Source organism: Lampris incognitus, chromosome 2 (genome assembly GCF_029633865.1).
Source record: "Lampris incognitus isolate fLamInc1 chromosome 2, fLamInc1.hap2, whole genome shotgun sequence".
In the NCBI taxonomy this organism is placed as follows: Eukaryota; Metazoa; Chordata; class Actinopteri; order Lampriformes; family Lampridae; genus Lampris; species Lampris incognitus.
This window is the reverse complement of record NC_079212.1, coordinates 138,713,445-138,820,944: the sequence shown is the minus strand read 5'-3', so window position 1 is coordinate 138,820,944 and position 107,500 is coordinate 138,713,445. Positions and strand designations below refer to the sequence as shown.

Here is a 107,500-nt window from a genome sequence, read left to right as displayed (position 1 = left end):
CCTGCCTGTCCGTCTGCCTGCATATCTGCCTGCCTGCCTGCCTGCCTGTCTGTCTGCACGTCTGTCTGTCTGTCTGTCTGTCTGTCTGCCTGTCCGTCTGCCCGCCCGCCTGCCTGTCTGTCTGTCTGTCTGTCTGTCTGTCTGTCTGTCTGTCTGTCTGTCTGTCTGTCTGTCTGTCTGTCTGTCTGTCTGTCTGTCTGTCTGCCTGTCTGTCTGTCTGTCTGTCTCTTTAGAAATAGAGTTATAGAATTGGTCTGGTGCCTGTTAATCTATTAATACGGAGACGACAGCTCTTGCCTTGCTGACTGGTGGTAAGGCATGGTGATTTATGGGCGGCTGAAGAGCAGACTGACTGTATGTGCTGATTATCTCGGTGAAAAGTGGGGATCATCTCAGTGAAATAGGATGCAAACTGGCCCACGGTTCCCAATAAGCACCGCTGCCGCCTTACCACGGTGTCGACGGAGAGAACCGACTCCGTGTTTGAACTTACGTCACGACACAGGCATCACACAACTGCAGGAGAGGAGGGGCGAAAATGCCCCGTCTTCTTTATCTCACGAGTCTTTATTAATGCTGTCTGCGTCTTTTTATTGATGGCTACGACAACTGAAGTCCTGCTCCACCAATACCCTCAATTAAGTCATTCTGTTCTATCCTCTGAGTACTGCTGTTTTAAAGTAAATAGAGAGACTGAATAGTGCTCATGCTTCTCACAGCAAAAATACCTTTTTTTGGGGGAGGGGGGGGTCAGAATTGTGTATTTACAGCTAAATCGAACTTGTGTTGTGTGCACACCTTTCCCTCTCATTAAAGGTTGGGGCTTTTTGGCCTTGCAAGTTACTTGTGTGGTGACAAATAACACGGATCTAAAGTCATTCTTAATTAAAATAATATGAATAAATTTGAAATGACAGAGGCACCGAATTATGCAATGTTGTCTTAAGAGCAGCAGGGGTGATGTAACCGTGATGTGTCTTTAATGAGGACTTGCTTGATGTACTCAGTTGCGTAACTCTCGGAGTATTGTACGCTCCCTTTCCCAGACGGACCATATAAAATGTCCCCCAACAAGATGCTGAAATCCCTCTTTCAAGAGCCCAGATAAGGTGATAGCTTTCTCTAGAAGTTGTGATTTTTGAATGACAGGGTAGATTTTTTTTTAATTACATTTTTTAGCTGATGACATCATGGAAAAAATATCGAGGTCAAAGTTCCCTCATTTTAACTTCAGATAAGGCATGAGGCGTTGTCTCTCACGGGGGACAGAGGTTGGCGGTCTGGGGCTTGGTCCCCACTATCCTATTTATACACTGCAGTACATAAGATGTGCATGTAGTATTGTTCGAGTGGAGAATTGCAAAAAAGGAAAATTATAATCTCCGTTATTATGCTCGCGGCTGTTTTTGGGGAGCATGATCCCACAAAGCCTTTCCCGAAGAGCAGGACTAAAGGGATTTAACGCCTCAGTATGAAAATGTTGGAACTGAAATTCTCTGTTCTCATGGCAATATAGTCACATGATGTTTGATGACAGATAGCTAGCTAGCTAGCTAGCTATATTGTAGATTGATAGATAGATTGTAGATAGCTAGCTAGCTATATTGATTGATTGATAGATAAATAGAGTGATTGATTGATTCATAGATAGATGGATAGATGATCAACAAATCCGTTGGCTGCTCACCCTCTCCATTCTTTCTCTGGGAAGCTACTGTCTGTGGCCGCTGCTGACTATTTGGGATGTCACTTTGGGTAAAGGCGTCCGCTAAATGAGATAATGTAAAAAATGTACTGTATGCCTTGCTAATGTTAATGAGCTGGCTGTCTCTTTGAAGAACGATAGATACTGTGGCGCCGATAGCATACTCACCTAACCAGTATGTGCACCAACTACTTCTTTCAAAGTGAACGTGTGGAAGGTGAAATTCAATGCGGGCATTGTGATGGCCACAAGGCAACTGCAACTGTGGACCCTTTGGTTTTTATTTGTGTCTGAGTATGTATTAATTTGCTTGTAAATGTTCGGTAGTCCACTCTGCTTAATGGGCGGTTGCAGTTACACCGTGGTTTTTTTTTTTCTTCTTTCACTTAAGGAATGCCGAGCATCTGCATTATTGTGTTGCACAGTTGTAATGAGTTGATTGTGTTTGCAATGAGAGTTAAATCATTTCAATCGTCCCTTGGTATAACAGTTATTTAATGATGTGAAAGATATGCCTCTGTCGTAAAACTACTGCTCTGCCTAGGCCTATGGGTAGGCCTAATGATATCTTTGTGGCTCTCTCTCCCTTCAGCGGAGACCCTCGGTGTACCCCTTGGACTCTACAATTCATAAATGAAACACGCTTCCAGCTCATCTTTCAAACGCAGGTATTACTTGCAGAAGTGTCAAAGTCGGACGCCCTTAATCAAGTAGTTGGTTCTGTACTTTGTAACCCGGCACTGACTTGAGCAGCGCGACAAACATTTAGACTGGTCCGCCATCTAGTGGTTGGAAGGGGCGCTGCATTTTCAAGTCAAGTCAAGCAGGTTTTATTTGTCCCCAGAGGAGCAATTGTTGTGTAGCAGCGGCAACATTTAAACACAAAAACACGCCACAGAACACTTAAGGCAAATAAATACAACATGAGCGAGGAGAACAAAGCCAATGGAAAGCAATGCAACAGTGTTAACGGTGTTTATCAAGGTGGAGCTGGTATCACCTCTTACTATTGGGAGTTTAGCAGTGAAATTGGCTGAGGGAATGGAGGAGTGTTTGTATCTATTGGTTTTTGACTACTGGGTATTTGAAGCGGGAACCAGACGGCAAGGTGTGAAACTCTAGGTGCAGGGGGTGGGTGCTGTCAGACAGGATGGATTCTGCTTTCCTTAACACCCGCTTGTTACACAATTAAGGCGCTGTTGGCTTTTTTTTTTTTTGCATGGCAAATTGGTATTGCAATCAAAGTTCAGCTTGTTATCAATTATAGTGCCCAAGTACTTGTATGACTCAACAATTTCCACCTCCTGACCATTAATCTTAGTGCTGACCGGGTTGCAGGGATTACGTCTAAAGTCAATACACATGTCTTTGGTCTTAGTCACATTTAATTCCATAAAGGCTGCCTGACACCATTTGGAGAAACAGTCTATGACAGGACCATGGGACATTTCATTCTCCCTCAGCAGGCTCACGATCACCGTGTCATCTGCAAATTTCACAATGTGATGATTTTTGAACTCACTGCGGCGGTCATTAGTGTACGGGATGTATAGGAGAGGAGAGAGGACACAGCCCTGAGGGGAGCCGGTTGATGTGGAAGTCAAGCCAGAAAAGTGTCCATTCACTCCCACTCTCTGAGATCTGTTGGCGAGGAAGTCCAAAATCCATCCAACAATGTTGGTGTCCAACCCAAAACGTTCCACAAGCGTCTGCACCAGCAGACGAGGCTGTGTGGTATGGAAGGCTGACGAGAAGTCTACGATCACCAGTCTGGCATGGCTCTTACTACCCTCTAAGTCAGTGTTTCCCAACCCAGTCCTCAAGGAACCCCTATCCTGCAGATTTTCTTTGCAACCCTGAATAGGTACCTGTTTGTAGTTATTCAACCAATCAGCAATGAATTATCTCAGATGTTGCACACCTTGTAAAATTAAGTGCTGTTAGATGATTGGTTGAGTAAGTACAAGCAGGGCTACCCATGCAGGGTTACAATGAAAATCTGCAGGATAGGGGTTCCTTGAGGACTGGGTTGGGAAACGCTGCTCTAAGTGACTGTGAATGAAGTTAGGCAGAGTTATGGTTGCATCCTGAACCCCCCTGTTGGTTTGATACGCAAAGCGCAACAGGTCGAGAAGATGCTCCGTCATGCCCAGAAGTTCCTTTTTAATCAGTTTCCCGAATGGTTTCATAACAAGAGAGGTTAAAGCTACAGGCCTATAGTCATTCAAGGCCTTAGGATGGCTCTTCTTCTTCTCTTTTTTTTTGCAGTGGGAGCTACGGTAGATTGTTCCCATAGATTTTTTTCATTCATGATGGGCTCCCATGAGTAACACTGGAAAAAAGCAAACTGTGTGACTGAAATTTCTTCAACACACAGAATAGTTGAGCTGTGTGAGCATTGCAGCCTGAACATTTTCATTAAAGTGACTTCCTTCTCCGATCACGCCCGTTTGACTGTTGGATTTATTCTTATTTATTTAAAAAAAAATTGGCACCGTCTTGGAAAAGAGAAAAGGTCAAAGGAGTCAGGGACCTTCTAATTGTCAATTTAGCATCTCCATGATTTTGAATGTTCTCAAAACCTATGTTCATCTTATGCTTATGTATCTTCATATCGGGGAAAACAGCTGATAACATACTAAATACAAATACAGCTTATGTGTTTTTGGTTGAGTCAGTGTTTAGATTTCAAACTGCAGAGGAATAGTACATTTCTGAACTTTCTCCTACTGTTTTGAAATCCCTAGTGTGTTTGATTTGATTACTGGTTCAATAATTAAAAAAAACATCAACGATGTGTTCTGTTCCCTTCTTTAGCGGATGAAATATATGCCTCCATTGTAAAACATGTAGGGCACATTCTAACATATTTATGGAAGGGGAAGAGCTTGAAATCGTTCAAGAATTCAAATATCTTGGTGTTACACTGGACTCCACATCATCGTTTAAGAATCATGCAAAAAAGATATCAAAAACTATTAAATTCAGTCCAAAGGAGGTGAATCAAGTGCAACTGGACTTGGTATATATCCGTGAAGACGTTTTGCCTCTCATCCAAGAGGCTTCCTCAGTTCTTGCCTTTCTGACTAGACCAAGCTAGTCTGACTGGCTGGTGATGAGACTCAGATATTTATCCTCTTTGGAGTCGTTGTCAGAGCTATAGATGTGCATGGCTCTTTGTGTCCCGATGTTAAGCAGCGACGGTCGTTGGGGGGGTTAGTTTCGACTTCGTTAGTGCTCCATTCAGTGGTCATGAGAGTCGTTGGAGCCGTTAGTGGCCGACTGTTGTTCTTGGAGGCTAGGCTTCTTGAGTCTCCTGGGTAGAGATGAAAGGAGGGCATTGTAAGTGGGAGATAGGTGGTGTCGCAGACCTCCTCCTCTGTTGAGGGATGGCTTTTCCAGTTTCACATAGATGGCTTCCTTCACCCCTCTTTCAAACCATCTATCTTCCCTGTCCAAAATGTGTACGTTGCTGTCCTCGAAGGAGTGTGTCTTCTCCTTTAGGTGTAGATAGACTGCTGAGTCTCGTCCTGAGGAGTTTGGCCTTCTGTGTTGGGCCATCCGTTTGTGTAGTGGTTGTTTGGTTTCTCCTATGTATAGGTCAGTGCAATCCTCATTGCATTGTACAACATACACCAGATTGCTTTTCCAGGTGTGTGGTACACGGTCTTTGGGATGAACCAGGCTTTGTCGGAGTATGTTGCTGGGTTTGAAGTATACCGGGATGCGGTGTTTGTTAAAAAATCTCCTGAGTTTTTCGGAGATGAGGAAGCCTCTTGGATGAGAGGCGAAACGTCTTCACGGATATATACCAAGTCCAGTTGCACTCGATTCAATTCCTTTGGATAACCATGACCTGGATGAATGAGAACATTCACAGACATATTAAATTCAGTCTTTATAATTTTAGGCAGATTAGATCATCATTATCAGAAAATGCTGCTGGGATGTTCCTTCCCTCGAGGATTTTTTCTCATATTGAATACTGTTTCACAAACTGGTCATTCACAAGTGAAACAACACTCAAACCAATAGCATCACTCTTTAAAAAAAGCCATAAAAATCTTCGACAGAAAGCCTTCTTCTTTTCACCATTGCAATACTCTAGAGAAACACAATCTCCTAAATTTCGAGAATTTTAAAACATTCACATATGCCTACTCTGTACACAAGTCACTACACGGTCTTGCCCCACCTCCATTAAATGAGTACATTAAAATAAGAGCCAACAGTACGAGAATAACTCCAAGGGCCTCCACTAGAGGGGGTTGTGAGGTACCCTTCAGACGCACCACTTTCAGTCAAACAGTGTTATCAATTAAGGGCACTAAGATCTGGAACAACACACCTTCTGCAATAAGAGGATGCCCCACATTCCTCACTTTTAAAGCCCATTTTTTTAAAAATGGCTGAAATTACAACAAGTTTCTGATCATTTGTAATCTGTGCGAGCTCAGTCCCGCCTTGTCCTGCTGATTGTATCAGCCACTTGTGTGTTATGTGTTTCATGTTGTATTGTATTGTATTGTGGTGTATGGTTTTGTGGGGTGTATAATGTTGTATTGTACGTATTGTTGTGTATTTTAGTGTTATTGTATTGTGTTGTGGTGTACCACATCTGTTTTTATTTTTTGCTTTGACCTGCCTAGGGACAACGGATGTAAGTTAGCAGTATTGCTACAATCCGGCATGTTTACATGTGCATCTGCGATACCAATGTTCATTAATATGAACTGTCGAATAAAATGTAAAAAAAAATGGAAGTTTTACTCTAGCAAGCCAGGATAATGGCAAGGACTCTTCAATAGGGAGAGACATGGAGCAGTCAATGCATGGGTCAGGACTACCAAGGAGAATGCCAGATAACGTTTTGGAGCCATATACTGACGTATAGAGTGGTTAAGAATATATGCAACACACAAATTGTAGGTGTTTCTATTTTTTTTATGGGACATTTTTTACAAAATGGCAGGCTAGGCTGCTAGCCCACGTAGACCGGCGGTTCCGACAGTCATCCTGGCTGGCGTTTGTTCCCTTGGACAGTGATTTTTTTATTTTATTTTTTTTGGTTTGGACATATGTGTTAGTTTGAATATGTGTGTTCTTAAATGTGTTTTTGTCTGTATGTTGCACTGCTGTGGGCTGGGGGGAACGGCATTTTGTTTAATTTCCTATGCGCAAGTACATGAGGTGAAATGACAAATAAAGTGTTCCTGATAATAATAATTAGCCACACTCCGTTGGTTGCCCTCAATAATGTGACATAAACTGCAAAGGGATAAATATACATCCATCCATCAATCATCCAAACCGCTTATCCCTCAGGGGAGCTGGAGCCTATCCCACAAGTCATTGGGCGGCAGGTGGGGAGACACCCTGCACAGGCCGCCAGGCTATTACAGGACACACACACACACACACACACACACACACACACACACACACACACACACACACACACACACACACACCTAGGGGCAATTTAGTACGGCCGATTCACCTGACCCGCAAGCCTTTGGACTGTGGGAGGAAACCGGAGCCCCCAGAGGAAACCCATGCAGACATGGGGAGAACATGCAAACTCCACACAGGACGACCTGGGACGACCCCAAGGTTGGACTACCCCGGGGCTCGAACCCGGGACCTTCTTGCTGTGAGGCGACCGCGCTAACCACTGCACCACCGTATTGCCTGGGATGGATATACATTTGCATTTATCCATTTGGCAGATGATTTTATTCAAAGTGAGATAGATACACGAGAACCAAATCTGAGTATAAGCAGCAGGGATCACAGAGTCCTACAGAGTAATCATATCACAGCCAAGAGTTAATGTCAGGTCAAGTGCATTTGCGAGAATAAGAAGGCAAGGTAGATTCACGGTGATACATATCAGTATAACAGGTAAATCATTACCAAAGGTGCATAAAATGTCAAGTGAAGGTAGAAGGAGGACGCAATAACCGGTTACATTGGTGGCAGCGGTGGGATCCGGAAGTGTGCAGAGCCTCAGAAGTCTCTTCGGAGCGCGGGAAGAACGAAGCGCGAGGGCGCGCTTCCGGGGAGGGTGACGACTGTTAACTACTGTAGCGAATTCGGGGGACAACGCAACCACAGGAACTGCAGCGGCCGGGAAGCGAACCCATATAGCCCGCACCGCAGGAGGCATCGCTAACCGCTCGACTAAAGGCTCAGACCCAGCAGCCAGCGTGTCTTCTTATCCATGTACGTTACACTACCCCCCCCTCCTTCGGGAAGCGCGTCCCCGCGCTTAAGCATATCAGTTCCTTCACGCCTCAGGGCGCATACGCTTCCGATGGCCTTACGGTCGCTCCATCCCACTTCTGACACCAATGTAGCGAATTCGGGGGACAACGCAACCACAGGAACTGCCGCGGCCGGGAAGCGAACCCGTATAGCCCGCACCGCAGGAGACATCGCTAACCGCTAGACTAAAGGGTCAGACCCGCGAGCCAGCGGCCAGCGTGTCTTCTTGTCCATGCACGTTACACTACTAATAAGAGACATTAGTCCGAAACTAATGCGTCTGACCCTTTAGTCGAGCGGTTAGTGATGTCGCCTTGTGGTGCAGTACGCCCCGTATCGAATCCCGCACCGGGCAAGAAAATAACCGGTTGCAGTAGTAAAAATATAGTTTAATAACCATTTGGATTCACTTTTCAAAGAATATGGGCCTCCTGAAAACGTATTAGATGCTATTCCCTTTCTTGAAGGAAGTAAGCAAGAATAAAGTCCAATGCTTTGCATTATTTTTTCCCCATTGAATATGGACCTCCTCAGCATTCATTACACAACATAGTGTAGCAGATTATTTTCTTGCCCGGTGCGGGATTCGATACGGGGTGTACTGCACCACAAAGCGACATCACTAACCGCTCGGCTAAAGGCTCAGACTCGTTAGCTACGGGCTAACATGTCTAATTAGTAGTTTACAGTCGTCACCCTCTCCCGGAAGCGCGCCCTCGCGCTTTGTCATTCCGCGCTCCGAAAAGACTTCTGAGGATCTGCACACTTCCGGATCCCACCGCTGCCACCAATGTAACCGGTTGTTTTCTTGCCCGGCGCGGGACTCGATACACGGTGTACTGCATCACAAGGTGACGTCACTAACCGCTCGGCTAAAGGGTCGGACCCATTAGTTAGGGACTAACGTGTCTTATTAGTAGTTTACAATAGCATGTAGACAGCAAACACATCCGGGCATATAGACATTACGAACAGTCTAATGATCTTTGGGCATCCCGTTGGCTGAAGTCGGGCTTTTTTTTTTCTTCCAAAACGTATCGTAAAAAAACTTAATTAACGAGCCCGTTGAGATTAATTTCGCACTGTTCCTTTAAAAGCCCCCGCGCGGCGCCCCGGCTTCCAACTCGTACCATGACGTCATCGCTGCTCCGGCCCGGGTTGCCCGTCCCCCCGTCGGAAAAGTGAAGCGTCTCGGCGTCGCGGAGTTTTTTTTTTTTCTTCCTCTCTCTCGTCTGTTGTCTTGTCTCTCACTCAAGCGTTTCTGTTTTTATTTCCCTCAGGTCCAGAGTTTTCACTTTATCTCTGTCTCTTTTTTTTTCCAACCCGAGGATATTTTCCTTTTTCTTCTTTTATGGAATGTTTTTAGAAACCTGCCCTGAAATACTTGTTTCGGCGACGGGTCGAAGGGGACCCCCCCCCTCCTCGAGATGGACAAGCTAGCCGTTTAGCTGCGCTGCTAGCCGGAGATCGCGGGTCAGGAGGAGTATGAGCGAGTTAGCGCGCTAGCGGCTAGCTTTAGCGTACCGCGTCCGGAGACGTTGCGCTCGCCCGTTTGCGTAATAAGCGCCGCGAGTAAGAAGTCACCGTTTACCCCCCCGGACCCGGGTTGGGTCTGCTGAGCAGCCAAGCTAACGCGGGAAAGGAGATAACGGCTGTGAAACAAACACCACGGCGGGTTCGAGAAGTGGCTCGCGCTCATCTCTCCAGTGTGGCAACATGTTTTCCGGCGCACAGAACCAGCAGCCGCTGTTCCCGAACTCGCAGGGGCAACAGAACAGCGCGGGGCAACCGGACACGGGCCCGTTTTTACCCTTTCACGTCAGACCCAGTCTGCAGATCAAGAGGAACGCCATAACGGAAGACTACAAGGTCACAAGTCAGGTGCTTGGTCTGGGCATCAATGGCAAGGTGCTGGAGGTATTCCAGAAGAAGAGTGGGGAAAAGTGCGCGCTGAAGGTAATTATGGTAATGGAAGTTAACGCGTGTAGTACTCCTCAAAACCAAGTCACAAAGTGTCTCTCAAGACAAGGTAGAATCAACAGCTACGAAGTGACAGATTACCGTAAAAGAGCTAAAAGGTGGACTGAGATGGGATACGAGACTGGGATGAGCAATGACATGAGTAAAAGGAGGAGGAATAACAGGTAGACTATGAAAATCTCTTTATGTAGAAAATAACTAAGTTTCGATTGGTGACTTAAAAGATGAAATTGGTTTGCCTAGCTCGAGACTCCCACCCTACTGGGGGCAGTTCAGCAGCTGGGGGGGGGGGAGGAGGAGGGGGGGCTGACAGCAATAGCCTGGTCATCTGTAGTAATCATGTGGGGTTTTGGAAGGATTATTGTGGGGCAGAAAGTAGTTGGATTTCTTACAACAAGTTGTTTGGCCATTCGGGGACATAGTGTAGTCTCGGTTTTTTCTAGAGCGTAAAGGCTCGTGTGCACCTTCAAGTTTCTGGTAGGCAGGTGCGTAGGAGGAAGTATCCAAAGGCAAGAGAAGAGAGGGACTCCTGCACACTGTCCTTGTAATTAAAAGGACGGTGTTCAAAAGTTAGTTTTTCTTCCCGGAAGAGTCACCAGACTCCACTTTTCTCTGTTGGTAAATTATTGTTTTAAAACAAACGAGACTTACCACATCTTCTGTCAACCAACTCTTTTATGACCAAATAAAACCCGTCTTATTGCTTAACAAGTTTAAGCATTCAATGTGGCCTGAACTTCATCCAAATGCTGAACCTGATGGTTTTTATCACTTTTTGAAGTTGCTTGGCTGATGTGAAAAAGCCTTGGAGCTGTTGCACAATACTCTAATAGAGTACAGGGCATGAAGGGGTTAGTTGCTTCAAACTTTTGTTAGCAAGAGATGCAGGGTCACAGCGTTGTTTATGTGATGGCCTGTAGTTAGTTTGGGCGAGTGTGTGTTTTTGTGATGCGTTTCTCTGTGGTGTGTGTGTGTGTGTGTGTGTGTGTGTGCGCGCGCGTGTGTATGGGGGTGTTTTGTAATAACACACTCATGCTCACTTCAACCTGTCTGAAATTACACTAAGTTGCGTATTGTTTGAAAAGTGTAAAATAAAGTCCTGGATATATAGCATTTAACTTCTTATAGCTCTCAAACATCCAGACTAAATAACTGCTCGCTGTGGTTTTTCACATAAAGTTGAATCCTGAATCCGTTTCAGTGCTAGGTTTTGTTTTTTTCTCTTGTAACTGGGGGCCACATTCAATGGATGAGCCCGTGTTATGAATTATGAGATATGGGATATGGTTCCCAGAGTGACAAATCTGTTATTGCATTCCAGTGAACCACCAAATATACCTCTTCAAATCTCTTGGAACTAGTTCACAGGCTACACCCCTCCCTTATTACTGCATCTAAGGAGGGCTCCTTTCATTTCGTGTGGAAAGAAGGAAGTAGATGACTTTTGGAAAGTGCTATTTTTGCTCTTTGCTACTCGTGTTCTTTTGGCATAAGGTTGACCGGTTATCATTTGGCAATGTTACGGGGCGCTGGTGTACGTCAAAGTATGTTTATGATTCAGCTTAGCGAACTTGTATTTGTGTATTAAATAACTGCCAAACGTGCTGACTGCGTGTGACGCGAGCTAGATAATTGAGTTAAAATGGCCTGATTAGAGGGCACTAAATGGCAGCAGATAGACTGCCTTTGGAAATCAAAATACTTTGTTGGGGTTTAATTTTTTTTGTTTTTGTGAATAAAAAAAACAACAAAAAAAGTTATGGGAGGTGAAAGTGGTCACCTTGATCTTATTATCGTGAGTTTTTTTGAAACGTAACAAGGAAGACTGAGACAATTTTCAATAACGCTGTAACATGTATTGTACGGTTATGGGCCTATTTTACGTGTGCCCGCAAACCCTGTTGTATAATGATTGCCTAAGTCAAGCTGCTTGTATTATTTCTGAATGTAGGCCTATATTTTGAATAAGTTGCTTTGAGTTTTTGCTTAACTTGAAAAATCCTTTGCACCGAAAGGAGCCAGTTGAGATGGCTCGGGCATCTGATTAGGATGCCTCCTGGGCACCTTCCTTTGGAGGCTTACCGGGCACGGCCAACTGGGAGGAGACCCCAGGGTAGACCCAGAACTCGCTGGAGGGACTACATGTCCAGTCTGGCCTGGGAATGCCTTGGGATCCCCCAGGTGTAGCTGGAGGGCATTGCTGGGGAGAGGGATGCCTGGAGTGCCCTACTTAGCTTGCTGCCACCACGACCCGGCCCCGGAAAAGCGGCTGAGGATGAGATGAGATGAAAAAGACAGACTGCAGTTTTTTTCCCCCTCCCTTGAGCTGAGGTGTTAGTCATACCATTTTTTTTTCAGCATTCTCCTTAACTTTTATAAACCGTAATGACTTAAAATCAAGCTTCTGCAAAGTACATAGCTACTGGTGTAGTAGCCCTGTTCACACTGATTAGCATTACGCGGACTTTAAAGTCCCAGTTTAGCAATGTTCACACTGTATTTCTTAATTTCTAAATTTGCAATATTAACTAGACGGTGTTTCTGGCACTCATCGCAGTTTGTCTGTTGTTCACAAGTTATTTGTCCATTGTTTCTTACAATCAAATGTTTGTTTGTCTGTTCTCGGAGAGTTGTCTAAATGTATTTCTTACTGCTTGTTTTGTAGAAATTTGACGCCGTTTTGAAATATCGAAAATGGTTTAAGCAAAGCGCATTTTGTATAATGAGAGGAGGCAATAAGCATCCCATTTTTGCAGTTCATATTGGTGAGTGATTTAACAATAGTAGTGGTCGCTAGAAGTTGTGCCATTCTTTGCGGCTGTGAAATAGGCCTGTGGTATTCAGTTATGTACCATGGAGGGGGCGTCTGGGTAGCGTAGCAGTCTATTCTGTTGCCTACCAAAACGGGGATCGCCGGTTCAAATCCCTGTGTTACCCCTGGCTTGGTTGGGCGTCCCTACAGACACAATTGCCTGTGTTTGTGGGTGGGAAGCCGAAAGAAAAAAATTATTTACCATGGAGGTCCGTGTCTATGCAAGTTTTCTTTTCAACCCGGCACTACTCTAGAGATTTCCCTGATTGGTCCTCCTGTCTGTTTGTAGTTGTATTAATCAGTGAAATGAGCTGTTGTAGTGTTTAGTTGGAAAAACTGGGTACATATGGACCTCCATAATGGAATGTCACCTATACCGGCATGTATAGCTAACTGTATGCATAACTGTATATACTATACAGTTGTCTCCATTCACCCCAAGTTGTTGGCCTGCCTTTGTGCGTTAAAAGGAATCTGCTTATCTGTCCCAAAGAATTCATGTAATGTACGTCCCTCCGCTTCTCTGATGTCTGTTAGTCATCCTCTCACGTGTCAGAGCTGGACCTAGTCTCATACTTCTTTCATACAGAACTGAAATTCAGAATTTGCTAGGATTGTCTTTGGTGTGAAATGGTTCGTAGTCGAGAAGTCTTCTTAGGCACTGGTGTGTCATCTTCCTGGTAAGCGTGTCAGTTTAAAAGGGTCCCTCACAGAATTCCATTCTTCGCACATTTGACGTGTTTTGTTAGACGCCACACGTTAAACGCACAACTATGACAATGCATATTCGCCTTCTGGATATACATGTTCAATGTATATCCAGTATGTATGTTCAAATGTATGTTCAAAGACAATGGCATTGCAGTCCACTGGCCAAATGCGCCTCTCTCTTCTGTTTCGCTGTAGCTACAGTGTGGAGCAGCTAAGTAATGACATCTAAAAGGAACTGCGGGTCGTGCAAATACTGGCATTACATGGAAAATAGTATCATACTGGAATAATTACTCCACAAGCAATTTTTTGAGATCAGTGTATGTAAATAGGGAGGTGATGTTACAGAGATAATCATAGGACAGGACGGGATCTGACGTAATTAAAGGGATTTTGTTTGTGTGTGTGTGGGGGGGGGGGACTTTCCAGGAAGAAAAAAAAACAGGAACCGATTTGGCTGTGTGAAAGAGGGATTTATCAGCCATCCCAGGATTTGAAAACAGGTTTTGGATGTGAAAGAGGCTGAGGGCTACTCAGCTGAACTTTGCAGGTCGAGCTGTGGTTTGCATATACACTTTATCCTCCGATGCTGCCGTGTCGGTTGAAGAACAGGGTGTTTGTCGCTTAAACGGCTGATGCCATGGCTGGGCGCTGCATAAACTAACATCCTAGCTCATCCCTTCCCTGACGTCAGCTGAGCCTGCGTTTGCTGTGTCCTATCTATCCCATTCATTAGGTAGCTGAAGACGTCAGGACAAGGAATCTGTCTGCATGCCCCGAGGTGACATCACCTCTCAAAACTTTAGCCTGTCCCCTAACCTAAGTGTCATGCTAACATTGCAGATGAATCATTTGGAATGCTGTGTGTGTGTGTGTGTGTGTGTGTGTGTGTGTGTGTGTGTGTGTGTGTGTGTGTGTGTGTGTGTGTGTGTGTGTGTGTGTGTGTGTGTGTGTGTGTGTGTATGAGTGAGTAAATGATTCAGAGACTAAGGCAGCTGTTGGACTCTGTCACCTGCTGCTACCCCAACTATCCCACCTACCGTTAGAAAAGAAGTAAGAGGTCGTGATGCCCCCATGGGAACGGTCTCTCGATCAAGAGAGTTTTCTTAAGTATAATCATTTAAAATATGAATGTTTCGAATAGCTCATCTCATCAGCCGCTTCTCCGGGTTCGGGTCGTGGTGGCAACAAGCTAAGTAGGGCACTCCGGATGTCCCTCTCCCCAGCAACGCCCTCCAGCTCCTCCTTGGGAATCCCAAGACGTTCCCAGGCCAGATTGGACATGTAGTCCCTCTAGTGAGTTCTGGGTCTACCCCAGGGTGTCCTCCCAGTTGGACATGCCGAGAAAAACCCCCAAAGGAAGGCGCCCAGGAGGCATCCTAATCAGACAGTCGAACCACCTCAACTGGCTCCTTTCAATGTGAAGGAGCAGCGGCTCTACTCCGAGCTCCCTCCGGATGTCCGAGCTCCTCACCCCATCTCTAAGGCTGAGCCCAGACACCCTACAGATGAAATGTTTCCAATATCAAATATTGAAACGTTTCCAATATCAAAACTATAATACATATATTTTTGGACATCGTTTTCTATGTCAGCCACAATTAAGTTAACGTAGCAGACATTTTTATTAAGTCAACGGGGAAGCGTTGGGAGGAGAATGCGTCACTCTCCAAAAAGAACAAAACCGATCCGGAATCCGGTTCAGCCTGGCCACTTCAGTGAATTTCTCCCCCCCCCCCCAAGTTCCCATATGCTCTTTCAGTGCATTCACTCAACATCAGCTCACTTAATAGAATGGTAAAAGGAACAATATGGTAATCGAAACACATAAGAAAAGGTACTCAGTTGCTACGAACGTAAAGTTTTCTACATTGTTTTTTTTGAGAGGTGTAAAAGCAATTAGTTTGGTTTGGTGTACCGTAAACAGAGACGGGCTAAAAAGTTTGGGAAAAGTACAGTTTACTACCCATCCCTTTGTGTGGGTGCTGGATGGTGTGTGCAGTGGTTCTTGTATTTTGTTAGGATAATCCTGTTTTGTCAGTGATAAGGCTATAGATTTTTCTGTTTTGAGCGGATTTCGTAGGGCTTATGAACAAGGTAGACTGTGTGGTTCCTGTCTGACCTTGTTAGTTTGTGTGTGTGTGTGTGTGTGTGTGTGTGTGTGTGTGTGTGTGTGTGTGTGTGTGTGTGTGTGTGTGTGTGTATAGACTGGGCAAGTTTGTGACTGGAGTCTATTCCACCGTACCCTCTGCTGCGTCACTATTGATGTCATTGCTGTGTGACTCATAGCCCCGCTCACCTTTTGTCTCACCATCCTTGATGGGCCCAGATATGTTTTGCTTTATGTTTGAGCTTAACTATACGTCTGGTGTATTCCCAACCGCCGGTGACTGTTAGCTCCATTTCCTCATCACCTTCTCTTGTTTATTCTAACTTGTCCCTTCTGTGCCGTCCCACATATTTCCCTTCTTGCGACATGTTTCCTCCACTCAACATATATTCAGTCGATCACATAAGGGACCTGCTTGTCTCTCTAATTCAGCGTTAGTGTGCTTTGTCACATTTTTCTCTTGCTCATAGCTTCCTCACAGAATTCTCCGGCAGGTTAGCTCAGGTTTTACCGTAAGGGCTCCAATTGAAGCTCACTTCCACTGCTGAATTGGCAGTGAATCAAAAGCAGTTTTTTAAACGATCCAACTTAGTGAGCAAAGCGACACCTTTATATAAAATACAGTGCCGTCTGTACAGTAAAAAGTCCAACAAAAAAAAAAAATTCCCCATGGGGCTTAACGTTTGGTAATTTCTGCTTAGCCTACCTATTTTAAGAAGCAACTGTGAGTAAAATGCTCACCCTTGAGCTCTGCTCTGAAAAACCTATATTTAGTTGGTCTTGAAAAGCTCAGGCTTTGCCACTTAAGGTGAGTTTGCCTGGACGTTACCTCATTGGATTATCATTCTTTTTTCATCCTCTCTGGCCAATAGATGACACCTATGTCTGAGGCAGGAGTTTGTAAGCTACTCATTTACTCTGCTTCCTAAGTGTCAGACGCTTGCATAGGGATGGGACGATACAGGATTTTATCGTGGGTCCCAATAAGAAACACTCATGAAAAGCTGATCGTGGGAATTTCCATTATCGGGATAATCGTAAATGGGGATAGTAGTGCATATCCTCACGAGTGACTTGGAAAAAGCTGTCTAGCTCGTGCTCGCTCTCTCGCTCTCTTCACTGCATTCCGGGAGTTCGGTGCCGTATACTGTTTATGCTTGCGCGACTCACATCGACCGCTGACTCAGTTCGGATAGTGACAGTGGTAAGTGAGTGTTTGGCGTGGAGTTTGGACTGTACTCTTTCTAACTTTATAGATTTTTTCCATCTGTCTTTTCTGCAAGGTCAGGTAAGCGTTTCTTCTGTTTTTGGCTGATTGGTGACTTTCTTGTCATTCTTTTTTTGCTGGTTGTTTTGTGGACGAATAGCGTCCTTCGAGGAGCCACCTCCATCCATCTGTCATGGGATCCAGATAGTCCGGCTGGAGCCCAGTGTGACAAGTGTGATGGTGGAGGAGGTTTTCTTCTCCGTAGGGGAGCAAGTTGTCATTGTGATTACCTGCTGGGTATTGGCAAAAGTCTTCTGTGCTTGTTTGTTTTTCGCTAAAAAGGATTTCACTAAAACTAGGTTAAAATCTAGTATATGGCTGGACCGCAACTATGTTTAGAAAACAGCTGTTGTTACAGGACTACGTTTAAAAAACCGCTGTTTTGACATCAGTTCTGTGAAGAGCGGCTGTACTGGACAGCAGTTTTCAAACCCTGATTATTAATAGTTAAATAGCACCAATTTATTTTTCATATGAAATAATTACCTGGCTACAATCATTGTTCCCATGATCACTGGAAAGTCTTGGCATGACACCCCTTATAACTCTCTGAGGATGCTGATAATTTTCAATCTGCTTGTGGATATTATCGCTGGTGTTTGTGAATTGGTCTTTTTTTGCAATGAGGCATTTCAGTAGTATCCACGAGCAGCAATATATTAGGTTCGTTAGTGTGTGGTGTGAACAGCTGTGCTGATTCGCGGCCCGTAGGGAAACTCCCACTTTCATGTTTACCATCGATGTCGTTGGTCGGCCTACCAATCATGTAACTTCAGTGATGTTGTTGGTCACTGATCCAGTGGCCCAATGGTGTCAGTCAGGGACATTCACGTTGGTAGGGCTGGCCTCGCTGGCCTGTCCAGCCAAAAAGATGTATGTCCTATCCACTACATGTGGAGGAGAGATGCTGGGTATATTGGGAGAAGGATGCTGAATATGGAGCTGCCAGGGAAGAGGAGAAGAGGAAGGCCAAAGAGGAGGTTTATGGATGTGGTGAGGGAGGACATGCAGGTGGCTGGTGTGGCAGAGGAAGATGCAGAAGACAGGAAGAGATGGAAACGGATGATCCGCTGTGGCGCCCCCTAACGGGAGCAGCCAAAAGTAGTAGTAGTAGTATGTCCTATCTGTGATGCAATGAAAATATATTTTTTTCTTAATAAAATGTAAAGTGGTTCCAGTATGTTCTAGTGCCGTTTTAAGCATATTTTGATGCTTATCGGGATATCGTGACTCGCAGTTATTTTGACCAGGATAATCGTAATGTGAAATTTTCATATCATCCCACCCCTATGCTTGCAGTTCACTTCCCACCATTCCTTGATCTGATAGGAGTTTAAGTAGGACTGCATAGTCAGGTCTCACAGATGGAATGGGCCTTATAACATATACCCATTCACCTTTAGTTTTAATTTTTATAAATATGCTCTTGGCAAAAATTAGGATTTATGAGTAAATACCAACTCCTGAGGGATTAATGGGTTTTACCGAGTGCTATTTACAAAACTCTACTTTTGGAGATACGCATTTTGTTATCTCAAGCACATCAATATCAAAAAGTCTCTCCAGATTGCAGGGCAAGGCCCAACCAGCATATCTGAGTTTCATTAGATGGCTCAACATAGAGGAAGAACCAGCCCAGGAAGGAAGGAAGGGGAAGGGAAAACATCCTCCATTCTGAGGGTTGTGAATAAAATCAGGGGCCATGACATTCATTACATTGATTCTTGTTATGGTTACAACCCATATGCTATTTATATAGCACAGACCGTTTTTTAGGATTATTGTATATCTGATTGGTCTCTTTGTACAGTAAACTTCAATACTCTGTATGCTTCTTCTCATTTTCCTGTCGGTGTGACATTCAAATTTCCACAACTTGGGGATTAATAAAAGGCAATTCAATTCAATTCATATATGACTTAGAGGTAACGTCAATGCAGCCAAACTGGCGTGTTTATTTACACAATCAAACCAAACACATGACTGGCGAGAACCTGCCAAGAGAGGGCACATGGATGACAGGACCATAACAATTATGTTTATAAGTAGGCTAGCAGGTGGATTAAATAAAATGAAAATAGTTTGTTCCCCCTTCATATTTGTGGGTAATTCTTTATATCAGCAAAATAAGATGGAAGTGCTGTCAATATAGCGGCAAGTGCAAAAACAATGTTGTATTTAAAGATAATAATAAAAAATAAAAGAAGAAGAAGACAAGTGCACAATTAAACAAACTACATTAGCAGTCTAGCCTACAGTAGGTTCAGTTTTTAACAAAATAGTTTCACAATTAAACAAAACCATTAGGCCTACTACTGTGTCTTTCAACACAACAAATTATGTTTTCTGTGATAACGCAAAATAGTCAGTGCAACAAGGCCTATCTGAAATGCATTGTAGTTCAACTCTTACCAGACACTCTGCACCTTTTCTTAGAGATGATCTCGTCTATTCTAGGCTTAATGTCCTTGGCTGTGGCCAGTTTCAATACCGAGACCAAATGCTGGTCAGTGAGTCGGGATCTGTGGGATGTCTTGTTTAGGTTCATTATGGAGAACATCTGTTCGCACGAGTAAGTGCTTCCGAGCATGGACATGATGCGTGCAGCATGAAGACGGAGCTCTGGCATTGATTCGGGAAGGAGAGGTGCAATCTCAGCAGCCCCGACTGACTGGTACTGGGACTTCAGAGCGCTGCTACATTGCAGTTCAATGAGTTCCAATTGCAGGTGCTCAGGGGCAGTGTCGACATCAATTGCAAAAGGATTTGCGAACAGGTCAAGGTTGAATTTCTGTGATTCAAAATCGGCAAACCTCCTGCTTAATTCCGCTTTGAGTGTGTTCAGTTTGTCAGCATACACTTGGGTCGGGAGTGGAATGGTGACTGTGGCGCTCATTGATTGACAGGTAGGAAAGTGGGTCAAGTTACCTTTGCGCAACTGGCCCTCCCACAGACACAGATTCAGTTCAAATGCCTTCACGGAGTCCCGCATCTCGATGATCAGCTGCTCTCTTCTCTGGAGTTTTAGATTCAGTGAACTGAGATGCTTCGTGATGTCACACATAAACGCCAAGTCGCTCAGCCACTTTTCATCCTCAAGCTCCGGGACGGCCTTCTGTTTGCTTTCCATGAAACGAGCGATCTCAGCGTGGGTGTCGTAAAACCTCGTCAGCACTTTCCCCCAACTCAACCAGCGCACCTCCGTGTGATAGGGCACATCCTCATGCACAGAGTTTTCCTCCTCTAAAAGAGCCCTAAACTGCTGATGATTCAAGCCCCGTGCACGAACAAAGTTCACAGTTTTAGTCACAACAGTCATGACATGTTCCATGTCCAACACCTTACCGCAGAGGGCTTCCTGGTGGATGATGCAGTGGTAGGCTACCAAGTTTTCTCCTGTGTGCCCCATCGCCTTTCGAGTCAAACCGACCAACCCACGAACTTCCCCGCACATCGCCGGTGCACCATCCGTTGTCAGTCCAACAAGTTTATTCCAGGGCAGTTCCATTTTGTTCACGCTCTGCTCCACTTGAGTGAAAATGTCCTGTCCTGTTGTCCCGTGAATCAGTTTCACGTCTAAAAGTTCCTCAGTGACGGACAACTGAGTGTCAACCCCTCAGATGAATATGGACAGCTGGGCTGTGTCCGTCCTGTCTGTACTCTCATCTACCGCTAGTGAGTATGAAACAAAGGCCTTGGCTTTTGTTTTTAGCTGGCTCTCTATATCGGAGGCCAGTTCATCAACACGACTAGCCACAGTATTTTGGGACAGGCTGATGTTTGAAAATGCCTGCTTCTTGTGAGGGCACACAACGTTGCACACTTTTTCAAGGCAGTCTTTAATAAACTCTCCCTCGCTAAACGGCTTGCTAGCCTTTGTGATTTCCTCTGCAATAATAAAACTTGCCTTGGTAGCACCCTCACTTTCACTACTGATGCGAGTGAACATGCTTTGCTGATGTTGAAGGTTGCGTTTCAAGTCTTTGGCTTTCTACAGCCGTTGCTCCATGTCCATGTTAGCATATTGCTCGCCATGCTTCGTTTCGAAGTGTCTGCGGATGTTGTACTCTTGAACACTGCCAGCGACTCTTGACATGCGAGACACACTGGCTTTTGTTTTAATTCACAAAACAGGTATTCAGCTTCCCACCTCTCTTGATACTGTCGATACTCTTTGTCTACTTTTCGTTTTTTTGCCATCGTTTGTTTATGCTAGCTAGCTTTCAATCTCCTTTGCAAAGCGTACATTCAGGTAACGTTACTCGGGTGACGTAGGCGATGCTACTGCAGGAACATGCTACTCAGCATTTCCGTTACTATGGGAAAAAAGCGAAGTGCGGCAGCGCCCTCTTGTGTTTCAGCGTTGCATTGTCACAGACACAAGCTCCCGGGCCACATTCAGTTGATGACCAGGATTGACAGGAGGGCCGGATTAAATATTGCGGAGGGCCGTGTTTGGCCCACGGGCCTTGTTATTGACACATGTGCGTCTAGTGGTTCTTTGGATCATGGATCCTCACCCCCTTCTCTTTACTGGGTATTGTTGGTACCCTCCTACCCTGACAGTAGCAAGTCAAGTCTATTTGTATAGCCCAAAATCACAAGGTAGTCTTGAAGGGTTTTAGAATCAGTACAATATACAACCAGGCGTATCTCCCCTTCTCAGGTGTTTGGACTTGGCGACAAACCACCCCTTTTTTGCCTACCGGGAGAAGGGAAAATACGGAGGCACTGCCTGTGTATCTCTCCTTCTCCAGTGCTCGGATGTAGGCGAAAAACCAGCCGAGGAGTTAGCAGCCAATTGCGGTATAAAACAGGTTTTTCAAAGGTTTTGAATCACCGCAACCACGAGAGGACCTTGATCATAGTCATAACTGCGCACAAAAATGATTCAGCTGACAGGCCCAGTAGTATACAAGATTGGCATGCATGCACGCACGCACGCATGCATGCACACACGGACAGAAAAACCAGTGTTTTTCCTGCCATTATAAGACTTTTGTGCAGCGCCCAAGTCGATTGAATGGGAAATATGGGAATTTTTAAAAAAATATATTCAATGCTCAAGCTAAAAAAAATCTACCTAATAAAAATGTTTTGCCTGACAGTCTGTGGATGTGCAGCCTCCTAGGTAGACCCCCGTACAAATGCGACCAAGGCTTATATGAACTTGCACTTTCCAAAAAAAAGGTTTGCTCTGTGGCCACTTTGGTCTGACCCTAACCTTGTCTTTATATTCATAATATAATAAAGCTGGGTAATTTTTTTTTATGCTCACGCATGCACGACTCACATCAATCTCAAAGTGCTAGAGTAGAGAACCAAAATAACAAAGCGTGTCGATGAATTATGGTCCTCGCTGTATAGAAAAGTAGTTTGCTGATAATCCTATAGGGTTTTCATAATATATAGTATCGAAACAAGTATTGTTTAGGTATCATATAGAATTTGAGGGATTGGGTTTGGTATCGGTATTGAAAAATTTCAAACGATACCCAACCCTAATCATAACCGTCCTTACCGGTTTCATCATTGCAAGCTGTGGCACCAGAAGAAGACCCAGCAGCAGACGCCCCAAAGCTGACGTTAATGTTGGCAGCAGCACGGACATTAACCTTATCAAACACAGAGCAGTTGTCCACTCGTAAATTTATCCCATGCGTGATCAGATGTTTCATCATATTCGACGTATTCCCAGACTTGCATTTGATGATCGCTTTGCAGCGGTTGCATTTTACTGTGGTAGAAGCTAGTTCCCATCGATGCAGAGAACGGTCAACTGAGCATGTGCAAGTACTCGTTGCCTCCGTTGTTTGGGTAGGTTAAGGTTAGGGTTAGGGTGGGGTAAAGCTAATCAGACGCAGAGTAGGGGTGGGTCTTCCTAGAATCCTAGCGCCTGGATGCTACACGCAGGGCGTGTGGAGGCATGGTAGAGGCATGCCGCGCATGCTCAGTTGACCGTTCTCTACTCCATTTCCGTTCTCTGCATCGATGGGAACTAGCCTCTACCATTTTACTGTGTCAGGTTTGCTGTCTATTTTTACAAAGTGTAGCCACGCTTTGGAACCCATAGTAGCGCACTGAATCTTGCCCACCAGTTTTCAACTCCAACGTAGTCACGAGACGCACACCCGTACCAAGTAGCCTCATGCTGATTTGTCAGTCAGTCGCCTGTGTACAACAACGCTAGTAGTGATTGGCTGGCTGCGATAGCGTCACGTCATCTACCGTAAAGTATCGAAATTTGGCACCTTTTTTTCCAAGTTGAGCTGGGATGCGCAACCTTCTTGCATATAGCGGATAAGCAAAGCTTGACTCGGGTTTCTCTTTAGCCTTTGACGTTAGGCATATTTATTTAGGCAAATACAACAGGTCTCTTGGCTCTCTACTACCGAGTACCGACTCTTACAACAAGCTTACAACACACTGTCGCACACAAGAGAACGTGGCGACGTCAAATCTGAATGAACCGTAAAGTATTAAGGCCTAAACATACTCGGGCGGAACGTACGCGGAGCGGACTCCGCCGGACTAAAAGCGGACGTCCGCAAGCCCTGCGCGCGCAAAACTCAGATTTTACGACCGCGATGAGTCCGCGCCGCTGACAATAATACGGCTGGTACCGTAATACAATGAGTAAGGGTGCCATCAAATAACAACGCTTAACACCCAGACTTGAATTTGATGATCGCTTTGCAGCGGTTGCATTTTACGGTGTCAGGTTTGCTGTCTATTTTTACAAAATGTAGCCACGCTTTGGAACGCATAGTAGCTCACTGAATCTCGCCCTCCAGTTTTCAACTCCAGCGCAGTCACGAGACGCACAAGCGTACCAAATAGCTTCATGCTGATTTGTCAGTCAGTCGCCTGTGTACAACAACGCTGGTAGTGATTGGCTAGCTGCGATAGCGTTCACGTCTTCTACCGTAAAGTATCGAAGTTTGGCACCGGTTTTTCCCAAAGACTTTGATACACGGTAGGACTGAGATATTTCGGTTTTCGATACCCAACCCTAGCTATGTTATATGGTTTGGAGACAGTGGCACTGACGAAAAGACAGGAGGCAGAGCTGGAGGTGGCGGAGTTAAAGATGCTAAGATTTTCATTGGGAGTGACGTAGAAGGACAGGATTAGGAATGATTATATTAGAGGGGCAGCTCAGATTGAGATGGTTTGGACATGTGTGGAGGAGAGATGCTGGGTATATTGGGAGAAGGATGCTGAATATGGAGCTGCCAGGGAAGAGGAAAAGAGGAAGGCCAAAGAGGAGGTTTATGGAAGTGGTGAGGGAGGACAAGCAGGTGGCTGGTGTGGCAGAGGAAGATGCAGAGGACAGGAAGAAATGGAAACAGTCAATGACTGCCTGAAGTTTGGAACCCATCGACATCTTCAAATTCCGAGTTTCCTCCTTTGAAATGCTCTGCCAAGACTTAACAGCAGCTGCCTTCAGTTGCTGGTTGTTTGTGGGTCTTTTGGCCATTAGTTTGATCTTCAGCAAGTGAAAAGCATGTTCAATTGGGTTGTGGTCAGGTGACTGACTTGGTCACTGATGAATATTCCACTTTTCTGCCTTCAGAGACTCTTAGGTTGCTTTCTCAGCTTGTTTTGTGTCATTACCATCTGCAGTGTGAAGCGCCGTTGTTGATTTGGCCACTCCTGAAGTGTTTACTATCCATCTGATAGATTTCCTTTGCTTTTTCAGCCTAATGATGGCCTCCATCACTTGTATTGACGCCTCTATGGACTTCCTGTTGAGAGTTCCGATGAACAGCTACCAAATGCAAATGTAAATACTTGGAATGAACTCCAGACCTTTTATCTGCTTACTTTGTCATGGACTAATGATGGAAAAGGGTTTATTTGCCCATGAAACCACTTGTTAAGTCAAGTGTCCAATTACTTTTGATCCTCTGAAAATGGGGTGACCATATATAAAACTGGCTGTAATTCCTGAATGGTTAATGCAATATTTTTGTCCAACCCCTTAAATTCAAGCTAAAAGTCCACACTTCAATCACATATTGGTTACTTCATTTCAAATCCACTGTGGTGGTGTACAGGGGCAAAATTACAAATATCGTGTCACTGTCTATGTATCTAACTGTAAATCAACTGTGCATGTGCAACTCACATCTACGGTTGACTCAGATTAGTCCAGGTAGCGTAGCGGTCTATTCTGTTGCTTACCAACACAGGGATCGTCGGTTCGAATCCCCGTGTTACCTCCGGCTTGTTTGGGCGTCCGTACAGATACAATTTGCTGTGTCTGCGGGTGGGAAGCTAGATGTGGGTATGTGTCCTGGTCGCCGCACTAGCGCCTCCACTGGTCAGTCGAGGGCGCCTGTTCAGGGGGGAGGGGGAACTGGGGGGGAATAGTGTGATCTTCCCATGCGTTACGTCCCCTTGGCGAAACTCCTTGCTGTTACGTGAAAAGAAACAGCTGGCGACTCCACATGTATCGGAGGAAGCATGTGGTAGTCTGAAGCCCTCCCCGGATCTGCAGAGGGGGTGGAGCAGTGACCACGACGGCTTGGAAGAGTGGGGTAGTTGGCCGGGTACAATTGGGGAGAATAAGGGGGGGAAATCCCAAACAAAAAAAACCCCCAGTATATAGCTCATTGCCTATTTGTGCATGATTCTGAAAAAAAAAAAGAAAAAAAAAGGAAATTGAACACATATCTGTCACCTTTTAACAAAACAGAACAGAGAACATGAAAATGTATACAATCCACCACGCGCAAGGGCTAAACATGACCTGTTAAATGAAGTTTAAAACGTGCTCTGGGAAAAATACACATGGTTGACTCTTTTTAACCCTACCATGGGTAGCCTACATGGCGTTCTCTACCTTAATGGGAGCAGCGAGTCTGCGTCTTGGCTGCACACAGGCGGTGGATGCGGGGCTGTATTGATGACAGGAACAACCGCAGGTCGCCCTCCACCTGCAGCCTTGACTGGTACTTGCTTTTAATCAGGGTCAAGGCAGAAAACCTGTACTCACGCAAGTAAGTGGACGTAAGGAAACCGCACATTGTGGTCTTGGAGCATCTGTAGGCCCGGTCCAAGAAAACCCCAGCTTTAAATATACATTACCATACTTTCTGCGCTTTCTGTTGGGTTCAGACATGTTTGTGTATTTCCCAGCTTTTTTTCTTCTTCTTTCCACACCACCCCTGAAACTCTTTGGAGGCAGGCCTCACACTTTAAAAACCACTGATCTAGGTCATTCTGTGTGTAACCAAAATTATAGTGCAAGAGTGTAGTCTTGCTGAGGTTACCCTTGTTGTTTTCATATATAAAAGAATAAGCAAAACTAAACATTTATAGCCATTTCCATCTCTTCCTGTTCTCTGCATCTTCCTCTGTCACACCAGCCACCTGCATGTCTTCCCTCACCACATCCATAAACCTCCTCTTTGGCCTTCCTCTTTTCCTCTTCCCTGGCAGCTCCATATTCAGCATCCTTCTCCCAATATAGCCAGCGTCCCTCCTCCACACATGTCCAAGCCATCTCAATCTTGTCTCTCTTGCTTTGTCTCCAAACCGTCCAACCTGAGCTGTCCCTCTAATGTACTCGCTCCTAATCCTGTCCTTCGTCACCCCCAATGAAAATCTTAGCATATAAATATTTTCCTTTGAAATACTACTATGTAATACAGAACCATATTTTGCAAATATTTACTGTCGTTGAGGCTGATAGATTCTCTCACTTTGAACAGAGACTGCTATCCACTAAATGTATTCACGTTCCTTGCTTGTATAGACACTTTACATTTATAATGTAGTTTTTTTTTATGTCATGGTTACATCAGTTGAGGAACCTGACATCAAATCTCTTCAATCTTACTTGACTTATGAAACAGATTCACAAAATTAAAAGACAATCATACTTGTGGTTGAACCTGTAAACTTCTGATTGTATGCAGAACTTGGAATAAATTTATTCCTGTCTTTTTTTAAGCCCTAGGTTTGAGGTTAATGTTTGTTTTTTGACTTTTATTCAAAGGGATGGTGCAGTGAGACAAAATCGTGCTTGTGTAAAATCGCTGCAGTGATGGCAATAACTATTCCACACAGTGAGTTTTTATAGGCAAGAAATTGTTTAAAAATACCGTGAGCTTGTAAACACGACTACTATTACTACTACTACTACTTTTGGCTGCTCCCGTTAGGGGTCGCCATAGCGGATATCTGTTTCCATCTCTTCCTGTCCTCTGCATCGTCCTCTGTCACACCAGCCACCTGCATGTCCTCCCTCACAACATCCATAAACCTCCTCTTTGGCCTTCTTCTTTTCCTCTTCCCTGGCAGCTCCATATTCAGCATCCTTCTCCCAATATACCCAGCATCTCTCCTCCACACATGTCCAAACCATCTCAATTTTGCCTCTCTTGCTTTGTCTCCAAACCGTCCAACCTGCCCTGTCCCTGTAATATACTCGTTCCTAATCCTGTCCTTCTTTGTCACTCCCAGTGAAAATCGTAGCATCTTCAACTCTGCCACCTCCCGCTCCACCTCCTGTCTTTTCATCGTGCCACTGTCTCCAAACCATATAACATAGCTGGTCTCACAACCGTCTTGTAAACCTTCCCTTTAACTCTTGCTGGTACCCTTCTGTCGCAAAACACTCCTGACACTCTTCTCCACCTACTCAACCCTACCTGTACTCTCTTCTTCCCCTCTCTTCCACACTTCCCATTACTTTGAACAGTTGGCCCCAAGTATTTAAACTCATACTCATCTTGTAGATGCAATCCCCACATATTCAAAATAAATCGTCCAGGCCTTATTTCTGTAGGTAAAGCCTTAGCGGACTGCAGCTTTATAACATTTGACACAGTTTGACCCTGTCATTGGCAGTTTCTCTGGTTTCAGCTATGGCAGAGAGATTTGGAAAAAAATCCAGTTCTTCCTGTCAGCTCTGATCATTTGGCATGCTACATGATATGGCAGCTAAGCACAATGATGGATGCACTGCTTCCTTGAACGGTTGGCATGATTTCCTCAAAGTCTGTAAAGCTCTTACTTCACTTACAAATCCAAAGTCAACATCTGGTGATTTTTGTTATTGATTTATGTTTTACTCCATAAGCTGTTCGATATCCATTTAAATAGTTAGAGAAAAGTAAGTTATTAATGAACATGTAGCCAGAGCATAAATTAATTAGTATTGTCTTTGTTTTGTCAGCTCCAGAAACATGTTCAAGCTTATATTCTAACAGCGTGCGTGTTGGTGGTATTGTTTGCTCTGGAGGAATTTGTAGGTTATCTTATGAGACCAGAGTGAGTTGATGGCACACCAGTGTGACTGCTCACAAGTTTCCGGCATGGTGGCTATCGCTTCCATGTAGCTTATCAATTAAGTCAGGCCTGTGTACAGTCAAGTAAGATGTTATTTGTGTAACCCTAAATCAAAATTTAGTCCCAGAGGGCTTTACAATCACATTACATTCTCCAATGGATAAAAATAGAACAAATGCTAGCCACACTGGAAGCAGCGAAACCGCCAGGCACTGCTCTCACCCGCTTCTAGCCTATGTCTGTGGGCGTGTTGTCTTGTGGATAGATGCATGTTGTGTATTCTTGTGCCCTGTGTAATTATATTAAATGAATGAAAACAGCCCACGTGAGGTAAATAACTAACCCAAGATAAGACAGATATCCATGTTATGTGGATAACATTGTTCTGTACATTATTTTGACACACCAGAAATGCTGACGATTTCCTGCACTTTTAATCAGTTTCTTTTGTGTTCGTCTCTGTTCTTCAGCAGATCATATAATTCTGTTAGCGAGACAGCGCTATGATTGGCCTCTCTTCCTTTTTTGCAGGGGAACTAAAAGCAAACGAATAACCTATTTGTCAAGGCGGGGAATTTTCACTGTGGTCTTTTCTTTCTGTTCAGTTGGCGCCAAGTGAATATCTCGCACGACAGGGTCAAGGGGCCGCATCTGAAGCGTGCCATCGTTACGCCATGAACCCCATCATGCTCTGTGCAAGCGGTTAGCCACCTCTCACTCGGAGTAAATGGAGGCTTTCAATCTGACTTCAACCTTAATTCTGGAGAAAACCCTTAACAGCAAAAAAAAAAAAAAAGAAAAGAAAAAGAGAAACCTCAGGAGGACCATCAGAGGAGACATCCCTCTCCCCAGATGGACAGAGTACACGAGCAGTACCAGCTAACCAAAATAACCATTCAATGAAACTAAATGAGTACTCAAGTTATAGTGAAAGAATGCAGTATGTATCATAGAGACAGTGATTACATAAGTTATGGTAAAATACTCTTAAGTGATCTAGCCTGGGGACATAGGCTAGATGTTTTGAGAATTTTCTCACATTTATATGCCTCATTCTGTCTTTAATGTGGCCTGTTAGACCCTGTTTACACTTGGTTTAAAATGCTTGTCGGTCGATCGGATCACAAGTGGACAGCGAGACACATCGCCGTTTACACCTGTGTCTATCATGCGTCTCCAAATGTGTCCTGCTGACCACTTGTGATCAGATTTCGTTACTCCGAAGAAGAAGAAGATTTGCTGTTACGTCCTTGTCGGGGACACATTAGCGTTTACACTACAAAAGATATGTGGTCAAATGCGTCTCAGACCACCACGGCAAGTGGTTTGAGTAACCGGTTCACAAAACGTTTTGGTGGTCGTTTGCACTTGTGTTTAGCACTCTCCACTTGTGATCCGATCGCCAAAAAACACATTTTAAAACCAAGTGTAAACGGGGTCTTAGTGACTGTTGGTTAAGCCACTGCTGTACCAGGCTGACTCTCATACTGCGTGTTGATCACAGTGAGCCAACGGATGTTTGTTTAGTGTGGTGTTATAGCCAATATTATTTGGTTAAGGACATAACACACAATAGAATCCCATTTGACCCTTCAGATTATTGTGTACATATAAACTGCTTTGTGTGATCATGTGTCATATCTGTCAAAAACAAGCAGATTAGCCTGGGGGAAAAGCTCCTTAACTGAAGCGTTGGCTTGGCATTATAAGCTCCTTTTAACCAAATGAGATTTATAGCACCACCAGTTAAAATGTCATTTTTTTTTCTTTCCCATCACCCATTCAAATAACATTTTACTCTTTTGGGACTGTGTTTGGAAGGATGTGGCATTGTGGTTGTGGCAAGCAGACGTAATACCAGCTATCTTCCGCTGCTCTGTTTTTCTCCGAACCTAGTTCAGGGAAGTAAGTGTGTGATACCCAAAATGATGTAACTCGCACAGAGCCTGAAAGAGTGTTGCTTTTATGAATGGATGGCCAAGCTGCCTTGATGACCTCAAAGAGGACTTTGAAACTGGTGACCTTTTCTTCCTGTCTTTGTCTGCCTTTGCTTTCGATATTATTTGGACTCTTGTCTACCCCGAATCACCAACGTTTTTTTTCCCCAATTTTCTCTCTTTCTTGAGGTGTATCTTCTCTGCCTGAGAGGTTCATGCCGGCTCGGTCAGAAGTTTCTTGACCATTGACACCTCTTCTTCTTCTTCCGGCTTGTTCTCTGTTTTTCAGGGGTCACCACAGCGTTTCCATCAGTACGCTGTGAGGGCACGGCACCAATGGCGGCCGTTGTTAACCCGGGCCTTGACCGAACCAATATGGTCTTGTCAATCTGCATAATGATTTGTCAAAATGTTACGTCGGATGCCCTTCCTGACACAACCACTTACCATATGCACGGGGGCACAGGTAAAGGACTGGATGCCATCCCAGTATTCATGGACTTGCACCCATGCCTGTTGCCGTTCTTGACCATCGACACCAAGGGCTAAAAACAACCCGTGTGTGTGTGTGGGGGGGTGTGTGTCCCCACAGCGGTGTCCACGGTAAACATTTCTGATGCGGTGCATGTGTCAGAGCCTACCTGAGGCCATTTTATCAAACTGGATGGACTCTTTACAAAACACGGATCAGAACATACGTACAAATGTGCTGCTTTTTGTGTGTGTGTGTGTGTGTTTTGATCGGTCTGCTCTCTCTCCGCTCCAAGTCAGTTTTCCTGGACATTTGTGTGTCAGTTGTCTGTTTTCCTGGACACGTGTGTGTCAGTTAAGTGTGGAAATACAACTTGTGACTACCATCTGCCATATTTTATCGCACGGACATTTTACATGAAAATGAATAAATGATCTCTTATCTTTATTTTCTCTCGCTGTTGGGAAGCTTTTTCAGTAGCGTAGCCTGATTTGCTTTCTCGTCAATTCTGCCAAACCTCATATGGGATAAATTCATTACTGCCCATTTATTCATTTTCACAAAAACTTTTGTATCACTACCCAAACTAAGCAAGTAACCTCGCTGCTCCCTCCTCGTCTGTACATCGCCACCGATGGACATCACAACCACGAGCCAGACGTGACATCACGAGTTCAAGCCGAACATAAAAAATGCAGAGCCAGCGAACGTTCGCCTGGAGCCTACTCGTGTCTTCCTTGTGATGTGTTTTGCGAGAAAGGAAGTAAAGTAGTTGAGCGGTGTTAAATTGGTTTTGTCAGTAAAGGGAAGTGAAACGTTGCATTTTCCCTTTCGGTGCCAAAGTTGGCATCACAGTTAAAGTCTCCTTTCTCAAATGTTCTTGTGTCCACTGAAGCTTTCCATCTGGGGACAATATAAGCCATGCTGGTTATTCAGCGTCTTTGGCGACAGGTTAGCCAAATCGCTCATCCTGGCTTACAGAACCATTTGGACTGTTCACCCCCATTAATGCAGTACCTCCTAGCATGGAGGAACAGTGAATAGGATGTATTATTACAGTGAATAGGAAGTGTTATTACCATTATGTCTGTGTATTTTTCCCTGGCTTGAAATGTTTCATCTAATCCCGGATGAGCAAACACACACTGAGTCAGAACCATAGCATGTGTTTTCTGTAGTAAAACCACAAGTGTCATATGATGCAGCTGGGGGATTAACATGGTGAATCAGAAGCTGTCAGTTGAGAGGAGGGGTGGGAGCGGGCCGACACAGGGGACAAGATGTGTCAAAAAATATGCTTACATTTCAAACTACAGTGTCGGTCACTCACTTGTTCATCGGTGCTCTGAATTATGAAGTATCTCTACGTATCTCTTCCTCTCTGTCTACCGACTCCCCCTCTCTCTTTGTCCCCCTAGTTCCTCCTCTTAATCAGACCCTCCTCTCCGTCTCCCCCCCCTACGCCTCTCTCGCCAGCCCGTGTCAGGAAGTGAAACAGCTGTTTCTTTGTGGGGCACTGATGCAGTCACTGGCGCCGTTGTCTGAGTTTCATTCCTTCTCTCCCTCCACCCTCGCAAGTCACTGTCTTGGTGCGCTTGTGTTTTGTTGTGCAATAGGACACCTGCTGGCTAGGCAGCATACAGATGCTACATGCCCTAAAGCATACTGACTGCTTTGGAAGCCAACCAGGGTGTCTGCGCAGGACTTCAGTGGATCTGTTTTTCTAGTAACCACAAATAGCTTGACCAGAAAACGACTTTTTCCTGCTTATTCCTTTATGATGTTCAGTTTCAGCGGCTGACTCAGCGCAATTTCCCATCTCCACGGAAACGCTGCGATCGTTTTGGATCACCAAGCCTACAATAATCTGTTGCTTGGATACCACTCGGTCCCCCCCCCCCCATCACAACACGATTGCCGTAGTTCAAACACACAAGGGTCAGAGGTCATGGGGCTTAATGCCGCAATGTGACTGCAACCTCAGAAACACTACCACACCCAACTGTCAGAATTGTTGTGTTGCATGGAGTTGTTGTTGGTTTTCAAGCACACGTGACAACATGTCCAAAAAACACACCAGTCCTTCAGCCATGAGAGTAGCTTTAATCAGATCATGTCCCAGTGACACACAAACATGTTTTCTGCTTCACTGAGAGGCCATTGCCCAAGGAGCAAATCACACACACACACACAGCTTAATTGGTGGGTTGTTGTTTAACCTTTGTTGTCAGGATTGGGGGCTTTTCTGACCAAGCCGGCGGGGACCCCTAATACCCATCTGTAATCTCTCCCATGTGCACCTCTCACTGCTGAGCCCACTGATGCTCCTTCCCTCTCTTCCCTTATCTGGCCTGTTTCTTGCATCCTACGAGGCAGGTGGAAGATGGATTGTCCATCAGCCCAACCCCCCCCCGCCCCCCACCTTCTCCTGTTCACCCCCAGGCCACGGGGCTTTTGTGTGTTTGCTGGAGGAGGTCATTGTGTGCCCATCTGTCTCCTCATCTCCTGCCTCCTCCATAAGGTTTGCTGCTTCGCCTCAAAGAGCCCACAGCAGATGGGGGGTTAAGCAATCATACAAGCACCAGTAGAGTGGGCACACACACACACACACTTGTGCCTGTGTGTTTAGGAGATGGGGGAGTCTTCGTAGAGGGAGGTTTGCTATATTGGGAGGGTCTAATGTTCTTTTCCGAGCATGTCTTTTTTTTTCTTTCAACTTGCCAACACGAAGACAGATTTACCCCATAGTTCCTCTTGGACAGATGAATGGTGGGGTAATGTTTGTCACATACTGTAATTATATAAACGTCCCTATCCCCAAATCCTAAATGTGAGTATAAGCTATTTAAAAAAAAAGTTATTAGGCATAACAGTGGATGGAAAGTAAAGGAAGACTCGCTTATCTATGGATGTTGTTTGACTGGACACAAAGTGTTAGTCCAAACAGCAGCCATGTCTTATGGTTCACATTCACATCTTGTGTTAATCTTGGGTTATGATTGCTGATTAGCCTACGACAAATTCTGAGCTCTGTATCGAGCAATATGAAAGATAGTGTAACGTGCATGGATAAGTAGACACGTTGGTCCTTGACAGTCGACTGGTTAACGTGGTCGCTTGCGGAGTGGGAGATACGGGTTCGCGTCCCGGCTGTGGTGACGGTCTCCTAGGACTACCCCCCGAATTCGCTACAATACCAAAGTTAATGCTCCACATAGTTAGTCCACTGATGCCTAATCCAGTGTTTCTCAACCGGGGGTCCGTGGACACCTAGGGGTCCGTGAAAATAAAATATCTTTAAAAAAAAGATCCTATGACATTTATAGAAATAGGATTATTTTACTCAAATGTGACTGAGACCTTTATCTACCTAAACTATAAAGGGTAACAGGACTTTTTTCTCTAATTACATCTGTTTCACAAGTGTAATTTATTGTATTTTAATAAGAGATCTCGCTCCCGTTTGCGTTGTTAAAAGTTACTGCATAAAAATTCTGTTGTTACATATATCTGAAAGTTACTGAATACATATTCTGTTTTGTTACATATATCTGAAAGTTACTGAATACATATTCTGTTTTGTTACATATATCTGAAAGTTACTGAATACATATTCTGTTTTGTTACATATATCTGAAAGTTACTGCATAAGAATTCTGTTTTGTTAACTATATCTAAGTTACAACTGAAAGCTCTTATTTTTGCCCCAAAGAGTGAATAAATGCTATAATGTAATTTAAAATGCAGTTTCTACTGTTTCTATCAAATTGCAACCCCCCTCCCCCAAGATCAGGTGGAGGGGTCCTCAGGGTAGATCAAAAATACGCAGGGGGTCCAGGACCCCAAAAAGGTTGAGAACCACTGGCCTAATCCACACGTACAGGGGTAATTTTGAAAACGGGGGTTTTCCTCCTTCGTTCTTAAAAAAAAATTTCTTGTACACACAAGCACTGTTAACCCCCCCCCCCAAAAAAACCTCAAACGCAAAAACGCATGCTGCTCAACGCAACGAATGCACAGTCAAGTGCCAAACCAACAGGCGGCGCTATAAACCTAACCCCAAAGCCATGTTGGTCAATCAGAAGCCTGAAAAAAAAAATTAAAAAAAAAAGCCAACAACAAGCCAAAATCTCTGTTTTCTCTGTCTACACGTCAACACCGAAAACGGGAGCTTCTGAAAAAGTTCATCCTGGAAGGAGTTTTCCAAAAATGTCCATTTTCAGTCACCCAAAACGCAGTTGGTGTGTGGACGAAAGGCTGAAAACCATGGACGTATTATAGTAGAACCGGATACCCGATCTCAAAATGGCGCCTGTTCGTTTATTCTTATGAGAATTGCTCGCCTGGTGCATACGGCGAAAAATTTTCTGGCTTCCGGGTTACTTCCGGGTACACGGGGTCCACGGAATATGCGCAGTAGCGTTACTCCCGTCATGCCCGAGTCTAGGCTATAAGAATGGCTCGCACACAGCCGCGCCGTCATGCAGGGAAGGAGAAAAAAAAGATTTTTCTGGGCTTTGGAAATGTAAAAAAAAAAAAGAAGAAAAGAGATTAAAATCCCACGGCTTAAAGAAATACCATGCAAAGTAATAATTGACCATGATTATAGCTGTAGGCGTCCTGTCAACAGTTTTACAGGCGTCCCTTTTACAAAGGTGGTCTAATGGGGAAAATGCTTTTTGGGCCGCAGGGGATTTTTCGCTGCAATACCGAGAGTGACCTCTGGGGGGATTGGCTGCAAGGCTGAGCGGCGGCGCCGTATCCAGCTCTACTATAATACATCCATGGCCGAAACGCAGTGTTTTCAAAAATACCTGTGAATGTGTGGACTAGGAATGAGTTGAGCCCGCGGCTCTAAGCCGGTCAGTAGCGCAGTGTGATAGATTTACAGTGAGCGAGGCCCCATTTCCCCTCTCAACCCGGCTATGGCCCCAGAGGGGGCGGCGTTTCAAGTTATTGGTAGTGTAACGTGCACCTATAAGTAGACACGTTGGTCGTTGACTAACGAGTCGGACCCTTTAGTCGACTGGTTAACGTTGTCGCTTGCCGAGTGGTAGCCACGGGTTCGCGTCCCGGCTGTGGCGACGGTCTCCCGGACTGCCCCCCCCCCCCGAATTCGCTACAGCATTACGCAATAGCAACGCTTGATATTGAATGTGGGAGGTGTGTGTGTGCACCAGAGGGTTAGAACGACCAGTAAATCCTCAAAATCCATATTAACTGGATTTGATATCGCGATGATAGTTATTTCTTAACTTTTTTTTACATTTTTTTCCCAAATGGATAGAGCACAAAGTTAAAAACATAACCCCCATAGCAAAGGAGAACATTTTGAAGTAGATTTCTAAAACGTTTACTTTCAAGGCATCACTAGTTGAAAACCTTTTTTTTTCTTCTTTTTTTTTTATGAAGCCTCAACATGCAAACACAGTTGTGTCTGTTGGCAGCAGCTGATCTGTACAATGTGCTGGGTGAAAGTTAGCCCACTGGTAGACGTACGAGCTGCCCCTCCCACCTCCTGGTGTGTACATGTGTGCACAGGTTATCGCGTGTGTCAGCGTCTGGGTGTTTTCGCTCAGATGTTTGGTGTGACGCAGGAACGAGGACCCAGCCCTGTTTGCTCTATCCAGACAGGTGCTGGGACTGCGTTTGAGCTCGGCCCTGTGATAAAACAAGAGAGCCATACAGCCTCATCCCATACCCGCTCTTCCTAGTAACCAAGACAGTCACCCTACCTCACCCTACCCCCATTTAGTATCACTCAGCCCAGCGTACGCACACACACACACACACACACAGACACACACACACACACACACTGAAGCGAACACAACTTTGCCAACATACTAGCAATAGGAGTGAATACTGCAATCTGAACATCGTTATTCATGCTTCAATCACAAATATTCTGTGAGGTAATATTAACATTGACAATGTTATTTATCTTTGTATAGTCTTCAAGCGGGGTGGCACAGTGGCACAGTGGTTAGCATGGTCGCCTCACAGCAAGAAGGTACCTGGGTTCGAGCCCCGGGGTAGTCCAACCTTGGGGGTCGTCCTGGGTCGTCGTCTGTGTGGAGTTTGCATCTTCTCTCCCGTGTCTGTGTAGGTTTCCTCCGGATGCTCTGGTTTCCTCCCACAGTCCAAAGACATGTAGGTCAGGTGAATTGGCCATACTAAATTTTCCCTAGGTATGGATGTGTGTGTGTGTGTGTGTGTGTGTGTGTGTGTGTGTGTGTGTGTGTGTGTGTGTGTGTGTGTGTGTGTGTGTGTGTGTGTATATATGTCGGCCCTGTGTGATGGCCTGGTGGCCTGTCTAGGGTGTCTCCTTGCCTGCCGCCCAGTGACTGCTGGAATCGGCTCCAGCATCCCCACAACCCTGAGAGCAGGATAAGCGGTTCGGGTAATGGATGGATGGATGGATGGATGGATGGATGGATGGAGAGTCTTCAAGCGTTTGCTGTTTTTTTTTTTTGCTCCTGCAGATTTTCATTACTTTCTACTGACAAGGGGCACTGATTGCTAACAGAGTCATATGATTGCTTAGTGATCTGAATATTTGTTCAGAATATTGTGAGTATTGCAGTTAGCAGATGTGTAAGTAAATTAGGGGTGTGCCAATTCCCAAATCTCACAGTTCACTACATCTCACGATTCAGGGCTCACAGTTTCGATTCAATACGGTACAGTGGATGCCTTGGTAAGCAAGAGACAAAGAGACAAAACACCATCGCAGGTCTCTGTTTTTTATTTATTTTAAGAATTAGGCCCAGCATTTCGGCATTATCAAGGCACACATTCAAGCAAGTGCAAAAGTTCTAACAACATTTCTTGCCATCTTTTCTTGTTGTGTAACACAATTGCTTTACTTTAAAACTTTAAAAACTACTAGAACGACCAAGGCGGTCATTTTGACCATTTTGGATTTTCAAAGTTTAATAATTTTGTGCAAAAAAGTACAGACTTGCTGCTCCCTGAATGCCCCAAAAATTGCATATATTTGCATTAAAATAAGTTTCAGATCAATTGCACAAAAAAGTTATGACAAGATCTACCTAAAATGACCATGAGCGGTCAAAATGACCGCGTGTAATTTGTGCGTCATCGTGTGCATCATGTCACTATTTATGACGTGTGTTGTTCGCGTCATTTCCTTCGCAACGTTCAGTTCTTTTTTTACATTTCACATTTTATAGGCCTTGGTACGTTTGTTAGGTTAGCAATATGTGTTTTCCATTTTGTTTTTCAGGTATTATTTCCCAACATGTCTGGGTACAGACGCCGTTTCAGACGCACTGTGACTACCACCGAGGCGTTGCAGTATTTACAGGCGTTGGACAGCTGCCATTTTAAATTGTTTGAAAAATAGCATTGCAACGATCACGGCTATGTAGACACGCTAGCCCGTTGGCCAACGGGTCGGACCCTTTAGTCGACTGGTTAGCGTAGTCGCCCGCGACCCGGGTTCGCATCCTGGCTAACTCCTGAATCGGCTACAGTATTGAAGTTGTTGAAATGTGAATTTTGGTGTCAGTCATTTGCTAACAGACATACATATGCGATGCATTAATATCTCAATTGGGTATTTATCTTGACAGAATATAGAGTTTAAAAACCGGCGGTCATTTTGACCTCCCATGGTCGTTTTAGGTAGGAGTGAAATCCCGGATTCCATCCAGTATCGCCCCACCCCTAAAGCAAGCTGAATTTTGTTTCCACTCAGTTCAGGCAAGCAAAATGGATGTGTGTGCCCCGAGGCCCTCTGGTGGGTTAATCCGGCCATGCGCCTGACTGTACAGTGTCATGTGGATATAGGTGTGCCAAATCTGTGGGGTAAAATTGTGGAACAGTCTGAGCATGGAAAGCAAACAAAGTACAAACATTATGCAGATCAAGAAGAAGTACGAAGGCCTGATCATCAAGAGATAATAGGGATGATGACGAGCTGTGTTAACTAAGTTTTATTTATCTCTAAACATTTGTTACCCCCCCCCCCCATTTTTCTTTCTATGACACCGAGTGGATATTTGGGTTGTACGTAGCATTGAGATCTGTTTATTCTTGGTACACGACATCGGGATGTGTTTTTCTTTTTTGAAAATTTGTTTTCCTTGGTGTTTTTTTTTTTTTAACATTTTTTCTCTTATTCTTCACAGTAGTTGAGTTTGTATTGTGCAGCACAACTTGCATCGAATTTGAACTACACAGTACAGCGGGAATCGAGTTTGAAATGTATAGTAGCTGAATTAACTTAAGAGTAGGTGAGAAGAGGTGGGAAAAAATAAGTGTACACTTCCTCCTACTCCTGTTCCAACGTGTAACAAGTAATCTGATGCGTGTGGAGATCTGTTGGCTGAGTTTGATGTGTGGATTTTTTCATGAATTCAGATTATCGGCAATGGCTTATCTGTATGTTATGTCCTGCTTACTTACTTGTTCGATCATCAAATAGTGCAAGTTTGCAGTGCTCTAAAGGCCGTTTCATGGGACCTTTATCAAACATGTAATTCCCCGTTCGCTTTACTGTTTTGCATTCTTTTATATGCATATTTAAAACGAACAAAGCTCCATGTTTCACTTGGGGAACCTTGCTTTCATCAAACAAACCAGTCTAAGGAGGTCAAACATCCAGGAACGCCTAAGATACAGTAAAGGTGTGAAAGGAAGGTAACATAGGCTACATCTTTTTTTGTTGTTGACTACTTTATTAATCCCCGTGGGGCAATTCTTTCTCTGCATTTAACCCATCCTAGCTGTGTAGCTAGGAGCTGTGGGCAGCTGCCATGCAGCACCCTGGGACCAACTCTAGTCTGTCTTGACATGCCTCAGTCAGGGACACAGACAGGAGTATTAATCCTAACATGCATGTCTTTCTGATGGTGGGGGAAACCGGAGCACCCGGAGAAAACCCATCAAAGACACGGGGAGAACATACAAACTCCACACAGAGGACGACCTGGGGTGACCCCCAAGGTTGGACAACCCCGGGGTTCGAACCCAGGTCCTTCTAGCTGTGAGGCGACAGCGCAAACCACTGGGCCACCGTGCTGCCCGATCTTTCACTATCCGATTCTCACTAAATCTGAGCAATTTTTAAAGCACTTCTCAGAACCAGTAACGGAAAATCGTATTTCTAATATAGCCTGTGCGGAGTAGACGACAAAGCAAATAAAAGGTTTTTATTTTATTTTATTTTTTTTGTAAAACAGAATATGTTGTGTATTTCTTATTTAGAACTTGATCTTTTTTCATGGTTACACCATGTCATGTCAAAGCCAAAATCCATGATGGTTTAAAACAGTAATGCGATTTATGAGTTTGCAATATTAGATGTTTTAAACTCACTTGAACACTGTTGATAGCTCAGTGCGGGGGCTCTAAAACTTTTCGGCCAGGGACCCCTTACAGCGTCGAAAGTTTTCCATGGACCCCCCTCATAATAATAACGTTTATTAAGCATATGCTTACTACCATTTGCACTCTTAGATGCCATTGGAACTATCTGTTTTCTAAATCTCCAAAACAGAAACACATTTCTATTTGAATCATGTTAATACCACTTACTGCCACTGGGTGGGAGTAATGGGCACATTATGTTTGTTTTATTGGTGCAAATGGTCGGCATCTGTAGATATGCACTTTTTAACGATAAAGCACAATTCTATCATCCATCTGTCCATTTTCCAAACCGCTCATCCTGCTCTCAGGGTCGCGGGGATGCTGGAGCCTATCCCAGCAGTCATTGGGCGGCAGGTGGGGAGACACCCTGGACAGGCCGCCAGACTATTGCACAGGCTGACACACACACACACCCACACACATTCATACCTAGAGACAATTTAGTACAGCCGATTCACCTGACCTACGTGTCTTTGGACTGTGGGAGGAAACCGAAGCCCCCAGAGGAAACCCACACAGACACGGGGAGAACATGCAAACTCCACACAGGATGACCCGGGACCACCCCCAAGGTTGGACTACGCCAGGGCTCGAACCCAGGACCATCTTGCTGTTAGGTGGCTGCGCTAACCACTGCGCCACCGTGCCGTCCCAATTCTGTAATTTATAGCAAATAATTTCGCAGACCCCCTGGCTATGGGTCGCGGACCCCACTTTGAGAACCACTGGTTCAGTGGATGCTTCTGTCTTGCGAATCTCTCGTACCCTATATTACTTAGTGATGACAGGGATGTGCACATAGCCAACAGTTGAACATGAGGCTTGTATCTTTCCCCATGAGGATCAGCACAAATTTAACCACTGTTAAATAATCTCTGGCTGTGTCTGTAAGGTTTTTTGATGGACAATAACTATCCCCATATGGCAAGCAGATTGAAATCGCACATCCACACACACAGATGACTTGGACACTTTGACGCCAACAACATATCAACCAGATGTCCTTACATGCTGACGGACCTCCTGGACGTGTCAAACACACCACCACGCGTTGATGACAAGCAAAACAGTTCATGTTGGGAAATGAGTAAGACTCGTCCTATGTGAGGGTATATAACCCTTAGAATAAACCTGGAAATGTGGTAGCCTCCTGAAAACTATCAGCAAGCTGCCCTAGTTAGTATGCTATAGTGTTGTTTAATCATAGATGCAACACTCTACTACATTTGTCGAAAATTATCATTCAAATAAAATGCCAGCTGTTATGCTGATATGACCCCATAAGCCCACCATACACCCTCAAACCAAATTCTGAGAAAGGGCATACGCAGTTTACAGTAAAGCATTAATTGTGAAGCAGATCTTTTGAATAATTTTCATGTTTTCAAATAGCATTCAAATCAAAATGGCACACAGAAAGGCACCATTGACCAGCTGTTAAGAACTCAAGAACTTTAAACTTGTTAGTATGTGTGAATGTTCAGTATGAGTAGGACGCTCACTGGACATTGGTGGGTTTCTACTGGGTTTAGTTGAGCTTTGGACACATCCTGAGTTGACATTTGCCCTGGTTAAACAGGACGGAGTAGTGCCTCCACTGGATCGAGTGAGTGGCCAAATCTGCCTGGCAAGGGCCAGAGTATGGTCGAGAAGCCGTAGCAAGGGCAGAATTTTGATCTGCAATTCTCACACCAGACAGGGTTTTGGTCTGATTTAGGTAAACACTAATAATAGTTGGTGGAGACTCATTGGGCAAGCGTGGACTCTGATTCCTTGACTTGTCGCAGTCAGAGGGTTGAATTGGCTTGAAGCCGACTCTTCAACTCTGTCCACTCATTTTGTTTTTTTCTCCTTAACAAAATGTGGTGATTGGCTCAAAGGAGTGAAATAATATCCTCAAAGCCAATGTGACAGTCCTGCTGCAGATGGCAGTTGCGTCCCAGCTTGCTAGCACATATGGTTTAATGCAGGGTGCTCAAGTGAGCAGCCACTTCTCATCAGCTAGCAGCCGTATGTGCCAATTTTAGAGGATTTACGGCTGGTTCTTCCTCTTCCATTTGCAGTAGTGGGTCCAACTAAGAGTGGATCAGTTTGCAGGTCGACGTATTGCAGCATGTATGTTATTAATTGTTGTATTTAGTTGTCAGGTCAGATATGTTTAAGTTTAGGCACAGGTTGGGTGTGGTTAAGGTTAGTGTAAGGACCTGGGTGGGCTGTTAGAGAAAAGGTGAATGATTTCATATTTGACAAAATTGGGTTTCGCCCTGCAAACACATCCATTCTGTTTTCCGACTGTGAGTGATCTTGTTCTCAGCTTATACGAAATTAACTGATGTGTCAATGTCAAGTCAGTTTTATTCGTATAGCCAATTATCACAAATTACAAATTTACCGCATTAGTCAAATTTTAGTTATTTTTATACTGCTTTAAAACTGCTTGATATTTTTTTATCATCATCAGTCGCTTCTCCGGGTTTGGGTTGCGGTGGCAGCAAGCTAAGTAGGGCACTCCAGACGTCCTTCTCCCTAGCAATGCCCTCCAGCTCCTCCGGGGGATCCCAAGGTGTTCCCAGGCCAGATTGGACATGTAGTCCCTCCAGCAAGTTCTGGGTCTACCCTGGGGTTTCCTCCCAGTTTGGACGTGCTTGGAAAACCTCCAAAGGAAGGCGCCCAGGAGGCATCCTAATCAGATGCCCGAACTGCCTCAGCTGGCTCCTTTCGATGTGAAGGAGCAGCGGCTCTACCCCGAGCTCCCTCCGGATGTCCGAACTCCTCACCTTATCTCTAAGGCTGAGCCCGGACACCCTACAGAGGAAACTCATTTCAGCCACTTGTATCTGCGATTTCACCCTTTCGGTCACTACCCAAAGCTCATTACCATAGTTGAGGGTTGGAACAAAGATTGACTGGTAAATTGAGAGCTTTTCCTTCCGGTTCAGCTCCCTCCTCACCACAATGGTCTGATACAACATCCGCATTACTGCAGATGTTGCACCAATCTGCCTGTCAATCTCCCGCTCCATCCTTCCCTCACTTGTGAACAAGACCCCATTACTACTGTAGTACTTTTTGGGACCTCTCCTGTCTTCAATATTCAATTTGCTTTGTTTATATCTAGGTTGTAAATGGTAGTCATTGTTCAAAGTTTACTAGTAACTACTTTTTTTCTGGGATCAGTACTGTGTGTGTGTGTGTATCCCTACGGCAGTGTCCACTGTCCACCAATCTGACCTTTTCAAGGGGGATGGGAGGGTTTTTAAAAGAGAATTATCTTGTCAGGAATCAGTGAAGAGTCACATGAAACACACACACACACACACACACACACACACACACACACACACACACAGAGAGAGAGAGAGAGAGAGAGAGAGAGAGAGAGAGAGAGAGAGAGAGAGAGAGAGAGAGAGGCGCTAATTTATTGGGTCTTTGTAATGGCAGACTGTTGCACAAAGATGGCGCTAAAGTCACACAAAACTGAAACACCAAAGATCCCGCTCCAAAAATGTCAACATTGGCATCCTGTCAGTCTCTCTCCTCACAGCAGCTATGTTCTTTTAGCTGAATTCTTTTATATATATATATATCTATATAGATATATATATATCTATATAGATATATATATATCTATATAGATATATATTTTTTTTTTCAGTTTTTCGGTTTTATATTCAAGACATACACAAGATAAAACAAAACAAAACAAAAGATAACAGACAAAAATCAAAAACAACAAAAAGGAAGAAAAAAAGGAGCTGCCAGACATATATAGATATATAATATAACTTGGTTCACAGCAGCTTTCAAGAAATCACACAGGTATTACAAGAGATAAAAGGTAAAGCGTACCGGGTTGCATCACTACAGACTGTAATTAAAAATTATTTTTTCTTTTAGACAGTCAATGAATGGACCCCATATGCTCAGGAATCTATTGGGTGCTTTAGATTTATGGAAGCAGATTCTCTCCATCTGTATGATTATGATAATTTCATTGAGCCATTTCTGAAAGCGGCGGGGCGTGGGTGATTTCCAGTCCGTTAGGATCATTTTCTTGGCAGCTCCCTTGCCAACCGTCAGTGCCGATTGTTCCTCAGGTGTATAGCTTAACGCAGACTCTGAGCATCCAAACAGTGCCAGTTCTGGATCAGGAGGAATGTCCCTTTCACACTCTGGAGAACCACTGGAACATTTCATACCAAAATTTGTATACATAAGTGAGGACAGAGCCAGAAAAGATGCGCGAGAGAACCTTCTTCAACTTTGCATCTTTTAGCTGACTTCTCAACTGTTGTTGTGAATTTGAAGTGAAAAGGCGAGGGATCACTTTTCCTCATGCGGTGCATTTTAGCTTACACCTTGTCAAACTCATGTCCGCAGATGATGTTGATTTTTTTTTTCCTTCTTTCTTTCTCACCACTGATTAAGCTTAAGAAATGAAACGAGGGAATCCCGTCCACCGTCTCATTGTCTCTGGTTTTAATATCCCAGCGCAGTCATTTTATAGTCGGTGTAAACCTCTTCCCTTCTTCTGTTAAGATGCTGCAGGACTGTGCCAAGGCCCGGAGAGAAGTGGAGCTACATTGGAGGGCGTGGCCATGCACCAATATTGTACGCATTATCGACGTCTACGAGAACCTCTACCAGGGCAAGAATTGCCTCCTCATTGTCATGGAGTGGTGAGTGCTTTTACTTGTGTAGGACAGGGAGACAGGCACACTTAACGTATTTGTTTTACTTCTGTAGACCTACTCAGCCTTTTGACACAGCCCTCAGTGATTCGGGGGTGGCAGACGAGAGCTCCAGCCGGCGTGAAAAGGCCTTGACGAGCATAAAAATCAAATTTCAATTAACAAGCAGATTCATTCAATTTATTGTAAACCGGTTGTGTCCTTCGAAGAAATGTATGGTTTCCTCTTCTCTGTCTTTTGATGTGCAAGACATTAAACCACTAAACCGCCACTACATGTCACATGTGCACATGCTGTGGTTGCCCAGTTTGTCAAGATAGCAATGTCCCTGTTCTCTCTAAACCTCTTTCCCACGTACACACATGTGCGCGCACACAAACACACTCGCAAGCACTTAAAAGTGATGACTAATTTCCATGACCAGCTGTGTGTTCAGCATATGCCGCCATTCAAATATTTCTCAATAAATGAGTGTGCGATTGAATTCTCTGCGTTCCGTTTTCTCCCTGGTTGTGCTGCAACTAGGTTGCTTATCAAATAAGGGGCGATCACTGTTGTCAGTCACTGTGGTGATTCAGTGAACTCTCAAGTGAAAGCAAATGACTGACTTGTTCTATCCAAGCAACAGTACCAGCAAAACCTTTTCTAATTGTAGAGTTGCATGTTCTTAGCAGTCGCTGCAGAGTTCAAGGTGGATAAATTGCCAAATGGACTCTGTTGAATATTGCCTACCTTTCTGATTTGTATTCCCTCTCGTGGCCGCCAGGTCCCTCCACCCACGCCCTCTGTGCTTGAATTCCTTTTTGATGTTGGTAATGCTCAGCTTTCCTCCAGTCTGACTAAAGGATGGTGCTGCTCTCCCTGCTGTCTTCGAAAATACAGTAGCAAACACGTTGTCTCCAGGCAGCCAAATATACGAGTGAGTTTTGACGCCAGTGCGGAAGTGGCGACAGACGCAGTTAAGCAGTTGCCCCGTTAGGCCGTCCTACGACTCAAAACTCCAGTCACCGCCGTTTAATCAACGAGACGACAAACCAGGAACTGAAACATCTGTGAATTTTCTCTGCAAGAAGTTATGGTTGTGAAAATATTTTTTTGCGGAATAAATGTGAGGTTATGGAAATATTTCACCTCTTCTACTGTGTCCCGCTTTGGTGATTTTTAAATTAACCGTGCCATCAGGACAATGTGCCTGAGTCAAAGTGTTGCTGTGATTTATGCTGTGATTAAGATATGATTCATCGTGACTTATCTAGGGCAGAAGAACTGCCTCGGCCACATCCATATTAGATGTGGTAGCAGACGCAAAATTCACCTGTGTGTTTGCTCACATATGGCGTTTTCACACTGGCCAAAAAAACCCGCTAATATCCGCCTTTGGTCAGTGTAATATTCAGCACCAGCGGCGGATGTTAGTGGGTTTTCTTGGCCAGTGTGAAAGGGGTCTCACTTACAACCGGTCTCCACCCTTCAACTCTACTGCCTGACTCTGGCCTGATTAATACAACATAGCGGTGCTCATGAACACAATCTCCTGGCTTCAAAATGACTTTTCAAAAACGAATATGAAATGTCACACTCCCTTGGAACACTACATTTGCAGTCACTGGTTGCCCACACAACTAATATGTGTCCCCATGGGTCCGTTAGTAAAATATATGAGAGCGCCTTGGAGAGAGAATGATTTTCAACAGAATGTTCCTGGTGACAACATTTGAGGTTAATCGTGTTCCTGAGACTTCTTTATCATTGAACGGTTCCAGAAATGAGAAATATGTGAAAGAAAGAGCTCTAAAAAGCCTTTCACTGCTTTTTTGTCTTTTTCAGTTTTCTTCCCTTTAGGCATGTCCAATTCCCTATGCATTTACGGTTCTGCGAGTACCACCTTTGCTCTCCAATGCAGGTGGAGTTTCCAATTGCTTCTTATCACCAGTCAGTTGCAGCTTTCTCTGGGGGACTGTAACATAAATGAAGGCTTGTGCTACCCCCCCCCCCCCAGAAAAATCACTATTCACGATGCCAATAGAACTTTGTGTAAACAACGATTTGTGAGTGACAGTACAGTTCTTTCCATGTTCCATGTATGAAGCTTGAAAAATGATCCAGCAGCAAATGTTCTGCCCTTCCCCACTCCTCTGAAATCAGTGCAAAGCAGAAATTTCTATGGGTAGGACTACACTGAAATAGCCGATGTGTAAACATGCTTCCTGGCTATTATCAATAGATTAGTCTGTCTTGTTCTGTCATGCAAATTTGGTCAGATTTTTCACCAATTGTTGATAATTACAGTGAGCAACAGGCTTTAATATAAAATGTACTTTAGTACTATGATGTTATAGGGACTCCTGAGCAAACCAGGCAACTGACAAAATTCCAAGTAGCAGACGTAACAATGATAGCGATGACGTAATGAGTGGTGTCCCATTTCCCAGGTGAAGATTTCATATCCTACCCATTATACCTTCATTCTGAAGGGCCGCTACCCAGTAGAGGGCACTCCAAAACTAGGAGTAGGGCCAGAGGAGAAAGGGGGGGAGGGGGATTGGGCCTTACATTCACCTACCAGGTCTAAAAACTCACTCCCTGATTGCTGATGGCTGGAATACCTGACCGCAGGTGAATGTAATGAATTACCCGGTAAAATAAAAAACCAACCGTACTTTAGGTCCCCAAGGAGTGAATTGAGAACCACAGTTTTAGATGAAACAGCAAAATAGCAACATGTGACGGCTTTACTTCTCAGGGAACATTTCTCACACTATGTATTACTTCAGCATCAGAATAGGATAAAGGATGACTCTGTAAATTTGTGTTTTCCTGTGTGCAGGATGTGTGCGTGCATCATGGGTGTGTGATTGATATTGAGAACTTGAAGGGTGCTGTGGTTAAACAGGGGCGCCCCATGGCTTGTAAGACTTCATCTCAAACTTGCCGACAACACATATGTGCCTGTACACAAGTATCTGCACAAGACACTGCACATACCATTTGACATTGCTGATTGTACCTGAAACTTAAATGAAAGTCATACTGAGGAAGAGGATGTGAAATGAAACTAATTACTTGAAGTAACTCGGGTAGATTTTTCTCACAGTTAATTTAGTTCAGCTGACTAGCGTTATGGGGCTTCTACATTATATAGCTAATTTTTCTATCCTTGCTGCCTTTAACTTGGAATTAAGGGGTACCAATGTTTGTTTTTTTTGCTGTCCAAGGTGGAATTAAGTGTCAATATCCTTGTTGACTTTTTTGGGGGGGCAATTTTGCATATTCCATCTCCACTGGTGAGCTATCGGAGCACAATCGTACCTCACACAGGCATCAGGGAACAATGCCTGCTGACTTTCTTTCCTTTGAATGTAGGACTCTACCTCTCAGAGAACCAGTCAGGTTTTGGGAGCTATTTCCAATTAACAAATGACCTTATCAGAAAACTCCCAGCCTCCCACTAAACTCATCCAAATGCAGTCCCTCGCCAGGCCAGTCATTCAATATGGGGGAAATAACAGTTTTGCTAAAAGGAAAAAAACATACTAGCCAAAAGATGACTTTATTGAGCATCTGACCAGTTTGTTTTATCAAGGCTGTATCCCAATTTCCGTACCGTTCACCCACTACCCCTCGGTTTCAGATATTGCCTGGGTGTCAATGGATGGGTGCCCAACAAACCTTAAAGGTCCAATGAGACAGTATTTGGAGCACTGCAAACTTTCATGATTTGATGTATAGTCAAATGAAAGTGGGTTTTATGATGGGAGTGATTTGACTGACAGCCAGTAATGATGGCTGGGCATTTTCAGAAGAATGCGGTTATCAATATGCTGTTGGCTAGTTTGAATTTGGTGGTGGAAGATCACATGTTTTCTGTCTCACTCACGTTCATTGGACATGCATGCTTGCAAAAAATATCTGCATGCCTGCAAATGTTATTGTACTTATCAGGAAGAGAAAAACATTCTGAGATGCAAAAATATTTGTTTTGCATTTCTAGAACATAGTGTTTAATAGAAATTATGCGATAACAAAAGAGGTAACAAGAATACAATTTTCTTATTTCATGTCACCTTTAATTAATAGGATAACTGCTTTTAGCCAGTGTCAATGAATACATCATAGTTCAAACCAAACGCATGACATCATCATTATCATCATCAGTTCCATAACCTTTTTTGAGGTCGTAGGAGCACAGCTGATGCCTCAACAGGTTGAGTCATCATTGTGTTTCAGTAGGGGGGGTACCTGGTGGTCCTTATCCCCTCTCCAGGTATGAATGGCCGTTAGTTCACAGAGGAACTCATCCGCCATTCGACAGGTTTTGTTTTTAGTCCTGCTGGGTGTCCACTCACCCTCCTCACAACAACCCAAGGGTTGAAGTGGGGGTGCCGGTTTAGACGCCGACGACCCGACAGTTGCAGTTTAACGTCGTACCCAGGACTAAAACGCATGACACCTGTGAGCAAATAAGGCCTGGGAGTTGAAATATCCTTTGTCCATGACAATCCTCATCTCATCTCATCAGCAGCTGCTTCTCCAGGGTTGGGTCGCAGTGGCAACAAGCTAAGTAGGGCACTCCAGATGTCCCTCTCCCCAGCAACACCCTCTAGCTCCTCCTGGGGGATCCCAAGACATTCCCAGGCCAGATTGGACATACATGGAGTCCCTCCAGCGAGTTCTGAGTCTACCCCAGAGTCTCCTCCCAGTTAGATGTGCCCAAAAAACCTCCAAAGGAAGGCGCTCAGGAGGCATGATCATCAGATCCCTGAAGCACCTCAACTGTCTCCTTTCAACACGAAGGAGCAGTGGCTCTACTCCAAGCTCCCTCCGGATGTCTGAGTTCCTCACCCTATCTCTAAGGCTGAGCCCAGACACCCTACGGAGAAAACTCATTTCAGCCGCTTGCATCCGGGATCTCACCCTTTCGGTCACTACCCAAAGCTCATGACCTACGTGAGGGTTGGAATGATGACAGTCTTCTAATAAAAAGGATGTGAGTAAGCAGGCATATGATGTTGTTGTAACATATCTTATTTTGTCCTGCTACTATGTTCCACATCATCCCTTCCAACTTGACAGAGCAACTGAACCACGATGTGTGCTAGAGCTGAATTACTTTAAATACAGCAAACCATTCCATGAAAAAACACAGCCCTACACCTGTTGAGTCAGGTGAACACATGGATAAAAACACATCATCCAAAAATTATAATTAGCTGTACTTATAGAAAAATGAATACGTAAATGCTTAAAATCCCCTCCAAACAAATCAGTTTCAGTTGATGCAAACAGAGTAGTGCAAAAAATGCAAAATGAGGCTTTGCCACCGTTATAGGAGCTGATTTAGCTGGGTGATGGGATAAGACACAAAGGAGTTTTTTTGCCCAGTTTTTTTGTGATTTCTATGCTGTCTGCCTGAGGGAAGGACCACTTGGCAAGCAGGTGGAAGTCATGATAGATGAGGGTTGTTGTTTGCCTTCCTCAGCAACTGAGGATTGTTGTTTGCCTTCCTCAGCAACTATCTGTCTACTCCATTACTGCTACAAACAATGTAATGTTAGTAGGAGCAGTAAAAGTAGTAGAAATAGTAATAATTATTATTACAAGATCTTGATGACTACAGATTTTGTGGTTAGAAAATGATTATGCAATCATACATAACTATATAGAATAAAAATTACTGCTTCTTGTCAACACACAGTTGCATGTTCTACCATAATATAGCCTCTCTCTTAGCGACTTGCACTGATATTGTCACATTTCTGTGAACGAGTCTGCTCTTCCTTTTGATTTCAAGTTTCATTTTGAGTAAGGGTAATAATAAGTAGGGGGTCAACTTCCCATTTGCTGTCAACAGACCACAATACTGCCGAATGAGTTTGCAAGCAAACCTCACATGATGTCGTCCATCGAAGCTCAGACATTATGCATTGCATTTCAATGCAAAATTGTGTTGCCTTCTCTGGCTTCCACAAGCTTTATACCACCGGAAGTAACAGAAGAGCATGCCTCCACCCCCACCCCTTGCATTTTTACTCAGTTTGCACAAAGCATTTAAACCACATCTAAAAAATTCCCAGGCACCAATACACAAGTATTTTCATATTTATGTTCGGATTAAGCAGTGTAATATGTTGAATCTTGAAGATCTCAGAGCCAGAGCCAATAGCCTACTGTGGTAGTGGGGTGTGCTTTAACGTCGGTTGGAAGACCGCCGTGAAGTTGGCACCCCATTTAATCAGAACATGAATAAAAAATATCATCCATTTGTGCAGCATTTGTACTGATTTGTGACGCAAAAACTATTTGTTTGTGCTGTAGTGGTTTTTGAGATATTAAGCATTTTATAGGCTGTGACGTCACCCTGCACCCCATTATCATCCAAATTGTTCAAAACTGGTCTCGTTTGTTTGTGCTTGGTTTGTGCCCGTTTGTGCCGTTAAACTAGAATGACTGGGATTTAACTCCTACCTAAAACGACCATGAGCGGTCAAAATGACCGCCGGTTTTTAAACTATATTCTGTCAAGATAAATACCCAATTGAGATATTAATACATTGCAAATGTTAGTTTGTTAGGAAACCGACTGACACCAAAATTAACATTTTAACAACTATAATACTATTTTTAAGTAATTTAAACTTTAGAGAGAAATGGTCGAACTTGAATAGCAAAATTGAAAAATATTAACCTGAGAAACAAACAGAAAACACATATTGCTAATCTTACAAACGTAACAAGGCTTGTAAAACGTGAAATGTAAAAAAATAATTGAAAATAAATATTGAAGCAGTCCCAAACAACGACCGGAACTTAAAAGCTACTAGAACGACCGTGGGCGGTCATTTTGACCGCCACTGTTTTTAAACTCCGTATTCTGTCAAGATAAATACCCCACTGAGATATTAATGCATTACATATGTTAGTATGTCTGTTAAAAAACTAACTGACACCAAAATTGCAATTTTAACATCTTTACTACTATTTTTGAAACAAGTTAAAATCACCGCTGTCCAACTCCTGTAAATACTGCAACGCCTCGGTGGTAGTCACGGTGCGTCTGTAACCAGACATGTTGGAAATGATCAAAAATCAAATCTAGACTATTTCTCTGCACTGGAGGACGCTAGTTTTTTCTAGGTCAGAGTAATGAACTTCAGAAAGGAAATGATGCGACCAAACATGTCATATGAAATGACGCGCACGATCACGCGCAAATTATGAGCTGTCATTTTGACTGCTCACGGTCGTTTTAGGTAGATCGTATCATAACCTTTTTGTGCAATTGGTCTCAAACTCGTTTTAATGCAAATATATGCAGTTTTATGAGAATTCGGGGAGCGGCAGGTCTGTATCCCCCCCCCCCCCACAAGTTACTAAACTTTGAAAATCCAAAATGGTCATAATGACCTCCTTCTTTGGTCGTTTTAAAAGAAACGTGTGCTCTTTCAGTATTTAAGAAATAAAACATTATTGTGGCAAGCCGGCATGGAAGAACAAGTCAAGAGGCAGAGATCTCTTTTTAATCGCAACTCCCGTTTCCCATACACCGCACGACCCCGGGGGGGCTCTGTTATTATGCCCCCCCCCCCCATGTCACAGCAACTGGCGACGTCAGTCACGGTCCTAAGGTCAGTCAGTCAGTAACAGTCCTCTACCCAGTCTGAGTGAAACCCCCAAACAACAACATATCCCAACAAAAAAGAGAACACATGAACATGCAAAAATATAACACAGCTCCACACCAACACACCAACAGTCCCATGAGCCCCTACGCTTCCCCAGCACGGAGCCGCCGACAGTCGGAGCGACCGCCTCGCCCGGTCGTTTCAGTATTCTGCTAAAGGAGTGACACAATTCTGAACCCCATTGTCATCAAAATCGTCCAACTGGTGTCGTTTGTTTGCTCTCGATTTGTGCAATTACTTGTGCTCTCTGAAGAAATATGAAGTTTAAAAAAAAAAAAAATGTGTTACTTCACGTATGCTTAAATGTACGTTGTATGCCCTGTGCTGGCAGGCAAGATTCTTGCTTCAGCATACCAGCTCCCTCACACCTCTGGGCGCATGCGCTTTCGTTGGCCTCGTGGTCTCACCATCCCACTTCTGACACCAATGTAGCGAATTTGGGGGGCAGCCGGGAATCGAACCTGACCGTGCTAACCAGTCAACTAAAGGGTTAGCGCAGTCACCCGTGGTGTGGGCAATCTGGGTTTACGGCCCAGCTGTGTCCGGTTGCTGGCTGACCCCCAATTTCACTACACTGGTGTCAGAAGTGGGATAGTGAGACCATGAGGCCAACGAAAGCGCATGCGCCCAGAGGCGTGAGGGAGCTGGTATGCTGAAGCGCGAGGACACACTTTCTGAAGGAGGGGAGGTTTGTAACGACCAGATGGCTAGACTCGCTAGCTCTTGGCTAATGGGTCGGACCTTTTAGTCGACTGGTTAGCGTAGTCGCCTGTGGCGCGGGAGACCCGGGTTCGCGTCCTGGCTGCAGCGGTTCCCGGCTGCCCTCTGAATTCACGACAGTATTTTTGTCTGTAGGCATGTGAGCCTGATGTCTCAGTAAATTCAAACCATTTCAGCAGTATAGCGGAATTTTTTCGTAAATAATGGAAGGAAGCGCCGGAGCCTGGTTTACATCCAAAACCTGCATTCTCTACCATGTTTGCTGTCAAAACTTTAACTACGCTAATACAAACTTGCTCTCAATACTGATAAATCCTCTCTGCGCAGGAAGTTTCAGGTTTCTTTGCCCGCCCTACATTTGCATATTAGTCAGCAATTGGCTTTCGGATTTCTGACGTACCAGATCTAGCTTGCTCGGGGTATTTACTACTTTTATTAATCCCCGTGGCGCAATTCTTCCTCTGCATTTAACGCATCCTAGCTGTGTAGCTAGGAGCAGTGGGCCGCTGCCGTGGTGCGCCCGGGGGACCAACTCCAGTTCGTCTTGCCATGCCTCGGTCAGGGGCACAGACAGGAGGATTAGCACTAACATGCATGTCTTTTTGATGGTGGGGGAAACCGGAGCACCCGGAGAAACCCCACCGCAGACACGGGGAGAACATGCAAACTCCACACAGAGGATGACCTGGGATGACCCCCAAGGTTGGACATCCGCGGGGTTCGAACCCAGGACCTTCTTGCGGTGAGGTGACAGCGCTAACCACTGGGCCACCGTGCCGCGTATGTTTGAATATCAGCCTTTAGGGAAGTGCACGGAAATCTCCCCCACATTACAGGAATGTGAAAACACCATTCTCGTGACAAACTTGCACACATAAGTCAGTATAGTCAAGGTCAGGCACTTGCGGGGACACAAACATAAGAAAAACAGATTTCTGAGTGGAGGGGGATCTTAAGTAAAAAGCCCATGTTACCGCCTGAACAGTGTTCGCCTTCCATTTCAGAGCCCTCCACTGGCAACAACTCTTCTGTGTATGTCTATGTTGTGTGTCTTTGTGTTTTCCAGCATGAACGGAGGAGAGTTGTTTAGTCGAATTCAAGACAGAGGAGACCAGGCCTTCACAGAGAGAGGTAACTAGCTGGAGTTACCACACAAACATTACTTTACATGCTATGGCTACGTATATCTTTTTATGTGTGGTTTCACTGATACGTATCAGCTGACAGACAAACAAATAAGGCTGTAAAAAAGGTGAACCGTCAGATATTCTGGCCACCCAGATGTGGAATTAGTGTGGATTTAGAAGTTCGATGTCAGTAGACTGTCAAGACACGTGATCTACAGAGTCTGAATTGTGTGTTGCTCTTTAATACTGAAACTTGTCACCGTCCTGCAGAGGCGTCCAACATAATGCTGAGCATAGGCGAGGCCATCCAGTTTCTGCACGCAATCAACATCGCCCACAGAGATGTTAAGGTTTGTACCACACAAATGTCACCTACATTAATCAAAGCCGTGATTTAATATGGACTACGTGTTGTCATGGTGGTAAAGACATAATTTCTCCACTGTTGGCGAAAAACCAGACAGAGAGAGGTAGCACTGCCCAGGCAGTAACCAATAAAATGTTCCTTTGTTCTCTTTTTCTACCATATCCCTGCAGCCGGAAAATATACTGTATACCTCCAAGAGGCCTGACGCATTGCTTAAACTCACAGACTTTGGTTTTGCCAAGGAGACCACCTCACACAACTCCCTAAATACCCCCTGCTACACACCCTATTATGTTGGTAAGGGTCTGTGCACACACAAAAACGTGCGCACACATCTTTTATTTTTGTCCTTTTTTTATGCTTCTGAAATTCCTGGTTGAACTAGCAGAGGTTACTCTGTCACCCTTTGCCTGTGTCACCCCTCCTCCATATGTTATCCTGATTATTACATTTCCTCCTGCAGCCCCAGAGGTCCTGGGTCCAGAGAAATACGATAAGTCCTGTGACATGTGGTCATTGGGGGTCATCATGTATATCTTGTAAGTCAGTCCTGGTTTGCCAGCCCCTAAAATCCCGTTCTTTCTCTGTCTCTCTCTCATATTTTGTTAACTTGTCTAGTCATCCGATGGGTTCGTCACATAATGTCTCATGGTCCCTTTAGGTTGTGTGGATACCCGCCCTTCTATTCCAACCATGGTCTAGCCATCTCTCCTGGGATGAAGAGAAGGATCAGAATGGGCCAGTACGAGTTTCCCGATCCTGAATGGTCTGATGTATCTGAGGAGGGTAGGTGGATGTATGGCCTAACTGTTAGACGTGTCAGCACTAACTAAATGAGATGTTGATATGCAGCTAGGAGATAGCCTACACAGGTTTCAACAAGTTTTCCATCACCGATCTCTCCATTTCCATCACTGTTAGGTTGACAGGTATGTGTTTCATGCAAAAAGGGTCAGTGTGACGTCCGGGTAACGTAGCGGTCTATTCCGTTGCCTACCAACACGGGGATCACCTGCTCGAATCCCCATGTTACCTCCAGCTTGGTCGGGTGTCCCTACAGACACAATTGGCCGTGTCTGCGGGTGGGAGGCAGGATGTGGGTATGTGTCCTGGTCGCTGCACTAGCGCCTCCTCTGGTCGGTTGGGGGCACCTATTCGGAGGGGGGGGGGACTGGGGGGAATAGCATGATCCTCCCACGCGCTACGTCCCCCTGGCGAAACTCCTCACTGTCAGGTGAAAAGAAGCGGCTGGCGACTCCACATGTATCGGAGGAGGCATGTGGTAGTCTGCAGCCCTCCCTGGATCAGCAGAGGGGGTGGAGCAGCGACCGGGACGGCTCGGAGAGCAGGGTGATTGGCCAGGTACAGTTGGGGGTGAAAAAAGGGAGGGGGGGGGGGAGGTTCAGTATATTGCTGTTGAGAGCCATGAGGGATAGAAATTGCTAGAATTGACTGAGGGTGATGTTCTCACTAGCTTTAATCATACTTTTCATTCAAAAGACTTGCTTCTCAGACTTGTGCTTTTAGTTCTCTGCAATTGTTCCCAATTTTGCTGTTTGGAAATTGGTTTTCTTCAAACAGTTAAAAGTCACGTCCATTTCTCTGTTGGGTCTCCGACTAAAGAGAATTTTCAGAGGTTGTTTCTGTATTGGTGATCACGATTGCCAGAACAGTTAAATATCATTAAGGCATTTCATTTACATAGTATAAGCTTAGAAAAAAAGCATCATATTGATGTCTTCTGTTACTCGAGCCTCCCCGTGTCATTCCTCTCAGCAAAACCGTCTCTGCGGTTAATGTTGCATGTTGAGGCTCGTGCAGACTGGGCCAGATAGCACTATACTGCCATTTTTTAGTTGCATGTGCAACGTTGTATTTTAACCCTTTCTTTAGACGTTAGATGGCAACTCTCGTTTTGCAAGAGAAGTTTCAAAAGGGAAACTAAGAGGAGACTTTTTTTTAAAATTTTTTTATTTGGAATCACATATTAACAGCATTTTTACATAATCATCTTCAGTTAGATAATACTTTTATAAAGTATATCCATTTGAGATAAAAGAAAAAAAAAAAGAAAAGTACAAAAACCATACTTGTCTCCCTTTGCTGAATAAAACCTGTCTGATCTAGAATTATTTGCGGAAGGATTTTTTTTCTTCAATTCTTTTTGCCAGGATGTGGGTAAAGATCTTATTGTCTTGGTTCATAACACTTATCGGCCGATCGCTTCCACATTCAAGTTGATCTTTACCCTCCTTTGGTATCAAGGAGATCGCCGCTTCTCTCTAAGATGGGGGAATTATACCAGTTTTGAGCGCATGGTTATATGTCACTTTCATTGTAGGGATCAGTAGATCGTTCATTTCCTTGTACCACTCCGATGGAAAACCATCCGGTCCTGCCACCTTATTGGGTTTTAAATTTGATATTGCCTTTTTGATTCCCTGATCCAGCGGCATGGTGTCGCCTCACAGCAAGGTCCTGGGTTCGAGCCCCGGGGTAGTCCAACCTTGGGGGGGGTCGTCCCGGGTTGTCCTCTGTGTGGAGTTTGCATGTTCTCCCCGTGTCTGCGTGGGTTTCCTCCGGGTGCTCTGGTTTCCTCCCACAGTCCAAAGACATGTAGGTCAGCTGAATCAGCCATACTAAATTGTCCCTAGGTGTGAATGTGTGTGTGCGTGCGCGCGTGCATATGGCAGCCCCGTGATGGCCCGGCGGCCTGTCCAAGGTGTCTCCCCGCCTGCCGCCCAGTGACTGCTGAGATAGGCTTCAGCATCCCCGCCACCCTGACAACAGGATAAGCGGTCCGGATGGATGGACGGATGGATTTCCTGATCCATAATTTCAAGAGGAGACTTTTTTTATTTGCAAAATTCTACCTGTTGTACTTTTTTTCTCCTACTACTTTGAATTAAAACACAAATACAACCCGTGTTTTGTACTTCCCTTCATAAGGACATATTCAGCTCACCTGGTTTGAGATAAATAGAACAGAACAAAAGGATACCACCGAACAAGTCTGCCCTAAAACAACTCTTTAGACTCAAAAGAGCCGTGACTGAACCAGGGGCAATTACCGTCACTGGTTTTCGTGAGTAAACTCGATGTCCAGTACTAATTACTCATCCCCACAGCTGTTGTAGAAGTACTGTCGATTATATTTGAATGGAGGGAAATCCCTCTTCATTTTTCCTACATAACGAACTCTCGCAATGTACTTGCACACACATCAGATCCACAACTGTTAAAACACACCGGCAGACTGTGTCATCGCTCTGTGCAATGTCTTCCTCCCATGTTTAGATTTATTTGTTCACAAAGTTACCTAAATTATAATCCGCTGTTTGACTTGTCCTGAAACATTTCTAAACTGTTGTGCAATAAAAGTAAAGGTTCCTGTAAACTGTATGTAAAAAAAAGAAAAGAAAGAAAAGGTGCTTTTGGAGGTGTAAGCTATGTGTATTTTCTGCTTGTTTGTTTATGTATAGCCAAACGACTGATTCAGACCCTTCTGAAGACTGAGCCAACCCAGAGGATGACCATCACAGAGTTCATGAATCACCCCTGGATCAATGTAAGCACATACGCTCTGTCAGCACTGGGACCGGCCTACTGTCTCCCCCGTTCTCCCTCTCTCTCTCTCTCCCTTTGTCTCCCTCAATGTCCACACGTACAGGTTCCTAGACTTATGCGAGCGTTCCGCATGCCTGATAGGTCCGTGAGGGCTCGCCGTCCGGTTAGCGTAGTGGTCTGTTCCGTTGCCTGCCAACATGGGCATCACCGGTTCAAATCCCTGTGTTACCTCCGGCTTGGTTGGGTGTCCTTACGGACACAATTGGCCGTGTCTGTGGGTGGGGAAGCCGGGTGTGGGTATGTGTCCTGGTCGCTGCACTAGCGCCTCCTCTGGTCTGTCGGGGCGCCTGTTCAGGAGGGAGGGGGAACTGGGGGAGAATAGCGTGATCCTCCCACGTGGTACGTCCCTCTGGTGAAACTCCTCACTATCAGGTGAGAAGAAGCGGCTGGCGACTCCACATGTATTGGAGGAAGCATGTGGTAGTCTGCAGCCCTCCCCAGATTGGCAGAGGGGGTGGAGCAGCGACCAGGACGGCTCGGATAGTGGGGTAATTGGCGAAATGCAATTGGGGAGAAAAGGGGGGGGGGTCCGTGGGGGCTCAGGGCTGTCCTCCAGTAAGTGCACGAGGGCTCGCTTGCAGATTTTTTGAGCTCTTAATAAGAACTTAGCCTTAAGTTTGCAGCCCTGCAGACTTTGGCTGAGGGAATAACCTACAAACCTTTGGTTGCATTGTGACATTTAAAACAGGGAGAACAGGAGAAGTCCCGGAAATGTTAAAAACAAACTAATGGTTCATGAGACAACACACGTTGCCATTGAAAGAGACGGCAAGAAGAAATTTACATGTAAATATTCTGAAACACACAATGTGCATGTCTGGTGAACTATGTTTTGAACCTACAACATTACTACTATATTATTAAAAAACAGGAAACCTACAATAACAAAACTTTGCAAATAATTATCCCCGCCAGGCGGTCTGTCTGTTGGTCGCTTGCTCGCTAATCTCACATACTATGGGGCCTATCACCCTGAAAGTTTTTGCACAGTTTATGACTGTATGATCGAGAACCTCTTGATCATACAGTGATAAACTGTGGTGATTCAAAACCTTTGAAAAATGTTTGTTCGCGCTATCGCCACTCCCGCCGCTCCCGCCCGTCATTCACTCTCTTGCTCGCTCGACCAACGCTGCTCTGTCACTGCCCACTCGATCGACTTGGGCGCTGCACAAAAGTCTTACAGTGGCAGCAGAAACACTGGTTTTTCTTTGTGTGCGTGTATCTGTCCGCTGCTAATCTCGCCTACTACTCTGCCTTTCAGCCCAATATTTTTTGTGCACAGTTAGGACTGTATGATCAAGGACCTCTCATGGTTGCGGTGATTCAAAACCTTTGAAAAACCTGTTTTCTACCACAATTTAGCGCTAACTCCTCAGCTGGTTGTTGGCTTAAGTCTGACCACTGGAGAAGGGGAGATATGCAGGCAGTGCCTCTGTATCTTCCCGTCTCCCGGTAGGTGAAAAAAGGGGTGGTTTGTTGCCAAGTCCGAGCACCGGAGAAGGGGAGATACACCTGATGGGGATCTGTATCTAGTTAAATGGTCAAAATCAGGCAGTCAGTCACTCACGTGCATCAGTGTTGAAGAATACAAAATCCGTCCATCCGTTATCCAAACCGCTTATCCTGCTTCAGAAACCACATGCAAGGATGTAGGGTAGCACCCGCCAATTTGGAAAAGGACAGGGACAGTGCCTCATTTTCACCAATTTATTTTGGCCAAACTGAATTGGTGAAAATGAGGCCCTGTCCCCAGATGTCATCAACATAACGTGTGATGTCATGAACTGCTTTCCCTGTTCCTGTATGTATACCGTCTCGAGCCTTTGTGCCCCCTGTGCACGTCATCCAGTTATGCTGATCATGCAGGTGACAGTTAAAGTCTGTGAGGGTTCAGGGTTGAGACTTGACACCGGGCCTCTGTTTTTATCGATTGTAAACTGCAACATCCCGACTCGGTTTGATTCCGCTTGTGTTTCCCTGCAGCAGTCGATGGAGGTACCGCAGACTCCGCTCCATACTAGCCGCGTGCTGATGGAGGAGAGGGAAGTGTGGGACGACATCAAGGTGAGAGTCGTCGCCCTCCACCCACAGCAAGCACCTACTGCTGAGCCGAGACAGACAAACCTACGATGGAAAACCAGAAGGGTCGCAGTGCCGCTGACCCAGAAATTCTTTGACTAACAATTCCTGTTTTATCTTTTTTTTTCTCCAAAATATTTTTTTAGGAGGAACTGACCAGTGCCTTGGCAACGATGAGAGTCGACTATGAGCAAATCAGGATCAAGACCATCGAGGACTCGTCCAATCCGCTACTAACAAAGAGGAGAAAGAAAGCCAGCAGTGCGGCGGCGGACAGGCATGCGCACTGAGAGGCGCACGCACGCACGCACGCACACGCGCGCACGCACATACAACACACACATACCTTTTTGAAAATGAAAACAAAGGAAGCAATAATTGTCGACAGGGAAGTGGGAGTGGCAATGCATGAATTTACTCAGTGTTTTTACTTTTCATGACGTGTTCTAATGTTTTGTAGGAATGTTTTGTTTTTGTCACTCAAACCATTTTAACGAACCAACCACTCTGTTGTTATAGAGGGCGTGTTAATTCACGCTTTCACACCAGTTGAGAGACGGCGAATGATCGAAAAGGAGGGAAGAGAGAAAAATGGAAGCTCTCTCTTCTCTCTTTTCCCTAATGTCAGGTTATTACAAGAGGGAGGGGGCTTTAACGATTGGGGGGGGGGAGTAATGTCGAGCCTTAACATCAGCAGTTGTTCTCTTTTCACCCTTCAGCCTTGCTCTAGCTCTTGCCCCCTAAACCTGTGAATGTTGTATCAAACGGCTAAATCTCCAAAAAAAAATAAACAAGGGAAAGATGTTTTAGTCGCGTACATGCAAATTACGCAAATATATTTTTGAAATGACAAGTGGAATGTAAGCTTGAAGTCCCTTACTGTTAGCGGGGAGAAATATATTTGTCTCGTCTTGTGCCGGAGACTGGGAGTGTCGGTCAGATCCATTTTGTCTCAAGTGAATGTAGACCCGAGGCTTATGCAGTTACACTGGCCATGTCTCATTTTGGGAGGGGCGCCCTCGTTCTCTGTCCCCCCTCACTGACGCCGAACTATGGCGATGTGTCTAGTCACAACATTTGAGGGCAGACAGAGGGGGAGCCATGTTTCAATAATTCTCCTGCGGGTAGCTCATAGGACAGTAGAAGCCCTACAGATACTGTATTTTTGTTTTTTTTCTCCACCAGGGCTCTATGACATTGTAGCACGGGCTATTTTCAGTGTTGTTGCGTTGCAAAGCAACAGATGACTTTAACCCCCACCAGGCTCTTCCCCAGGTTGTGCTTTTTAGAAAGTATAATATTGCCATAATATGTTTCAGGTCAAAGCTATGCAGGTGTTTGTTGGTCTAAAATTACTTCCAGGACCTAAGAGTGCTTTGATTAATTTGTTTGCAAATGTCCTGTTGAAGAGATGTTTCGCAAGAGCAGGATGTGTATGTTTGTGTTGTTGTAAACAGCAACATCCAATAGTGCACATGTAGTTAGTTGTACCTGATTGGTCAATCCTTTGCAGTCCGACAGAGAAGATGACCCTGTTTTCTATTAGTTGCACTCACACAACGGCAACTCTTGAGTCAGGTAAGCTCAACGGGACTGTGAACTGTGCCCGAAAAACGCTTCAGCTCTCCGCCATTTGTGGAGAACAGCACTCCCGCACTTCCGGAAGGAAGACATCGGAGTTGTTTTAATGTACTGCTCACCACAGTGGAGCAGAATCTGACATAACACCAGCAAGCTGTCGTCACACAGACGTTGTGACGGTCGGTTCCTCTCTGCAGCATTTTGTCGAAAAACGGCAGGACATCGCCCAGCTCATCTGGGCTCATGAGAATTTTTTTTTTTTCTGTTTATGTCATTGGATTAAGTTGATTTCACATGTTAAAATCACATCCATTTTCCCTTCTCACCCAACAAATGTCTCACACTAAAAGAGAATGTTCATGGAATATTTGTGTTTTTTTTTATTATTGTTTTTATTTTCTTCTCCCTCAGCCCCGTTATTTGAAGGGGAAACACAGATGTGTCCTTTTTTTCATATCATTCAATTGTTGTAAGTCCAACTGCTGTAATTTTGTCTGCTTCAGCTTTGGATTAAAACACAAAACAAAACTTGCACTTATCTCTTTTTCTTAATATGTATAGCATTTATCCATGGTAAGAAAAATAAAAAAACAACAACTGCTGAACAGTATGCAGAATTGGAGCCATATTTTTAACAAAGGCCAAAACGACCGGGGAAAATTAAAACTATGCGAACATGATAACCAACTAGACGCGATTTCAGAGTTACGTTGATCAGCCAAAACATTAAAGCCACCTGCCTAATATTGTGTCGGTCCCCCTCGTGCCACCAAAACAGCTCTGACCCATCGAGGCACGGACTCCACAAGACCTCTGAAGGTGTTCTCTGGTATCTGGCACCAAGACGTTAGCAGCAGATCCTTTAAGTCCTGCAAGTTGCGAGGTGGAGCCTCCATAGATCAGACTTGTTTTTCCAGCACATCCCACAGAAGCTTGATTGGATTGAGATCTAGGGAATTTGGAGGCCAAGGCAACACCTTGAACTCTTTGTTCAGGAATGGTTTGAAGAACATGACAAAGTGTGCAGTGTGGCAGGGTGCATTATCCTGCTGAAAGAGGCCACTGCCATCAGGGAATATCATCGTCATAAGGGGTGTACCTGGTCTGCAACAATGTTTAGGTAGGTGGCACATGTCAAAGTGTACGTTACACACTGTAACATGTGTAATGTACACTTGTGCAATAAAAGTTAAGGTCCTCACCTTTGCTTGACGGCCAGGTGGCAGGCAAAGGTGGGGACTGGGGCGTGCCGACTTCCAGCATCCCAGATTGGTCCTCGGGACGTGGAATGTCACCTCTCTGGCAGGGAAGGCGCCTGAGCTGGTGCAGGAGGTGGAGCAGCACCAACTAGATATAGTTGGGCTCACTTCCACACATAGCATGGGCTCTGGTACTAAACACCTGGAGAGGGGCTGGACTCATTACTTTTCCGGAGTTGACCAAGGTGACAGGCACCGGGCGGGTGTAGGGATACTCACAAGTCCCCGGTTGAGCACCGCCACGTTGGAATTCTCCCCTGGGAATGAGAGGGTTGCCTTCATACGACTGCGAGTCGCTGGGGGAAAGGCTCTGACTATTGCGTGTGCTTATGCACCAAACAGCAGTTCTGAATATCCGGTCTTCTTGGAGTCTCTGGGTGGTGTCCTGGATAGGGCTCCACCTCAGGACTCTATAGTTCTGCTGGGGGACTTCAACGCTCACGTGGGCAACGATGGAGAAACCTGGAGGGGCGTGATTGGGAGGGATGGCCTCCCTGATCTGAATTTGAGCGGTGCCTTGCTATTGGACTTCTGTGCGAGTCATGGATTGGCAATAACAAACACCATGTTTGAACATAAGGTAGTTCATAAGTGTACTTGGTACCAGAACACCTTAGGCCGAAGATTGATGATAGACTTTGTGGTTGTACCATCAGATCTGCGGCCGTATGTTTTGGACACTCGGGTGAAGAGAGGAGTAGAGCTGTCAACTGATCACCTCCTGGTGGTGAGTTGGATCAGATGGCGGGGAAGGCTGCCGGACAGACCTGGCAAACCCAAACGTGTAGTGAGGGTGAAGTGGGAACATCTGGCAGAGGCCCCTGTCCGTGAGGTCTTCAACTCCCACCTCCGGAAGAAGTTCTTGTGTATCCTGAGGGAGGCTGGGGACATGGAGTCTGAGTGGGCCATGTTCAAAGCCTCTATTGTAGATGCGGCAGGCAGGAGCTGTGGTCAAAAGGTCATCGGTGCCTGTCGAGGCGTCAACCCAAGAACCCGCTGGTGGACACCGGTGGTGAGGGAAGCCATCAGACTGAAGAAGGAGGCCTTTCGGACTTAGTTGACCCAGGGGTCTCCTGAGGCAGCAGACAGGTACCGGGAGGCCAGAAGGCCTGCCGCTTTGGCGGTTGCGAAAGCAAAAACTCAGGTGTGGGAGGAGTTCGGCGAGGTTATGGAGGAGGACTTTCGGTTGGCCTCAAGGAAGTTCTGGCAAACCATCTGGCGACCCAGGAAGGGGACGCAGGGCTTGATTCAGGCTGTGTTCAGCCGGGGAGGGGAACCATTGACCCGGACTGGGGATGTTGTCGAGCCGTGGAAAGAACACTGAGGAGCTCCTGAACCCGACTAACACGTCCTCAGTGGAGGAGGTAGAGTCTGAAGACTCAGGGGAAGCCCCACCCATATCCCTGGCAGAGGTCTCTGAGGTAGTTTAAAAAGCTCCCCAGTGGCAAGGTGCCCGGTGTGGACGAGATTCGCCCAGAGATGCTGAAGGCTCTGGACATTGTTTGGCTGTCTTGGTTGACATGCCTCTTCAGTGTCGCGTGGAGGTTGGGGACAGTACCTGTGGAGTGGCAGACTGGGGTGGTGGTTCCCATATTCAAAAAAGGGGACTGGAGGGTGTGCTCCAATTATTGGGGCAGCACATTGCTCAGTCTCCCTGGGAAAGTCTACTCTAGGGTGCTCGAAAGGAGGCTCCGACCGATTGTCGAACCTCGGATTCCGTCCTGGCCATGGAACAACGGACCAACTCTTTACCCTTGCGGAAGTGCTGAGGGGGGCATGGGAGTTTGACCAGCCAGTCTACATGTGTTTTGTGGACTTGGAGAAGGCTTACGACCGTGTACCCTGGGGCACTCTGGGGGGTACTGTGGGAGTATGGGGTACCAGGGCAGTTGTTACAAGCCATCCAGTCCTTGTCTAACCAAAGTGAGAGCTGTGTCTGCATTCTTGGCACAAAGTAAAACATATTTCCGGTGGATGTCGGACTCCTCCAAGGTTGTCCCTTGTCTCCGATTCTGTTTGTGATATTCATGGACAGGATCTCAAGGCACAGCCAAGGTGAGGAGTGTGTCCGTTTTGGGAACCTCAGAATTGCATCTCTGATCTTCGCAGATGATGTGGTTTTGTTGGCTTCATCAGAACGCGACCTCCGGCGCGCACTGTGGTGGTTTGCAGCTGAGTGTGAAATGACCGGGATGAGAGTCAGCACCTCCAAGTGTGAGGCCATGGTTCTCTACCGGAAAATGGTGGATTGCTCCCTCCGGGTTGGGGATGAGTTGCTGCCCCAAGTGAAGGAGTTCAAGTATCTTGGGGTCTTGTTCATGAGCCAGGGTAGGATGGAGCAGGAGACTGACAGACGGATCAGTGCAGCATCAGCAGTAATGCGGATGTTGTACCGGACCGTTGTGGCGAAGAAGGAGCTGAGCCGGAAGGCAAAGCTCTCAATTTACCAGTCAATCTTCGTTCCAATCCTCACCTATGGTCATGAGCTTTAGGTAGTGACTGAAAGGGTGAGATCGCGGATACAAGCGGCTGAAATTAGTTTCCTCCATAGGGTGTATTGGCTCAGCCTTAGAGAGAGGGTGAGGAGCTCAGATATCCGGAAGGAGCTCGGAGTAGAGCCGCTGCTCCTTCACATTGAAAGGAGCCAGTTGAGGTGATTCGACCGTCTGATTATGATGCCTCCTGGGTGCCTTCCTTTGGAGGTTTTTCCTGGCATGTCCAACTGGGAGGACACCCTGGGGTAGACCCAGAACTCGCTGGAGGGACTACATGTCCAATCTGGCCTGGGAATGCCTTGGGATCCCCCTTAAGGAGCTGGAGGGCATTGCTGGGGAGAGGGACGTCTGGAGTGCCCTACTCAGCTTGCGGCCACCGCGACCCGACCCCGGAAAAGTGGCTTAAGATGAGATGAGATGCACATGTCAAAGTAACATCCACATGAATACCATGCAGGACCCAAAGGTTTTCCAGCAGAACATTCCCCAGAGCATCACACCGCTTCCACCGGCTTGCCGTATTCCCATAGTGCATCCTGGTGCCATCTCTTCCCCAGGTAAACAATGCCCACACACCTGGCCATCCACATGACGTAAAAGAAAACGTGGTTTATCAGACCAAGCCAACTTCTTCCACTGCTCCATGGTCCAGTTCTGATGCTCACATGCCCATTGTAGGTAGTTTTGGTGATGGACAGGGGTCATCATGGATACTCTGATTGATCTACGGCTACACAGTCCCATACGCAGCAAGCTGTGATGCATTGTGTCTTGACACCTGTCTATCATAACCAGCATTAACTTTTTCATTAATTTGAGCTACAATAGTTCTGGGATTGGATCAGATGGGCTAGCAGAGGTGTAAAAACCCAGTCTGGAAAGTAAAAACCCTAACCGTGTCTTTACTTCATCCATGTATTAAACCAGCTGATTTGGGAAACTAGTCAGTGCAATCTAATGGTTTAGTACATGGGTGGAGTAAAGACACAGTTAGGTTTTTTTACTTTCTGGACCAGGTTTTTACACCTTTGCGGGCTAGCCTTCACTCCTCATGCGCATCAGTGAGCCTTGGGCACCCATGACCCTGTCGCTGGTTCACTGGTTCTCCTTCCTTGGACCACTTTTGGTAGGTACTGACCACTACATACCAGGAACGCCCCACAAGACCTGCTGTTTTGGAGATGCCCTGACCCAGTCATCTAGCCATCACAATTAGTTGAGGTAAAAGAGAGCGTTACATTTATTTGCTGTATTGATTTTAGGCTTTGGGTTGTCTTTGGTGTCTGTTTTCTCAGCATGTTCCCCAGTTTTGTTAAGTAAAATTTGTAAGGAGTGCCGATGAGGCTGACAAATTTAATTACAAGACACTGGCAAAACTAAAGCTTTCCAAAATCACCTCTTTTGAACATAATTGGAAATAAAAGAGAGAGGACTGAGATTTCAGTAATCACAAAGAGCACAGGTCAAGGAAGACCTTTACCACTGATGAATAAAGAATTCCCACCATAAAGACAATGTACACTTACCTGACATATGGGAAATAAAGAGATGGGTGTGGATGTGTGACTACTGTCCACAGAAGACTTATTGGACAGAACTATGGAAGCTACACTACAAGATGCAAACCTCTCGTTAGCCACAAATAATAATAATAATAATTGGCAGGTTACAGTTGGCCAACACGTACCCCAAAGAGCCCTCAGAGTCCAAGAAAAAGGTAATGTGGACAGATTAGGCCGAAGCGGTAGTAAGAGCACCAAAAAGAGCCTTACTGGGGGTGTCCAGGTAGCATAGCGGTCTATTCCATTGGAACCAACGTGGGGTTCACTGGTTCGAATCCCCGTGTTACCTCTGGGCGTCCCTACAGACACAATCGGCCATGTCTGCGGGTGGGAAGCCGGAAGTGTGGGTATGTGTCCTGGCCGCTGCACTAGAGCCTCCTCCGGTCGGTCGGAGCGCCTGTCCGGGGTGGAGGGGGAACTGGGGGGAATAGCGTGATCCTCTCATGCGCTACGCCCCCTTGGTGAAACTCCTCACCGCCAGGTGAAAAGAAGCGGCTGGCAAATCCACATGTATCGGAGGAGGCATGTGGTAGTCTGCAGCCCTCCCCGGATCAGCAGAGGGGGTGGAGCAGCAACCGGGACGGCTCAGAAGAGTGGGGTAATTGGCCAAGTACAATTGGGGAGAAAAAGGGGGATTAAAAAAAAAAGAAAAGCGGTACTGACGAAACCTGGTGGTTTCCCGTTCCCCATGACATGCCATAAGATACTTATTATCTCTTCTTGTTAATATTTCTTGATGTATGTGGTATTTTTCCAAGCACGGGAAAGGGATAGGGAAAAAGGTTTTCCCTTTTTTGTTTTTAAACAAATTTGGACGCACTCCTGTTTGGCACTACAGAATAACTAAACTGACCTCGCGTCGAGATCGAGGCCCTCCCGGCATCAACTAAGCAGAGCAATTCGAGTAACAGCTGGTCAGACGATAACGAGCAGAAGTAGGTTTCTAGTTCAGATTTAGGGGAAACTACAGAATCACACTCTTTGATGCTAACAGGAAGACCACGCTAAAGAAAAGTGGTGTGGTTTCTCGGCCACCTGTTGAATGCTTTTTAACTTTGGGGACAGAAAGGAGACCTGGGCCTTGTGATTGACTGGTAGTGAGATGACACAACAAGCTTCACAAGGACGGATAGATAAAACGGAGCAGGCTGATGTAATATTTTATAGTTTAGAGTAGCACGTTCAATTCGGACCCATCATGGATAGGTGGCCTGTGAAGGAAAGCTGACTTGGGCATAATATTGTCAAACTTCATCATTTTGCACCATGTGGAGGTTCTGTGCTATATGCCAATATGTGGCAGGTCAGAGAAAAGAACATTGAAATGAGCGTGGAAGAAAGAAAAGCATGAATCAGGACCTCGGCATCAGCTTTTTGGTACTACAGAGGCCAAGCGTAGGAAAAAAAAACCTGCTTCTTTATCATAAACACTGAGGAGGGCACACTCATAGAGTGAATATGTATTGATCAGCAGTGCGCAACACATTTTGGGAAGCAAATGTGACATTTAAAAACTGAAGCAGTCGGGAAGGGTTCAGACAGTACTCATGTCAATAGCAGGGCTATTTTTAAAGACAGTTTCCTAGACATGTAGAGAGGGGGTATTTCTCCTCAGGTGCACAGCAGTGGGTGGTGCAACACCTCCAGCTCTGAGTGTGGTGAAACCTACAGTCATCTCTCTCGACTGTATGCTTCAATGTAAGGTGTAAGAGAAGGGGGTAAGTGGCTGTACGGGGTAGTCCCACCCCCCTGTGGTGCCGCAGACTGACACCCACACGCCATGCCAACTTCAGGTATTTTATTCTGTGAGAAAGAATTAGTGATTACACACCGAAAGATCCTGGCAGAATAGGGTTAAACCTGTATTAGAATAGGACACGTGGTGGACCTAAGTATGTCCTACATATGTGGTAGTGATGGTCATCGATGTGTCAATCGCTCTAGCGCCACTCTATTTAAATAACTACAAAAAATCACTCTCAATGTCAACTATATTCAGACACATATCCAGACAACTTGTAGCCTTAAAAAAGAAAGTGGTTGCTTGTGTGCACGTGCATATGCGTGTGTCAGTCTATAGGTGCCTGTTTTGTGTTTTTGTGTGAGCCATGTTGAGGATCAGACAAGAGGGTGACACACATACCACTCTGAGTTCTTTGAAGTGGCATGCCCTTCCTCATCCTCTCGTTCACACACACACACACACACACACACACACACACACACACACACACACACACACACACACACACAACATCATCACAGACAAGCTGCATCTGACAAAGTTTGCTCTCTTGAGTTGACCCAAGACAGACAGACAGTAATACTGAGACGGCACAAATTATATCAGCCAGAAACTTGTGGTGCACAGTGAACCCTCAAATCAGATAGATATTTTCTTTATCAGTGTCAACTGCACAGTAGCAGTGGGGTTTTTTCCCACCTGTGCACACAAACAAGCAAGTAAAAAAAAAAAAGTGTCATATTGTTGATGCATTGTTGATACTTGCCTTGCGTAACAAACTAAGAAGTGTTCACCATGTTCAGCAACAGTAACTGTATCTTACAAGCGATTCAAACTTTTCCTGTTTGTGTACAGAGCTGCAATAGGGTTTTATTTTGCAGCCACTGTAATGAATCCCCCATACTTATATTATATTATGCAATTATTACATGCCCAGCTAAAACCATGGCCAAACAGTAGTCGTTCTAAACCTGGAGAGTATATTAAAATGTATTGCATAAAACACCAAGAGAACATATTATTAAACAGTAATTATCCGATCACATTAAATACTCATCCAAAATCTACTACCACTACTACTTATGGCTGCTCCCGTTAGGGGGCGCCACAGTGGATCATCCGTTTCCATCTCTTCCTGTCCTCTGCATCTTCTTCTGTCACACCAGCCACCTGCATGTCCTCTCTCACCACATCCATAAACCTCCTCTTTGGCCTTCCTCTTCTCCTCTTCCCTGGCAGCTCCATATTCAGCGTCCTTCTCCCAATATACCCAGCATCTCTCCTCCACACATGTCCAAGCCATCTCAATCTTGTCTCTCTTGCTTTGTCTCCAAACCGTCCAACCTGAGCTGTCCCTCTAATATACTCGTTCCTAATCCTGTCCTTCTTCGTCACTCCCAATGAAAATCTTATCATCTTCACCACTGCCACCTCCAGCTCCACCTCCTGTCTTTTCATCAGTGCCACCGTCTCCAAACCCTACAACCTTTAACTCTTGCTGGTACCCTTTTGTCACAAATCACTCCTGACACTCTTCTCCACCCACTCCACCCTGCCTGCACTCTCATCGCCTCTCTTCCACACTCCCCCTTACTTTGAATAGTTGACGCCAAGTATTTAAACTCACCCACCTTAGGTGATGAAGGACCCCTTACATCATCACCATTCACTGACTACTCCTGCTGTTCATGCATAGATATTCCGTCTTGCTCCTACTGACTTTAATTCCTCTTCTCTCCGGTGCATACCTCCACCTCTCCAGGCTCTCCTCAACCTGCTCCCTACTGTCACTACAGCTCACAATGTCATCCGCGAACATCATCGTCCATGGAGACTCCTGCCTGATCTCATCCATCAACCTGCCCATCACCATTGCAAACAAGGATGGCTCAGAGCCGACCCTTGATGTAATCTCGCCTCCAACCTGAACCCATCCGTCACTCCTATCACACACCTCACCACTGTCACACTGCCCTCATACATATCCTGCACCACTCCTACATACTTCTCTGGCACTTCCAACTTCCTCATACAATACCACACCTCCTCTCTTGGCACGCTTTCATATGCTTTCTCTAAATCTACAGACAGTGTAACTCCTTCTGGCCTTCTCTATACTTCTCAATCAACATTCTCAAAGCAAACAGCACTTCTGTAGTGGTCTTTCGTGGCATGAAACCATACTGCTGCTCACTAATCGTCACCTCTCCTCTTAACCTAGCTTCTATTACTCTTTCCCATATCTTCATGCTGGGGCTGATCAACTTCAAACCTCTGCAGTTGCTACAGTTCTGCACATAATCCTTATTCTTGAAAATCAGTAGCAGTATAAGTCTTCTCCACTCCTCAGGCATCCTCTCACTTTCCAAGACTATGTTAAACAATCTAGTCAAAAACTCCACTGCCATCTCTCCTAAACACCTCCATACCTCCACAGGCATCAACCACCTTTCCACTCTTCATCCTCTTCATAGCTGCCCTCACTTCCTCCTTGCTAATCCGCTGAACTTCCTGATTCACTATCCCTACATCATCCAACCTTCTCTCTCTCTCATTTTCTTCATTCATCAGCCCCTCAAAGTACTCCTTCCACCTTCTCAACACACTCTCCTTGCTTGTCAGCACATTTCCATCTCTATCCTTGATCGCCCTTACCTTCTGCACATCCTTCCCAGCTCAGTCCCTCTGTCTAGCCAATTGGTACAAGTGCTTTTCTCCTTCCTAAGTGTCCAACCTCTCATACAACTCCCCATACGCCTTTTCCTTTGCCTTCGCCACCTCTCTCTTTGCTTTACGCCACATCTCCTTGTACTCCTGTCTACCACTTCTTCTTTGCAAACCTCTTCCTCTGTATACTTTGCTGTACTTCCTCATTCCACCACCAAGTCTATTTGTCTTCCTTCTTCTGTCCTGATGATACACCTCCACATGACACACCAAGAACCTTCCTAGCTGTCTCCCTAACTATTTCTGCAGTGGTTGCCCAACCATCCGGCAACTCTTCACTACCACTCAGTGCTTGTCTTAACTCCTCCCTGAACTCCACACAACAGTCTTCCTTCTTCAGCTTCCACCATTTGATTCTTGGCTCTGCCTTCACTCTCTTCCTCTTCTTTTTTTTTTAAAATTTTTTTCTGATTTTTCCAATTTTCTCCCAATTTAGTGGCCAATCGATCCCTATTTTAATTCAAACACCCACCCTCGTACTGCGTGCGTTCGCCAACTGCATCTCTCCGGCCGGCAGTCTCGAAGGAGACGCCTCGCCACTTTCGTGACAAGGTGAATCCAGGCCGAACCACTGCTTTTTCCGACACACCCAGAGACGCATTCATGTGATGAACACAAGCCGACTCCGCCCCCCTCCCGAAGACAGCGCTGCCAACATTGCTGCTTCATCGAGTCCGGCCATAGTTGGATCTGACGAGACCGGGGCGCGAACCCCAGTCCCCAGTGGGCAACTGCATTGACACAAAGCCGATGCTTAGACCGCTACACCACTGCGGACCCTCTCTCTTCCTCTTCTTGATCTCCAAAGTCATCCTACAGACTACCATCTGATGCTGCCTAGTTACGTTCTCTCCTGCCGCCACCTTGCAGTCTTTTCAGATTGTGTCTCCTGCATAAGAACATATAGTCCACCTGTGTGCACTTTCCTCCACTCTTATATGTTACCCTGTGTTCCTCCCTCTTCTTGAAATATGCATTCACCACAGCCATTTCCATCCTTTTTACAAAACCCACCACCATGTGTCCCTCCACATTCCTCTCCATACCTGCCCATCCCCTTCTCATCACCTCTGTCCCCTTCACCAAGATGCTGATTGAAGTCTGCTCCAATCAGCACTCTCTCCTCCTTGGGTACCCTCTCTACCACTTCATCCAATTCACTTCCATCTCACACCCAACTTGCAGGGCATATGTGCTGATAGCATTCATCATCACAACTTTGATTGCCAGCTTCATACTCATCACTCTGTCCGACACTCTCTTCACGTCCAACACACTCTTGACATACGCTTCCTTCAGAATTACCTCTACCCCATTTCTCCTCCCATCCACACCATGGTACAAGAGTTTGAACCCACCTCCAATGCTCCTGGCCTTACTCCCCTTCCACCTGGTCTCTTGCACACACAGTATATCTACCTTCCTTCTCTCCATCACATCAGCCAGCTCTCTCCCTTTACCAGTCATAGTGCCAACACTCAAAGTTCCGACTCTCACCTCCACACTCCTACCCTTCCTCCTCTCCTGCTGCCTCTGCACATGCCTTCCTCTTCTCCATCTCCTTCACCCAACAGTAGCATAGTTTCCACTGCCACCCTGCTGGCCAACAGTACCAGTGGCGGTTGTTGGTAACCCAGGCCTTGACTGATCTGGTATGGAAATCGAATTTATGATCCGCATATTAAATTTGGCAAAGGTGTTATGCCGGATGTCCTTCCTGACACAAACCTCTCCATTTATCCGGGCTTGGGACCAGCACTTAAAAATGCACTGGCTTGTGCATCCCCAGTGGCTGGGTTACTCATCCAAAATGATATTCCCAATTAACTAAACTAGTGAGATGAGTTCCTATACTATTAATCTATGAACAGAAGTTAACTAACAACACACTGATTATATGATAAAAAAATACTATCTTATATGAGATGACTACAGAACCTCTTCTTTCGGCTTGTTCCGTTTCTCAGGGGTCACCACAACAGATTTTACAGTTTCCATCGGTACCTCGTGAAGGCAAAGCACCAATGGCAGATGTTGTTAACCTGGGCCTTGACCGTTCCGGTATGGAGCCTAAACCAATCCGGTATGGTCTTGTTAATCTGCTTACTGATTTGACAAAATTTTGACACAACCACTTACTCTATCCTATGGACGGGGGCACAGGTAATGTGCTGGATGCTGGATGCACCCATGCCTGTTGCAAATGTGAGATGTCTACAGAATAACAGTAATAAAAGAAAATGAAAAATAATAAAATAAAATGATGAAATACAGTTAACAGAATATAGTTTGACAGGAAAGACTTAACCACCTCCATCCATCCGTTATCCAAACTGTTTATCCTGCTCTCAGGGTCAAGGGGATGGTGGAGCCTATCCCAGCCGTCATTGGGCGGCAGGCGGGAAGACACCCTGGACAGGCCGCCAGGCCATCACAGGACTTAACCACCTATGGTCACTAAATGGCAGTATAGTTACATGGCAGGAATGTCCTTAAAACCTTAAATTATTAATCAATTAATTAATTAAGTTTCCTTTATTAATCCCCTTGGGGAAATTCAGCTACTGCAAATTAACCCATCCTAGCTGTGATCTGTGTAGCTAAGAGCAATGGGCTTCTGCCTTCATGCAGCGCTCGGGGACCAACTCCAGTTCTTTTCCCATTGCTTCAGTCAGGGGCACAGACAGGAGTATAAACCCTAACATGCATGTCTTTTTGATGGTGGGAGAAACCGGAGCACCCAGAGGAAACCCACTGCAGACACGGGGAAAACTCCACACAGAGGATGACCCCAAGGTTGAACAACCCCGGGATTCGAACCCAGGACCTTCTTGCTGCCAGGCAACAGTGCTAACCACTGGGCTACTGTGCCGTCCGGTATAACATTAATATTTAATATTTCATTAGTCTTTCATTAATATTTTGGTATTAATATTTCAGTTAATTCAGGTGTCATATTTATGTGAGTTAGAGCATTGTTCATGAAATTGTCTGCTGAGTTATATTAGCTGGACGGGTAAATGGTTAGTTAATTTACATTAATTCAGACATATACAGAGACAAGGGGAGTTACAATTTATGATTTAAGATAAGTTATCAGCATTTGGCATAGTATAAAGAGGTTTGGGTGTGTTTGTGTATTCGTGGGTGAGTGTGAGACAGCGACAAAAGGGAGAGAGAGAGAGAGAGGGTTTGAGAATTAAACTGACCAACTCAAGTCATTGTCCTGTCTCTACTATAACCTGAGGGTGAGAGTTTCTGTTTTGTTGTGGAGATGAAATTAAAGTTTCTTCCAGTGATCAAAGGTGACAATAACCTGGAATGGTAGTCAGGTGGTCCCACGTCTTGCTGTGAATCTAGGACCCATATCAAAAGCAGGGTGGTTCCTGGTGAGTTTCCCATCTGCAATAGCTTGGGAAAGTCATTAAATTGTCTCCATTTCCCATGGTGAGGCTAATAATCATGTCAAAAGACGTGGTTTTTCTGAGGAGCCTCCTGTTCGGTTGATGTCAATTTAGCCCTCTGGCGTGAGGTGCAGAGAGAGACCCAGGTAGCATATGAAAAGGCTATTGATTATCTCTGGTAAAGTTTTCAAGGAATTGGGAATGGGGGGGGGGACAGTCCTTGCTACACATTTTATTATTTCATTTTTGTCATTCATATCCAAATGTAATACAATCTATACAGTATTATATATCAAATAATGGCCTAATTGGCTTTGATTTACTCCAGCCCAATTTAACCTGATCAGAGATTGTCTAACCCGATTTAACCCGACTGGAGATTTTCTTATCTCCTCGAGTCAATGGCACCTCTAACTACCAAAATTAGACACCAAAGAAAATCTACACTGACAAGACGTGTGCTTTTAAACTGGCCTGCAGGAAACTTGAGCAGAAATGGTGTAAATCCCACATCCCTCCCTATCAAGGATGTGCACATGCTCATCCTTGAAAGAGTGGCCACCGGCTGTAGATGGGTGTAGACTGCAGAGTCCTGGCCTGACGAGGCAGCTTATATGTTGTGCCATCCACTTTGCCAGAGTGGGGATACCTCCAATTAGCTGAGAACTGACCAAGTCAGTCAGATGAGTGACAAAACATTTTCCCACTAAACTTGGAGCCCAGATGAACTGATTGAACTTTTCTTGGTTTTTCCTTATAAGGTTTTCTTGTAGAGTTTTTTTTCCTCATTTGTGTCTAGGATTCAAGGATAGAGCGTGTCGTATATTGTTGTATTTGTACTGACTGTAAAGCCTTTTGGGACTATCTTGTGATTTTGGGGCTATACAAAATAAGCTTGACTTGTAAAGTTTAAGAGAAATCCCCAGGATGGATTGTTTAAGTGCTCTGATATCACATCAGCTCAGCACATGCCCAGAAACAATTGAAACACTGGGCTGGTAGCTCATTGTGTACAATGGTACTTGAAAGTTTGTGAACCCTTTAGAATTTTCAATAGTTCTGCATAAATATGACCTAAAACACCAGATTTTCTCACAAGTCCTAAAAGTAGATAAAAGAGAATCAATTTAAACAAATGAGACAAAAATATTACACTTGGTCATTTATTTTAAATGATCCAATATTACATATCTGTGAGTGGCAAAAGTACGGGAACCTTTGCTTTCAGTATCTGGTATCCCCCCCCCCCCCTTGTGCAGCAATAACTGCAACTAAATGTTTCTGGTAACTGTTGATCAGTCCTGCACATTGGCGTAGAGGAATTTTAGCCCATTCCTCCGTACAGAACAGCTTCAACTCTGGGATGTTGGTGGGTTTCCTCACATGAACTGTTTGCTTCAGGTCCTTCCACAACATTTAGATTGGATTAAGGTCAGGACTTTGACTTGGCCATTCCAAAACATTAACTTTATTCTTCTTTAACCATTCTTTGGTAGAACAACTTGTGCGCTTAGGGTCGTTGTCTTGCTGAATGACCCACATTCTCTTGAGATTCAGTTCACGGACAGATGTCCTGACATTTTCCTTAAGAATTCACTGGTATAATTCAGAATTCAATGTTCCATCAATGATGGCAAGCCGTTCTGGCCCAGATGCAGCAAAACAGGCCCAAACCATGATGCTACCACCACCATGTTTCACAGATGGGATAAGGTTCTTCTGCTGGAATGCAGTGTTTTCCTTTCTCCAAACATAACGCTTCTCATTTAAAACCAAAAGTTCTATTTTGGTCTCATCCGTCCACAAAACATTTTTTCCAATAGCCTTCTGGCTTGTCCACGTGAGCTTTAGCAAACTGCAGATGGGCAGCGATGTTCTTTTTGGAGAGCAGTGGATTTCTCCTTGCAACCCTGCCATGCACACCATTGTTGTTCAGTGTTCTCCTGATGGTGGACTCTGAACATTAACATTAGCCAATGTGGGAGAGGCCTTTAGCTGCTTAGAAGTTACCCTGGGTTCCTTTGTGACCTGGCTGACTATTACACACCTTGCTCTTGGAGTGATCTTTGATGGTCGACCCCTCCTGGGGAGGGTAAAAATGGTCTTGAATTTCCTCCATTTGTACACAATCTGTCTGACTGTGGATTGGTGGAGTCCAAACTCTTTACAGATGGTTTTGTAACAAGTTAGTGTCTTGCGATGTTAATTTAACAGTATCCAAAATAAATTTGTCACGCTCCATCTCATTCCGTAATATTAAGAATATTATCTACTCTCACTACTGAAATTGATAACCTCCCCAGCAAAGACAATTTATCCACCCCAGACGAACTGGTCTCTCATTACAACGATGGCCTTTATAGTATTTTCAACAATCTCGCTCCTTTAAAAACCCCCTCCGTTTCCTTTACCCACTCTGCCCCTTGGTTTACACTTGCACTACGCCAGCTGGGATAGGCTCCAGCATCTCGCAACCCGGATTCGGAAAAAGTGGCTTGGATAATGGATGGATGGATGTTAGCTAAATAGGTTAGTGCTGTCTAGTCACGACAAATAGGCTATTTTCCCGAATTTTCCTCCTTTCCCCATTTCCTGTCATGCATGAAGGTCTTTAAGCAACAATGAAACATTTTCATGTTTCTTTCTCTCCTTTCATATTTATTTTTACATCCGAGCAAATCAATATCATTCAGTTCAGATAGAAAATGGGTTGTTTATCAGTCTGCATCCCCTACTTTACATTTTCAAACATTAGCGCGGGAAGGGCTACAGCGTCCCCTAGTGGTGGGTGCAGCCCCCCCCAGTAGTGGCAGGTGGCTGTGTAACATCTTAGACCCAATAGTAACTAACTTTTCCTAACGTACAAATGCAAAAAATAAAACATACCTTTATTTTAAACAGTGGGCTAGGGCTGAGTGGAATGTACATTTTTAATAATAAAGTGAGTAAACACTCCATTCCAAATATGCTACACACATGCCTTACAAACAAAACAATGACGTCACACTGTAGCGACGGGGGGAGGCAGTCGCTCTGATTTAAAAGTGTGTTTTAATGATGTGGTGTTGATGTTGTGGTTATTCTTGTGTTGTTGTTTTGGGGATTCGACTCAGACAAGTAAGAGATCGTTTACTTACTAACTGACTGTAGGACCGTGACTGGGACTGATGTCGCCACTTGGGAAATGGGGCGGGGGCACAGCTGGATTAGTACTGCCATCTCCACCTCTGCCTCCTGTCTTTTCGTCGATGCCACTGTCTCCAAACCATATAACATAGCCGGTCTCACAACCATCTTGTAAACCTTCCATTTAACTCTTGCTGGTACCTTTCTGTCACAAAGCACTCCTGCCACTCAGTTATTACTGATACATAATAATGTGACTGGCTAGGAATGGGATTACAACAATGCCATCCTAAGGTCATCACAAAGCACAGCTGAATGCAGGTATCAAAATAAGGCTCACTAAGTGAGCTAGGCACTTCACACAGAACTGCATAAATCAACATATAATGAATTTGACAAATTGACTCCAATACAATATAGCAGCATCACACCACAGTGATGGAATATACACGTTATGCAAACAGCATATCAAATAAACTCATCCACAAAATATACAGCAACACTCAATAACAACAGATAATAGTGCTTAATTGACAGACGCCATAATCAAATGGTTCTTACCTTTAGAAGTTCTTTTTCTTGACTTTTTCTTTGCAAACTCTGTGATCAAGTCCTCAAAATCCAGCTCCCTCACAAGCTCAGACTCGATGGCCATCAAAAGAGTGCTGAAATCCTTTTCTGACCCATGGTCGTTCTGAGCTCATTTTTTATCCGTTTCAGTTTGTGAAAATGTCCTCTCTCCCTCGTAGTTGGAAAGAGGTAGTGTAAGAAAAAACCCGAGTGTAACAAACACGTTGGGGAAGGTTGTCTGGAGTCCATTCCTCAGTACAACTTGCAATAGGTTTGCATGAGTCTTATCTTGCTCGGTGCTAAAAAAAAGACCTAAACTGGCTCGGCTCATCAGCTAAGGCCTTGTCCAAGTCAGTTGGATATGAAGATGAGAGAGCATAAGCCCGTTTATGGAGATCAGTGTCATCACAGTCCATGTCAAATAGGATACCAAAACGACCATTTATGTCTCTGTATGCATCCAGCCATTTGCTCAGTCCTGAGAGCAAACTGTCAACTATCACACTGAACGTCTCAGCTTGGAACGTTTTACTCCCAGTGAGAACGACTTCATTGTCGACTGCCTCACCATCGAAGGCTCATCTTTTACTCACGCGGTGATTCCGCCTGGCTGCGGCCTCGCATAGCATCGACTGTGCAGTGTTTTTGCCTGCATATGCGTTTGTGTCGTTGTGTGGAGTGCAGGGGAGGTGGGTCGAAGGTGTCTCGCTGGAGAGCTAGCGTTGGATCGGCTGAGGGAGCCTGGTCTGCTGCATCCGATGAGACCAAGGACCACGGCCCTGCCTGGAGCTGCACCTGAAGAGGAAACACCAAGGGTGGTCTGACAAGACGCGGAAGCGGGGCCGGCTAAGCTAACTGCTAGTCCATGCAGACTGTCAGTCCCGACAGTCATCCTGGCTGGTGTTCGTTCTCAGGACGGTGGAGTTTTTGGACTATGTTGCACTGGGTGGACTGTGTTGTTGGCTGTTTGTTTGTTTGTTTGCTGTTGTTGGGTTTTGGTTTTTTTTTGCTTTGTTCTCTGTTTCTGTATGTTTTTGGTGGTGTTGCTTTTGGAGGTTTTTGGGTGCGTTTTTTTGTCTTTTGCGTTGCACTGCTATGGACTGGGGGAAACGGAATTTCGCTTCTTTTGTGTACGTAGTACCGACATGAGATGAAATGACCAATACATTTTTCCTGATTCTTGATTGTGGAGTCCCCTCTAAAACTCCATCTCGTACTTAAGAGGGATTTTAGTGTCAGTGTGACGTTAGCATTGAACACTTTCTTCCATCAGTGAGTGGAAGCAGAGCAAAAAGCATATAGTGCTTGTATTAAGTAAAAAAAACTGGCTTGCTTCCCGACAACTATTTTCAACACAGTTCACACCAACCGAATTCAAGGAATGTGCCATGTATGGAATGTAATGAATGAGTGGGTTGTTTTTCTTGAAATGAACTTGCAACCGGTGGCGCAGTGGTTAGCACGGTTGCCTCACAGCAAGAAGGTCCTGGGTTCGAGCCCCAGGGTAGTCCAACCTTGGGGGTCGTCCCGGGTCGTCCTCTGTGTGGAGTTTGCATGTTCTCCCCGTGTCTGCGTGGGTTTCCTCCGGGTGCTCCAGTTTCCTGCAGGTCAAGTGAATCGGCTGTACTAAATTGTCCCTAGGTGTGAATGTGTGTGTGTGTGTGTGCCCTGTGATGGCCTGGCGGCCTGTCCAGGGTGTCTCCCCACCTGCCGCCCAGTGACTACTGGGATAGGCTCCAGCATCCCCGCGACCCTGAGTAAGGATTGAATAATGGATGGATGGATGGAGCTTGCAACCCGTTATATTTTCCAGACATAGTTGATGCATTGTCCTATGCCTGGCCACAGCAATTGGAGAGATCCAGCCCCAAATCGCTGACCATCTTCATCACAGAGTCAGCCAGACTTGACCCAGTGTGATTGTGAATGGGTTCAAATCCTATAAATCGCTCAACAACTTTCCCTTCCTCACTCACAAACCGGACACACAAAAGTCAGTTGGTCCACGTGAGACATGTCAGGTGTAGAGTCTACTATCACAGAGAATTATTTTGCTTGCTGTAGTTCTGTAGCAATAGCTTGCTTTGTTTTGTCCCCCATTAGGCCGATAAATTCTTTACAAATAGTTGATGATAAGTATGAAGTCTTACCACGGCCCTTCTGACTATACTTCTGAAAATGTTCCTTTAAAACAGGATCAAACTGTGCGACCAGCTCTAGAATTCCCAGGTATTTACTGTTCTGTGGGGATTCCCAAAGTTAATCATGTCCCCGGAACGGAAGCCCCCTTTCACTCACTTAATGACGGCAACTACGTGCCTTAATACCTCTTTCCAGTACTGAACTTCTGCTTTGATCTATCTGCCAAGGGAAGCATCCACAGTGCCCAGACGCTGAGTGCAACGTATGTAAGTGAAAGCATGCATTTTCTGTGCTCGCCACTCATCTTGTGTTCCGTTATTCTCTCGGGGTGTTTCCAGTCAGTTAACCCAGCAACAAATGTGTTGCAATATGTTGATGAAACTTTACAAGCAAAACAATAAATTGCTCCGAGGGACGGTGAGTATATTGTAGCGAATTCGGGGGGGAACCACAGGAACTGCTGCGGCCGATAACCCGTATCGCCCGCACCGCGGGAGACATCGCTGACTGCTCGACTAAAGGGTCAGACCCGTCAGCCAGCAGCCAACGTGTCTACTTATCCATGCACGTTACAATATAATCCATTCCCGTGGTACAATTTCACCATTGTGAAAGTGTCTTGTCAGTGCATCATTAGTGAGAGAACGGGTCTTGTCAGCCTCGTTCCCCCTCTGGGATGCTGGATACTTGGCAGCCCGATTCTGAAAGGCTGAAATCCCTTTCCTCAGAATTTCCTCCCGGACCTTCTCTGTAATCGATCCCCATAATGCAGGGTCTTCACAAATGATGGGACCTGCCACTGCCAATGAGCTTGAAGAAACGTTATTTTCCACTGGTTGATCATTAGAGTTGGGCATCATTTGGATTTTACTGATTCTGATTCCGATTCTGCTTTTCAATTCCGGTTCTTAACGATTCTCAATTCTGGTTCTTTGAGAGGCAGGGTCAAACCAGGTCATGTGCTTATTTCACAGAAGAAAAAAATACTTAAAAAAACAACCTTTACGCTAGGGTCCACGGTGGTGTAGCGGTCTAAGCATCAGCTTTGTGTCGATGCAGTTGCCCACTGGGGACCGGGGTTCGCGCCCCGGTCTCGTCAGATCTGACTATGGTCGGACTCGATGAAGCAGCAATCATTGGCAAAGCTGTCTTCGGGAGGGGGGCGGAGTCGGCTTGTGTTCGTCATGTGAATGCGTCTCTGTGTGTCAGAAAAAGCAGTGGTTCGGCCTGGATTCGCCTTGTCATGGAAGTGGCGAGAGCTGGAGAGATGCAGTTGGCGAACACATGCAGTACGAGGGTGGGTGTTCGGATTACAATAGGGAGCGATTGGCCACTAAATTGGAAGAAAAAAAGGGAAAAATCAGAAATAAATTTAGGGGAAAAAAAAACGTTATACAAGCCATTCTGTTTTAAGAACAAATCATTCATGTGAATGTCTCATTCTTATATTTACAACTGTCTTCATACATGAAAATGAAGAAATAAAAAGACACAGTCACACCCTGGTCCGGATTACCAGGTATTAAACTCCTTAAATTAGAAACATTTCTTATTTAGAAAAGTGAGCATATCTGCCTTGTCAGGCTGTATGCGCGAGCGCTCGGAGTCGTGTCCTGTAATGGTTTATCTTGTACCGCCGCTAGGAGGCACTGCTGGATAATGAAATGTGTGTTCTACGTTAACCGGTCTTGACAGTTACGTATGTTTGTTGATTGTGACGTCTCTCAGCCGCCATTTTCCTGGTATTACCAGTGGTGTAGAAATAGCTAACACGGAGACAGGTAGCAACAAATAAAATCCCTTTTAAAGTAGCCGTGGAGAAGCATAAAAAGCAGCGAGGTTACCATACCGAGACAAACTTAGCAAGGATGCCAGGGACCGTTATTTGGAGAAGTTATCGTCAATTAACAACATTGATCCATACGACCTGCCTGCAAAACGGTGGAGTGCTGACCCCGCATTGCTGCCTCCAACCTCGTTCCTTGATATCACCAACTATCTTTTTTACGGTGTAAGTGCCTATACCTGTGAACAGTTCCGAAATTAGGTGGTCAGATGCAGGGAGACCAAAACAGTGAATGGCCAACCTGCATACTGGATGATACCGAGCAACTTCACAAAGGTGGGAACAGAGGCAGGACACAGAATTGACTTCGCCTCTGCCAAAGCGAAAAGAAAGTCTCTGAATAGACTCCTGGATGGTGAGGTAGAGAGCACGCCTGCTCTAAAGACTTCATCAAACACCTGCAAGTCCGGCATTGCTACACAGGAGCAGTGGGCGTCATATCTTACACAAATGCAGAAAGTATCCCCGAAAGCTGCAATTCTGTCAAATTTGCCCAGTTATTGTGACGCATTTGCAGACCCTGTGCAGCCATTCTCAGCACCAGCTTCGCTGCGCTGTCTCCGTGATGAGGAAATGGATGGCAGTGAACTCTCGGTCTTGAGCCTGCACTGCAAAATCTTGGCAAGTAAGGTAGACGTTTCACCTGAGCAGGCACACTTCACTTAAAGACAGATCAGAAAGCAGCACCAATCCTCATCTTGGCATCACTTCCGCGCTGGAAGGATAACTGCATCAAATATGCATTCAGTCTTCGTGTCTGACTTGGACAAGCCTGCACTGTCTACAGTGAAAGCAGTTGGTTATACCAACAGCGGTCCTCTGAACACATGTGCTGCTACTGCATGGGGAAGACAAAAGGAGGAGAATGCAAGAACACAGTATAGAGTGCAGGCTGAGAAACATCACTGTGATGTAGAGATGACCGAGTGTGGCTTCATCATAAACCCAAAGTTTCCTCAGGTTGGGGCATCGCCAGACGTGGAAGAGGCTGCATTCAGATAAAGTGCCCATACAAGCACCGTGAGAGCACTGTCAAGGAGGCATGCAGTGACAGACACTTCTGTTTGGAAGTAGTGGATGGAGAGCTACAGCTTAAGAAGGGTAGTCCATACTACAAGCAGGTCCAGACAAATGTTTGTGGCTGATCTAGAGTACTGTGACTTTGTGTTTGTGTACTTCAAAAGACTGCACTGTATTGCGTGTTGCACCTGACCCACAGCTCTAGAGTGGAGTGCTCTTTTGAAAAAGGCACAGCACTTCTTTGAGCATGTGTGTCTCCCTGAACTTGTAGGCCGTTACTTCATTCAGGGTGCAAGACAGATGCCACTTCAAGGGATTTCTATTCCCGCAGGGAATCAGAAAAGAACACGCCAAACATCCGACACAGAGGTTTAGGGTTAGTTGTGTGTGTTCTTTTATCTGAATTGCTGTATTATTTTGCATCATTTAGATATGGACTAGGGCAGCATGGTGGTGCAGTGGTTAGCGCGGTCGCCTCACAGCAAGAAGGTCCTGGGTTCGAGCCCCGAGGTAGTCCCACCTTGGGGGTTGTCCCGGGTCATCCTGTGTGGAGTTTGCATGTTCTCCCCATGTCTGCGTGGGTTTCCTCTGGGGGCTCCGGTTTCCTCCCACAGCCCAAAGACATGTAGGTCAGGTGATTCGGCCATACTAAATTGTCCCTAGGTATGAATGTGTGTGCGATAGTCTGGTGCCTGTCCAGGGTGTCTCCCCGCCTGCCACTCAATGACTGCTGGGATAGGCTCCAGCATCCCCGCGACCCTGAGAGCAGGATAAGCGGTTCAGAAAATGGAATGGAATAGATATGGACTAGCCTTCTGTTGCAAGTTGACCGACCAAAGAAGAAATGCTCTTTCTTTTACTTATGTCTCTCTTACACACACATCTGCTGATACATACAGGACAAAAGATGCTTAGATGTTTAGAAAAACTTGTTTACGTTGCTTGTGTTACAGAAGCACGTGCTGTACTTATTTGTTTATATTGTGCACATTAACTTCAGATACTTGTAAATACATAATTAAATGAACTTCAATACATGCACCTTGGATAACATCTGGTTTCTTTATGTAATTTGGCTGTGAAAATGTCGATAACAAGGAAAGAGTCAAGGACACATTTATGAAAAGTCAACTTATTCAACTTCATTGTCGGTGACAATGGTGCAAGTATTCAGATCCTTTACTTGAACATGTACATGTTTGATTGATATTGTAAACTACTAATAAGACACGTTAGCCCCTAGCTAACGGGTCTGACCCTTTAGCCGAGCGGTTAGTGACGTCGCCTTGTGGTGCAATACACCCCGTATCGAATCCCGCACCGGGCAAGAAAATAACCGGTTACATTGGTGGCAGCGGTGGGACCCGGAAGTGTGCAGATCCTCAGAAGTCTCTTCGGAGCGCGGAATGACAAAGCGCGAGGGCGCGCTTCCGGGGAGGGTGACGACTGTAAACTACTAATAAGACACGTTAGCCCCTAGCTAACGGGTCTGACCCTTTAGCCGAGCGGTTAGTGATGTCGCCTATACTGTATGAAACTATACAATAACAAATACGGAGGTTCCACTTTCACACGAGGACCACTTTATTTGGATTCTTCCCCCAACAGAACTCCACAGCAACAACTCTGCGTACAGCACTTCCGCTCTCGCTTCAGCCTTCAAAATAAGAGCTCAAGGCATATACTCTGGCAACAGCTTATAACAGGAACTTAAAATCACTAACAGGCAAGTCCAGAAAAATAGGTTACAATATTACAGCTGCATTCATTTGAACGATGCAGTTAAAGGATGAACTTAACATCAGCACACATCCCATTTTTAAACTACAGCTGGACATTGGTTAGTCAGCGCACAACAGACGGTGACAGTCTAATCCAAAAATGTGACCGCTTCCCCTTCACATGGAAGTATCATGTTGATGGGTATGGTTCCTGTTAAGTTTTATACTTCTGACACACATTTCCGATGACCCTTTCAACGCGGATTCTCAGATGTGTGTGTGTCTGTTGTGTGTCTTCTGCTATTACAATGTTAGCGACAAAAAAAAAAGAAGAAGGTCAATGAAAGGAAAATGCTCCGAGTAGAGCACAGCGTTTACCACAGAAATACCAGCAACGTGGCGGCTGACCCAGAGCGCGCTTGTGTGTGACGTCATCTGCCAAAGCCCTATACAGCAAGAAGGCGAGAATATAAGATGGCGGCTACGCACGAAACGTTGAACGCTTAGTGAGCTCAGTAAACCCTTTCTTAACATTACCCGCTGTCGTTAGTGAAATCTACTACGACACCACAAATTGACGACGAGGATCCCCAGCGTTTTAACGCCGACTGGCCGACAAAATGTCACATTTCGGCATTTGCGTACAGTTTATAGCAATTCTCTCACGTATAAGTTGTTTGCCGTCTCGCTGTTGCGAAGAAGACAAACGTTATTCATTTTCACTTACCCAATGGCGACGGGGGGCCGCCTGCTGCCTGCTCAGGGTTGCTGAAGAGGACGCCGAGGCAGGAGATGGAGACCGGCGCACTGGTTCATGTGTACACCGTGCAGGAGAAGGTGTTTGGCCATATTTGTTGTGCGTCCTCCCTCGCACCAAGCCTTCATTTTTCAGGGCAAAATGAAGCCGCACTTTCGACCGCCGCTTGCTCTGGTCCATGATGGCGCACATTTGACTTGCGGAGGCGGAAACTACGGAAGCCGCGTGCCGCCACCACGGCAACTGAAGCTAACTTTAGCGCGAGTTAATTTAGGAACCGATAGGCAGAATAGTGATTTGAATTTCTTAACGATTCCTTTGGAATCGGAAATTTGGAACCGGTTCGTTCTCGGTGTCCAACCCTATTGGTAACCCCCGTCTTTGTCCGTTTTGTCTCCCGTTTTTTCGTCGTTTACCCTATCTTGTTGTACCCCTAGCAGAGGCAGTGTGTCGCTGCTGGAGCTAAAAACTTCCGGGCTAACGTTTTCGTTGCTAGTGTAAACTACTAATAAAACACGTTAGTCCCTAGCTAACGGGTCTGACCCTTTAGCCGAGCGGTTAGTGATGTCACCTTGTGGTGCAGTACAAACCGTATCGAATCCCGCACCAGTCAAAAAAAACCACAACCGATTACACAACTTTTATTTCACTCTGGTTGGATAAATATCAAGAGAATGGGTCAAACTTTGTGTCATATATCTGTGGAGCACGACATAGGGGACCCCCCCCCCTGCATATTCCCCTCCCATCGCGGAGGGCCCCTTTACGCTTAGGGGCCCCTGGGCACATGCCAGGTTGCCTATATGGTGGTGGTGGGGGGGACTCGTTACGTTGTCAGTTCTGGTCCGTTCTGGTCGGTGTGAATAAAAGAGCACCTCCGGGGTCGTGCGGTGTATGGATGGGGCCCGGGGAGTAGCGATTAAAAAGAGACATTTCGTTTTAGTTGCCTGTTTTCAAAATAGATTAGCTGATATAAAAGCTGTCTGAAAACACTGAAACAAAAACAGAAGAAAAAAACACAATCTTAAAGGGACAATTCGAAGGTGAATAGACCGTCGCCCCCCCCCCCCCCACTCAGTCCACCACCACCACAATTTGCTGAAATAACACTGCCCCCCCCCCCACCATTTAAGCAGCAATTAAAGCCACGAGGCTGTTGGAATAAATCTGGACACTGCAAATTCTTGGCCATTGTTCTTCTTAACAATTTCTGAGAAACTTTGAGCAAAAGAGGATTTTCATGTCCTCCCACAAATTCTCCTTTGGGTGGAGGTTTGGGCTCCGACATGCCCATCCCAGGGCATTGACCTCTCTGTTGAAGTCCTTCCTGCGTGCCTTTTTGGCTTGCATTCGGGGTCAAGTCACTGTTGTCTTGCTGACCGCAGTGAGCTTTCACTTACATTAGACCTGACAGCAGGTTTCGAGGACGCCTTGTTCTCAGAGTCGCAGGAAAGAAAACTTGAACACACTTGCTCTGATTCAGTGTTTTGCAACAGCGGGGGGCGGGTGAGCCATTCTTCAGTTGACTCAAATAATATCACAGTAAAAATGAATGAGCAGCGGAATAAAAGCTATTGAACTGACATTTAGACTTATAAAACATGACTTGACCGAATAAGGAAAAGCAAATTAACACAAAAAATAAAAACAAAAAAAATAAAAAAAAGATTCCACCAAAAATTTCCCCAAAGAAATCGCCAAATCATTTAAATCACGGAAATAAAGTTTTATACACTTAAAACATAGGCTCTAAATGCTAAATATACACATGCATTAAATATACAATCTGAACGCACAGTCCGGCATATATCAATGGTTGTATGGACCACTTGCCACGTTAGTGCAAATCATTTGATACCAAGTATTTGAATGCAAATGCATGGACAAGCTTAATTTACTCCAAGTAATGCCATTAACATAGATAAGAGATATGAACTCTGCTGCCATGTATCCCAGTCTATGTGACAGAGCTACTGTAGTATGATGATGCTACGAACTTGACCAACTTACATTTATTTCCAGCGGGACTGCTTCATTCTGATCAGTGTGCACAGGTTCTAAAACATGTGGCCCAGCGGTTAGCACTGTTGCCTCACAGCAAGAAGGTCCTGGGTTCGAATCCCAGGCCGTCCCAGGTCCTTCCTGTGTGGAGTTTGCATGTTCTGCCCGTGTCTATGGGGTTTCCTCCGGGTGCTCCGCTTTCCTCCCACCATCAAAAAGACATGCATGTTAGGGTTAATACTCCTGTCTGTGCCCCTGAGCAAGGCAATGGAAAGAAGACCTGGAGTTGGTCCCTGGGCACTGTAGCTGCCCGCTGCTCCTATACAATAGGATGAGTTACATGCAGAGAACACATTTCATTGTAACCTGTACAATGTCAGATACAGTGGCTTTCTTCTTCTCTCTTCTTCTAATATATAAGTACTGTTGAGTGATGGTGATATTTACACTCCATCCATTATCCAAACTGCTTATCCTGCTCTCAGGAGCCTATCCCAGCAGTCATGGGTGGCAGGGAGACACCCTGGACAGGCCGCCAGTTCATCACCCCACCCACCTCCCTCCCTCTAGTACGATCGAGTCACCTGACCTACATGTCTTTGGACTGTGAGAGGAAACCAGAACACACAGAAGAAACCCACACAGACACGGGGAGAACATGCAAACTCCACACAGAGGATGACCCGGGACGCCCCTAAGGACAGATTATCCCGGGGCTCGAACCCAGGACCGTCTTGCTGTGAGGCGACTGCGCTAACCACTGTGCCACCGTGCCGCCCACATTTACACTCAAACAGGGTAATTTTAAACCCAAAACTCAAATTTCTGTTGGCAAATAAAAAGGCCTCTGATTATTCTGACCTTAATAAAGAGGGAAGTTCTTATAACTGTTTCTTGAAATGGGCTAGTTTTATGAGTCAACATAATGCCGACCTAATTTGCAGTTGTGGCAGTTTTCCAATGGTGGGGTCTAGCGGCCTGTTCAGGGTGTCTCCCCGCCTGCCGCCCAAAGACTGCTGGAATGGGCTCCAGCATCCCCGCCACCCTGAGAGCAGGATAAGCGGTCAAGATAATGGATGGATGGATGGATGGGATAGTTTATGACGTTTATAGAAAAAAAAATCCTACGTGGCGCTCATTGAAACTGCACCTCCTGGCCTCAATTCATCCATACCACCAGATCTGATAAGAGAGGCGATAGAATAGCTGCTGTCTTCTCTGATTCCTATAGTTGCAAGGAAATCCCCCTCGGGGAATTCACATCTTTTGAATACCTTGCTTTTAGTATACATTACTGCTACGATTTTAATAATTACTGTCTATATGTCACCAAAATCTAAACAAGGCTTTCTTTACGAATTTCCGGAGCTACTGTCTATGGTTTCCACTGATTATGATTGTTTCATCATTCTGGGTGATTTTAATGTTTATGTTGACAATCAAACAGACCCCGATACTAGAAACTTAATTAGTTTACTGGAGGCATTTGCTCTCACTCAGCATGTTTCTGGACCCACCTACAATAAGGGGCACACTCTGAACTTAGTCATATCAAAAGTACTTAATGTTACGTTACCCTGTGTAATGGATGTTGCTATCTCTGATCACTGTTTCATATTTCTTTTTTATGTGTCTGCTCTTCCTGTACAACAGAAGAGCACTCGAATGATCAAAAAATGCTTCACTGACAATAACACAATTGAAACCTTTCAGAAAACTGTAAATGAGTTGTCGCCGTCCATGTCATCACAAACTGAGGATCTCGTGAACAACTTCAACTCAAAAATGCGAAATATCTTTAACAACATTGCACCTGTTAAAACTAAAAACATAGAAAAACAAAAAGCCCCCCCTGGAGAAATTGAGTGGTTATTAGGCAGCTTAAGAGAGAGTGTTGCCAGGCAGAACGACAGTGGAGAAAGACTAAACTTCAGGTTCACCATGAAATTTACAAAGATAGAATGAGTAAGTACAGCAAAGAAATTAAACAGGCCAGACGGTCTTTTTTCTCTAAACTCATTAATGAAAATATTAACACTATTAAAGTGCTTTTCTCTACTATTGACCGACTTATTAATCCACCACCTTCAAACCTATCAGAGATGCTGTCCACTAAAAAGTGTGAGCAATTCGCTACATTCTTCAATAACAAAATGATTGCCATTAGACAGAACATTGGTGCCTCAAGATCCAGTAATGAACCTACTCTCCAGTTCTCCAGAAATATCACTGGCGCCATGTCTCACTTTGACACTCTAGACCTTAAAAGTCTAGACAATATTGTTGGGCAGCTCAGGTCGTCCACCTGCTGCTTGGATCCTCTCCCTACCAATTTAAAAAAAAATGTTTTTAATTTCTTTGCACGTGATGTTTAGAAATTATTAACTACTCTCTTCAGGCAGGTATATTTCCTGCAGACACTTAAGACAGCTGTCATTAAACCACTTCTGAAGAAGAGTAATCTTGATGCGACAGCTATTGCCAACTACAGGCCCATCTCCAATTTACCATTCCTCAGCAAAATCCTTGACAAAACGGTTTATTCTCAAGTTAATAACTACTTAATATCTAACAACCTTCTAGGCGTTTATCAATCAGGTTTTCGATCTCACCATAGCACAGAAACAGCACTTATCAAAGTTGTGAACGCTCTGCATATGAACACAGATTCTAATAAATTGTCTATTCTTGTGCTCCTGGATCTCAGTGCCGCCTTCGTTACTGTTGATCATGATATTTTGCTAGAGAGATTAGAAAAATGGGTCGGCCTTTCTGACCCAGTTCTCAACTGTTTTAGAACATACCTTCAGGACAGGCAGTTCTTTGTGTCTATTGGAGACTTTTCCTTGGACAAAGTAGGTATAATGTGTGGGGTACCCCAAGGTTCAATTCTTGGACCACTACTATTCAATCTCTATATGCTCCCACTTGCACATGTTATACAGAAACACAAAATAAATTACCAAAATTATGCAGATGATTCACAACTGTACACATCCCCATCTCCCGATGACCTAGATCCCATACATTCCCTAATTCGGTGTATTGACGATATTACTATCTGGATGTCAGATAACTGTTTACAGCTGAACAAAGACAAGACAGAAATACTTATTTTTTGGTGCAAAGACTCAGAGACAGAGAATTGCAGCTCATCTCAGCTCTCTGTCTCTGGAGTGCAAAAGTGAAGCTAGAAATCTTGGTGTAATCATAGACAGTGATCTAAATCTTAAGAGCCACATCAATCATCTCACAAGATCAGCCTTCTACCATCTTAAAAACATTTCAAAACTAAGGGGCTTTCTGTCAATATCAGACTGTGAGAAATTAATCCATGCATTTATAACAAGCAGACTAGACTACTGCAATGGACTATTCACCGGCCTCCCAAAATCCGTTGTGCGCCAACTACAATTAATTCAAAATGCGGCAGCACGTGTTCTCACCAGAACCTTCCTCATTAAACAGCCTACAACTAAATTCATAGTGTGTGTGTGAGTGTTTTATATATTTTACTATTTTCATATATTCTGATCTGTTGTTACTTTTAATTAATCAGTATTTATGGCACTTTTATTTATTTAACTAACTCAGTTTTAAGCTTGTCTGTACAAGTTTAAAACTGAGGGGGTTTTTTTTCAAATAAAATTTGCTTGTACTTTTTTTTCTTGGGGGGGGTTTCATTGTTTTATTGTGTGAAGCACTTTGTGTTACGTTTGTTTGTATGAAAAGTGCTATACAAATAAAATCTGATTGATTGATTGATTGATTGATTGATTGCTTATTTGATTGATTGATACATTACACTCAGCATCCTCACCTTTGCCTATAGCACACTTGTGCCTGAACAGACATCCTCGCAGCCAGTATGTGACGTACAGGTAGGCGTACCATCACCAAACTCAGAAGAAACCCCATGATTGTCCAAACTTCTTTTTTTTTGTAGTTTTGTTTAACCCTATTTGAGGACTTTGGCTCCCACTGAAATACCGAGTCAATATCTGCGCAAGATCAGCACTGGCGTGCAAGTCTCGGAAGACAGCATCCAGTCGCGTTTATCCGAGTGTGAACGGGTCGGGGACGGGTCATAAAGCGACTGCTGTGAATGGCACCTCGGTCGAAAACACCGTCACTGTTATCTTCGTACCAGCCGCAGAAGATCACACGGTGACTAGACAAGCTGCGGATGAGATCTCCCGGAGTCGTTTCCACAACAGGGGGCTGAAACTCGCTGCCTCGAGCGTCGCTTTTCGAATCCCTCGGCGACGCTCGTGGCAGCGCCGAAGTGTCCCGTGGCCGAGGAGTCACACAGCAAACAAACAAGAAAGCGCCCATCAGATGGCTGATTAGCACCGCGCGCGCCATTACGATTAGATGCGTTATAAACATACGGGGGGGGGGGGGATGTGCTGTTACCGAACACACGGTGGTATTTCCTCCCATTATTTGGTCAATATTGTTTTTCAATTTTTAAATTTTTTTTATATATATATATATTTTTTTTGGGGGGGGTGTTTGTTTAATGCTGTTTCTGTGTTTGTATCTCATATGTGGGGGTTGTCTTTGTGTGTGTGTGTGTGTGTGTGTGTGTGTGTGTGTGTGTGTGTGTGTGTGTGTGTGTGTGTGTGTGTGTGTGTGTGTGTGTACCTGCATATTCGGCAGAAGGCTGAGACCGGCTAGTTACAGTTACGGTAAGTGTAAAAGTGCGGCGCCGCTGCTGGTAAGTGGTGTATATGGGTCACGTTTGAGGTTTTAGCGCATCAGCCGTTTGAGTTGAAACTCTGGTGGCTCCCTGCCTGCATGTGGGGCGTGCATCGCAGCCGGATGTGACAGTCACAGCTCCACCACTCGCCCCTGTCGGGTTTGACGGTGCCGCGCGGTGTCTGAGCGAGGCGACCAGACACCGCGCCGGCGCTCGCAGCGGGCGCGTGTTCGTGCGGTGCGACACGAAAAGAAACACGTCTTGTTACTGAGGAGCAAAAAACTTTATTCGTTCTTTATAAAACCAGCACATTCAAATAAATAGTCGATGCACGTGTTAAATTAATTTAAAAAAATATATATACTTAAAAAAAATAAATATGTCTTAAGATTTTTAAGAGTAAGAGATGCGGTTGTTGCCATGGTAACACGCTGCAGAACGTCCACGTTGTCCGAATGCCCCTGCAGCGTTGTCGAAGGCACCGATGCTTGGCGAGCGAAAGCTCTCTCCCCCCCCCCAGCTGGTATAAAAACATTGCTCTACTTAAATAATCATAACTTAGTGACACTCATTCTTATTTTCTATATATATTTTTTTTAACTAAAAATGAACCTTCATCGGTTCATCACAGACCTTACCGGTGCATAAGCAGTATAAAAAAACAAACAAACTCCACATCAGCAGGACTCAATATGAACCCCCCCCCCAAAAACAAAACGAAAAAAAAAACGAAAAAAAGAAATGTCCATAGGACAAAATGTAACTGAAGCTTCAGCATGAGGAACAGTAAACCACCGCGCCAACAGGCTCGGAGTTGCAACCAGCGTCCAAGTCCAGCATCACTCAAATTAGCAATACACCAGATACACACAATGCAGATGAGCAGAGTTGGAGAGAGGCGGAAGATGACCCTTCCTCTCCCCCCCCCACCCCCACCAAACACTAATAGGCTCAGTATGTCCAAGAAGGTTGGCCAGCTCAGTCTCTTCGCCGTTTAGAAGCCAGGTATACCTCGATGTAGTTGAAAAACAGACCCAGCTCACTCATGGCCTTATATAGACCTCTGTTCTCCATCTGTGGACAGACATAACGGGGCTCATGAACACAACACATACCGCACAACGCGCACACACACAATATTTATCAATAACACGCATGAATGCGAGCGCGCATAGGCCTCTGTTGTGCAGATGCGTTTATTGCCCTTATCAGTGCAAGTAAACTGGTATTTATATACGTAGCACCTTTAAAACACAGTTACACTCAATGCAGAAAACACGAGTAAATACACAAACTGAATATGAGATATAGCGCAGGGAGTAACAGGCCGAGCTAAAAACGAACCAGAACAGAAGGCAGGCAGGGACGGGGATCTATGGAGACGGGCTTTTAGAAGCCGCTTAAAACCGTCCAAACCGGTTATTCCGGAGGCTTGGGGGGCGAGGATGGGTAGAGGACCGAGGTTTGAGGACCGGGGTGGTCGGGAATGTCTTCTAGATTATATACATATATATATATATATATATATATATATATATATATATATATATATATATATATATATATATATATATATATATATATATATATTCTATACTTGGATAAGCGTGTAACCACGAGACAACACACCCTTACCTGGGCGTAAGTCGAGTTGAAATCCTGGATGCTGAAGGGCGTCTCGCAGGAGAAGTAATGTTTCTGCAAAAGAAAACGAGAAAGGCAGAGAAGAGATGAGAACACGTGGTCAAGAGTGGCGCGTCTTCCCCCCCCCCCTTCCGTGGAGCGGAGTGGCGCGCGACGCGCGGCTTGGCTGTGCCGTTCAGGAATAACGGGCTTTAGTGCGACGCCAGCCGAGCCGCCGAGTGACTCGTCTTCCCCTTTCTGCCGCAGCCCGCTCCGGTCTGCGCGTTATTGGAAACTTCTCGGAAGTTTTACTTCCGCTTTAGACCGCCGCTCGAGCGTCTTTTCGGGGGGGAGTTGGTGGGGGGGGGGAGATCTCTGTCCACGTCGTTCAACCCGATCGATCCGCGCGTGTCGGGGCGCGGAAGCGCTGCGCAGCGCTGCGCCGGTACGGGGCAACTTTGCAAACCTCCCCCCCCCCGTCCCGTCCCCCCCATGCGCTACTTACACATTTCGTGATGTCCCTCTTGAGCTGGTCGAAGATCTGCTCTATGGACTCCATGTGGGTTGTGAAGCCCTTAATGTCGTCCGTCACTCCAGCCTTGGCCGTCGGCAGCACCGTCCTCAGGTAGAATCCGAGAATGCTGCTCATGGCATGGCACCCGTACTGGCTCTGATAAGGGACCAGACCACAGATAAGGTACGTGCAGACAGTGTCGTAGCTCGTAACGGTTTGCATCAAACGGGCTCGCGTGGCCGGGGCACAGCCTGCGCGTGGGGTCTGGTTTAAACCCACGCGGCGGCCGCACGAGGAGCTGCAGATTTTGTTCAAGTTTAATGAGTGTCCGAGTTTAATGAGTGCCCGAGTTTAATGAGTGCAATGTGCGACGCGCTGCTTTGTTGGGAGAATGAATGAACCCGGTGGGCTTACGTTAAAGTAGTTCTCCACGGTCTGGTCCAGCAGCGCTGTTTCCAATTCATCATTGGCTTCCTGTAAAAAACAAAAAACAAATAAACAAACAAACAAACAAACAAACAAGCTAATAAATAAGTAAATAAATTAATGAATAAATTAATTAATGGGCTCTCAATGGCCGCAGACAGTAAAAACAACATGCAGTGAAACAGCTGCAAGACTGCTGCATCGCTCGCTCTCTCTCTCTCTCTTTCACACACACACACACACACACACACACACACACACACACACACACACACACACACACACACACACACACACACACACACACACACGGGCGGCGTGTGGGTTAGGCTCACTAGTCATAGCACAAATGTGCCCTTGTGTGTGAGCCGTGCCGGGGCGCTGCAGCGGTTGGTGTGTGTACTCACGTAGTAGCCTCTGATCTGAGAGAAGTCCTCCCGCAGCCTCCGGAGCCGGACAGGGAAGCCCTCCAAGAACGAGCAGCACTGATTGTTGCACATGGCTCGGCCCCAGGCTTTAAACCCGCCCAGAGATAACACGGCCAGCAAGGAAATCAGCAGAGAAACCGGGGTCATCTTGGTGGTCTTCTGTTGGCCGGATGTAGGACTGTCCTCTGGCAGAGATGCTGTTCAGACAGGACCTGCAAGCTTTGGAGACGAAGTGATGAGATTCTCCTTAGCCAGCGATGGTTAGAGGATCAGGTGAAGCCTGCGGACCCGTAGCACTTTGTCCTAATTTATATGTAAAGGAAGGAGGGCAATTACTGCAGTTACTGGAAGACGACATGGGGGTTAATTTTTTAAATCCATGAGACACCCCTTCCTCGACATGCAAGGGAAAATTCGTGAAAAATCATGCAACATGCTTACACTCCACCCATTCATTCAGCCGGGTTAGAATGAATAGAGGGGATGTGGTGATGACGCACTTTTTTTTTTCTTCTTTTTTTTTTTGCGTGTGCAAGAATAGTATTCTAGGAAATGTGTTCATATTCATATATGTATACATCTCATATTTACACATGTTATCAGTGTTATTACGATGGGGGTGATTATTATCATTAGCCGGTGCCGCTGTTCACGCAGATCCCTATGAAGGCACGTGAGCAATGCTGGCCCTCGACGTGAACGATTAACTAAAATCACCCAACGCGCTGGACGACTATTCTAGAGTCTCATGCGAGAGTCTTTGCCCTTCAGGTAAACAAAATGACTCGACACGTTATTTCACTCGGAATGACATCAAGTTATTCCACAGCTCGTGAATAACACGAGCGGACCCGCCAGCCTGAGAGGTGGAACATGGTTTGGTTTGTGGCGTGAGATCGACGCAGACGGCGCAGTCGCTCTTTCTGCCGCAGCGTGCGTAACGACACGGCGCAACTCCATTTTCCTTTACATTAAAGGAGCAATAAGCGTTTCCGTACACCGTCTCTCTCTTTTGCCTCTTTATTTATTTATTTTTCTTCTTCTTTGCACCTCAATGGGTGAAGTCGGCGAGCCTCCGAGGGGGCAACAATTACAGAGAAAATTTTTTTAATAAGTCCCGTGCTTTTTCACAGTGCTGCAGCCTACATTGGGGGTGGGGGTGGGGGGGTTCCTTCCTTCCTTCCTCTGCGGTTTCTGGGAATTACTGTGTGAAATGTCAATTCGTCCGAGAGACCCCCCCTTTTGGTTTTCTTTCTTTCTTTCTTTACGTCTCCAAAGTTTATTCTCAGCCTTTTTTTTAGAGGAAGTTGAGAATCTGTTGCAACGTTCGAGCCTCCAGCTTCTTTAACACACCATGGCTCCAGCTAGCCCGGGTAAAGGTAAGCATCCTGAACTGATTCAAGCTTCCTTAAAGAGTCAGTTCGGGACGCTTACCTGTACCCGGGCTGGCTGGGGCCATGGTGTCTTAAAGAAGCTTGGATCAGTTCATCATTGTATCCGGCGATACAAAAACATTGTATCCAGATGAACTGATCTTTGGTGTTCTTGCCTGGATTACTGAGCATGCGTCAACACACGTGGTCAGTAGTGTTCGTTCACAGCAATTGTGAAGAAGAGAAGCGATTTGACAGTTGAATGCTATCATTTAGGGGTGCCCCAGAAGCCCGTCACATTGTGTTAGAGGGTCTGTTAAAATATCTAGATGAAATTAGCTTTATCTAGGTAATTTTATCTAGGTATTCAGAGTTAAGTCATGGCACAGCAGGAATCAGCAGCAATTTGAAATGGTCTTTCACACACACACGCGCGCGCGGGAAGATGTTTTAAGTAGGGGGGCTGCCAACTAAATGTAAAGTATTGCGGCGAGCCGGCTTGAAAGAATGAGTCGAGAGACACAAGTCAGAACGGACCAGACGTGACAACATTACATTACAGTCATTTAGCCGCCGCTTTTATCCAAAGCGACTTACAAATAAGTGCATTTAACGTAGGAAATCAGGAGAACTAGTAGTCATCAGAGGTCATAAGTGCATCTAAACAAGCATCTAAGAGCAAAACCAGTGCTAAAGTAAAAGTGCAAGAATTTTTTTTTTTAATGAGTGAATACAATAAGTGCTAAGAGCAAGTGACAGGGTAGTAGTTCTTGAAGAGGTGAGTTTTCAACCTGCGCCGAAAGATGGGCAGCGACTCCGCTGTCCTGACATCAGTGGGGAGTTCATTCCACCACTGTGGGGCCAGGACAGAAAAGAGCCGTGACCGGGTCGATCAGCAGCAGGGGCCTCTGAGCGATGGGTCAACTAGGCGTCCCGAGGCAGCAGAGCGAAGTGGTCGGGCGGGGGTGTAGGGCTTGACCATGGCCTGGATATAGGAAGGAGCTGTCCCTTTCACTGCCCTGTAGGCTAGCACCAGAGTCTTAAACTGGATGCGAGCAGCTACTGGGAGCCAGTGTAGGGACATGAGAAGGGGAGTTGTGTGGGAGAACGTAGGGTGGTTGAACAGCAGACAAGCTGCAACTTTCTGAACAAGCTCCAGAGGTCTGATGGCCGACGCCGGGGCGCCAGCAAGGAGGAAGTTGCCGTAGTCCAGCTGGGAGATGACCAGAGCCTGGATGAGCACCTGTGCCATCTCGTCGGTGAGGAATGGGCGAATCTTCCTGATGTTATAGAGGAGAAATCTGCAGGAGCGAGCAACCAATGCAACGTTTTCAGCAAACGACAGTTGGTCGTCCAGGATCACACCCAGATTCCTCACAGTCCGATTTTGGCGTCACCACGGTGTTGTCAATGGTGATGGGCAACCTTTCCCCGGGAGGAACATTAGCTCTGTCTTGTCCAGATTGAGCTTCAGGTGGTGTGTCGCCATCCACTCTGAGATGTCAGTCAAGCATGCAGCAATGCGTGTCTCTACTTGTGTGTCAGAGGGAGGGAAGGACAAGATCAGCTGGGTGTCATCGGCATAACAATGGTAAGAGAAGTCATGCGAGCGAATAACAGAACCCAGGGATGTCGTGTACAGGGAGAAAAGGAGAGGACCCAGAACCGAACCCTGTGGAAGGCCTGTAGTCGGTATGCGAGGCTCCGACACAGATCCCCTCCATGTCACCTGGTAGGAGCAACCCGTCAGGTAGGTTGCAAACATTGAGAGTGCAGAGCCTGTGACACCCAGCCCCCCGAGGGTAGAGAGGAGGATCCGGTGGTTCACTGTGTCGAATGCAGCTGACAGGTCCAGGAGTATCAGGACAGAGGAGAGAGAGTTTGCTCTCGCAGAGTGCAGCGATTCTGTCACTGCAAGGAGGGCCGTCTCTGTCGAGTGACCCACCCTGAACCCAGACTGGTTGGGGTCCAGGAGGCTGTTCTGGTGGAGGCACAAAGAAAGTTGGTTAAAGACAGCACGTTCGAAGGTTTTGGATAGAAAGAGTAGAAGGGAAACTGGTCTGTAGTTTTTGACATCAGAGGGGTTAAGTGATGGTTTCTTGAGAAGGGGGGTGACTCTAGCAGTCTTGAAGGCAGATGGAAAGCATCCTGCCTGGAGGGAGGTGTTGATGAGGTGGGTTAGATAGGGAAGGAGTTCAGGTGCTATAGACTGAAGAAGAGGGGAGGGGGCCGGGTCAAGGGAGCATGTGGTGGGGCGACTGAATGTGACGAGGTTTAGAACCTCGTCGGGGGAGAGGGGAGCGAGGTGGGATAGGGTGGGACGTGGAGAGGTGAAGGAGGGTGCAGAGGGTGGGATAGTGCAAGCAGCACTAACCGGGTGGTGAGAAAAGGAGGATCTGATGTCATTTACCTTCTTGTCAAAGAAGTTAGCGAAGTCATCAGGGAGAAGGGAGGAAGTAGGAGGAGGAGGTGGGGTTCGAAGAAGTGTAGAGAAGGTTTCAAAGAGTTTCTTAGGATTAGAGGCAGAGGATAGGATTTTGGAGCGATAGAAGGCAGCCTCAGGGAGGCAGAAAGGAAGGAGGAGAAAGTGGAAAGAAGAGACTGGAAGTTGAGAAGGTCCTCTGGGAGTTTGCCTTTTCTCCATTTGCGCTCTGCCACTCTCAGGCTCTGTCTGTCAGTACGTACTGAGTCGGTCAGCCAAGGGGCAGGTGGAGTTGGACAGGACAGGAATGCGAAGGAAACACATAGTCTATACTAGGTCCACAACGAAACGAGTCCCCCCCCCCCATGTCACAAGTGAGTCACACATCAGTCCCAGTCACGGTTCTACAGTCAGCTGGTTGTAGTTCAGCCTGACAAAAGCCAGGTGGGTGAAGCCTTGGAAGTAGTCTGTGTGTGCGTGTGTGTGTGTGTGTCTGTCTGTCAGAGAGAGAGAGAGAGAGAGAGAGAGAGAGAGAGAGAGAGAGAGAGAGAGAGAGAGAGAGAGAGAGAGAGAGAGAGAGAGAGAGAGAGAGAGAGAAGTTACAATTTTGACATTTCATCAAAGCGCAATATTTGGTGTGTGAATAGCTATGCTCCCCCCCATGTCCCCCCCCTCCCTCCCTCTGTGTGTGTGTGTGTGCGCGCGTGCAGTATTATGGCGAGCCGGCTTGAAAGAATGAGTCAAGAGACACAACCCAGAAAGGACCAGACGTGACAACGTAACGAGTCCCCCGCCCGATGTCACAAGTGGCGACATCAGTCCCAGTCACGGTCCTACAGTCAGTTAGTCATTAAATGGTCTCCTACTCACCCTGAGTCGAACCCCCAAATCAACAACACAAAAATAACCACAACTTCAACACCACATCATTAAAATCTAATATTAACAGTCCCATAAGCCATTGCGCCCCCCCCCCTCAGCGCAGAACCGCCGACAGTCAGCGCGACCGCCTCACCCGGTCGCTACAGTATGATGTCATTGTTTTGTTTTTGAGGTACGTTGTCTTGTGCCCGGTCATCAGTCCCTACAAACACAATCGGCCGTGTCTGCAGGTGGGAAGTCGGATGTGGGTATTTGTCCTGGTCGCTGCATTAGCGCCTCCTCGTTAGAGGGGGTGGAGCAGCGACCGGGACGGCTCAAAAAGAGCGGGGTAATTGGCCAGATACAAATGGGGAGAAAAGGGGGGAAAATTTAAAAATAAAAATCAGTGACTGCAGTAATCTTCACTGTGGAACGCGTAAGCAACAGAAATACACCACAAAATGACCAAAGAGGCTGATGACAAGTTTAATTTTATATTTAAGTAATTCATTCTACATATGTGTGTAAGTATGTATGTAAAAAGGGCTTGTGGTTGGTTTTAGCACAGCTTGTAGTTGCTGATTTATCAGTTAACCTGCTGACCTGCAACTTAACCAGTAGGAAGAAAGAAAGAAAGAAAGAAAGAAAGAGAGAAGGTGAGCGAAAGAGAGAGAGAGTTAGAGAGAGAGAGAGAGAGAGAGAGAGAGAGAGAGAGAGAGAGAGAGAGAGAGAGAGAGAGAGAGAGAGAGAGAGAGAGATGAAACTAAATGCTTAGCATACAGGGTTAAAAAGAGGTTTTAGAAAAAAGTTGCATTTCTTCAGCCTCACGTGCACCTACTCTCACTTTACCATCAGCAGTCCGCTGAAACAAAAGCAGCCTATTCGTTCACTCTCTCGGTTCTCACGTTCTTGTTGTTACCACATTAGGTAGGAGGGAGGTACGAGTCAGGCCGGCGCGTGACCAGTCTTTTCACGCGTGTGTGTTTCAGATGTGCTAATGTCACTGAAACCAGCGCAGTTTTATCTGAATTCAGAGACTTTTGGCGCCACAAAGTGTGAGCTCCCTTTTGGATACACTACGGATACGGGAATGTTGACCTGTTTGACCAGACTGGGAAACAGTTAGAGCTAGAAATCTCCAAGAAACAGAGCTAGATATCTTCAAGAAACAGATAGAGTTAGACATTTTCAAGAAATGGATAGAGTTGGAAATCTTCAAGAAACAGAGCTAGAAATCTTCAAGAAATGGAAAGAGCTGGAAATCTCCAAGAAACAGATAGAGCTGGAAATCTTCAAGAAACAGATAGAGCTAGAAATCTTCAAGAAATGGATAGAGCTAGAAATCTCCAAGAAATAGAGCTAGAAATCTTCAAGAAATGGATAGAGCTAGAAATCTTCAAGAAATTGACAGAGCTAGAAATCTCAACGAAAAGGATAGAGCTAGAAAGCTTCAAGAAACAGACAGTGCTAGAAATGTTCAAGAAACAGAGCTAGAAATCTTCAAGACACAGATAGAACTAGAAATCTTCAAGAAATGGATAGAGCTAGAAATCTTCAAGAAACAGAGCTAGAAATCTTCAAGAAATGAATAGAGCTAGAAATCTCCAAGAAACAGACAGTGCTAGAAATGTTCAAGAAACAGAGCTAGAAATCTTCAAGACACAGATAGAACTAGAAATCTTCAAGAAATGGATAGAGCTAGAAATCTTCAAGAAACAGAGCTAGAAATCTTCAAGAAATGAATAGAGCTAGAAATCTCCAAGAAACAGATAGAGTTAGAAATCTTCAAGAAACAGATAGAGTTAGACATTTTCAAGAAATGGATAGAGTTGGAAATCTTCAAGAAACAGAGCTATAAATCTTCAAGAAATGGATAGAGCTAGAAATCTTCAAGAAACAGACAGAGCTATAAATCTTCAAGAAACAGAGCTAGAAATCTTCAAGAAACAGATAGAGCTAGAAATCTCCAAGAAATAGAGCTATAAATCTTCAAGAAACGGATAGAGCTAGAAATCTTCAAGAAACAGACAGAGCTATAAATCTTCAAGAAACAGAGCTAGAAATCTTCAAGAAACAGATAGAACTAGAAATCTTCAAGAAATGGATAGAGCTAGAAATCTTCAAGAAACAGCTAGAAATCTTCAAGAAATTGATAGAGCTAGAAATCTTCAAGAAACGGATAGAGCTAGAAATCTTCAGGAAAGAGATAGAGCTAGAAATTTTCAAGAAACAGATAGAGCTAGAAATCTTCAAGAAACAGATAGAGTTAGAAATCTTCAAGAAATGGATCGAGCTGGAAATCTCCCAGAAACAGATAGAGTTAGAAATTTTCAAGAAATGGATAGAGCTAGAACTCTCCAAGAAATAGAGCTAGAAATCTTCAAGAAATTGACAGAGCTAGAAATCTCAAAGAAACGGATAGAGCTAGAAATCTTCAAGAAACATGACCTGTAAAAGTAATCTCTTCTCATCCTCACTCATCATACCATCATGATGTTTGGTGGTCAACAACCAATGTACCCTCTGCGTCTCTTGGCCTCACAATGTTCCTTTCTGCTTACCAGCAAACGACTTTAAATGAGGGCGGAAGCAGAATCTGTGAAAACCTTGTTTTTCGATGCCTGGTTGTGTTTTCGAGTTAAAAAGTCAGCAGTGCACCGTCTGAAAGCAACAGGGATGAAGTGAAATTATTATGTGAGGTGTTTCTGTCTTTGTTCTGTCCGGTCTTTTTGCCCTTAACGAGTGGTTAAGGGGAAAAAGACTTGGACGGAACAAACCAACATGTAAGCTGTCCAATTCAACCATCATCACTTACTGTTTCTACAATGTCAGCAGCATTTTAAAGAAACTTATTGTATCCCATCCTAAATGAATTATGTGGTACAATAAGATTCATGCGTCATATCAATGTACACTGACTGACATGAAGCATGAATCTTGGTGGACTCACAAACTTTCCCCATTCTGCATGCTTACATGGGACTAGTATCATTAGATGTCTTTTTCACTGCCTTTTTTTCTGATTTCCTCCCATTGGACCAGACTGGTGCAAACTAAACTTCTGCAATTATTTTTTTCCACACAATATATGCATATCTGTGTGCTGTGTATGAGGTATCACATTCTGTGGACGGTTGTATGGCTTTGTGTTCATGTGGTTTGGTAAGGTGTTTGCTTTAAAGGAAATCCATTTGCCTTTATAATTACATTTTCCATAACTGTGCTGTTTCCATTTTCGCAAATGGGTGTGTGTGTGTGTGTGTGTGTACGTGCATGCCATCATGGCAACTTGTGTTTGTGCGCATGATGGATGTGGGTATATACCAGGGCGTAACCAAAACTATTTTCGCCTTACTTGCTCAAGGCCAAACACACCTCCATGTATTACACCTAATATTCTCGATTGAGTTGATGTGACAAAGTGTTAATAGCTGAGAACTGAACAGGCAGAAGTGTGTGTGTGTGTGTGTGTGTGTGGGGGGGGGGGGTAGGTGGCATGCTAGTGTGGTGATTCCACAGGACACAGGAAGAACAAGGTGTCTTTGTTTCTTTCATGACCTGTAGCCTTATAGTTCAAAGCCCTAACTTGGACTTTAGATGAACTATTGCCATCATGTTGAAACCGAGTGACAGCCGGCCTTCAGGAGAACTCTGGGTCGGCCTTCAGGAGAACTCTGGGCCGCCCTCTCTTGACCCTCCTGACGTCGTATTCAAGCGGTGACTGTTGGACAGCAGACAGCGTACCACATGGCACTACATCAATTACACTTCTTCTTTTTAAGATTCAGAAGCAGATGAGAGCCCATAATCGGTTTGGGGGAGGGGGGGACCCCATCTTTACTAAAATCATGATTTTTGACAAATGTGTATCCTTTTGTGAATATTATTTTTCTCGACTTATTTACCCATATCGATGCATTATGACTTATGTGTTTCAAAAGCCTAACTGTAAACTCTACATCAGTAATGAACTGTATCTATTTTTTCTTACTTCCCCCTCCCCCTTTTATCCCCAACCGTATTCGGCCAATTACCCCACTCTTCCGAGCCGCCCCGGTCTCCGCTCCACCCCCTCTGCCGAGAGCGGGGAGGGCTGCAGACTACCACATGTCTCCTCCGATACAGGTTCCCCGACCAACCAGAGAAGGCGCTAGCGCAGCGATCAGGACACATACCCACATCCGGCTCCCCACCCGCAGACACGGCCAATTGTGTCTGTAGGGGCGCCCGACCAAGCCGGAGACAACACGGGGATTCGAACTGGCGATCCCCCTGTTGGTAAGCAACGGACCAGACCGCTACGCTACCGGGACGCCCAGTGAACCGTATCTGCGTTAAACTGGACTGTCCCTGAAATAAATGAACTAACTAAATAAAACCTCCCCTCAAAACATTACCAAAACTGTCATAAAATGTCATCCCTGGCTTTTTCTATGAGAGACTGTATATTAAATCAAGTCAATCTGTCTTTTGTTGTTTTTTTTTTTAATGTGTTGAACACAGATGATGACGGCAACACCACACAGTTTACAAATATTTGACCAACATATGTAAAATCCAGAATGAGATGTGGCAATGCCATCTTCTTTTTTTTCTTCTTTAGAACAGGACAAATTTGATCAAGCACAGCACAAATCCTGCCTGACTGCTGACCCCTCAGAAATCCCTGTATGCGCATCAGTCACCGCTCAGCCCGGCCCGTCAGCGTAGTCTTTTAAAATAGGACACAAGTCCGCGCTGCAGAACAGACCTCGCTGTTACGTGGATGTTTTTGGGGATGTTTTTTTTTTTTTGCAGGGTAAGTATCACATATAGGAGGAGTGCGCAACCACGTGCATACATGCGGACGTCTATTTATATAGCTACGGTGGAAGTGCGCTTGTGTAAGCACATAAGCACAAGCCTATTGTGAGAACGTGTGTTTCCCCCGTGGTGTTTAAAGCATGTGAACGCTGAATTGTACAAAGTGAGAAAAGAGAGAGAAAAAAAATTACAAAGTGTCTCAATGTCGTTTCAGCGGGTGAATCATAGTTTCAGCAGTTTTATTCAAAAGTTATTTTGGTCGAGGTAAAGGTCAAAGGTCAAGCAACAGGTACTCTGACGCGCGAGAGGAAACGGGCGGTCTCAGCGTGTCATCGGCCCAAGCAACGGCGATCGCGATGATTATCGTCCTGATCGCGCGCGCGCGCGCGGCGGGGCGAGGCCGTCCCGCCGCCAACGCTCGCGCTATCTGTCACCATCAGCTCAGATGCGAGGACTCAAAACAAGCGTCACCTCGTTCAGATGAAGCCAAACTGACAATTCATAGTCGTTTCATAAATACATCACAATATAAAGAAAAAAAAGGGGGGGGGATCCTTGGCCTGTGAAGTTTTAACGTAAAACTCTTGTTCGTCCCCCGAAACCGCGACAAAGAAACAACACAAACAAGAAGCCGCAAATCCACTTTGGCCTCGTAGACAGCTGAGAGATTTGAAATGGTGGCAAGTCCAACAAAGTGGTTTGACTAAAAGGTGAAATTCGCATTTCAATAAACATAATAAATACGTTTACAACACTTAGCGTTACGTTTAAATACCACTTTACAACATTTAAAAACAGTAACCAAAGAACAGTTTAGCCCATGTGTTATAGCGCCCCGTGTCCACTACACGGTGCCGGCTCGACTCGACTCGACTTGGTAGCTGTTACCACTCTTCCGGTACCACCTCGGTCCAGGTTCCACAAAAAAAAAAAAAAAAAAGAAAAAAAAACTGGACCTGGTACCGAAACCAATGCAAGACCTCTGATTGGTCAGAGAAACGCGTCACTGCGTCATTTTGCGTCACTGCGTCGTCAGTGCGCGCGTGGGACGTTCACCCGGCATTTTGAAATGCCGAAGCGGTGGAAGCGGCGTTGTTATCTTAACAAAGGAACATTGTGACATTGAAAACCAGTCGTCGCTATGACGACCATCTACACTGACGGGGTACTGTTACCGTCGTGGGAAACGACGCAGAAGTGAGTCGAGTCGAGCTGGTACCATAGTGGAAAAGAGACATAAGTGTGTGTGTGTGTGTGTGTGTGTGTGTGTGTGTGTGTGTGTGTGTGTGTGTGTGTGTGTGTGTGCGTGTGTGTGTGTGTGTGTGTGTGTAACAGTGCAAGCTAAACTGTGCTCACAAGTAATGCCAGGCTCAAGTTTTTTTTTCTGTGAACATTTCAAGAAATGGATCGAAGTCCTCTGCCACAAACACTCATTGGCACTCATGTAGGTTTGTGTGTTTAAGCGTCATGCTGTGTGCTCGTTGCCTGGCTCAGCCTATCCAGCCAGTCCAACACGGTGTCCAGCTCCCCCATTGCCTTCAGTGCCGCCTGATTTACATCCAGCTGCTCAGGGGAAAAAAACAGAGAGAGAGAGAGATAGAGAGACAGAGAGAGAGATAGAGAGACAGAGAGAGAGAGAGAGAGAGATAGAGAGATGGAGATCTGAATTAGAGAGGAAGACGGTGTTCGTTGAGAGGCGTGCGTTTATCAAGGCGACATCTCCATAGCTTTGTGTTTGTGTGTTTGAGGTGTGTGTATGGCTGCATGTAGGCTCAGTCATAGGTGTGTTGGCCCCTTTTATTCTCCCTAAATTGTCCTACATTCAGATATTCTGCCTTTTATCAGCTTTAAAATATTAATAGCTTGACCTTTTTTTTTTAGATCTGAATGAAACCATGTTTGAGATGACAAGACACAACATGCCATGGGGGGGGGGGGCAGGAACGGATGCAGACACGGTAAGTAAGGAAGTCAGTAAGTTGCATTTTATATAACACTTTTCTAGCTGCAACAGCCACTCGTGGTAACACATGGACTGGACAGGGAAGGACAGGACAGGGCAGGACAGGGCAGAACAAGCCTGGATAGGACAAGAATGGACAGGACAGGACAAGAATGGACAGGAGAGGACGGGAC

The 107,500-nt window shown here is 45.3% G+C and overlaps 3 protein-coding genes across 3 annotated transcripts in view; 1 reads left to right on the top strand and 2 right to left on the bottom strand.

Annotated features, from left to right (window-relative positions):
* The first annotated feature begins 9,180 nt into the window (after window positions 1–9,180).
* mapkapk2a (MAPK activated protein kinase 2a) lies at window positions 9,181–60,901 on the top strand. Its single transcript, XM_056272870.1, has 10 exons — window positions 9,181–9,928; window positions 44,501–44,640; window positions 54,121–54,185; window positions 54,452–54,531; window positions 54,719–54,845; window positions 55,012–55,087; window positions 55,210–55,334; window positions 58,031–58,116; window positions 60,162–60,242; window positions 60,404–60,901. The coding sequence occupies exons 1-10, from the start codon at window positions 9,689–9,691 to the stop codon at window positions 60,545–60,547; spliced, it is 1,164 nt and encodes a 387-aa protein (XP_056128845.1). The 5' UTR covers window positions 9,181–9,688; the 3' UTR covers window positions 60,548–60,901.
* Window positions 60,902–93,863: 32,962 nt separating this feature from the next.
* Window positions 93,864–96,200, bottom strand: il10 (interleukin 10). Its single transcript, XM_056273739.1, has 5 exons — window positions 95,885–96,200; window positions 95,466–95,525; window positions 95,043–95,207; window positions 94,550–94,612; window positions 93,864–93,988 (listed from the first exon to the last, which is right to left on the bottom strand). Exons 1-5 carry the CDS (start codon window positions 96,050–96,052, stop codon window positions 93,893–93,895), a joined length of 552 nt encoding a protein of 183 aa, XP_056129714.1. The 5' UTR covers window positions 96,053–96,200; the 3' UTR covers window positions 93,864–93,892.
* A 10,534-nt stretch (window positions 96,201–106,734) lies between these two features.
* The window catches only part of il19l (interleukin 19 like), a 2,645-nt gene continuing 1,879 nt past the window's right edge, over window positions 106,735–107,500 (bottom strand). Inside the window, exon 5 of the mRNA XM_056273740.1 lies at window positions 106,735–106,927. Coding sequence (XP_056129715.1) covers window positions 106,823–106,927 — 105 coding nt within the window. The 3' untranslated portion in view covers window positions 106,735–106,822. The remainder of the gene's footprint in view (window positions 106,928–107,500) is intronic.

Coding starts and splice junctions, on each gene's coding strand:
- mapkapk2a (XM_056272870.1), top strand. CDS start 9,689: ATGTTTTCCGGCGCACAGAACCAGCAGCCGCTGTTCCCGAACTCGCAG. Junction 54,186..54,451: donor CCAGGCCTTCACAGAGAGAG/GTAACTAGCTGG, acceptor ACCGTCCTGCAG/AGGCGTCCAACATAATGCTG. Junction 60,243..60,403: donor AAGTGTGGGACGACATCAAG/GTGAGAGTCGTC, acceptor ATATTTTTTTAG/GAGGAACTGACCAGTGCCTT.
- il10 (XM_056273739.1), bottom strand. CDS start 96,052: ATGACCCCGGTTTCTCTGCTGATTTCCTTGCTGGCCGTGTTATCTCTG. Junction 95,208..95,465: donor CCGTGGAGAACTACTTTAAC/GTAAGCCCACCG, acceptor GTCCCTTATCAG/AGCCAGTACGGGTGCCATGC. Junction 93,989..94,549: donor TCAACTCGACTTACGCCCAG/GTAAGGGTGTGT, acceptor GTCTGTCCACAG/ATGGAGAACAGAGGTCTATA.